Genomic DNA, 129645 nt, shown 5'->3' on the forward strand with positions numbered 1-129645 from the left:
AATCCTTCTTAGCAACTTAAAGGTGCCATTTGTCTATATAGGTTAAATCAATCCACATACCAAAAATTTTTTAGAGCACTAAATCACAATCGAAATTATTGTTACTTTATAGTGGTTATTACTATACATGTAATCCCAGTTTAAAAGGGATGATGTTCACTCACCCTTAGTTTACTAGTAGAGAGGATTTAAGATGCTGAATGTGCATGGCTTGTTCCATTTGTAAGACTTCTCCTCTGCCCTCACCAAGTAACAATCTAAATGGTTTAATTATTTTACCATGAAAACTTTTTTTCAGGAGGGGGTGCCTGGGTGATGCAGTTGGTTGAGCAGCCGGCTCTTGATTTCAGCTCAGGTCATGATCTTAGGGTCCTAGGTCTCCACATTCAGTGGGGAGTCTGCTTCAGGATTCTCTCTTTCCTTTCGCCTCTCCGTTTATGTGCTCTATGTCTAAAATGAGTAAATGAATCTTTAAAAAAACACCTTTTTTCAGGAAAATACTCTTCTAAAACTAAGTACGTTTCTATGTGTGTATTCTTTTTTTAAATATAATTTTTAGTTACTCATTGTAATGTCAGTACAAATACGGGGGAGATCATCCGAGTCAATAGAAGCTGGGTATACAACAACAGTTTAACCTGCATCAATGGAAGTGAAGCTTATCAGCCAGGGCAACTTCCCAGTGAACAATATTGGAAGTAAGTATGCTAGATAATCTATTTAAACAGATGTTATATAAGTTTTTGGAACTAACAATAAAATATTGATCAGCTCGTTCCTTGCCTCGTAAGTAGAAAAAAAGGGGAATCAGAGCCAGTTATACTTCTCATGACTCAAATTCTTACCTACCCTATGTGAGTGGTAGTAACCTGCAGGATTAGCTCATAGTCAACAAATTGCCATTTATAAATTGTTTTTTAAATGAGCACAATACTGTTGGTGATGATTTGTTCAGTGCTTGTCATGTATAATTTAGGGCATTTCTTTGAAGAAAAAGAATCTCAAATTTTAGACTATACTCAGCAAATTCTAATAGTAAACTGTTGGGTTGTGAGCAATATTTGGTGCTATTTAAGGCTACCATTCTTCATTATCCATTTTGCTTATGATTATCATTATTTGGTAAAAAATAGATATTTGGGGTTATATTTACTTGTATTACCTTTAATTGATCACACTTTACTTTCCTTACTTATACCTACATTTTACCCTTACCAAACTGCCTTGACTCTTGCTGTAATGAGCTCGTCCGCATCTATGTGTTAATGCTCTGTGTGACCCTTTAAAAATTTGGAACTTAAAATGTTCCCAAACATCAAACTAAGAATAAAAACCCTAGATCCATGCAGGTCCTAAATAGAAATCATTGATTTTTATAGAAAGCCTTTGAAAAAGGTCTAAAAATTGGGACCATTTAGGTTTGATGCTAACTACAAGTATGATGAATAATTTAATTTTAGATGTGTTCTTCATCATTTTACCTTGAGAAAAAAAACTGTAACAAATAAAAGAAATAATCTGATGTAAGGTTAATTTTTTTTTGTTTTACCTAAAGAAGCTTTGAAATACTAGGGGGCAAATCATAGCTGAAAAAATTAGTAGATCTTTTATTCTAGGGTTTGGAACTTTGGACTGGCTACAGTTAACCCTAAAGTTCAGAGCCTAGCTTTTCATTGAACTATTTTTGCCCTCTGTACTATAGCTCATATGACATTGATGCATTAATATGATGGAATACTCACGAACATCTCCCTGGCTGTAGATATTACAAAATTCAATGTGTTAAGACAAGTGATTCTGTGTTCATAAAAAGACTTGTATGTTTTCAGTAAAGTGGCGCTCCAGCGGTCAAGTGGAATGGATGAGACTGGAGTAATTGTGTGGTATTTAGCACTTTGTCTTCTTCTGGCTTGGCTCATAGTTGGAGCAGCGCTATTTAAAGGAATCAAGTCTTCTGGCAAGGTAATTTGGAAAACACATTAGATAGTGATGTAGCTCTTTTCCAATTTCATTGCAGTTCAATGTCAAGCATAATCAAATGCATGTTTTTTCTATAATAGCAATATTCAAATGTGTGAAAAGCTTTCTAAGTAGGCAGCCTGACTGTAGGAAAATACATAAGATTGCTGCTATTGGTACAAATAAAACAAAACAAGCAAAAACTAGTACTAGGGTTGTGCAATTACAGCTGACCCTTGAACAATGTGGGGGTGAGAGGCGCCAACTCCCTCCTTGCAGTTGAAAATCCAGCTATATAACTTGATTCCCTCACAACTACTAACAGCATGCTGTTCACCAGAAGCTTTACTGATCATGTAAAGTCAATTAACACCTATTTTAGTATGTTATATGTACTATATGCTGTATTCTTATAATAAAGTAAGCTGGAGAAAAGAAAATGTTATTAAGAAAATCATAGGAGAACACATTTATAGTACTTGAATTTATTGAAAAAAATCATCTAAGTGGACCCATGCAGTTCAAACCTGTGTTGTTCAAGGATCAACTGTACTCAAACTGGACCCTGCTAGCTTATATAGCATTCTGAAGCTTGAGTGTGTGTTTAAAATTGTCTGTCCTATTATATAAAGAAGCATCTTGAATGGAATTGTATATTGGAATGTTTGGTTTAGGAACTCTAGATCCTAGTTATATAGAGACAGTGTCAGGATTCCTTTTGTGGGAGAGGGAAAAAAATCAAATATGCAGTCGTTTTCTTAAAGCTTGCTAAAATTGACTCAGAACCCTCTTTTTAAGTGAAGAGTCCTCTTCTGAAAAACACTGTATTTTCTCCCTTTATTGTTTTATTTTTTAAACTTTCCCAAGAACGTCATGGCATTTCAGGGAACAATGTGGAATTTTCTTTGTGAACGTTGTACAGTACTCAGAAAAGTGAATGTTTATGTATGACTACTAGACTGAAACCTCCTTATAGACAGAAGACAGGGGTAACTGTGGATACTATCTTTGTATTCCTGGTATATCTAGCACATTGTTAATGCTAAACTATAATGAGACCCTCTGTTAGATCACAAAAATACTGTGGATATTGCAAAGTCCGTGAAAACTTTCCAAAATAATGTTTCAATTGCACATTTTTGAAACCCGTAGTTCCTTTTTGACATCAATATTGAAATAATCCATTAAAGGCCATTTGTCTAAGCAATTAATTTTTATTGGTCTCTGGATGACTTTAAATTGTCTCCTTGGGCATATTATCAAACATAGGACATCTATGGATCAAAGAAATCATCCACATTAATGAAAAGCCAGCCTCAAAAGCAATCTGCTCATCTGTAACTATGTGTTACCCAGGATACAAGCCGTGCACATGTATGTGTGCTATCAAACTCACTTAATGGTAGCTCTAAGAATAATAATATCAAGTGTTGGGTATTCACTTTAATCAGCTTTCATGAGATTTGGATGTCTACTAGGAGATTATTTTCCTTCTCCTTGGGGACAATATATACTATTTCAGTTATAAAATCATTCCCTTCCCACCTCAATGCAGTAATTCACTAAGAAGTGATATCTGTCCCCTCAGACATTTATAAAGACATATTTAGGAAGGTACTCTACCTTGATTCCAAGTTACCACTGCTGATGTATTGTGTATTTACAATGTGTACCCAGGAAATAGTGCTTCATACATCAGAGTGTTTTGAAAATGGATCATCTCAGAGTGGGAGAAGAAAGATAAAATTATGCCAATTTTGGTATTGGTATCACCAGATTTATTAAAAATGTATGAAATCGTTAATACTTTTACTAATGTCAACTGCCTAACAATTTTGTTCATATGCAATTATGTAACATGACTTAAAAATTTAACTTATCAACCTCTGGTTGTTTTTCTTGTTAGGTGGTATATTTTACAGCTATTTTCCCCTATGTTGTCCTACTCATCCTGCTAATCCGAGGTGCAACTCTGGAGGGTGCATCAAAAGGCATTTCATACTATATTGGAGCACAGTCAAATTTTACAAAACTTAGGGAAGCAGAGGTAAGACTTCATTTGGATTTTAGATTATCTGAGGAGGTAAACCATAAAAGCAAACACTGAAAATCTTTGGTTGCAGGTAAGAGTATCATAATGTAGTGGCTTGTAAAAGAATATGCTGTTAAATTTGTGTTTCTGTTCACTGGGAAGTCTAATGTAGCCATTTAACATGACACTAGTGCTTTCCTATTGGAAGTGAGATGGTCATTTTAGCAGAAAAATTTTAAGTCATCTTATTCATACAACTGATTCTATTTGACCAAAAGGATTTGGGGCCTATGAATCTGAAAAAGAACTTGTCATGTTTGGATACCTACCTGCAAGTTGATGAGTAGGACAGTAAGATTTCTTGGATAAACTCATAGATTTCAAGATTATAGGTGAAAATCTAATGATCTAATACACATTTTAATTGCTTCAAAAGTTAATATTCCCAAATTAAGATCAAAGTGTACCTAATGGATTATGAAGTTAAACCACAAATTTGAAATGAATGAAGCATTCCATTAACAACACTGTTACTTGTAAACATAAATGTGTGCCATGAATATGAATTGGGTAACCTTCTTTTAACTTCAGTCTATCGCTAGATGATGGCTGTGTGTATCATGGATACATAATATCTTTTGCATTTTTGATTGCAGAGAGCATTAACAGTAAGTGTACTGTATATAGGATGCTTCTATTCACATAGCTTATGAATGGTTTCACTTTTTCAGTAAACACATCACATTTTTGGCACGCATTAAGCTTCTGGCCAGCTAAAACCCCAAGTCTTATGTTGAAGTCAAGAAACACTATGTTACTATCATCTTCCATACTAGCAGTGCTATCCAAAATAGTTATTAGTTTGTTTGCTGTGGTGTTCTTTGAGGAACTCATGCTAATTTCCAGCAATTTGTTATTTTCTAAATACTTACAATATGGATATATTTTTTTAAAGATTTTATTTATTTATTTAGAGAGTGCAAGCAGGGGGAGGGGCAGAGGGAGAGGGAGAGGGAGAATCTCAAACAGACTCTACACTGAGTGTGGAGCCTGATGGAGGCTCGCTATCACGACCCTGAGATCATGACACAAGCTAAAATCAAGAGTTGGATGCTTAACCCACTGAGCCATCCAGGCACCCCACAATCTGCACATTTAATTATTTGTTGTAGAATTTCTCTGGTAAGCAAGTCAAATTTATCAGTTTTTTTGTCATGGATATCCATCCTTTACCTTTTCTGAAAATTGAGATGTCAGTGTTTGGCCTTTAGTTTCCTGTACCCAAATAATTTTCACTCAGGAATTAACTACAACAGCCTTAAATTATTTCAGAACTATGAACTTTTATTATTTTAGTCTTGGAGATTAATATACTTTGATGTGTCCACAGGCCATTTGCTTATTTCTTCATTTATGTTGGGCCTCACATCTTTTAACCTTGTTTGTTAATATCTTCCCAACTCGAAGACCATTTTCGATGATGAATCAAAAACAAATAAAATGGAAGTTGGGATTCATCATCTTCTCTCTGTCAGGTTGTTAAGCAAGATGAAATATTAATTAATGCACTTTCAAAATGGTAAATTGTTAAATTAATATGAGCACACAATGATTTCAATTATTGCTGTCATGTTATACTATACTATTAGAGATGCAACATTTTCTCTAAGAAGTAGATCCTCCATTTTCTTGAAGCTTCATAACTTTGAGCACAGTTGAAAAGCCCCTTTGATATTCTTTGACTTTTACAAGCTTGAGATCACCTGAGCTTTACAGTTCCTGAAAAATTTTATATGATTATTTTATATTGGTCTGTTTCAATGTCTCTATTATCTTTAAAATATCAGACCTAAACCTAAAGCTCTTTATGAAACATACAATTTAATCCTTCCTCCTCTTCAATGTGGTAGAAACAGTACTCCCACCCTTCTTTGGGTTTGTTGGTAATGAGAATTTTTTCTTAATTTTTTTTATCTCTCACAATCCATATCCTGAGTATGGGATCATAAATATATATTTTTTCCTTTTCTTTGGATATCCGAACTTTGTTGCAATCTGTAGGAGAGCAGAGGACCATACAAATTTATAGCTAGAAGAGTCTTCCAGTCTTCAGTGATTATCGTACTAACTCCTTCATTTTACAATGGTGAAACTGAAACCCAGAAAGATTCATATTTAGTTAAGTTTACACAGCCAGTTTGTGCATCTTGAATGAAGATTTCTTAATCCCTAAATTAATAATTTTGTATATAGCTATGAGATTGATAGATATGGATATTATAACTACATTTGGAATTTTGCTTCACTTTACTTGCAACCTAGATACACATCATAGTATGCAGTAGCATTTTTATAGAAACCAGACCTGCCACACCAATTTCCAGCTCCCCCTAATTCACATATGCATACAAAAATGTATCAAGTAAAAGCAGCTGAGAGATCAACATAAGCATGTTGTTCATCTCTTAATATGTACAGCTGCCTAAAAAATAAGAGCATTTTATTTCTAATGATTTTGTTACAATAAGTGAAATAACCGTTATCTATCTATGCTTATCTCATCCATCCATTTTGCTTTCTTTTGGCTGCCTCCCATTATAAAGCAATTATAATATAATAATAATCTAACATCAAGCTGTATTCTGAAGATCTAGCAAATTTTATTCCCTAACAACTTTTATTTCTATTGAAATTGGAAATAGATTACATATCTTTCAAGGGGAAAATTACAGTTTTTAATTTCCATAAGAGAAACTGAGTATCAATTTATGATTATTTTCCATAATAACAGCAATAGCTACCATTGAGCATCCTAATTGCTTTACATATGCTATCTTATTCAATTCTCACATCATTCCAAGTACACTTGTAATAATAATAGTTATCATCATCATCATCATTTTCTTCATCCTCTCCATTTTACAGATGAATAAACAGGCTTAAAAATGTTAAATAAATTGAAGGCAAGGAGCGTAAGAGGTATTGGATATAAACTTCATTTTCTTTGACTCCAGAGCTAGAGCTCTTTGTCACCATTTTATATTGCCTGCCTTTCACTGAGCAGTCCTGTTTTTAGATGGACTAAAAAAAAAAAACACTTTTGCCCAAATCTTTGCCAGTCTTCTTCCTTGAAATCTACACAATTAGGTTACTTTGGGTAATGTTTTATCTACAGAATTTCACTGTTAACATGGATTTCCATAGATTAGATTAGTTTCTAAGATTATTTTCCTTTAGCAAATATATAGGAGAGGCAAATTATAAAAGGGACACTAGTAAAGGGGTAAGATTGGATGCAGTGAGTGGGAGGCTGCTTAAAGAGCGGAGGCCAGCTATGTGGGGCTCTAAACGAACAAACTAAGGGATGTCTAAATATATCATCATTCTTCAAAAATTGCCTACTACTATTCTTGTTAAGAATGGATATGTATCAATCCTCCCCAAATTGGTATGCAGAGTCAATAACATTTTAATCAGATTGACAGCAGTTTTTCTTAGATCTTGAGAACTGATTGTAAAATTTACGTGTAAGAGAAAAAGGCAAAAAAAGGTGTTTTTGAAGAAGGAAGACCTGTCCTACTAGATATGAAACAATATTATGATGCTATAGGAATTAAAATAAAGTGGTATTAGCATAGGTATAGACTTACGACCAGTGGAACAGAACAGTAGTCTCAGAAATAGATTCATGAACATTTGGAACTTGATATATGGCAGAGGTGGCAATGCAGATCGATGGGGGAAAGGATGGACTATCTAATTGATATAATTGACATCCAATTGATATAACTGATAATATAAATCATCTTTAGACAAATGATACTCTAGAAAAGAAAATGAATTGGGATTTCCAATTTAATATATACTGTATCAATTTTTAGGTTAATTGAAAACAATATGAGCAAAGCTTTAAATCCTTTTGAAGAAAATGTAGGACAGTATCTTTATGATCTTTGGCTAAGACTTCTCTTTAAGTAAGAGAAATCAAGGACAATACATGAAAGTGAAGATGGACACCTTTAGTTACATTAAAACAACAATAAAACCTTTGGCTCATCAAAGGTCACGATGTTAAGAGGTGAAAAGAGTTAACCACAAATTGGGAGGAAAATTATCATATATAATAGACAAAAGATTAGAATCCAAATTACATAAGAATTGCTAGAGATCAAAGAAGACAAATAACCCAAACAATAAATTGGCAAAAGGCACGAATAAGAATTTCACAGGGAAAAAAACCCTATGGAATATAAGCACATAAAAACAAACTAAACCTTATAAGTAATTAGGGTAATGAAAACTCTCATTCGACAGCCACCAGATATGACCATATTAAAAATTCTGACCAATATTGGCAAGCATGTGAAGGAATGGGAGCTCTCACACCTAGCTGGTGAGAGTAGGTGGTAAAATAATATGGCAATATTTAGTAAAAGAGAAGACGCATCATATACCTCTTTAACATTGCAGTTCCTCAACTAGGTATGAGGAGACATGCACAGGAATACTTACAGCTACATCATTTTTAATAGCAGAATATTGAACAGCCTGAATGTCCCTCAGCAGGATAAAGGATGACCTGTGGTATACATAGTGGGGCAAACGGCAGTGAAAAAAATGTTCAAAACTACAGATATTTAACTAAACCATATGAATTTGCCCATATTTTTTCATTTTCAACATAAAGTTGAAATATAATGTTCAAATTGATCGTGGATAAATCTCATACAATACTGAATGAAAAAAGGCATGTTGAATAGGTTTATATCCATTAAGAAAACTTTTCTATAAACCCAATAACATGAAAAGCTAAATACCATACTGTTTGGGTTTACATATTTTTATGGTAAAAATATAAAGAAAAACAAGGAAATGAGAAACACATAAGTCAGGATAGCAATTACCACTGGAGGTTGAAGGGTGATATGATGACAAAGGGGCATTGGGCGGCTTCCAAAGACTGACAACATTTCATTTTTTAAGCTGAGTAGTGGGTTTGGTGTTTATTTCATTATTATTCATATTAATTCATTAGTATATATGAAGTATTTTATAGAAGTAAAAAATTTAAAGTGTGTCTTTTTAAACATGGAATTATCAAAAAAATTGAATTATCTTCTCTTATAGGTTTGGAAGGATGCTGCCACTCAAATATTTTACTCCCTTTCAGTGGCTTGGGGTGGCTTAGTTGCTCTATCATCTTACAATAAGTTCAATAACAACTGCTTCTCAGATGCTATTGTAGTTTGTTTGACAAACTGCCTCACTAGTGTGTTTGCTGGATTTGCTATTTTTTCTATACTGGGACACATGGCTCATATATCTGGAAAAGAAGTCTCTCAAGTCGTAAAATCAGGTATGTGATGCTCTACGTTAACAACTTTGATTAATTCAGTGTAGCTCATTTAAGAAACACTAATACATTTTGTATCAATTTACTTAAAGCACTCAAGTAAAGTTTAGGGTGTTGCATTTTCTTTCTCATTTCATCTTATATAATTTGATTGCTTTAATCATGTAATAATTCTTAGATTGTCTGAGAAAACAGGACTATATTAGGGAACAATTGTTTAAGAAGATAATTGTCTGAATTTTGCATAGTCCTTCATATGAACTGCCTACTGTACATGAGTGCCTTTACACATATTATCTTCATTTATGTGTGTATATATACATATATACATGTGTGTATTCATATGAATGACTATATGAGTATATATGTGTGTGGGTGTGGCTGTGTATTCCTCCATGTACAAGTGCAATATTGGGTCTGAATTTTTAAAACACATCAGTATCATATCGATAGAAACCCAAGTAACTTTGAGTATCCAGCTATGTCCAGCTTTAAAGGAATCTGTTTAATGAACTTCCTAACTTTCTTTAGCTAAGGATGCTTAGTTATCTGACTAAGAATCTTAGGAAAAGAATTCCAGGATTCTTAGTGGTAGGAATTCCTCATTAAATTTTTATTTATGGGGATGCCTGGGTGGCTCAGCAGTTTAGAGCCTGCCTTCGGCCCGGGGTGTGATCCTGGAGTCCTGGGATCGAGTCCCGCATTGGGCTCTGTGCATGGAGCCTGCTTCTCTCTCTGCCTGTGTCTCTGCCTCTCTCTGTGTGTCTCTCATGAATAAATAATTTAAAAACATTAATTTTTTTTATGGCCAGTATCATTTGATGGAGAAGCCAATGCAGGAGAATAGAATGTTAGGACTAGAAGAGACCTCATAGATAATTTAGCTTCTCATTTCCAGAGAAGTGGACTGATGCACAGAAATTTTATGTCTTACAGTAGATAGATAAAATCATTAGGAAGTGACAGAGCCTAGGTTAGAAGCTAATTCTGCTGAATCCTAGGTCAGTCTTCTAGGACTCGGGAGAAACCTAAAATACTTAAGGCAACTAAGTATCATATGATATAATTGAAAAAATTTAAAGCACCTCTAACAATAATATACATCAAACAGAAAATAAGATTCAATTTTTAGTTTTGTTATATACAAGTTTGCAAGTGTCCATATTCTAGTTAAAATGGCAGTACACATTCTGGGTGAACATTTGGAGAGACGGCTAAAGACTACAACAGTCATTCCATAAGCATATCTTTCTTAATAGTGTAATTCTTTTTGAATTTCTAGGCTAGTATAATTTACGTTTCTGGAGTTTAAGACAATTCTTTATGAATCTTAAAAAAATGAAAGAGTTAAACAAAATCATTGAAATAGTTAAGATCTCCTATGTGAGTAATTTACAAAATTCATCTCATAGCTTAATTCACGTCACATGCACACATGCACACATTATCATTTTGTTGAATAACCAAGTCGAATATTTTTAAGAGTACAAGTGAAAGAGTTGCTTGAGAATGTGCATTATGGATGGCATTGCTAAATTGAAATGAGTTTTTTCTAGTATCTTATTTTGGAAATGTTCAAATATGTGAACTTTTTTGCAACTGATTTAAATTAAATATCATACATTTTTCTTAGGTTTTGATTTGGCATTCATTGCTTATCCAGAAGCGCTAGCCCAACTCCCAGGTGGGCCATTTTGGTCCATATTATTTTTCTTCATGCTTTTGACTTTGGGTCTCGACTCTCAGTTTGCATCCATTGGTAAGTAATACTCTGAGTGTTATATTTTATATTTTGTTATATTTTACTCATGTTTCCTCTACTTAAAAACATGTTGCCATTAGGTTTGCCCTTAGAATCTGAACATTCTTTTTAACTTAATTTTAAATACAGAAAAATACAAAGCACTCATGTAGTAGATACCCAAAAGGAACAGACATGAATGTTTCATATTTGCTTCAGAAATGAAATTGAAGTCCCCTGTTTCTCTCCCTAATACAATTCACATTTCTTCCTTCCCAGAAGCAACTGTCACCATGGATTATGTGTGTTATTCAGTCCATTCTTGATACATTATATACATGTCCATAAATAACACATGAATTTTGTCACATCAATGTGAAGTTTCATAACATACATATCATTCTGACAGTTGTTTTTCACATGTATTGTGAATCTGTGTTGATATATACTCCTATATATCTACCGAATTCACAATCTGTTGCTGATGGGCATTTGGATTATTTACAATTTTGAAAAATTACACATGCTACTCAATGATTATTCTTGCATGTGGCTCTATGTATACGTAGGGATTTCCCCTGGGGTACACACCTAGAAATTCGGAAACTTTTTCATCATATCACTCTTACATAAATACACTTTTATAATTGACTATATACAGTATAACGTCTGGCCTCCTCTAGTTGACTTTCAAAGCCCTTGAAAATTTTAAACCTGTATCTTCATCCTTTCACCCATACATCCTTCTACTTTCAGTCAGTACTGTGATATCATGAACACATTTCTTTCTAGAAGGCCTTTCTGTCTCCATGCCATTTATTCAAATGTTCATTTTATTTAAAAGTTCTAGAATTCTTCCTTCCCTATAACCCTCTTTCAAACTACGTCAGCCTTCAGGGATCTGTTACCTTGTAGTTACTACCAATGAAAAACCTTGTAAAACAGACTAAAAATAACAAATAAAGAGAGCTGCATTTGGTTTTTATCAGAACCAACAGGTGGTAACTGCCAAAAGAAAGGATCCTATGGGTTTTTTAAAAAAGCAAGGAGTAGGACCCAGAGTATATTTTCAGCATATATTTGTAAATTTGATTAGAAGCTGAATTCTTTGATTAAAATTATTGGCAAATGAGTTTACATATAACATTGCCATTTTTTCCCTTCTGAAGAAACGATTACAACAACGATTCAAGATTTATTTCCCAAAGTGATGAAGAAAATGAGGGTTCCTATAACTTTGGGGTGCTGCTTGGTTTTGTTTCTCCTTGGTCTTGTCTGTGTGACTCAGGTATAGTACAGTTTTTTTTTTTTAAGATTTTATTTATTTATTCATGAGAGACACACAGAGAGAGGCAGAGTTATAGGGAGAGGGAGAAGCAGGCTCCCTGCAGGGAGCCCGATGTGGGACTCGCTCCCAGGACCACGGGATCATGACCTGAGCCAAAGGCAGGCACACAACCCCTGAGCCACTCAGGTGCCCCTTATAGTATTTTTTTCATAGACAAATCATTAGTTGGAATGTACCTTATAATCTAAATAAGCAAACAAAGGTTTAAGAGGATGTTTAGTGACAGATCCAAGTCTGACTCGTATCAAGGTTTTCTGGGTTTTAGCCCAAATTTTTTCCCATTATAGCACAGTTTTGAAATTTAATAATATTTTGAAGAGGGGAGGTGATCCAATAATGGAAAATTTACCCAAGTACAAGAAAGTTATAGACTTTGAACATATGCTATATTTTTGGCAGCTACTACAGAGCACACAGACACTGCATATAATTTTGATAATCAAGTATTCTAAATGCTTATTTTTTACAGTGACTCAGTATAGGATGGAAGGTGCATCCTTTTTGAGATATTTAAAGCCACATTTGTGTTTACATTTGGAAACATTCCTTGATCATATCTTAGCATAGGTGAAACCAGGAAGCATATATTTAGACTTCATCAATCATAAAAATAAATTAAAATATACTTAGATGTAATTTTTTTTTTTTTGTAGGCTGGAATTTACTGGGTTCATTTGATTGACCACTTCTGTGCTGGATGGGGTATTTTGATTGCGGCTATACTGGAAATCATAGGAATCATCTGGATTTATGGTAAATAGTAACTACAGAATTATCTACATATTTTATTAACTAATTTAGTGTGATTCCTTTTCATTATGTTTACGAAAATAGTAAAGTATAATATTACTGGGAAAATTGATTATGAATATTATGTAGTTAAAGGTGTATACTTCATTGATATAGTATAGGAAAATTTTTAGACAGTCAGGCAATTTGGGGCCACAATGATTAATGGAGGAAAATGTAAGCAAGGACTGAATGCACTCTTTTTTTCTAAGGTGGGAACAGATTCATTGAAGATATAGAAATGATGATTGGAGCAAAAAGGTGGATATTCTGGCTATGGTGGAGAGCTTGCTGGTTTGTTATTACTCCTCTTCTTCTGATTGTAAGTATTAATATGCTATGAATTTGAAATCTATCTATATATAAAACATTTCTAAGATAAACTTGAATAATTCATGTTAGAGACAATAAGGCAAACTGTCATAAATTAATGACTTTCAACTTTTGCTTTATGATTGCCAAGTTGCCTAAATTAAAAATACCTTTGCAGTATTGTTTTTGAGGCTATAGGTTTAAACATTTACCATTTGAGAAAATGAACAGGCTCTTATAGACTTAAAGGTCCTATGTACTTAAAAATTATCAATAGAATAAATAAAATAAATCATTCATTTGCTGGTTCCCTAAAAATTATGCTGAACAACCTACACTGTCCCTAACCTCTCTGCTAAGACCCAGACTCTGCCTGCAAGGAATATGATCTCAATACACTAATTGCTAAGAAACAACACTCAGATTTTAGTGCACATTTTTCTTTATGGGAAGTATTTACTATCCAAAATTACTAAAAGAAAGTCACCACTGTCAACAGAGGCAACAGTTTATGTTAAATTCAACAATTGGTGCTATTTAGGAACTGAGGGAAAGCAAAAGGTATCTTACCCGAGAGACATGACATATAGACATACCTTTAAATATCAGTTCAGGACAGTAAGTGACAAAATAAACACTTAATAGGATGGAGAATTACTGTAATGGTGGAGGTGGGGGCAGCGGCAAAGCTTCATAGAGGATGTTTGGTCCTCATTGCCTCCTTGTCTCAAAGTCTTTCCTAGGAAAGGGCATTAAATAATTTGATCCAGAATGTGCTTCACATCTGAAGTATTATGTTTGTTTTAGAGAATGTTAAGTTTTATTTTTTACATTTTATAAGGTCAATTTCAAGTAGGGAGCAGTTTGGGACTGACTGTACTGAATTAAAATATTTTGGATGCTCCATATTCTAGCAAAATGATTTTGACATTACTACTAAATATTTTCTTCTTGTGACAAGTCTCCATAATAAAATAAGCCCTTTATCAATTAAGAAGCTCTCACTATATTTTTTTTAGCCAGTGAGTTTTCATTGATTAATAGCTTTGACAACTGGATTTAATTTAAAATGCAAAAGTATTAAATATTTAATGATATACATTATCATCTATTTTGCAGTCAAATACTCTACCCCTGAGCTATACCCCCTAATCATCTATTTTGTATAAAGTGATATGAAGTCATGGATACTCCAGTATCCTCATCCACTCTCTTGTATTTATGTAAAAGATTATGATAATTGGGAAATACATTTAAATTACTGGGAACTAATGTATTAAATTGATGGAATTAAACTATTTAATTCTAAAATTAAACTTGAATATCAAATAGGTATTTACCAAATAGGTAATTCTTACATTCCATCTCCCTGAGTTTAGTAAAAGATAGCTAAGTAGTTTAGAGAAAGTACTAGGTGACTCTGGTTTTTGTTTTGTCTGCCTTACAAGTTTCTAAATAATTACTTTTAATGCAGCAACATATCTAATAGGTTTTTTAAAAAGTTTTTTTTAACTTGACCATTAGGTGTTTTCCTTGCGAAGATTCAGATTTCACTGTTTTACCCAAACACACATTGCGTTTGTTTTTCCTCTCTCAAAGAGAGGCTAGAAGTGAAGTGTACTTTATATATACCAGTAGTTTGTGAATGTGTGTGTTTTGGGTATGGAGTAAGGGGTGCTCTATGCCATGGGAAATAATAGAAGCAACTGCTAAGCAAGGTGCAAAGCATGTTCACTAAAAGGTACTTTACATTCTCCTTGAATTAAGTGCTATGCTGGTGAGCTGGATAGCATAGGATAAAAGCATACTATTGTAAGTTAAAGTTAAAAGGTCAGTAATGGACATTTTCAGATATTATTTTGTTTTCAATATGAAATATTTCATGGTAAAGTATTTTATTGAAAAACATGTTGGACCTGTATTTTATTTTTTATAACTATACGGAGGTGCTCATTTTGGAAGAATCTATTCAAAGCCAAATATGAGTTATTTAGATGAGTTCATTTAGTACTCTCTTCTGGCTAGTTACTGGATTATCTTAGTTGTTTGAATGTATTTTCATTTTAATTGCTTTTGATAGATGATTTCTAAGGAATGGGATCAAATTCCTAACAATTAGTGCAATTGAAATTGTTAGTGCAATAAAGTCTAATCTTTAGAACTGTCTTTTCATACTTGACTTTCACAGGCAATTTTGATCTGGTCATTGGTGAAATTTCATAGACCTGATTATGCCCAAATTCCATATCCTGACTGGGGAGTTGCTCTAGGCTGGTGTATGATTATTTTCTGCATTATTTGGATTCCAATTATGGCCATAGTAAAAATAATTCAAGCTGAAGGAAGTATCTTTCAAGTAAGCACATTTATATTACACTTTGTAGAAAGTACTTATGATGAAAATGGGGATTACTCAAATGGTGGTAATATGGGATTATGAACCTTTAGGTTACAATCTGATACAATCATCAGATATATGTGCATAACATAGCTTTATATCATATATATATATATATTTGTGTGTCTTCTACTATAAGCTTCTTTAGGGAGTCTTCTGTTGCTTGCTGCTATATCCTCAGTTCCTATTAGAGTGCTCAGCACAAAGAAATTGTGATATTTATCCTTGTACTGAGTTGTCCCTGAAGATGACACCAAGCAAATGACCTTTTTGCTTAATATCTATAATCCTTACTTTATATTGTCTGGTTATAATACATGTGTTAATAGTGTGTTTAGGGTGGAAAAAGCCTGCTAAATTATTTCAAACCCAGTCTAGACCCTGAGTGATCCCTCTTGCACGGAGACATAGGGGGATGCAGTTGATTATGACATCTCATTAGGATAATGACTAGGACAAATCTCCAGTCAGATTTTAGGTGATTTCCCAAGCTCATTCCAATCAGTGGTTTGATCCTTGAGCTCCTTTTATTTGGTTCTTGGAACCTCCCAGGTACACTGATTTAAATCCTCACATAACCCTCACTCTAAGGGCAGGACCAAAATGTCGGAGAATTCAGTGAAAAACATGGAGTGATTCCATTGTTCAAACAGGCCCATATATTTTCTTTTCAAATCATTTACATACTCACTTATTTTGGTTTCGTAGTTAATATAATTCTATTAACAGTTAAATTTGAGTGTCATTTTTAATTTTTAATTAATTTTCTTTTTTTCTTTAAATTTTTTTTTTTATTTACTTATGATAGTCACACAGAGAGAGAGAGAGAGAGAGAGAGGCAGAGACATAGGCAGAGGGAGAAGCAGGCTCCATGCACCGGGAGCCCGATGTGGGACTCGATCCCGGGTCTCCAGGATCGCGCCCTGGGCCAAAGGCAGGCGCTAAACCGCTGCGCCACCCAGGGATCCCCAATTTTTAATTAATTTTCTAAAAAGATTTTATTTTATTTATTTATTCATGAGACACATACAGAGAGGCAGGGACACAGGCAGAGGGAGAAGCAGGCTCCATGCAGGGAGCATGATGCGGGACTCAATTCCAGGACTCTAAGATCACGCCCTGGGCTGAAGGCAGACGATCAATCACTGAGCCACCTAGGCTTCCCAGTATCATTTTTTTAGTACACTGTACTAAGAATTTTTGATGACCACCTTTTACCTTTCTATGGTTCCCATTTCATTTTGGTTAGCAAAAAAACTTAATATTTTGCAATGAAAATATGGTTTGATATCTGCTTGTTTACAGATTGCAGCACATATGGTCTAAAACAAGTTTTTTTTTTCTTTTCAGCGCTTTGTAAGCTGCTGCAGACCAGCTTCTAACTGGGGTCCATACCTGGAACGACATCGTGGGGAGAGATATAAAGACATGGTAGACCCTAAAAAAGAGACTGACCATGAAATACCTACTGTTAGTGGCAGTAGAAAACCAGAATGAGATCTAATTTATAAAAATATGTGGTCATACAATGTGATTATTTTAGAACAGAGGAAAATTTTATTTATTTATATGCTGGCCGAGTAGAAAAACGTCTATACTATATTCATGATAGTATAAACTTTTTTCCCATTTAAGCAGGAATGTAATATAATGTGAATCTACTACTATTTAACAATGTGATTATTATATTTCTTTTTAGATTATCTATCTGTATAACACACAGCTGTCTCTATGTCATACACTTTTGTAAATATTATCATAATATTTTTCTAATACGCTGAAGACTTTATATTGAGCCAGTGATTTAGAAAACTGTTATATTTTCTATTATATAAGTTTTAAAATATTATTTGCTTTTATTTTCTTAGTTTACAATCTTTCTTTTCCATAAAGTTGAGGGAAGTAAATCAGTATATTTAAAAGAAAGTGTTAAAATTGAAGGTCTCGTTTAACTAGAAATGCCATACATATATGAAAAAATGGATTGTGTATATGAGCACTGTAGTTTAATACTTTTAATCCAAATATATATAAAATTTTCATGTATTTATGGGTCTCTTTTTCTATGTGAACTTACTGGTTATGTTCTTCACCTTTAAATAGTGAAATAAGGCAGAAAAATCAGGATTCTATGGCCAGTAAATGATAAATCTAGAAAATGGAATCCAGAAGCTTTGAATACTTACTCCATATAATATCTTCCTCAGGTTATAATGGGAAGAAAATATCTCCCACCTAATTTCTACTGTGTTTCACAAAATTAAGAGTTGTTCATTATATTCTCTGAAATCTAGGTTTATTTTCAAATAGAACACGGGACAAAATACTAATGAGGAAATGGCTTCAATCAAATCTAAGATTCTAGGATTGTAATATATACTTAATAGATCACGTAAAATTATTTTTGTCTTGAGTTAAGTTACTATTTACAGATGATAACCTATTTTCATACTTATAGAAGATAAACTTGTCAAGAATAAGGGAAGGCAAATTAGAAAGTCCTATGTCCCAGTTTCCTTACAAAGGATAATAAAAACATATCATTAATAGACTTATACATTGATTATTGACTACTAGTTTAAACATCACAGCCTGGGATGGTGAACATTGCCTAAATATGTAAGAAACTTCTCAGTTATTTTTAAGGTTCTTAACCTGGGCTTCAGAGAACATATGAAACTGACATTATACATATCATTCTGTGTGTATGTATACATACATTCTTCTAGGGAGAGAGTCTATAGGTTTCATAAGAATACTAAAGGGGATCTGTGACTCAAAAAAGCTTAAGAACCATATACACTACTACTTTTGGCTTTTTTGTTCTCAGCAAATGAGAAATAAAAGGAATCATTTTAATGCTTAATTTTAAATTAATACATTTAATTTTTAAAAAAGATTTTATTTATTCATGAGAGACACAGAGAGAAAGGCAGAGACATAGGCAGAGGGAGAAGCAGGCTCCATGCAGGGAGCCCAACACGGGACTCCATCCCGGAACTCCAGGATAACGCCCTGAGCCAAAGGCAGACGCTCAACCGCTAAGTCACCCAGGTTTTCCTAAATTAATACTTTTAAAATTCCTTTCCTCTTCCTTTTGATTGAAGATTAAAGGAGTAAGGGATTAAGGTATTTAATTTATACTGGTAATTTATTTTGGGGCATTACAGTAGGTATACAGATGGGGCTATAATTGAACAATCTCAGTGAACCATGTACATATATATAAAATGAACTTGTGATAGATATTTTGAGGATTTTCTTTGTGGATAAGTCAAATGCCATTAGTGAACTTCAACAGATTGTTAGTTCCTCAGTTACACTGGATTTTATAAAACATTTGAAATAGATGGCTGATTAGAATCAAGAAATACTTTTTCTTAATTTTAATCCATATTACATTAAATGCATTCTATCATTATATTTTGGTACTATGTAAGATGTCCATTTTTCACCAAATAAAAAAAAACCATGCCTTTTTCTATAGGTGATTTTTGCAATTCAGGGAAGATTTAGGCATATTTCTAATGAGATAATATCAAATTGATGGAGGACAGGGTGACAGGTAAGAAATCCCCTTCAAGAGCTGACTACAAAGAGGAAGAATTTATGTGACTATCTTCACAAGTGTCTACAGCAAGATCTTAACAATGCCTGGCATATTTTAGGGTGCTCAATGATAGCTCTTATTACACAGATTCAACAGTGTAAGAGAGTATTCTGTATAAAAGAAAAAGTTCTGGGCAGCCCGGGTGGCTCAGCGGTTTAGTGCCACCTTCATCCCAGGGCGTGATCCTGGAGACCCGGGATCGAGTCCCACATCGGGCTCCCTGCATGGAGCCTGCTTCTCCCTCTGCCTGTGGCTCTGCCTCTCTCTCTCTCCCTCTGTGTGTCTGTCATGAATAAATAAATAAAATCTTAAAAAAGAAAATATGCTTCAGATATTTTAAAAAAAAGTTCTATCAAATCTCATTTACTTTAACACAAAAAGACATTTGCAATATTGTACTGTACAGCAAAAAAGGTTTTCACATGTGAGTGAAATTGAAATAGCTACATCTCAACTATACTCTTTTAACTGTGCTTATTTTTTTTTAAAGCAAACCTTTGGAACTGTTTGTCTACTGTGCTTTCGTTCCTTCCCCAGTTAAACATATATAAACATATATGTTTATAAACTTGTCAAACTTGTATATATAAAAATATATAACTATATAAAACATACAATCAATTCTTTAAATGTCAGTAAAAGCAAATTGATAAATGTCTGGATTTCATACCTGACTTGGCATCCCCTCCCCTTTTAAACAATTCATTTGGTATAAACACATATAATCAAATGAATTCACTCAAAGTGCCTTTAATGATTGCCTCCACTGTCATTACATTCTCTAATCTCTGTCAGTAGATTTCCAGTTAACTAATGCACCATTTAAATCCTTGAAAACTAGAAAAAGTTCCAATTCAGCCAGCTTGTATTCCACGATCCTGAGGTTTACCAATATTTGCTTCTGCATGGCTATCGTGTGTGGGAAATTAATTAAGATTTCCCGAGAGAGGCTGTTGACTGAAAGACTCTTATCAGTATTGCTCTTAGTTGACCCAGTAGAAGAGGTTGGTCTTACTAGTGCAAGAGAAGTCGAATTTGATGACATTTCACCAACGCTGCTCTGTAAGTGAAGGAAATTATACATATGTAGTTTATTGAGTTTAAACATTTCCAAAAAGAAGCTGACCTTTGAATAAGGCAGGGGGCTGGTGGTTAAGGGCATTGATTCCCTGTGCAGTCAAAAACCCATGTGTAACTTTCTGATTCTCCCAAAATTTAACTACTAATAGCCTACTGTTGACCAGAAGCCTTGCAGATAGCATAGTCGATTAACATGTTTTGTATATGTATTACATAGCATATTTAAGAAAGAAATAAAATGGTATTAAGAAAATCATAAGGAAGAGAAAATACATTTGCAGTACTGGACTGTATAAAAAAATGAGAGTATAAGACCCACGGGGTTCAAACCTATGTTGTTCAAGGGTAGACCAAATAACATTAGACTTAGAAATTGAAAATCTGTTGAACAACAATGTTGACTCAGAAATATGCTCTTCCCAAACAAAGACTGAAAATATATATATATATATATATGAGAGTAGCTATTTAATATCAAAATGTCACATCTTTGGCTTACATTTCTTGAACAGTCCAGTAGGTCTATACTTGGACCCTGATTCTTTCCTAAAAGGATCACTGAAGATCGAAAGTCACTTGCAACTTTCCACATCACCAGGAAACCCACATTTTGACCTGAATTATTTGTGAATGCCCAAATACCTCTTATAAAGATGGTTGGAACCAGGGTGAAAGCAGCAAACAAACGTAAGGAATAGCAGAAGCCAGAGAAGATAGAGAAGGTATAGATTCCTAAAATAGGAGGTGGTGGTGGAGGGTGGGCCCTTTCAGTTCTACTTTTCAAGTGGGTGCAAAGCTGACCATAACCTCCGCGACTTGGGGCTTTTTACGGGGGGGGGGGGCGGCACAGCTACTGAATCATTGGTCAATAAAAGGGAAGTTTGGGGGTAAACACCTGGGGCTGTTGCAAGAGAAGGAATGAAATGACCTCTCCTTACTCTTATTTTACTATTTTAGTATCTTTCTACTCTCTCAGACACCCCCCCCCCTTTCAGGTACCATCTAACTTCATCTAATTCCAATTTCTCTTATACGTTTACCTGAAAGCGGCTTTTCCAGAAGACAAACAGAAAAGCAAACAGAATGCCGCTCAGTAGAAGCAACAGCATGCTTGAGTTTCCTCCTCTGCGTCTTCTCTCTTCTTCGGCCCGAGGCACTCGGCGGGCAGCTGGGAACCAGGGGGACACTGGTCGCCGCAGCTCGGGAAGCCACAGGCCACGACGCGGCGCGTCCCGCACTGCCCGGTACAACTGGGAGACGCTGCAGAGTTCAGCTTTATATAGTGCAGAGGGCGCGTGACGTAACAACTGAGCACCTGCGTAAAGGCGCTGTGTCACAATCTGATGACGTGAACCCGGAACCAGGCGGCGTTACAGAGGCCTACCGTGTTGCGCTGTCCCGCCGTTAGCCAGGGTGGTGGGAGGCGCCGGGGCGGTGGGGGTTTCCTGGAAGCTGAAACACGGTGGAAATACAGACTCCAAATTCATTGGTTAAATACAAGATTTTAAAAGTGCGCATCCCTCCTTTTTTTCTCTTTTATGTTTGTCTTTGCCGCAAGCACTCCGTTATTCATTTCAAAAACAAGTTCAGAAACAAGATGGAAATGTGCTGTGAAAGATAGTTACCCACAAACCGTGTAAGTCTTTGCCAGAAACCTCCACAGTCCCATTGCTATTTTAGGATTCACTCCAACCCTGTTCACTTTGGGCTCGTTATGTACATTTGTGTCACTGTACAGTTTAAAAAGTGATTCCAAAGACATTCTTCCATATAATTCTCCCAATAATTTTGTGCTATACGTATTTTTAATCCTGTGCCCACTTTCGGAAATGAAGAAACGGAATCAGGTATTAAGTAAACTCATTTGAAACTAACAGCGCGAGCTGGACTCCAATCCACAAAGATGAATTCTGAGATAAACTCCGTCCTTCTCTTGCCCTCATCCCCATCCTCAGGACCTCTATCTGCACTTGCTGACTTGTGAGCATCAAGTATTTAATATTACCCACTCATGGAACTGAACAATATATTTGGGTTAATATTAATGAGAGGCAGCAGATACAGGAGTCATTGTACTCAACAGGAAATGTTCAAGAAATTCGGGTAGATGTACAAGGTGGCACTGAACTAAAAACTCAGGGTAATCTCAAGATGAGTGTCAAACTATAACCTCTTACTGCTTGGGGAAATAACTCACATCTTCATATAGATAGGAAGGAGAGGAATTATTTATAAGTTTTCACATCAAGCTTATTTCCCAGTTATGAGTTGAAAGCTTAAAGATTTATTTATTCAACAACTATTTATTAAACACTCGAAGGGTGGATACTGTGATGTATTCTGGGGATATGACTATGAGCAAAAATAGGTTTCTGTTCACCAGAGTGTGCACTGTGGGGTGGGAGACAGACATTAGTCAAATACCCAGAGAAATGAATGTAAAAGTGCTGAGATAAGTGGTAGCAACAGGTACATGGTGGCACAGGAGCTTCGAATACGATATGGGAAGTAAAGGAAAATAAAGCTCCTGGCTTTATGGCTTATTCAATTAGATGAGTGGGAAATAACCATGTATGGGACCACTAATCATGAATTTGGTGTTGGACATGTTGAGTTTGGAGTTTGAGGTGATACTGAGACATGAAGCAGTTGAGCTCAGGGAGATAATTGAGGACATAGAGTTGTGAGGCATCTGCATATAAATGATAATTGAAGCTCTAGATACAGAAGAAATTGCCTCATGTCAGTTTAGGAATACAAACAGAAAGAAGAGAGCATGGAAGTATTTCAGTATATAATGGCTGGGTAATAACACTTCCTTTGGTATATTATTGTGGTTATGTTAACATCTAACGTTTTTCATCCACTAAAATGGAGTGCAGCCCAGTAACATTATCTCTAACAAAAGCACTTTTTTAATATAAATTTATTTTTTATTGGAGTTCAATTTGCCAACATATAGCATAACACCCAGTGCTCATCCCATCAAGTGCCCCCTCAGTGCCCGTCACCCAGTCACCCAGTCACCCCCACCCCCTGCCCACCTCCCCTTCCCCCACCCCTAGTTCGTTTCCCAGACTTAGGAGTCTCTCATTAACAAAAGCACTTTGAATTTTGATCCTACTGGTATCCAAGGGAATGCTTCAAAGACCATAGAAAATATTCTCATCAGGGCGCCTGAGTAGTTCAGCAGTTGAGCGTCTGCCTTTGACTTACGTCGTGATCCTAGGGTCCTGGGATGGAGTCCCACATCAGGCTCCCCGGAGGGAGGCTGCTTCTCCCTCTGCCTGTGTCTCTGCCTCTCTCTCTCTGTCTCTCATGAATAAATAAATAAAATCTTTTTAAAAAGCTGCTTAAAAAAGAAAATATTTTCATCAAGCACATTAGAGTACTCTTGCTAACCACAGAGTTTTTCATTTATTTTTATTGTGGTATAATATACAAAATATAGATTTTAACATTTTAACCAATTTTAAGTGCACATGTCTGTGGATTTAAGTACATTCACATGGTTGTGCAACTCATCATCACCATCTCCGAAACTTTTTCATCTTCCCCAACTGAAAATCTATACTCATTAAACACTGAATTCCTATTCTTTCCTCCACTTAGCCCCTAGAAACTATCATTTTACTTTCTGTTTCTACATATTTAGGTAGAAGAGTTACCTCATAAGAGTAGAATGACACAATATTTGTCATGTTATGACTGGCTTGTTTCACTTAACACAATGTCTTCATGGTTCATCCATACTGTATCATGTGTGAGAATTTCTTTCCTTTTTAAGGCTGGTTGATATATTAAATATATATATATATATTATATATATATACCACATTTTATTTACCCATTTATCCATCAATGGACATTATGTTGCTTCCACTTTTTGGTTATTGTAAATAATGCTGCTGTGAACATGAGTTGTTTATATCTTTTAGATATAACAGTCCTTTATAAAATATGTTTTTTTTTTTTGCAAATGTTTGCCCCCAGTCAGTGGCTTGTGTTTTTACTTCCTTGACAATGTCTTTCACAGAGCAGAAATGTTTAATTTTAAGGAAATCCAGCTTATCAATTCTTTCTTTCATGAGTAGGTCCTTTGGTGTTAGATCTAAAAAACTATCACCTTTCCAGGGTCATCTAGATCTCTTCAAATTAGCAACTCTTTTTTGTTTTTTTTTTCCCCCCTGTTGTCTTAATTTTCTCTATTTCCTTTATTTCTGCTCCAATGCATCTTATTTTCACCTTTCTGATAACATTGAATTAAATTTGTTATTTTTCTAGTTCTGTTATTGTTCCTAAAAATAGCTGAATGCATATCTCTCTCAAGTTAACGTGAAAACTGTCTTCAAGACATACCATACGTTAGGCCACAAAACAAATCTTAATAAATGTAAAAATATTGAATCATACAAAATATCTTTTCCAATCACAATGGACAAAACTGGAAATGAACACCAGAAGGAAAAACAGGGAAATTCACAAATATGTGGCAATTAACACACTATTAGACAACCAAGGGGTCAAAGAAGAAATTAGAAAGGAAATTAGAAACTATCTTAACACGAATGAAAATGAAAATACAATACACTAAAATTTATAGGATGCAGCAAAATCAGTGCTGAGCAGGAAATTGATAGGTTTAATGCTTTCTTTAAAAAAAGAAAAGATCTAAGTCAACAACTTAACTTTACACTCCCTTTTGATTACTATCTTCAGATAGTATAGATAAGAAAGATATTTCAATAGAAATATCTTTTTCCAACTTTTTATTGTCAATCTCTGCATGTTTTATCTAAAATTACTCTTTCAGAAAACATACACTTGAATTCGGTTTTTAATTCATTCTGCCAATATATGTCCTTTAATTGGAGTATTTAATCTGTTTGCATTTGAAGTAATTACTGGTGGGGAAGCATTTACTTTTACCACTTGATTGATTGATTGATTGATTGTTTTCTCTACCTCTTTTAGGTTTTTTGACCCTCATTTTCTCCACAACTGCTTACCTCCTTTATCTTTAGTTCAGTTTTTTATAGTGACACATTTTGATTATTTTCATGTATCCTTTTGTGTATATTCAATAGATATTTTATTGTGGTTACCATGGCACTTACATATAATATCCTAATGTTATGATTATCTGTCTTAAATTGATACCAAATCAACTTCAATTGCATACATAAACTTCATTCTTTTACAACTTTGCTTCCTGCTTCCACTTTACATTACTGATGTCACAAACTACATCTTTTATATATTGGATACCCCCTTATATAGATTTATAATTATTTTTTTATGATTTTGTCTTTCTAAATCCTGAGAAAATAGCAGGTGGAGTTAGAAACCAAAATCGCTATAATACCAGTTTTTTTTTTTCATTTGCTCATGCATTTGCTTTTACTAGAACTCTTTATATTTTCATATGGCTTTGAGTTACTATCTAGTGTCCTTTTAGTTCAACTTTAATGAATCCTTTTAGTATTTCTTTTTAGCATTATTTATTATTATTTTTTAGAGAAGGGGGAGGGACAGAGAGAGGGGAAGAGAATCTCAAAGCAGGTTCCACACCCAGTTCAGAGCCTGACATGGGCTCGACCCCATGACCCTGAGAGCATGACCTGAGCGGAAATCAAGAGTCAGTAGTTGGACGCCTAACCTGAGCCTCTCAGGTGCTCCCTTTAGCATTTTTATTTGTGATGAACTCTTTTGAGACTGTTTGTCTGGAAATTTTTAAAATTTATTGCTTATTATTGATAACCATATTTACTGGATGTAGAATTCTCAGTTGACAGTTTATTTCATTCAGCCCTTTAAATATTTCATCCCAATGCCTTCTGGCCTACAAGGTCTCTGCTGGGAAATCCACCCATAATCTTATTGGGGATTCCTTGTACATGATGAGTCACTTTTTTCTTGCTCTTTTCACTATTTCTTTTTTGGCTTTCAACAGTTTAATTATAATGGTATCAGTGTAAGATTCTTTGTGTTAATCTTAAGTGGAATTGTTAAGATTCTTGGGTTTGTATATTCACATATTACCTTAAATTTGATAAATTTTCTGCCATTATTTCTTCAAATAATGTGTTTTCGCCTCTTTCTCTCTTCTCCTGGGACTTCCCTAATGTATGCAGTGGTGGACTCCATTGTGTGCAATTAGTCCTTTAGACTTTGTTTACTTCTCATCACTTTTTCTTTTTTTACTCCTCAGATTCAACAATTTTCTAATGTCTTACCTTCGCCAATTCTTTTTTTCTCCCTGTTTGAGTCTTCTTTTGAAACCCCCTCTAGTAAATTTTTCATTTCAGTTATTGTATTTTACAGCTCCAGAATTTGATATTTTATTATTTTCTGGTTGATATTCTCATTTTGTTTATATATATTTTTTCTGAATTCCTGTAGGTTTTGTCCATGCCTCCCCTTAGCTCTTTGAGCATATTTAAGATAACTCTTTTAAAATATTTGTGTAGTAAGTCTGCAGCATATGTTCTTTAAGAATTATCACTGAAGATTTATTTTGTTCCTTTCAATGGGTCATGTTTTCTTGTTTCTTTGTATGCTTTTTGATGCCTTGCTGAAAATCAGGAATTTGAAAAAATGCCCACCTCTTCTAGTCTTTAAAGACTGACATAAAAGGCCTTCACTATTTAGAGGGACTCTGAGCCTTGGGATCAGTGCAGGGTCTTCTCTAGGCATGTGTTTTTTATGAGTCTCTGTGTGTGCTTTCTTAATTTTTACCTTTTATTTCCCAGCCGCTTTTAAATGTCTCAATTTCCCCCAAAGTTTCACTCTAGCTTCTTGGGGCCTTAGAGGTTCTATTGTATTCCTCTAATTTAGAATCTCTTGCTCGTAGGCATCCACAGGTGTGAACACCCTCTGTAGTGTTTTCACACCAAGATACTCTTCATTGTCATGCATGGCTTCCAGATTGAGATCCAAGATTTTCTGCTGTGTTCTTCAGGTGAGCTTTGAGTCAGGCAAGACATAAACCGATCACTCAAACAGCCCAAGGACAGACCAAATCCTTGTAAACAATTTGCACTCTGCTTTTGCCTAATGAATGGAACCAGGAGTTAGGTTGCTATTTTTCAACCATGCCCCCATCAGGAAGGGGTGAGGCAAAAGTGAGCAAAAAAGCTGCAAAATTTATCACTGTTTTTCATGTTTTTTTTTTTTCTGGAATTGGCAATCACTTGGTTGCTATAGACTTTTCACTGGTTTATGCAGTTCCTATAAAGTTATTTTAGTCAGTCTGTACTTGTTTGATATTTCCATGAAGGATAAAGGGTCTGGTGTCTGAGGTTTCCTAGTTTACCATCTTGTTGATATCACTCATAACAATTGGTTTTTAAAATATGACAGCTGGTAGAAATAATTGAAAGTATAGAGTCCTGGGGCACCTGGCTGGCTCAGTCAGTTGGACGTCCAACTCTTGGTTTCTGCTCAGGTCATGATCCCATGGATCATGAGATCAAGCCCCACATTGGGTTCTGTGCTCAAGGAGGGGTCTGACTGAAAGATTCTCTCCCTCTGCTCTTCCCCCATCTAAATAAATTAATAAATCTTGAAAGAAAAAGTGTGGAGTCTCTCCTCCTGTGAGAAACTAACAGAAAAACAAAAACAAATAATGGAATGAATGTGACACATATTATTAACCTTTAATCCTGTTTTTCCCTGTTCATTAGATGCCAGATTTTCTTGATTGGATAGGCTGGTAGGTAAAATAAGGAGAAAAATGAGACACTCAGATTTGGGGATGATTTCAAGAGTAAAGAGTTTTATGAATTTTATCAGAAAATAGTTCATGTAATATTCCAGATAAGTAGATGACACTGGACAAATAACAGTGACTTAATTATAGTTTAGTGACAATTTTTTTGTTTTCTCTCTGATTTCACTGCCATGGAAAAATAATAAAGATATGATAGTCTAGATAGCTTAAGAATTTAATTTATGAAGTTTTAAACTATTTAAATTTCCTACTTTGTTTTAAATGTCAAATAAATTGTCATTATTGTTTCCACAAGCAATTTAAAATTACTAAAATGTAAAATTTTGTGAACTAAATGAATTTACAATAGTGAGTATATTAAAAAAATTAGTCTTGGGATGCCTGGGTGGCTCAGTGGTTGAGCCTTGTTCGGCTCGGGACGTGATTCCGAGTCCCGCATTGGGCTCCCTGCATGGAGTCTGCTTCTCCCTCTGTCTGTGTCTCTGCCTCTCTTTCTGAGTCTCTCATGAATAAATAAATAAAATCTTAAAGAAAATAAAAAATAAAAAGATCAGTCTTGTGAATTTTTATGATGCTAAAATCATAAAGTCTTAATGTGTTGGCTTAAATTCTAGTTCCAGTCCTTAGTTAACTTTATGTCCTTAAATTCATATTGAATTGAGCTAATAAGTAAATATTCTTTAGTTATCTGGACAATCTTTGAGTAAGAAAAGTGTATAAAGCATTGGTCACTATACAGAATTTTTTATTTACTCTTGTCCCTTATTTCTATAATGGCTATACATTAATAGGATAAATGAAGTCGTTGGATAGTTTTAACATATATTTTATTGTAATTTATAAGTTTTATAAGTAATATGAAATGTATGGTGGTGAGAAAAATGGCCAGGCAGTTCTTGACTACCTGGCTTCTAGTTTTCTCCTTAAGGAAATAAGTTTTAATGGTTAGTTCTGGCAGAAATAAATGGTTGAGTTTAGACTAGATACAATAGTTATAGAGAAATGAACATGTATGAGATAAAGTATATAATTAATATTTTAATTTATCAGAAAAAATATTAGCTTTATAAAGATAATAAATTCAACATACTGCACATTATCTTATCTAATATACCTATAAAGTTAATTATCTTTTAAAATAAGATGGAAAGATACACATTATCATATAACTATACATTTATACATGTGTAAACACATTCATATACAGCTATGTTAGGATTAGAAAGAAAGGTGGTTTATGAATACTTTACTGTAAAGTATTACATTAAAATATACAGAAAATAAAATTGGATTTTGAGTTTCTGTTCAAAGACCAACTTATTGTGTACACAGAAACAGGTTGCCTTTTTAAAAAAGATTTTATTTATTTATTCATGAGAGATACAGAGAGAGAGAGGCAGAGACATAGGCAGAGGGAGAAGCAGGCTCCCTGCAGGGAGCCAGATGCAGGACTCGATCCCAGGACCCCGGGATCACGCCCTGAGCCAAAGGCAGATTGTTCCACAGCTGAGCCACCCAGGCATCCCAAACAGGTGATTTTTATTATTGAAATATTTTGTAAACTCTCTGTGCTTCTGGCTTTTAATTATCTTTTTATTTATTTTATTATTTTTGAAAAAATGTTATTTATTTATTTGACAAGCAGGGGGAGTGGCAGGCAGAAGGAGAAGGAGAAGGAGAAGCAGGCTTCCCACTGAGCAGGGAGCCTGATGTGGGGCTCCATCCTGACATCATGACCCTAGCTGAAGGCAGATGCTTAACCCACTGAGCCATCCAGGTGCCCTTAAATCATCTTTTTAAAACTTTCTTATTTTGGGAAAAAGTTAAGCTCCTAATAATTATTGTTGCTTATTGCTTTGTTTTCAAAATATTATCTACAGGGATCCCTGGGTGGCACAGCGGTTTAGCCCCTGCCTTTGGCCCAGGGCGTGATCCTGGAGACCTGGGATCGAATCCCACGTTGGGCTCCCGGTGCATGGAGCCTGCTTCTCTCTCTGACTCTCTCTCTCTCTCTCTCTCTCTCTGTGTGTGTGTGACTATCATAAATAAATTTAAGAAAAAAAAATATTATCTACAAATGTTACAAAATTTGTACATCTTGGTCACTGGCAGGAATGTGCTTGTTCAATTATAAAATGCTGTTTCAATGGTCTTTGCTGCAAATTTATTTAATTTAGTAGTCATATATCTATATTTCTTTACTACTTCTCTCCCCTTATAAGGATTTTTATCTTTCATGATAGCATAAATAAAAATCAATTCTATTTCTCCCCCAAAATCTTGGTTTGTGCTATGTAATGATGTTTCTGACAAATCTGTTATCTTTGCAAACAACTGTGGATAAAAAGAAAAATTCGCATTTTCCTGTCAGTATCTTTTCCTATTTATATATGCAGGAAAGGTATTATAAACAGAAGAGAAAGGTGCCTTCCAGATCTTTCTCTCTGCTAATGACTATTCCTTCTATGAGCCCCCAACAACATGAGTTCAATTTGAAGATACTATGTAGAACACATGCTTTTTCAAGTACCTCTTTATAAATCAGTGTAGTCAATGAAGATCTCATCCTTTTGGTTGTTGTTTAAATACTGTGACTATCAGAAACTTTGTAAAATGTGAAATGTTACTGATGTGCTCAATTTTATGAAATGTGGAAGATTATTGATATTTTAGTAATACTATTAATTTTTAGAATATCTCAGAAAGGATATGTTTGATATTAGTAAGTATGATAGTAGGCATTAGAAATAAGCAGATAGGTGGCATTGATAGACATCCAGTATGCATATACAGTTTCAAGAATTGGGTGGCTCAATCAGTTAAACATCTGCCTTCGGCTCAGGTGATGATCTCTGGGTCCTGGAATCCACCCTGGTCAGGCTCTCTGCTAAGAAGGGAGTCTGCTTCTCCCTCTGTCCCTCCCCCCGGTTTGTGACCCCTCCCTCTCTCGCTCACTCAAGTAAATAAATAAAATCTTAAAAAACAAAAGAATTGGATAACAGGAAAAATTAATCACTTTAGGAGCAAATAAGTCAAGTTAGTGTGGGTTAGAAGGATGGTTGAGAGGTGAGAGGTTACAAGTGTGTGTTGGTGGGGGGGGGGGTAGCTCAAATTATCCAGAATAAAGGAAATATAGGAAACCAGCAGCAATAACCTGCTTATTTAATTGCTGTTAACAAGCTAAACTGGTGCAGTCTTATAAGCTCTATTTTGTAAAAGCTCCATGGTTCAGATTGGAATTACAGAGGTCTATCGTCTTGTTGGGATATGATGGAAAAAGTATGCTTTGACCTTGATTTCCTATCAGAATGAGGTTTAATCTCATATGCTTACAGAATGTAGTTTTTAAAAAATTGTTTCATTTAAATTCACTTTGCCAACATATAGTATAACACCCAGTGTTCATTCCATCAAGTGCCCACCCTGGTGCCCGTCACCCAGTTACCCCATCTACTCACCCAACTTCCCTTCTGCAACCCTTTGTTTCCCAGAGTTAGGAGTCTCTCATGGTTTGTCTTCCACTCTAATTTTTCCCCATTCAGTTCCCCTCCTATCCCTTGTAATTCCTTTCACTATTTCTTATATTCCGTATGAGTGAAACCATATGATGATTGTCCTGCTCCAATTGACTTATTTCACTGAGGATAATACCCTCCAGTTTCATCCATGTTGAAGGAAATAGTGGGTATTCATTGTTTCTAGCGGTTGAGTAATATTCCATTGTGTATATATATATATATATCACTCTCTATCCATCTGATGAAGGACATCGATCGAGGTTCCTTTCACAGTTTGGCTATTGTGGACATTGCTTCTGTGAACATTGGGGTGCAGGTGTCCCGGCATTTCACTACATCTCTATCTTTGGGGTAAATATCCAGTAGTGCAATGGCTGGGCTGTAGGGCAGGTCTATTTTTAACCCTTTGAGGAACCTCCACACAGTTTTCCAGAGTGGCTGCACCAGTTCACATTCCCAAGAACAGTGCAAGAGGGTTCCCTTTTCTCCGCATCCTCTCCAACATTTGTGGTTTCCTGCCTTGTTAATGTTCCCCATTCTCACTGGTGTGAGGTGGTATCTCATTGCGAGAAGCTTTTGATCTTGATGAAGTCCCAATAGTTCATTTTTGCTTTTGTATCCCTTGCCTTCATAGATGTATCTTGCAAGAAGTTGCTGTGGCTGAGTTCAGAAAGTGTGCTGCCTGTGTTCGCCTCTAGCATTTTGATGGATTCTTGTCTCACATTTAGATCTTTCATCCATTTTGAGTTTATCTTTGTGTATGGTTTAAGAGAATGGTCTAGTTTCATTCTTCTGCACGTGGCTGTCCAATTTTCCCAGCACCATTTACTGAATAGACTGTCCTTTTTCCAGTGGATATTCTTTCCTGTTTTGTCGAATATTAGTTGACCATAGAGTAGAAGGCCCATTTCTGGGTTCTCTATTCTGTTCCATTGATCTATGTGTCTGTTTTTGTGCCAGTACAACATTGTCTTGATGATCCCAGCTTTGTAATACAGCTTGAAGTCAGGCATTATGATGCTCCCAGAATTGGTTTTCTTTTTCAACATTCCTTTGGCTATTCGGGATCTTTTCTGGTTCCATACAAATCTTAAGATTATTTGTTCCAACTCTGTTAAGAACGTACATGATAGGGTCGCATGGGTGGCTGAGAAGTTGAGTGTCTGCCTTCGGCTCAGGATGTGATCCTGGAGTTCTGGGATCATGTCCCACATCAGGCTCCTGCATGGACCCTCTTCTCCTCCCTCTGCCTGTGTCTCTGCCTCTCTGTGTCTCTCATGAATAAATAAATACAATCTTTAAAAAAAAGTCCATGGTATTTTGGTAGGGATTGCATTAAATGTGGAAACTGCCTTGGGTAGCATAGACATTTTCACAATATTAATTCTTCCAATCCATGAGCATGGAATGTTTTTCCATCTTTTTATGGCTTCCTCAATTTTTTTCATAAATATTCTGTAGTTTTTAGGGGATAGATCCTTTACCTCTTTGTCAGGTTTATTCCAAGGTATCTTATGGTTTTGGGCACAATTGTAAATGGGATTGATTCCTTAATTTCTTTTTCTTCAGTCTTATTGTTAGTGTATAGAAATGCCATTGATTTCTGGGCATTGATTTTGTATCCTGCCACACTGCCGAATTGCTGTATGAGTTCTAGCAATCTTGGGGTGGAGGCTTTTGGGTTTTCTACATGCAATATCATGTCATCTGCAAAGAGGGAGTTTCAATTCTTCTTTGCCTATTTAAATGCCTTTTATTTCTTTTTGTTGTCTGATTTCTGAGCCTAGGATTTCTAGTACTATGTTGAATATCAGTGGTGAGAGTGGACATCCCTGTCATGCTCCTGATCTTAGGGGAAAGGCTCTCAGTTTTTCCCCATTTAGAATGATGTTCCCTGTGGGCTTTTCATAAATGGCTTTCAATAGTCACCCTGAACGTGAATGGGCTAAATGATCGCATCAAAAGATGCAGGGGTTTGGACTGGATATAAAAGCAAGACCCATCTATATGCTATCTATGAGACTCATTTTAAACCTAAGGACACCTCCAAGACTGAAAATGATAGGGTGGAGAACAATTTGCCATTCAAATGGTCCTCAAAAGAAAGCTGGGATAGAAATCCTCATATCAGATAAATTAAAGTTTATACCAAAGGCTGTAGTAAGAAATGAGGAGGGACATTATATCATACTTGAAGGGTTTATCCCACAAGAAGACCTAAAAATTTTGAATATTTATGCCTCTAATGTGGGAGTAGCCAAGTACATCAATTAATAACCAAAGAGATACATAGATAATAATACATTAATAGTAGGAAACTTCAACATAGCTCTCTCAGTAAAAGACAGATCTAAGCAGAACATCACCAAAGAAACAAGTGCATTGAATGATACACTGGACCAAATGGATTTCACAGATATATACAGAACATTCTATCCTACTGCAACTGAATATATATTCTTCTCAAGTGCACATGGAACTTTCTCTAGACTAGACCACATACGGGTCACAAATCAGGTCTCAACCGCTATCAGAAGATGGGATTATCCCCTGCATATTTTCAGACAACAATGCTTTGAAACTAGAACTCAATCACAAGAAGAAATTTGGAAGACACTCAAGCACATGGAGGTTAAAGAGCATCCTACTCTTAGTAGGATGAATGGGTCAACCAGGAAATTAGAGAAGAATGAAAAAGATTCACAGAAACTAATGAAAATAAAGATACAGGGGCATGATGGCGGAAGAGTAGGCTCCCCAAGTCACCTGCCCCCACCAAATTACCTAGATAACCTTCAAATCATCCTGAAAATCTACGAATTCGGCCTGAGATTTAAAGAGAGAACAGCTGGAATGCTACAGTGAGAAGAGTTCGTGCTTCTATCAAGGTAGGAAGACAGGGAAAAAAGAAATAAAGAAACAAAAGGCATCCAAGGGGGAGGGGCCCTGCGAGGAGCTGGGCTAAGGTCGGGGCGAGTGCCCCCAGAACAGGAAAGCACCATCCCAGAGAAGCAGGAGCCTCACCAATCTTCCAGGGCAGAAAGGCGCTCCCAGGGAGTTAGAGCAGGACCCCAGGAGGGCGGGGATGCCCTCAGGCTCCCTGGGATAGTAACAGACACCTGCTCCCGGGGAGAGCGCCACTCCCCCCAGCCGAGCTCCCTAAAGGGCTGCAGCGGGCACAGCTGGACCCGGGAGCAGCTCGGAGGGGCTCCGGCCGAGGCTCTGCGTGGAGGGGGCTGCACAGCTGGGAGCGCAAATCCAACAGCGCAGGCCCTGGAGCACAGGGCGCCGGGGACACAGCCCAGGATCTGACCTCCCCCCGGGACAGGCAGAGGCCTGGAGGGCCTAGGACAGCAAGGACGCTCCTGCCGGAAGCTGAGCAGATCAGCGGTCCCGACCCCAGGGCATCCAGGCCCCTGCAGACTGAGAGCTCTGTAGTTACTGCGGGAGCTGAATCCAGGGCTCCAGAGCTGGCCGCCGCCACTGTGGTTGTTCCTCCTGGGGCCTCACGGGTAAACAACTGAGCCCTGCACCAGGCAGGGGGCAGAGCAGCTCCCCCAAGTGCTAAAACCTGAAAATCAGCACAACAGGGCCCTCCCCCAGAAGACCAGCTAGACGGACAGGGGAAAAAATATTGAGCAAGCAGCACTGGAAAGTTCCAGAAGTCAAGGGGCTTACAGTATACAGAATCAGAGGATACACCCCCATATTTTTTTTTTTGCTTTTTGATTTCTGTTTGCTTCCTCCACCCCTTTTTTCCTTTCTTTCTTTTTCTTTCTCTTTTTTCTTTTTTTCTTCCTTTTTTCTTTTATCGTTTTCTCTTTTCTTTCCTTCTTTCTCTCCTCTCTTTTTCTCCTTTTCCAAATACAACTTGTTTTTGGCCGTTCTGCACTGAGCAAAATGACTAGAAGGAAAACCTCACCTCAAAAGAAAGAATCAGAAACAGTCCTCTCTCCCACAGAGTTACAAAATCTGGATTACAATTCAATGTCAGAAAGCCAATTCAGAAGCACTATTATACAGCTACTGGTGGCTCTAGAAAAAAGCATAAAGGACTCAAGAGACTTCATGACTGTAGAATTTAGATCCAATCAGGCAGAAATTAAAAATCAATTGAATGAGATGCAATCCAAACTAGAAGTCCTAACGACGAGGGTTAACGAGGTGGAAGAACGAGTGAGTGACATAGAAAACAAGTTGATGGCAAAGAGGGAAACTGAGACAAACAATTAAAAGACCATGAAGATAGATTAAGGAAAATAAATGACAGCCTGAGGAAGAAAAACCTACGTTTAATTGGGGTTCCCGAGGGCGCCAAAAGGGACAGAGGGCCAGAATATGTATTTGAACAAATCATAGCTGAAAATTTTCCTAATCTGTGAAGGGAAACAGGCATTCAGATCCAGGATATAGAGAGATTTCCCCCCTAAAATCAATAAAAACTGTTCAACACCTCGACATTTAATAGTGAAGCTTGCAAATTCCAAAGATAAAGAGAAGATCCTTAAAGCAGCAAGAGATAAGAAATCTCTGACTTTTATGGGGAGAAGTATTAGGGTAATAACAGACCTTTCCACAGAGACCTGGCAGGCCAGAAAGGGCTGGTAGGATATATTCAGGGTCCTAAATGAGAAAAATATGCAACCAAGAATACTTTATCCAGAAAGGCTCTCATTCAGAATGGAAGGAGAGATAAAGAGCTTCCAAGACAGGCAGGAACTGAAAGAATATGTGACCACCAAACCAGCTCTGCAAGAAATTTTAAAGGGAACTCTCGAAATTCCCCTTTAAGAAGAAGTCCAATGGAACAATCCACAAAAACAGGGACTGAATAGATATCATGATGACACTAAACTCCTATCTTTCAATAGTAACTCTGAATGTGAATGGGTTTAGTGACCCCATCAAAAGGTGCAGGGTGTCAGACTGGATAAAAAAGCAGGACCCATCTATTTGCTGTCTACAAGAGACTCATTTTAGACAGAAGGACCCCTACAGCCTGAAAATAAAAGGTTGGAGAACCATTTACCATTAAAATGTTCCTCAAAAGAAAGCAGGGGTAGCCATCCTTTTATCAGATAAACTAAAATCTACCCCGAAGACTGTAGTGAGAGATGAAGAGGGACACTATATCATACTTAAAGGATCTATCCAACAAGAGGACTTAACAATCCTCAATATATATGCCCCGAATGTGGGAGCTGCCAAATATATCAATCAATTAATAACCAAAATTAAGACATACTTAGATAATAATACACTTATACTTGGTGACTTCAATCTAGCGCTTTCTACACTCGATAGGTCTTCTAAACACATCTCCAAAGAAACGAGAGCTTTAAACGATACACTGGACCAGATGGATTTCACAGATATTTACAGAACTTTACATCCAAACTCAACTGAATACACATTCTTCTCAAGTGCACATGGAACTTTCTCCAGAATAGACCACATACTGGGTCACAAATCAGGTCTTAACCGATACCAAAAGATCGGGATCATCCCCTGCATATGCTCAGACCATAGTGCCTTGAAATTAGAACTCAATCACAACAAGAAGTTTGGAAGGACTTCAAACACGTGGAAGTTAAGGACCATCCTGCTCAAAGATGAAAGGGTCAACCAGGAAATTAAGGAAGAATTAAAAAGATTCATGGAAACTAATGAGAATGAAGATACAACCATTCAAAATCTTTGGGATGCAGCAAAAGCAGTCCTGAGGGGGAAATACATCACAATACAAGTATCCATCCAAAAACTGGGAAGAACTCAAATACAAAAGCTAACCTTACACCTAAAGGAGCTAGAGAAAAAACAGGAAATAGATCCTACACCCAGCAGAAGAAGAGACTTAATAAAGATTCGAGCAGAACTCAACGAAATCGAGACTAGAAGAACTGTGGAACAGATCAACAGAACCAGGAGTTGGTTTTTTGAAAGAATTAATAAGATAGATAAACCATTAGCCAGCCTTATTAAAAAGAAGAGAGAGAAGACTCAAATTAATAAAATCATGTATGAGAAAGGAGAGATCACTACGAACACTAAGGAAATACAAACGATTTTAAAAACTTATTATGAACAGCTATACGCCAATAAATTAGGCAATCTAGAAGAAATGGACGCATTCCTGAAAAGCCACAAACTACCAAAACTGGAGCAGGAAGAAATAGAAAACCTGAACAGGCCAATAACCAGGAAGGAAATTGAGGCAGTCATCAAAAACCTCTCAAGACACAAAAGTCCAGGGCCAGATGGCTTCCCAAGAGAATTCTATCAAACGTTTATAGAAGAAACCATATCTATTCTACTAAAGCTGTTTGAAAAGATAGAAAGAGATGGAGTACTTCCAAATTCATTCTATGAGGCCAGCATCACCTTAATTCCAAAACCAGACAAGGACCCCACCAAAAAGGAGAATTATAGACCAATATCCCTGATGAACAGGAATACAAAAATTCTCAACAAGATACTAGCCAATAGGATCCAACAGTACATTAAGAAAATTATTCACCATGAGTAAGTAGGATTTATTCCCGGGACACAAGGCTGGTTCAACACTTGTAAAACAATCAATGTGATTCATCATATCAGCAAGAGAAAAGCCAAGAACCTTATGATCTTCTCAATAGATGCAGAGAAAGCATTTGACAAAATACAGCATCCATTCCTGATCAAAACTCTTCAGAGTGTAGGGATAGAGGGAACATTCCTCAACATCTTAAAAGCCATCTACGAAAAGCCCACAGCAAATATCATTCTCAATGGGGAAGCACTGGGATCTTTCCCCTAAGATCAGGAACAAGACAGGGATGTCCACTTTCACCACTGCTATTCAACATAGTACTGGAAGTCCTATCCTCAGCAGTCAGACAACAAAAAGACATTAAAGGCATTCAAATTGGCCAAGAAGAAGTCAAACTCTCCCTCTTCACTGATGACATGATACTCTACATAGAAAACCCAAAAGCCCCAAGATTGCTAGAACTCATACAGCAATTTGGCAGCGTGGCAGGATACAAAATCAATGCCCAGAAGTCAGTGGCATTTCTATACACTAACAATGAGACTGAAGAAAGAGAAATTAAGGACTCAATCCCATTTACAATTGCACCCAAAAGCATAAGATCCCTAGGAATAAACCTAACTAAAGACGTAAAGGATCTGTACCCTAAAAACTATAGAACACTTCTGAGAGAAATTGAGGAAGACACAAAGAGATGGAAAAATATTCCATGCTCATGGATTGGCAGAATTAGTATTGTGAAAATGTCAATGCTACTCAGGGCAAATTACACATTTAATGCAATCCCTATCAAAATACCATGGACTTTCTTCAGAGAGTTAGAACAAATTATTTTAAGATTTGTGTGGAATCAAAAAAGACCTCGAATAGCCAGGGGAATTTTAAAAAAGAAAAGCATAGCTGGGGGCATGACAATGCCAGATTTCAGGTTGTGCTACAAAGCTGTGGTCATCAAGACAGTGTGGTACTGGCACAAAAACAGACACATAGATCAATGGAACAGAATAGAGAATCCAGAAGTGGACCCTGAACTTTATGGTCAACTAATATTCGATAAAGGAGGAAAGACTATCCATTGGAAGAAAGACAGTCTCTTCAATAAATGGTGCTGGGAAAATTGGACATCCACATGCAGAAGAATGAAACTAGACCACTCTCTTTCACCATACACAAAGATAAACTCAAAATGGATGAAAGATCTAAATGTGAGACAAGATTCCATCAAAATCCTAGAGAAGAACACAGGCAACACCCTTTTTGAACTCGGCCACAGTAACTTCTTGCAAGATACATCCACGAAGGCAAAAGAAACAAAAGCAAAAATGAACTATTGGGACTTCATCAAGATAAGAAGCTTTTGCACAGCATAGAATACAGTCAACAAAACTAAAAGACAACCTACAGAATGGGAGAAGATATTTGCAAATGACATATCAGATAAAGGGCTAGTTTCCAAGATCTATAAAGAACTTGTTAAACTCAACACCAAAGAAACGAACAATCCAATCATGAAATGGGCAAAAGACATGAAGAGAAATCTCACAAAGGAAGACATAGACATGGCCAACAGGCACATGAGAAAATGCTCTGCATCACTTGCCATCAGGGAAATACAAATCAAAACCACAATGAGATACCACCTCACACCAGTGAGAATGGGGAAAATTAACAAGGCAGGAAACAACAAATGTTGGAGAGGATGCGGAGAAAAGGGAACCCTCTTACACTGTTGGTGGGAATGTGAACTGGTGCAGCCACTCTGGAAAACTGTGTGGAGGTTCCTCAAAGAGTTAAAAAGAGACCTGCCCTACGACCCAGTAATTGCACTGGGGATTTACCCCAAAGATACAGATGCAATGAAACTCCAGGACACCTGCACCCCGATGTTTCTAGCAGCAATGTCCACATTAGCCAAACTGTGGAAGGAGCCTCGGTGTGTATCGAAAGATGAATGGATAAAGAAGATGTAGTTTATGTATACAATGGAATATTCCTCAGCCATTAGAAATGACAAATACCCACCATTTGCTTCAACGTGGATGGAACTGGAGGGTATTATGCTGAGTGAAATAAGTCAATCGGAGAAGGACAAACATTATATGTTCTCATTTATTTGGGGAATATAAATAATAGTGAAAGGGAATAGAAGGGAAGGGAGAAGAAATGGGTAGGAAATATCAGAAAGGGAGACAGAACATAAAGACTCCTATCTGGGAAACGAACTAGGGGTTGTGGAAGGGGAGGAGGGCGGCGGGTGGGGGTGAATGGGTGACGGGCACTGAGGGGTCACTTGATGGGATGACCACTGGGTGTTATTCTGTATGTTGGCAAATTGAACACCAATAAAAAATAAATTTATTATTAAAAAAATAAAATAAAGATACAGCTGTTCAAAATCTTTGGGGTACAGCAAAAGCGGTCTCGGAGGGAAATACATCACAATAGAAACCTCCCTCATGAAATTGGAAAAAACTGAAATATACAAGCTAACCTCGCACTTAAAGGAATTGGAGGAGAAACAGCAATTAAAACTTACACCAGGCAAAAAAAAAAAAAAAAAAAATCTACACCAGGCAGAATAAGAGAGATAATAAAGATCGAGCAGAACTCAATGAAATAGAGACCAGAGCTGTGGAACAGATCAACAAAACCAGGAGTTGGTTCTTTGAATGAATTAAGAGGATAGGTAAACCCCTAGCCAGTCTTATTAAAAAGAAAAAAGACTCAAATTAATAGTATCATGAATGAAAGAGGAGAGATCACTACCAATACCAGGATAATACAAACGATTTAAAAATGTATTGTGAGCAACTATATGCCAACAAATTAGGCAATCTGGAGGAAATGGATGCATTTCTGGAAATCTACAAATTACCAAAACTGAAACAGGAAGAAATATAACCAGGGAGGAAATTGAAGCAGTCATCAAAAACCTCCCAAGACACAGAAGCCCAGGGCCAGATGGTTTCCCAGGGGAATTCTATCAAACATTTAAAGAAGAAATAATACCCATTCTACTAAAGCTGTTTCAAAGGATAGAAAGGGATGGAATACTTCCAATCCATTCTATGAGGCCAGCATTACCTTGATTCCAAAACCAGACAAAGACTCCACCGAAAAGGAGAATTGTAGACCAATATCCCTGATGAACCTGGATGTAAAAATTCTCACCAAGATACTAGCCAATAGGATCCAATAGTACATTAAAAGGATTATTCACCATGACTAAATAGGATTTATCCTCGGGATACCAGGGTGGTTCAACATTCGTCAATCAATGTGATAGATCACATCAACAAGAGAAAAAACAAGAGCCATATGGTCCTCTCAATAGCTGCAGAGAAAGCATTTGACAAAATACAGCATCCATTCCTGATCAAAACTCTTCAAAATGTAGGGATAGAGGGAACAGTCCTCAGTATCTCATATGCTTACAGAATGTAGTTTTAAAGTCCGTGGGCTGGTCCTTTGCCACTTCATTTTTACACAGGAAAAGATTAATCTCCATACTAATAAGCTGAAATTCTTAGGGGAGGAAGTTGTAAAAGCTTTTGTTTACTCCCCATTTTAGAGATAAGGCTTAAAATATTTCTCCCTCTTGAGACTTTATTTTTATTTTTTAAAGATTTTATTTATTTATTTGAGAGAGTGAGAGAGAGAGAGGAAGAGAGAGGAAGAGATTGAGAGAGAGCACAAGCAGTGGGGAGAGGGAGAAGCGGGCTCCTTGCTGAGCCGAGAGCCAGATGTGGGACTCGATCCCAGGACCCTTGGGTTCACAACCTGAGTTGAAGGCAGATGCTTAATTGACTGAGCCACCCAGGTGCCCCCAAAGAATTTATTTTATGCCAAGATGTACATGACATCAATTTTTTAAATATTTGGATTACCTTAGTTATTTGATGGGTTTCTGCTCGTGGAAGTTGGTATAATGAGAAAATAAGTTTAACGGAGTTGTGTGAGGGTAGGGAATAGGATAGAATCAAGGGGAAAAAAGGATATTGAGGACATCATGTATAAATTCTCTTAAAATTTTCCCCAAGTCCTGACATATACGTCATACAATATTAAACTTGAACATACCAGATTCCTTAGCCATTTGTATATTATTATGAAATACTTGTGGGCAACTTGATGAGTGTTTCCAAGGCTGGTGTTTGAATAGGTGTGATTTTTACATTCTAGAAGGAGCACTGACAGTGCTTTCTATGGTGATGGAAGTTGGATAAGTGTATTTTGTTACATGATCAATTTATTCATGAAAACAGTTTGCTATCTCTAATAACCTGAATAAAACGGTACTGCTCTTACATTTGGTTACCGTTTCTACAATTTCCAAAGCATCTTTATTTACATGATTTCATTTAATCCCTCCCAACAATCCTGTGTGGTAGCTGTGACAAGTGTAATTCCCATTTTACAGCAGAGGAAGCTGATGTAATTTAATTGCTTTGCTTAAGGTCTCAGAATCAGGGTCGCCTGGGTAGTTCAGTTGGTTAAGCGTCTGCCTTTGGCTCAGGTCATGATCCCAGGGTCCTTGGATCAAACCCCCCATTCACCCCCCCCCATTAAGCCCCCTGTTCAGCAGAGGAGTCTGCTTCTCTCTCCTTCTGCCCCTTCCCCTGCTTGTGCTCTCTCTTGCTCACTCTCTCTCACATAAAAATAATTTTTTAACAAGTCCCAGTTAAAAAAAAAAGTCCCAGTTAACTGGGAACCAGGAACCAGGTCTCTTAACTTGGGGTCCTCTCATCATACTGTCTCCATATGTTTATCCCCAAATAGAGAAGAATCACAAGTTAAATAGTTTATGGTATTAATTTTCTGTTCCTATGTTGAGAAGGTGAATAAATTGAGATATCTTGGCAGCAGTTTACTATACATAGTAAATCTTTCAATGTTCACCATCAGGTCCATTAACAAGTAACTTATTATCTCTCTAGTTGTGAAATTGACAGAGGGGATATCAAATGATATTAAGATAGTGTTGATGTAATTTAAGTTGTTTGCCCCTTTTTAGTTGTGCTACGGAGCTTCTGCCATTGCTCAGGATCTTCTCTTGGGTATGCTACTATGTAACCACCTCTGTAACAATGTTATACTTCCTAAGCTCAAAGTATAATAGCTCCTGATGCCGGGAAGATGTAAGCTCATTTCTATTGACTTTGAAGGAAGAGTAGTATGAGTATAGAATGAAACCTTAAGTTTCCTCAGAATAATCTTTTACACATAAAAGGACACTCTATCTTCAACCTGAATTATCAAGGAGACCCTCCTTAACAAATGACTCAACATAACCACAGATGTAAGGTAATTGATATCCAGAAAATATTACGATACTTTTCATCTTATAACAATAAAATTTACTCTAGGTTTATACAATGTATCTTTAACACATTCAATGAGAATTTAATGCAAATGTATTTGAATAATGTGGTAAAGGTTCTGCAAATAATCAGTATAAAGTAACTTGTCATAATGCTTGATGGTGTCATAGCCTCTGAAATTCTTCACCTAATATTCCTTTACTTTCATTTAGGTTTAGATTCAGGTGTAGCTAAGATGCAAAACAATAACTTTACAAAATAATAGTTGATTGAGAGGCAGTCCAGCATGTGTAGGGCAGATCCATAGATGCATTGGGAACAGAAGTTTGTTATATTCTGTTGATTTGTCATCTTCAACATATATGCTCTATGTTATGGTCCAGGATGGTTGCCGAACTGTCCTTTCTTACCAGGCTAGTGGCAAAGGCGAAGAAGGACGTGCATTCTATCTTTTGAAGAAATTTCCCAGAAGTTACATATGTTACTATAACTTTCATTTTATTGGCCTGAATGTAGATACATGGCCAAATCCAGCTGCAATGGAGGCTAAGAAATATAGTGCTTATGCAGGGTACCAATATGCTCAACCAAAATTTATGATTATGTTACTAAGGAGAGGGAGAAGAGTTATCAAAGGATGTCTATCAATCTCTTTAACACGTTCTAGAAGAGGGGATTTAGGTTTTGTTTTAGGGTACCAATCCATCCTTGCACCCATAAGCCACAAGTGAACTCCATCAGTTGTAAGGACTTAGCTGATATTTGAAGACTAGGGGAAATGAGGGGGAGAATAGCAATCTGAGCAATAATACTCATCTACCTCTTCTACTCTGCCTTAATTGAAATTCTCTAAAAATGGTTCTTCCCTCCATACTGTTTTTCTCCTAGAACAAGGCCAGACTAGATCATACCTGTTCAAGGCCATGTGCCTGGAATTATTGCATTAATCGTTTTTATTTTGATTTTTTCCTATTGATTTATATAATTTTGTGCTCACTGCTATGAAAACAAAACATTCATTTTATGAAATTAAATTAACACATATTTTAGAAAAACTACCTTAAACTGATAGAAAAATGAACTAAGAAACATATGTTGAATTTTTCTTCTCTGATCATGCATTCTGTAGTCACACATTTCATCAACAGAGGGCATTGTAGGTTTATTTCATTTTTGGGTTGCTCTATACTGTTTAATCACAGCTTCCTTTCATTTAGAATTGCACCATATTATCCAGGGTCAAATAAATAAGTGATATGTTATATTTGTGAAATATACCACAGATCATTGATCTATGACACCATAATAAGAAGTCACGACATAAAAATTACCATAGTATTTTGCTGAGGTCATGCTCTTTAAAATTAATCACATCTGAGTTAACAATATCAGATCATATTTCTTCTCTTTTTTCAAAAGAAGGGATTAAAAACTGTTTATATTATGATCAACCCCAACCTGAGACATTTTTCCTCCTCTACCGCCATATCACCCTTGATATTATAATATAGGCAAAAGAAAAAGATTATATAATCTGAGCAATGATGCTTAAATTTGGTATTTTATCTTCACTGACATAGTTTTACTTTAAGTTTTACTTTAATGTGTTATGGAAAGTATTAAGGGACTTGGAAGAGAAATTGCTTTTAGCTTTTTTACTAAGAGAATGAGCTACATGTCCATCTCAAATTGAGACTAACAATTCATTATGTCTATCACTGAAGCTTTGAAATGCCAGCCTGAAAATTTTCTTAAAATTGAATTTATGGCCTTGTTAAAACATAATATTGGAAAACCTTAGAAAATGTTGATAATTGTTCTTAATATCAGTGGGGAATTTAAGTACAATACATGATCTTTCTAGTAACATCTATACTTTGGTTGTCTAAAGTAAACCAGTTTTTTTGAAGGGTGTGTTTGTGTGTATGTGCATGTTTGTGTCAAGTGATACACTAAAAGAGCTTTATTGAGCAAAATGCAAAATAAATCAGAAAGAAACCTTCCAAACAATACTACAGAAGGTCTGAGGATACTATTCATTACATTAACTCAACAAATATTTACTGAATATCCACTCTATGACAAGAACTGTTCTAGACTCTAGAAATACAGTAGTGAACAAAGAGACAAAAACTGTCCTTGCAGGTTATATACTATTGTGAAGCTCTATTCAAATTCTCAGACTGATTATTTATGTTCTTTTTTTCAGATTTTCATGGAATATGTAATTAGCCAGTAATATTTTTAAAAAATCACTTCATGGTAAAAAAAGGAAGGCTCCTGAATATATTTTTTGAAGTTAACTTGACTCTGATACAAAATCTTACCAAATATAGCTCATAGATATTAAAGATGGATTCTTTTAAAATTAAAAAAACTAACATAAAGCACTAAGCCAATAAAATATGGACAGTATACAAAAGAAAATAATATCACCAAGGACAATTTATTTCAGAATGTTAGCCTGATAAAACTAGGAAATCACTTACTATATCATACCCAGAAGTCAAAAGTTACTAGAGTTACTAGACTATCTCCATATATGGCCAAAAGGGGCATTTGCTAAATTTCAACACCCATTTCTGGATTAATGAAACTAAGCATTAATTTTTTAAAAGCCTAGGCATGAAAGAATAGGTTCTTAGTCTTACAATATTGAGACAAAAACAATAACTAACATCATCTGTAACAGTGACACACTGGAGACATTATAATCAAAATTAAGAACAACGCAAGCATGCTTCATCGTTAAAATTATTTAATAATCACATGGAAATTCCAGTGAATGCAATAAGAAATATCTGCATAGAATATCTAAAAGGTTCTGCATTAAAAAAATCTTAGAACTAATGAGAGAATTTAGTCAAATGCCTGAATACATAGGAAACAGAGTAAAGAGCTTTCTTACATATTGACAATAACTTGTTAGAAAATATAGCAGGGAAACAAGACCGCTTAAAATGGCAACATAATACCCAGAAACAAACAATTAAAAATTGGCTGAAGAAAACGACAAAACTTTACTGGGAGAGATACAAGATTTACATAAACATAGAAGAATAACATGTTCCTGGATGGGGAGACTAAACAATATGAACATGCCAAGTTTTCCAAAATTCAGATGTAAGTTTATTGTAATTCAGATCAAAATCCCAGTGGGATTTTTGAAACTTGAGAAAATTATTTTAACACTCATCTGGAAGTTTTAAAACATGAGACAGCCAAGAAATTTTTGGACAACAAAAATAAAGACAGGATACTTGCTTATATAAAAATGTATCAAAGAAACACTTTAAAAGCAATGTGGTATTAGAACAGGAATATGTAGAAAATGGAAAGAGACTCAAAAACTTCAAAGATGAATATTCTATTAGAAAATTGATAAAGACATTAAAAAGAAGAGGAATAATTGACCAAAAATTACAGTAATAATAATGCCCAATCTAATTAAAAGAAATGAAAATTCAAATGAGGTCTATATATTTGACTGATATTTTGAAGATTCTAATCCTCTGTGGTGAGCGTGGATACTCATTTTACTGATAGGAATGCAAATTAAACTAAATATTCTCAAAGGCTTTATAGCAAAATAGGTATCAAAAGCCTTAAAATATTAATATCCTAGTAATTCCATATCAGAAATCTATTCTAAGAAACAATCCAGAGATGGGGCCAAAGATGCACATCAGAAACGGCCATTTCTTGTCTATATAAGTAGTGAAAAACTGGGAGGTATTGGAATGGCTATATATCAAATGCTCAAATCTTACTATAGGATGTTAGACGAAGAAATTAGCATGTAAAACTTCATGATCACAATTTACTACACACACACATGCACACACACACTGTAGAGAATAAGAACACAAGGGAGATGCACAGAGATTCTAAGAAATGTGTTTCAAGTTTAACAACAGTAAATCCCAGATGGTGGGATTAGGTGAGATTTTATGTTCTTTTCAATAATTTGGATGCTCAGAATCCGTATTCACCAATATTAAGATTTTGTCATATCTGTGTGAGTCTTTTTTTAAAGAATAAAGCTTATAAATGTAGTTGAAGTCCACTTTTTACTCTGAATCTATCCCAATATGCCTTCCCTTCCTGGAATAATCACTCTTTTTAAGTTAGTTTCCTCCATGTCTCATTTTATTTTACTATAGCAAAATGTTTCCATAAACGGTTTACAGTATACTGCTGTTGTGAAAATTAATATAGGAAATCTAATTCAAAATGGAGCTGGGAAGCCATGAAGGAAGGTTTCTCACTCATGTACCACTTCTCACAGATTTCTTTACATATCCAGCAGGAAGAATGATTTAATCCTTGCTTAGCAACAACTCAGCCAATGAGAAACAGCCCCAACCCTGAACCTTCCATCTCTTCCAGTGAGATTTATTAAAAATAACCCTTCCTAACTTCCTTCTTTCCTCTATAAAAGCATGCTCTGCTCCTTAGTTCTTTGAACTTGACTATGCTTTGCATTAATTTGCATGTCCACTACAGCAATTCCTGTGTTATTGCCAAATAAACTCATTTATGCTGGTTCAATACATGGCTATTTTATTTTTAAGATTGTCATTGCTTCTCTAGAAAAAAGCATAAAGGAGTCAAGAGACTTCATGACTGCAGAAGTTAGATCTAATCAGGAAGAAATTAAAAATCAATTAAATGAGATGTAATCCAAACTAGAGGTCCAAATGACGAGGGTTAACGAGGTAGAAGAACAAGTGAGTGACATAGAAGACAAGTTGATGGCAAGGAGGGAAACTGAGGAAAAAAGAGAAAAACAAAAGGTCATGAGGATAGGTTAAGGGAAATAAATGGCAGCCTCAGAAGGAAAAATTTACATTTAATTGGGGTTCCGGAGGGCACCAAAAGGGACAGAGGTATTTGAACAAATGATAGCTGAGAACTTCCCTAATTTGGGGAGGGAAACAGGCATTCAGATCCAGGAAATAGAGAGATCCCCCCCTAAAATCAATAAAAACCGCTCAACACCTCGACATTTAATAGTGAAACTTGCAAATTCCAAAGATAGAAAGAAGATCCTTAAAGCAGCAAGAGAAAAGAAATCTCCAACTTTTATGGGGAAAAATATTAGATTAACAGCAGACCTCTCTACAGAGACCTGGCAGGCCAGAAAGGGCTGGGTCCTAAATAAGAAGAACCTCCAGCCAAGAATACTTTATCCAGCAAGGCTCTCATTCAGAATAGAAGGAGAGATAAAGGGCTTCCAAGTTAGGCAGAAACTGAAAGAATATGTAACCACGAAGCCAGCTCTGCAAGAAATACTAAAGGGGATTCTGTAATAGAGGAAGTCCAAGGGAACAATCCACAAAAACAGGGACTGAATAGGTATCATGATGACACTAAATTCATATCTTTCAATAGTAACTCTGAGCGAGAATGGGCTTAATGACCCCATCAAAAGGCGCAGGGTTTCAGACTGGATAAAAAGGCAAGACCCATCTATTTGCTGTCTACAAGAGACTCATTTTAAACCTAAGGACACCTACAGCCTGAAAATAAAAGGGTGGAGAACCATGTACCATTCAAATGGTCCTCAAAAGAGGGATCCCTGGGTGGCGCAGCGGTTTGGCGCCTGCCTTTGGCCCAGGGCGCGATCCTGGAGACCCGGGATCGAATCCCACATCGGGCTCCCGGTGCATGGAGCCTGCTTCTCCTTCTGCCTATGTCTCTGTCTCTCTCTCTCTCTCTGTGTGACTATCATAAATAAATAAAGATTTTAAAAAATGTTTAAAAAAAAACAAAAAACAAATGGTCCTCAAAAGAAAGCAGGGGTAGCCATCCTTATATCAGATAAATTAAAGTTTATCCCGAAGACTGTACTAAGAGTTGATGCGGGACACTATATCATACTTAAAGGATCTATCCAACAAAGGACCTAACAGTAATCAATATTTATGCCCCGAATGTGGGAGCTGCCAAGTATATCAATCAATTAATAACCAAAATTAAGACATACTTAGATAATAATACACTTACACTTGGTGACTTCAATCTAGCACTTTCTATAATTGACAGGTTTTCTAAGCACAACATCTCCAAAGAAACAAGAGCTTTAAATGATACACTGGACCAGATGGATTTCACAGATATTTACAGAACTTTACATCCAAACTCAACTGAATACACATTCTTCTCAAGTGCACATGGAACTTTCTCCAGAATAGACCACATACTGGGTCACAAATCAGGTCTGAACCGATACCAAAGATTGGGATTGTCCCCTGCGTATTTTCAGACCATAATGCTTTGAAATTAGAACTCAATCACAACAAGAAGTTTGGAAGGATTTCAAACACGTGGAGGTTACAGACCATCCTGCTAAAAGATGAAAGGGTCAACCAGGAAATTAGAGAAGAATTAAAAAGATTCCTGGAAACTAATGACAATGAAGATACAACCATTCAAAATCTTTGGGATACAGCAAAAGCAGTCCTGAGGGGGAAATACATCGCAATACAAGCATCCATCCAAAAACTGGAAAGAACTCAAATACAAAAGCTAACCTTGCACCTAAAGGAGCTGTAGAAAAAACCTCAAAATGATTCTACACCCAGCAGAAGAAGAGACTTAATAAAGATTTGAGCAGAACTCAATGAAATAGAGACCAGAAGAACTGTGGAAGAGATTAACAAAAACAGAAGTTGGTTCTTTGAAGAAATTTTTTTTCTTTGAAGAAATTAATAGGATAGGCAAACCATTTGCCAGCCTTATTAAAAAGAAGAGAGAAAAGACTCAAATTAATAAAATCATGAGTGAGAGAGATCACCACCACCGAGGAAATACAAACGATTTTAAAACCATATTATGAGCAGCTATATAATCCTTATGCTCTCAAATTTGAAGTTTCAAATTTTATTTATGAGCCAATAAATTAGGCAATCTAGAAGAAATGGATGCATTTCTGGAAAACCACAAATTACCAAAACTGGAACAGGAAGAAATAGAAAACTTGAACAGGCAAATAACCAGGGAGGAATTTTTTTTTTCAAAATTCCCCTTTTTATTTTTATTTTTTTATAATAAATTTATTTTTTATTGGTGTTCAATTTGCCAACATACAGAATAACACCCAGGGCTCATCCCGTCAAGTGCCCGTCTCACACATATCTTTTCAAATTAACATTTTTGTTCTCTTTGGTAAATGCCTAATAGTGGAATTACTGGATCATATGTTATTTCTAGTTTTAATATTTTGAGTAATCTCTGTTACTGATTACTGAAACAGTAATCACTGTTTTTCCAGTGGATGCACTGATTTACATTCCTACCTATATATAGGAATTTACTATACAATTATAGTAATTAAAACAGCGTGATATTGGCAAAATGAAGCCATTATGCTAGTAAAACAGAATGAGGCCAAATGTATATGCATACATTCCATATATGAAAATTTAGCATATAACAGAGATTACATTAAAATTAGGAGAGTACAAGCTTTTCAATAAGTGGTATTGGATAAATTGTGTGTGTGTGTGTGTGTGTGTATGAAAAAAATTTGAATCCCTGCATCACATAAAAATAAAAATCAATTTCAAATGAATTTAAGGACCTAAATTTAAAAAGAAAAAACTTTAAGACAAAACATAGGAGACTATCTTTATGATTTGGAAATGGCAACGGCTTTCTAACTCAGGAATCCAAAGCTAAAACTAAAAAGTAACAGATCAAAGTTTGAGCGTGTAATAATTTAAATTTTTCTGTATGATAAAGGGAAGGTTAAATTAGAAGACATGACTGGGAGAAGACATTTCCAATAGATATAAATCAAAAACATATTGGGTATCAAGAATCCATAAAGAACTCCTAGATATTTGTGGTTTATTTTAAAGCAGTTAAAAGGTGGTCAAAGAATATCGATGCAGAAAAGAAATATGAAAAGTCAGTAAACATATAAAAGGATGTTCAATCTCAATAATAATCAAAGAAATATAAATTTAAATAAATATCTTTCACACCCAACAAATTGATGAAACTTCAAATTTGAGAGCATAATTTTATGCAAGGATATAGGAAAACAGGTCCTCTCAAGTGCTGTGCAGTTAGAGTGCAGTTGTTAAAACAGTTTTGGAAAGAATTTTATTTACATAATGGAATTCTACTCAACAGTAAAATAAACAAGGCCAAAATGTATATATTTCAATACAAAACAAATGGTAAAACAAGATAGAAAAGAATTCATATGTAATAGTAAAATGCTTATAAATTTTAAAAATCATAAAAGCACTGGCAATCTTTATATATATATATATTATTGGAGTTCAATTCGCCAACATACAGCATAACACCCAGCACTCATCCCATCAAGTGCCCGCTTCAGTGCCCGTCACCCAGTCACCCCTACCCCCCGCCCACCTCCCCTTCCACCCCCACTAGTTCGTTTCCCAGAGTTAGGAGACTCTCATGTTCTGTCTCCCTTTCTGATATTTCCCACTCATTTTTTTCTCCTTTCCCCTTTATTACCTTTCATTATATTTTACATTCCCCAAATGAATGAGACCATATAATGTTTGTCCTTCTCCGATTGACTTATTTCACTCAGCATAATACCCTCTAGTTCCATCCAAGTCGAAGCAAATGGTGGGTATTTGTGGTTTCTAATAGCTGAGTAATATTCCATTGTATACATAGATCACATCTTCTTTATCCATTCATATTTTGATGGACACCAAAGCTCCTTTCACAGTTTGGCTATTGTGGACATTGCTGCTAGAAACATCGGGGTGCAGGTGTCCTGGCATTTCACTGCATCTGTATCTTTGGGGTAAATCGCCAGCAGTGCAATTGCTGGGTTGTAGGGCAGATCTGTATTTAACTCTTTGAGGAACCTCCACACAGTTTTCCAGAGTGGCTGCACCAGTTCACATTCCCACCAACAGTGCAAGAGGGTTCCCCTTTCTCCACACTCTCTCCAACATTTGTTGTTTCCTGCCCTGTTAGTTTTCCCCATTCTCACTGGTGTGAGGTGGTATCTCATTGTGATTTTGATTTCTATTTCTCTGATGGCAAGTGATGCGGAGCATTTTCTCATGTGCCTGTTGGCCATGTCTATGTCTTCCTCTGTGAGATTTCTCTTCATGCCTTTTGCCCATTTCATGATTGGATTGTTTGCTTCTTGGGTGTTGATTTTAGTAAGTTCTTTATAGACCTTGGAAACTAGCCCTTTATCTGATAGGTCATTTACAAATATCTTCTCCCATTCTGTAGGTTGTCTTTTAGTTTTGTTGACTGTATTCTTTGCTGTGCAAAATCTTCTTATCTTGATGAAGTCCCAATAGTTCATTTTTGCTTTTGTTTCTTTTGCCTTCATGGATGTATCTTGCAAGAAGTTACTGTGACCAAATTCAAGAAGGGTGTTGCCTGTGTTCTCCTCTAGGATTTTGATGCAATCTTGTCTCACATTTAAATCTTTCATCCATTTTGAGTTTATCTTTGTGTATGGTGTAAGAGAATGGTCTAGTTTCATTCTTCTGCATGTGGCTGTCTAATTTTCCCAGCACCATTTATTGAAGAGACTGTCTTTTCCAGTGGACAGTCTTTTCTGTTGACCATAAAGTTGAGGGTCTGTTTTTTTGTGCCAGTACCACACTGTCTTGATGACCACAGCTTTGTAGTACAGCCTGAAATCCGGCATTGTGACGCCCCAGCTCTGGTTTTCTTTTTCAATATCCCCCCTGGCTATTTGGGATCTTTTCTGATTCTTCACAAATCTTAAGATTATTTGTTCTAACTCTCTGAAGAAATTCCATGATATTTTGATAGAGATTGCATTGAACGTATAAATTGCCCTGAATAGCATAGACATTTTCACAATATTAATTCTTCCAATCCATGAGCATGGAATATTTTTCCATCTGTTTGTGTCTTCCTCAATTTCTTTTAGAAGTGTTCTGTAGTTTTTAGGGTATAGGTCCTTTACTTCTTTGGTTAGGTTTATTCCTAGGTATCTTATGGTTTTGGTTGCAATTGTAAATGGGATTGACCCCTTAATTTCTCTTTCTTCAGTCTTTTTGTTAGTATATAGAAATGCCACTGATTTCTGGGCATTGATTTTGTATCCTGCCATATTACAAATTGTTGTATGAGTTCTAGCAATCTTGCAGTGGAGTCTTTTCGGTTTTCTATATATGGCACCATGTCATCTGTGAAGAGGAATAACTTGACTTCTTCTTTGCCAATTTGAATGCCTTTTATTTCTTTTTGTTGCCTGATTGCTGAGGCTAGGCTTCTAGTACTATGTTGAAGAGCAGTGGTGAGAGTGGACATCCCTGTCTTGTTCCTGATCTTAGGGGAAAGGCTCCCAGTGTTTCCCCATTGAGAATGATATTTGCTGTGGGCTTTTCGTAGATGGCTTTTAAGATGCCGAGGAATGTTCCCTCTATCCCTACACTCTGAACAATTTTGATCAGGAATGGATGCTATATTTTGTCAAATTCTTTCTCTGCATTTATTGAGAGGATCATATGGTTCTTGTTTTTTCTCATGTGGATGTGATCTATCACGTTGATTGGTTTATGAGTGTTGAACCACCCTGGCATCCTGGGAATAAATCCCACTTGGTCATGGTGAATAATCTTAATGTACTGTTGGATGCTATTGGCTAGTATCTTGGTGAGAATTTTTGCATCTGTGTTCATCGGGGATATTGATCTATAATTCTCCTTTTCAGTGGGGTCTTTGTCTGGTTTTGAAATTAAGGTGATGCTGGCCTCATAAAATGAGTTTGGAGGTATTCTGTCCCTTTGTATCCTTTGAAACAGCTTTAGTAGAATAGGTGTTATTTCTTCTTGAAATGTTTGATAGAATTCCCCTGGGAAGCCATCTGCGCCTGGACTTTTGTGTCTTGGGAGGTTTTTGATGACTGCTTCAATTTCCTCCATGGTTATTTGCCTGTTCAGCTTTTCTATTTCTTCCTGTTCCAGTTTTGGTAATTTGTGGCTTTACAGAAATGCATCCATTTCTTCCAGATTGCCTAATTGTTGGCGTATAGCTGTTTATAGTACCTCTTTAAAGTCATTTGTATTTCTTTGGTATTGGTTGTGATCGCTCCTCTTTCATTCATGATTTTGTTAATTTGAGTCTTTTTTCTTTTTAATGAGGCTGGCTAGGGATTTATCTATCTTATTAATTCTTTCAAAGAATCAACTCCTGGTTTTGTTGATCTGTTCTACAGTTGTTCTGGTCTCTATTTCATGGAGTTCTGCTCGAATCCTTATTATCTCTCTTCTGCCTGGTGTAGGTTTTACTTGCTGTTCTTTCTGAAATTCCTTTAGGTGCAAGGTTAGCTTGTGCATTTGAGTTTTTTCCCAATTTCTTGACGGAGGTTTCTATTGTAATGTATTTTCCTCTTAGGACTGCTTTTGCTGTATCCCAATGATTTTGAATGGTTGTATCTTTATTATCATTAGTTTCCATGAATCTTTTTAATTCTTCTCTAATTTCCTGGTTTGACACTTTCATCTTTTAGGAGGATGGTCTTTAACCTCCACGTGTTTGAATTTCTTCCAAATATCTTCTTATGATTGAGTTCTAGTTTCAAATCATTATGGTCTGAAAATAAGCAGAGGACAATCCCAAATCTTTTGTTATCGGTTGAGACCTGATTTGTGACCCAGTATGTGGTCTATTCTGGAGAAAGTGCCATGTGCACTTGAGAAGAATACGTATTAAGTTGTGTTTAGAAGTAAAGTTCTGTAAGTATCTGTGAAATCCATCTGGCCCAGTGTATCATTTAAAGCTCTTGTTTCTTTGGTTATGTTGTGCTTAGAAGATCTGTCACTTGCAGAAAGCTCCATGTTGTAGTTTCCCAGTATAAGTGTATTATGATCTCAGGATGTCTTAACTTTGGTTATTAGCTGATTGATATACTTGGCAGCTCCCACATTAGAGGCATAAATATTCATGATTGTTAGGTCTTCTTGTTGGATAGACACTTTAAGTATGATATAGTGTCCCTCCTCATCTCTTACTACAGCCTTTGGTATAAACTGTAATTTATCTGATATGAGGATTGCTCCCTAACCTCCTTTTGAGGACCATTTGAATGGTAAATGGTTCTCCACCCTTTCATTTTCAGGCTGGAGGTGTCCTTAGGTCTAAAATGAGTCTCTTGTAGACAGCAAATAGATGGGTATTGCTTTTTTATCCAGTCTGAAACACTGCACCTTTTGATGGGATCATTAAGCCCATTCACATTCAGAGTAACTATTGGAAGAGATGAATTTAGTGTCATCATGATACTTATTCAGTCCCTGTTTTTGTGGATTATTTCTGCAGGCTTCCCCCCTTTTTTTACAGGGTCCCTCTTAATATTTCTTCCAGATCTGGTTTGGTGGTCACATATTCTTTCATTTTCTGCCTATCTTGGAAGCTCTTTATGTCTCCTATTCTGAATGAGAGCCTTGCTGGATAGAGTATTCTTGGCTGTATGTTCTTGTCATTTAAGACCCTGAATATATCCTACCAGCCCTTTCTGGCCTGCCAGGTCTCTGTGGAGAGGTCTGCTCTTAACCTAATATTTTTCCCCATATAAGTTAAGAATCTCTTGTCTCTCGATGTTTTAAGGATTTTCTCTTTATCTTTGGAATTTGTGAGTTTCACTATTAAATATTGAGGTGTTTGATGGTTTTTATTGATTTCGGGTGGGGATCTCTCTATCTCCTGGATCTAAATGCCTGTTTTCCTCCCCAGATTAGTGAAGTTCTCAGCTACAATTTGTTCAAATATGCTTTCTGTCCCTTTGTTCCTGTCGGCGCTTTCTGGATCCCCAATTATACATAGATTTTTCCTTCTGAGGCTATCATTTATTTCTCTTAACTTTTCCTCATGGTCTTTTAATTGTTTTTCTCTTTTTTCCCTCAGCCTCCTTCTTTGTCATCAACTTGTCTTATATGTCACTCAGTCTTTCTTCCACCTCATTAACCCTCATCATTAGGACCTCCAGTTTGGCTTGCATCTCATTTAATTGATCATTACTTTCTGTCTAATTAGGTCTATATTCTGCAGTCATGAAGTATCTTGAATCCTTTATGCTTCCCTCCAGGAAGAATCCAGTTCGGATTTTTAAAGTTCCCACCTCTCCGGGACTGGGCTTTCCTGTCCTGGAGGCTCTCGCTGCCCTGCCTTAGGCCCGGCTTCTCGCAGGGGCCCCTCCCCCACTGGATTCTTTCTTATTTTTATTTTCCGCCTTCCTACCTTGCTAGAAGTGCAAACCCTTCTCTCTGTAGTGTTCCAGCTGTTCTCTCTTTACATCTCAGGTCGAATTTGTAGGTGTTCAAGATGGTCTGAAAGTTATCCAGGTAAATTGGTGGAACCGGGTGAGGTGGGGCCCCTGCTCTTTCACCATCTTGCCCTGCCCCCTTATTTTAGTTTTTTAAAGACTTATTTATTTTAGAGAGAATGTGTATGCAAGTGGGGGGAGGGGCACAGGAGAGGGAGAGAGTCCTTAAGGAGACTACCTGCTGAGTGCAGAGTGCAATGCGAGGCATGATCCTAGGACTTCAAGAAGGTGACCTGAGCTGAAATCAAGAGTTGGATGCTTGATTGACTGAACCACCCAGGTGCCCCTAATCTCTATAATCATTTTAGTTATTTATAGGCTCTTTCCTATTGTTCTATTACCTCACTGTATTCAGAGACTATGGTCTGAATGAAATTAGTCCTTAAAGCATAATTTTTTACAGTGTATCATTTTTTAAGGGAAACTCTTATTTTTAGAATAGTTGTAAATTTACAGAGAAATTGCAAAGATAGTAGAGTTACCATATATTTATCCTTCTATTATAAATGCTAGTATAGTAAATCTACCACAACGAAAGAAATAATATTCATACATTATTTTAAACTGAAGTCTGTATTTTATTCAGATTCCTCAGTTTTAAAGAAATCTAGTGTCTTTTTTAATTTCAGGGTCTCATCCAGGAAGTTATGATACATTTAGCCATCATGTTTCCTTAGGCTCCTAAAGACTGGTATTTTGTAGAACGTCCCTTGATTGAGGTTTCTACTGGTGTCCTTATTTTACCATTCTGGGTGAAGTGTAGAATTCTCACCTCTTTTTATGTCTCATTTCCCTCCCCTTTCTATAATATATTTGTCTTTTTAAAAAGAATGAGAGACACACACAGAGAGGCAGAGACATAGGCAGAGGGAGAAGCAGGACTTGATCCCAGGACCCCGGGATCACGCCCTGAGCCAAAGGCAGACACTCAACCACTGAGCCACCCAGGCATCCCTATAATATAGTTGTCTTAAATATCTTCTGATACCATGGGGATGGGATTTGTTACCAGGCAGTGGGGATAAAAGTCCTTGCTTTTAATTTGGCTGTCTTGGAATCCTCTAACCAGTGGTGTTGGAGAACCTTGTTATAGCTTTGTGAGAGTGGGTGTCTAGGTTTCCCCTTAAGCTTTTGCCTTCATGAATGGGAGTCAGGTTACAGTTTCTTCCATGGTGTCTGAGTGCAGTAGACTGGTTTTTATCGAAAAGGCTTTTGTTTATTAGGCTCCCCTCTTCCTGATTCTTTGGCTAGAGACAATCAGGCTTGTTGAAGCTTTTTTTGTCTGCTCCTGTGGAGATTCATGAGATGGAGATGTATCTATTTCTATGTCTCTCTGTATGTATCTATCTTTCTGTCTGGGAACTCACCAGTGTATCATTCCTCAGTACCCTAAGTCCATCATTGATTTGCTTTCTTTTTCACCATCCAGAGTCTTTATATATTTGCTTTATATACGATGTCCAGCATTTTCAGTTGTACTTAGCAGGAGGAATAGGGAAAATACATTTCCATTTTCCTGGAAGTGGAAGTCCTGACCTGTTTCTAGATTTGCCAAAGGCGTTCCCTGTAGAATACGTTTTACAAGCAAGGCCTCAGAGCATTACTCACATGTACCCACTTCCCTATTCACCATTGCCCTTTTGCATTTCCATTACTTCCTTCAAGGCTCAGCCTCTTTCTCATTTTATAACAATCTTTATTTTTTTTTAGATTTTAAATATTTATTCATGAGAGACACACAGAGAGAGGCAGAGACATAGGCAGAGGGAGAAGCAGGCTCCCTGCAGGGAGCCCGATGTGGGACTCAATCCCAGGACCCTGGGATCATGACCTGAGCCGAAGGCAGATGCTCAACCACTGAGTCACCCAGGTGCCCCTCATTTTAGTATAGTCTTTAGTCATGCCTTCAGTAAGCATTTTTAAGGGCTAAACTCTTTCACTGTTTGTCTGACAATGTCTTTTTTCACATTCACTCTTGAATATTCAATGGCCCCAGGTGGGCAGTTATTTTCCTTCAGCTGTGGATGATGTCCACTGTCTTCTGGCCTGTGTTGTTGATATGAGATCTACTGTCTGTATGATTGCCATTTTATTGGGGGAATATATCTTTCCTCGGATTATTTGTAATCTTTACCTTTGCATTTGTTATTCTACAGTTTTCCCACCTTGTTTCTGCATGTCACTGTAATTTGACTTATCTCCTTTGGAGCTTTGCTCTTTCGATCTGAGTATTGGTGTCTTCCTTAAATTCTCCCCTCTTTTCACTACTGTTTCTCATCACTTCCTATCTTCTTCTTTTGGACTGCTTGTTAGATATGTCATTCAGATAGCCCCTGGTCACATAATACTAGCTAATTTGCTTATCATTCTGGTTTTGAGTTCTTTTTTGGGGGGGAGGGGCTGAACACTGTATGCTTTGTTGATGGTACATGACAAGGTAGGGCTCTCCAATCCCTCCCCCTCTCCAGGGGTTCTGGGATGCAAACTGTGTAAAGGTCGAGAGATTCTCAGTGTGTTGGGGAATGAGTTGGGGCAAGGACTCTCTAGCAACTGAGGGCCTCTCTTTTCCTCTTGTTTTTGCTGCAGCTGGTGGTCCAGGACGCTCTTACTCCTTGGAGGCCATGTAGACCATAACGTCCACCACATGGTTTCTGTAGCCAAATTGTCATGTCATTTCATTGTCATGCCAGGAAATGAGCTTGACAAAGTGGTTATTGAAGGCAATGCTGGCCCCAGCATCCAAGTCTGTCACTGTTAAAGTTGCAGGAGACACCCTGGTCCTCAGTGTATCCCAGGATGCCCTTGAGGGGGTCCTTTGATGCCTACTTCACCAACTTCTTGATGTTATCATATTTTATAGCTTTCTCCAGGTAGCAAGTCAGATCCACCACTGATACGTTGGGGGTGGGGACATGGAAGGCCATGCCAATGAGCTTCCTATTCAGTTCAGGGTGACCTTGCCTGCAGCTTTGGTGGCACCAGTAGAAACAGGGATGATGTCCTGGGCAGCACCCCTGGATATCATGCCACAGCTTCCCAGAGGGGCTGTCCATGCTCTTTTGTGTGGCAGCGATGGCATGGACTATGGCCCATGATGCTAAAGTTGTCATGTATGACCTTAGCCAGAGGGGCCAAGCAGTCGGTGGTGTAGAAGGCATTGTTTACCATCCTGAAGGAGTTGTCATACTTCTCATGGTTTACGTCCCTCACAAACATGGGGCTTCAGCAGAAGGGGCAGAGATGATGACCATCTTGGCCCTACCCTTCAAGTGAACCCCAGTCTTATCCATGGTGGTGAGGACCCCAATGGACTCCACAGCATACTGAGCACCAGCATCACTCCATTTGATATTGGTGGGATCTTGCTTCTGGAAGATGGTGATGGGCTTTTTATTGATGACAAGTTTCCTATTCTTAGCCTTGACTGTGCCATTGAATTTGCTGTGTGGAATCATACTGGAACATGCAGACCATGTAGTTGATTGAGGTTAATGAAAGGGTCACTGATGGTAACAAGATCCACTTTGCCACAGGTAAAAGCCCAATGCCAAATCCGTTTACTCTGACCTTCACCATGGTGTCCTGGGGATGTGGCTGGCACTGCACTAGAAGATGTGGCTGTCTGTTGAACAGAGAGGATCCAAGAGCTTGAGTTATTTTTAGATTCCTGTCAGCTGGGAATTTGTCTTTCAAGATTCATTATGATTATTAAAATAGCTATATTTTATTCAGTATCCATATGTCCCAAGAGCAGAGTTTGGTGTTAGGTCAATTTGCCATGTTGATGAAATGACATATACATTACTTTTTATAGTTTAAGAAGCCACGGTTACAGGCTAATGTGTTTCAGGTAACACATTCCATGCAACAGCATGAGAGTATGTTTGGTAGGCTTTTCTACTTGCTTTCATGATCATTTATGAGGAGTTGTGTTCATTTTACCATTCTCACAGAAAAAAAAGAACCCTTTCTGACTCAATCCCAAGCATAAGAAAATAAAATGTATGCTTAACTACTAATACTGTAAATAAATGTTATGGCTTTTAGGGATCTTGTATTCAGACTAGCAAGGAGCATATTTGGTTACACTCCTTGTATCACTTTGGTGTAATGAAAAATTGTTACATGGCATGTGTAACTTTGTTTGACTGAAATAACCTAGGATTTGCTCTGTGTTATTTCTCAAGTTTAGATCATTTATTTTCCCCTTGCAGACCTAATTTAGTTAAAATTCTGCCTGGTAATTTTTGAGGTTGTTCATCTCCATCCCATGGCCTGGAGATCCAAAATCAGTGGTGTAGCATACCAAGCACACTTGCAAGTTAGAGAAATCAAAGAAGTGAGCAAATGCAATGAGAAACCAGACAGGACGACCAGGGCGAGTCGTGGCCAGAAGAGGAGAGAGACCCATTATGGCAGATGAGCTCATCACAAGATTGTGAATTATGCCTGAGGTGGAACTGAAGCTGCCCCACACAATCTTCACTTCAGTGCCAGGATGAGGGTGAGCCCACCGTTTCCATTATTTGGAAAGCAGAGTCTCTGCAAAATACGGGATCATGCCTTAGACCCGTTAAGTTCTACACGATTGACAGAGTTCAATATTTTTGCATGAGAGCCTGCTCTGGCTAAGAGAAGATGAGCTGAACGTGGGGAAGATGTGGCGGAAACCCTGACTCAAGTCACATAATAAAGTCGAGAGGAACTGTTGTTCCCTAGACTCCCTGTTAACGTCTCCCCTATAAATCTTGGAGAACAGGCTGAATGTGAAAAGTGGTTTAAAATAGGAGTATTTTTGACTTCAGAGAAAAACTATTTTGACAAAATTGCAGTCATTTCAGTTGAAAGAATATTCATACTTATGATTATTACTGAATTTTATATGTGTTTTAAGATGCCAGTTCTTTTTTTTTTAAGATGCCAGTTCTTATGTTTTCCTTTATTTATTCCTCCTTAAGAAATGACCGTGGCTGACTGAATACAGAGAAATAGGAAAGGCGCCATAAAATGAACTAGACTTTTTTCCTTCCCATTACATCTTATTTATTTCTTAGTCTCTTTCAGTCCTAAAGCTTATAATGGGGACCATTATTCTGGACTCTATTTTAAAATCAGCTTATAGTACATTGGACTTGGAATCCTACTGTTATCATTGTTCCTTGAATTTTATTCCAAATTATATTGTAAGAATTCATTAGAGAGCATATTAAAATTACACTCAGAGAAGAGTAGTCCAGCTTTAAATAAATAAATAATGAAATTCTACAGATTCATAAGAAAATCTGGTGAAATTAAATGTTGGACAAAAATCCATAGAATTCCAAAAACAGTAACAAAACAATCTTTTAGCAGGTTATTTACTTAAATTCAGCTATGCGTTTGGAATGTTCATTGCTAGCTTTTTGGAATCAACTTTACTGCATATAAATTTTAGAGATTTATTTGAATATAAAGTTTTACTTTTATTAATATTATGTACATGTGTATGTATTATTACAAAATGAATGAACAAATGTTGTTTTCTCTCCCCCAGAATCCAGTTGCATCTACCTGATAAAATTTTTAAAATCTTAAATCTCCTGAGGGATTTTTCAGCCTATGACTCTGATATATTTCTTTAATTATCAGGTAGGCACAGTTACATTGTAGAAAGAGCATAGATTTTTTTTTTCCAGGCAGAAAATCAGTGTTCAAAGCCTCTTTGTTTTGATGACAGTCTTCATGACCTAAGACCAGTTAGTTAATATCATTAGAACTCAGTTTCCTCACCTATAAATTGGGGAAATTAATATCTGCTTCCCAAGTCTTGTAATTAGTAGGCCTTGTTGTTTTTATAAGCAAAGATTCCATCCACTCTTGCATGATTTGAGAGATGCAGTGATGATCATCCCCTAAATATTTTTCCTGTGGATATTACCATGGTATTTAAAAATCCCATATCATATTTACATGTAGATTCCTGAAGGTTTATTTTTAAAAGTACATTTTTTTCTGAACAGAGGAAAGCTTTTGAAGTCCTTATTAGATCATAAAAGTGAAGTTGATTGAAATTTTTTTGTTGCCTAAAACTCTGATGTTCTAAGTGCCGTCCCCAAAGTAGCATGTGTGAGTATCACTAAGGAGCTTGTTAGAAATGTAGAAAGGCAAGCTCCAACCCAGTCCTACTGAATGAGAATATGCATTTTAATAAGGTACCAGTGAGTCACAGGTACATTACAGGTTGAGAAGCATTTATCTGCATGACTCCTGAAGAAATGGGATAATTTTTGATGTGGGAGAGTGGTTTAAGTCTGGGCAGGAAAGGAAAAGTTTATTGTAGTAGAAGACCTTGTATATCGGATGAGAGCAGGATGACAGACATCAAGGAGGGGAGACAGAAAGAGGGTTCCAGAGGAGACATGTTACATATTTCACAATCCCTAAAGAGATATATCCTTCATGACAAAGACTATTGGTAATCTAAAGGAAAAAAAAACAGAGAACTACAATACAGAGAGCTTCAATGTTATAAGAACTATATTGCATTTTTATTTAAATCTGTATCAATTCAAAAGCAGAACTTCTAGGCTAGTAATACTTCTTACAGACTCTGGAATAATAAACACATTTACATGTTAGCTCATGTTCATCCTACAAAACATGAAACCTCTGATCACTTCTAGGACATAATAAATCATAGATATAATCTATGATCTCTATATAATAATCTGGAACACTTTTTACCTTAAAAGTCTTATGCCTGGAAACTAATTGGCTTTGGGACCTGTTTGTTAAAAGGTACTTGATTTCATCCAGTCAATGAGATATACGTGTTTGTATAAATCAAAATATTTTTGAAGTTTTAAGAATCATTCCACTAATTGTAAAGCAGGACCAGGACCAGTTTCTTTCTTTCTTTCTTTCTTTCTTTCTTTCTTTCTTTCTTTCTTTCTTTCTTCTTTCTTTCTTTTCTATTCTTCTCTCTTCTTTCTTTCTTTCTTTCTTTCTTTTTCTTTCTCTCTTTCTTTCTTTCTCTCTTCTTTCTTTCTTTCTTCTTTCTTTCTTTCTTTCTTTCTTTCTTTCTTTCTTTTTCTTCTTTCTTCTTTCTCTTTCTTTCTTTTTTTTTCTTCTTTCTTTCTGAATTTTAGTCCACAAATGTCAATGAATTCACTGGATGAGAACAAGTTAAAGATAATAAAACTTTCGAAGTGAGCTTTGGAAAGGCTACTTGAAGAAGTGCCATGAAGTTCCTGCTCCAATGCTTGTTTTCTCAGTGATTCACAGCATGGCATCATAAATCAGCATTGCCTCTGAAAATGGGTGGATTAAAAGTTAGATTGTGAGGGACACCTGGGTGGCTCAGCGGTTGAGCGTCTGCCTTTGGCTCAAGGCATGATCCAGGAGTCCCGGGATTGAGTCCCACATAGGTCTTCCTGCATGGAGCCTGTTTCTCTCTCTGCCTCTGCCTCTGTCTCTGCCTCTCTCTCTCTCTCTGTCTCTCATGAACAAATAAAATCTTAAAAAAAGTCAAACTGAAATAAAAGTAAGTGAATGACAAAATATACTATATATTTTCTATTCATGAAAAGAGTATATATTGAAGCCATATGAGTTCATATTTCTATATATATAATATCTATAGCTAAGTTTATATTTATGGAAAACATAAATTGCCAATGGATACTTCAATAACATTTGTAGTTAAGGGGGAGATGCCCTGATAGCAGTACATTCACAGGCAATTTTACTCTTTGCAGAATGGTGAAACTTGTTTCGTTTTCTCAGCAAATATATCCTGTACCACCTGCTTTGCCCAAAGAAGTAAATTAAGCATTGCAGTGGGTATAAATTATCTAAGAAAAACCCTTTATGTTATTATGGTCTAGTAAGGGAGACAAGATATTCTAGTAGAACACATAAGTGCTATAAACAAAATGTTCCTGGAGTGCTCGAGAAGAGTATGAAATCAACTTGGGAGAAATCTCAAAGCACAATGGAGGAAGTGGCCTGGAAGGAAACCTTTAAAAACAAGGATTGTAATCAGCAGACAAGTGAGGAGGAAAGGGAATTTTAAGCAGAGAACGACACAGTCTATGCAAAGCAACAGAAAAGGCACATGATATTTAAGAAACTGCTGGAGTCCTGTGTATGTGTAGGGAAGCAGAGGGAAATTAAAAAACTGTGTTGAGACAGTGGATTTCAACCGCTCCACATGTCAAAATAAATCATCGAGTTAGAGACAGATTGCAAAGGTCAACCCTGAGGTGATATAATAAAGTTTACTCTGGCCTTAGTGTCTAGAAAGGATTGGAGAGTGAAAGGGTTTGAGCAGGCCCACTAAAACAGACCACTGTGCTAATAGTCCAACAAAAGGGCAACAGCTAATAATTATGAGAAGCAACAATGGAAATGGAAAGAAAAGCTAAGATGTATGAGATCCTGCTCAGAAGAAGGATAGGATAGAGTGATTTGTTGAAGGTAGCCAAAGTCTAGGAAGAAGGCAAAATCAATGCTGATTCTGAAATTCAAGTTTAGGAGACTAAATGGATAGCAGTACCATTATCCAACTTAGAATATAAAAATTCAGTGAAGACTTCTGTGCATCACTATGAAAAGAAAACTTAATAATAACCCTTTCCTGACACCCATGGCTTTAGGTTAGTTATCCCCTTAATATACAGTTTCGTAGCACAATGAACCTTTAATTGTGGCATATCTTAGAATGTAATTTATATTAATCTGTATGGCATTCTACTATCTATGTGCCCTATGAGACCACAAAGTCCACGAGGGCAGAGAAGCACAATGTCTGGCAAATCATAAGTGCTCAATACATTTTTTGTTGGTTCAGTTTTCCATGTGAATGGTTGAGTAGACAAAAGAGTGAATTTTTAAATAACTTATTAGAAGCAACCAGTACATATTAGTGGCACAAAAATATTTACATCAAAGACAGTCGGTGTTAACTTGCATATCTGTTTATTCCAAGAACTTCAAAATGATGAAATTGTGCATTTGCTATCAACCTAGTGGGACAAAAATATTGAGTAAACTAATTTGATGAAAGACTCCTTATGATGAGGTTATGTAGGCTAACTTGAACAAGAAAAATTCAGAACCTTTTTAGAAGCTCCATCTTTGTGGGGGCACCTGGGTGGCTCAGTTGATTAAGCGTTGAACTCTTGGTTTTGTCTCAGATCATGATCTCGTGGGTCTTGGGATTGGGCTGTGTGCTCAGTGAGGAGTCTGCTCAATATTCTCTCCCTCTGCCCCTCCCCCATTCACTCAGGCTCACAATCTCTCCCTCAAATAAATATATAAATTAAAAAAAAATCTATAAACAAACAAAAAGAAGCTCCATGTTTCTTACTGTTTGCTCTTCGTAGGACAAGCATGTGCTTAAAAGATTACCTTTTATAATTCAAGATCATAGCAGATGATTTTGTGTGAATTTTGGAAATTGTCAGTTGTATGTCTATGAAATAGAACAAAATTACATAAATGAACCCACTCTTCATGAAATGTTAAGGGTGGTGGCCTGCACACTTCTGCGTCCTGCATGACTTAAAATGAAAAGAACCGAGAGGACTTTTAGAGAGCTGCAGCTATTTGTTGTTCAAGATCTACACATCTTCTGTCTATTGTTAAACTACTGTTCTTCTGTCTTGTTTTACTTATAGGAAATGGAAGCTAAAAAGCTTGAAGGACTTGGTGATGATTCTACATTTAATTAGTGACAGAGCTAGACAATACGGGAGATGGACTTTATATGTATCGAATGTGTGTCTTGTATGTAATACCATTTTAAACATATTCATTTTTAAATGTCACAAGTCCCCTCTGGGATAACAGATGTCATCCCATTTTCTGCAGACAAAAAATTGGGGCTCATGATAATTCACTTTTTCCATGGCATATACTAAGTTGTAGGGTTGAATTCTTTGATTTCAAATCCCATGCTTCTTTAACAGCATCATGCAGTGTGCCAATCTTCCTGGTTTCTGCTACCATGTTCCAGACTGATCACTTTCTGGGCAAGATAGAGCAATTTCAGTAGAAACATTGTCATCCAAAGGGAAGGTATGTTCTTACACTATAAACAGAATGAGAATTTACGTGATTATTGGCAAGGTTGAGGAGACAAGGTAGATCTGATTTGAGCAACATATAGCCCTGACTCAGAAAAGCAGACCTGAAAGAAGCAGGAAAAAGCATCTCTGGATTGACAGAGCATAGTAAGCATTATCATACACTTAGGGAAAGGAGGACTAGAGGTTGGCAGTTGGAGGCCACCAAGAGAGACTTGGTCTTTGTAATTTTTGTCCTGTTCTGTTCCCCCGGATTCTTCCCTTTTTCATTGTAGCAAAATATACATAACATGAAATTCATCGTTTCAAAGTATACAGTTCAATGGCATTTAGTATATCTGCAGTGTTGTGCAAGCATTTCTACTGTGTAGTTTTAGAACTTCATCATCTTCAAAGGAAGAATCATATCTATTAAGCACGGATTCCTTTCTTTTTAAAGTCAAGGGAGAAAGCAACTGTACAGGCTGGGATAAAAACATTTAGCTGTGAAACAGAAAGCTTCCTGCTAAAAAATAATCAAGAGCATCTCCAAGTTTCCCAGTCATTCAATTTCTCCCTTCTGCTGAAATGTACCAGCGCCCAATCAAAGACCATAGGCACAGACTGACAGAGAGCTGGAGTTTCATAAACCAAATTGGTTAAACATCCATTCTTGTCGTGAACTAAGGGAATTACCATCGAAAATACGATATAAGACTCCATTGGGATAACATACTTTGGTCATTAGGACTTTACTACCCACACATATAAAAACCAACAAAACTTGATGTGTGCGAGTGGGATGGGGAAGAGTCGCTTGTAGTTGTTACTTAAAAGGAGGAAAAAGAAGTTTGTGATAAAATGTTAACACATGGTTTAGTGTTTCTAGACAAAAAGAAATCAAGAAAGTACCTAAAATATTGAAGAAATATTGCCCAGGAGGATACAAGAGGGACAAAACAGAGCAGTGGGAATGAGGAGAGAATTGCATAAGGAAAGCAGAGGCATGATAGGTTAAGTCTTCTAAAAAGTTTAATGCAATGAAAGCGACAACGGAATCTACTGGAAGGTTTCCTCAATGGAGCAGAGCAACCCTGCCTCCAATAGAAAGAGAAAAAGCAACTGATAATTGATTTTCTTCCCCAACAGGCCATGCTCCATTCACAGTAACCATGCAGGGTATTGTCTGCAGAAACCCACCAGATGGTCTGAGTGGAGAGGGAGAATTCGCAAGATGATACAAGGGAATACAAATCAGCCACTTTTATTGCAGCGTTGCTTGGAGTTTGATGGGAATGGCAGACGGCAAGAGTTTTTTAGTATGCATTTGATATCTTTCTTTGGGGAACCAATTTACTTTGATATTTTACCTCAAACATCAAAATGATACACAGTACCAGAGGCTCTCAGCGGGCTTTCTTAGCATGTCCCCAGAATGGGGACAGATTCAATCTCCCAGCCTCTCAGGTTACAACTCATTAACGGGAGAACAAGGTGACTAACAATGTGAGACAGTGGGCCAAACATTTACAAAGAACATTCAAGCACTCTTCACACACCTCTTGGAAAATCTCAGTAGGCAGGATAGAGAACAATTTTGGCTTTAATGGCTTCGATACAGTTTTTTAGTAGGTAAAATAATTTTGATTATTCACTTTTAGAATACCAGCAAGGAGTTTATTTATATCTTCCCAGAAAGGATCATGTTATAGGAATTGAGGTAGTCTTCAACCTAGGAAAATGCATGGACTCCAACGCTCCTTTTTAAGCTGGTGGCTTAGCATTTGTAATACATTTTCTTTTAGAGACAATTTACAGAATGAGTAGCCAGGTCAACCTCCAAACCCAGAATGTAATATTAAACTCAGTCTTAGATCGTGAAATAAAGGGTCATGAGTCTCTTATTTTTCACCCCCTTTCCAGGGCAAATGGTCAGTTTAAGGTAAATGTTTAAGACAAGGAAGGCTGGTCTTTGATTTGGGACGCATACCAGTGTCCTAGAAGCCACATAAAGCTCAATGCCCCCAGGCTGCTTTAATTGCGCCCCCTGCCCACTACCGTGGGATTCCAAGCAGGCCTGATCTGCCTCTTAAAATGCTGCCGGATCCAAAATTATCTATTTTATTTGCCTGTTATAAAATTGTCATGCTTTTCTTTCAGATAATTCATATTATACTCCAGTGTCAAGAAGGAAACAACCTGCTTTAAATCCTTCTTAATGCATGGATGGCTCATAATCCCTCTTTGTTGGCACCGATGTTTAAATTATTTAAAGAGACTTCTTGCCAATCCAGATATCGATAATCGACAGACTTTGTGTTAATAACATGAGGTGAGAATATTCAACCAGTGTAGGCAATTTTTTTTTCTGAACAGGAGGGCTCTGAACAGGTTAGTGATTCCTGAATGGTTAGCTCTCTCAAGAGATGTTGTCCCTAAAATGTTTCTGATTGTTTCTTTTTTGTTACTTTTTATCACCACTCCCAGCCCCCCACAAGTTTGTATGGTGACCTAGTGGTACCCGAGGCAGGATTGGTGATAAACATCAGCATTGAGGACTCTCCTAGAGACCAGGCAGGAACAGAAATAGCAGCCCTGATTTGTAAGGTGGGTGTTTTAGAGTGGAAAAATTAACTGGTTACCCTCTCATGATCAAATTCACTAGTTTTCAAAATGAATTTAACGATTCGTGAGAGCAAGATGTTCACTCTTCTGTCTGATTAAATCCCAATGAATCGTCAGCAGTGCAGAAACAGTATACACAGCATTTGACAATAACAAACTATAGGATGGCAGAATAATTTAATGTGCATTTTGTATAAATCAAGCGTTGTGTTTCCTCCATTGGGGTTACTTTTGCTGAAATGCACTGGGGAAAGTCATGAATAGGCAACAAAAATATTAGCACTTAAAAATCAGATTGCAAGGGCAACACAAATTTCATTGGTGTTGTGTGTTACTGAGCAAACAACTAGAAAGTCTATCAAGAAAAAAATGTGAAATCGATTAAAATTGAGATATAGAAAAAAAACGACTGAAATTCATTTACTTAGTGTCCTAACCCTTGCCAAGTCTTTAAAACTGTGGTTTCAAATAGAAAGCATAGATGAAGAGTAAGATTAAACAAGCAGGTATAAATTTACCTCTCTGAGAAGCACCAATCAGACAATAAACAGGCCAGAGAAATGTATGATATCCCAGAAAGTTAACAGTAGTGAAAATATTCTCTCCAGGAACCAATGGATTTATTCACTGTGAGCTCACTGATTGCTTAAGCATGGCCAGTTTTGGAGAGAGTCTCATCCTAAATAGCTGTCCTCTGAGATAATTCTATTACCTACTAGGCATATCCTTTCCCTTCTCAATGATGCATTTCTGGAGATTCTGAGCCTAGAAAAATAATCCTGGTAATAATGGACAAAATATACCATGTATTAATTATATGCTGAGTTTGATTGCAATTGTTCTACACCCATTATCTCATTTAATTCTCACAACTCTGTGAAATAAACATTGTAATATTTTCATTTTATAGATGAGAAAAATGAGACTTGTGAGATTGTGTCTGCCTGAAGTCGCATAGCTGGTGGAACTGCGATAGAAACCCTGATCAGTCAGAGAAAATCCATGCTCTAAAAGTCATGATCTTAAAAGTGGATTCATGCATGGGGTGCCTGGCTGGCTCAGTTGGAGGAGCATGTGACTCTTGATCTCAGGGTCATGAGTTTGAGCCCCACATTGCGTGCAGAGATTACTAAAAAAATAAACTTTAAAAAAAGGTGGATATATGCACACTAGCAAAAGTTCAAGAAGATCACTTGGGTTCTGGAAGTTAATAATAAATTATATATATATTTTTTTGTTTTTTTTTTTTGGAAGTTAATAATAAATTATATATTTAAGTAAAAGCAAAAAAGCTAATGGGTACCGATATTTAGTGTTTATAGATTGACACAGGCACCCTCACTAGACTTACATATCAGATGGTCAAATACCATGGAGTACATGACTTGTTTCAGGGTAGCATGGGCATTTCACTACGCGGAGAAGTGGTAGTGCCCTGTCACTTTTGGCATATTGCCACAAGTTCCAATTTCTGTGTGTTTATTTTGTGGGTTACATTATGCAGTTTCCAATGGGCCAGTTGTTTGTTTGTTTAAGCATACTTTGTTTATAGGTGATACTAAAACGTAAACACAAACCAACACGAAAAGATGGGGCTGACCGTTCTAGTCTCTGATGTTTTTCTTGTTAACTAATTGTAAACAGAGTAAAGATGATAGTACAAACAGATCTGATTGGAAGGTGGCCAAGATGTATTTTAAAATTTTTCTGGAATCTATGTGAAATGCAGATGTACATCCACTATTATTAGCGATGAATGAATCTCACTCTAGATGTATATTGTGTCTTCAGCTATGAGCTATTGATAGTATGAAGCTATATTGATTAGCGAAGCATTAAAAGCTAACCACTTTGAACATGAGCATAAATCCCTACAAATACTTCAGCAACATTTAAAATCATTAAGTCTCTATGCGGTATTTGGTAACAGTTTTCTAAAGTCAGTCATAACTATTTATAAACCTCTTTTGAAGTTTCTTACTATACTTGCTTATGCCTACAAATTGTAAATATCAATACGTATATTAAGAGCACTGTTTAAGAACCGTGTTAGGATTGTAGGGATGCTTGTCTGGCTCAGTCGGTAGAGCAAGTGATTCGTGAAAGCAGGGTCATGAGTTCAAGCCCCACCTCAGGGGTAGAGATGACTTAAAGTCATAAACTGATCTAGGAGTGTAGTCGAAAATGTTTAGGGACACCTGGGTGGCTCAGCGGTTGAGCGTCTGCCTTTGGCTCAGGACGTGATCCCGGAGTCCTGAGATTGAGTTCCACATCAAGCTCCCTGCGTGGAGCCTGCTTCTCCCTCTGCCTGTGTCTCTGCTTCTGTCTCTCTGTGTCTCTCATGAATAAATAAATAAAATCTTTAAAAAAAAAGAGAAAATGTTTAGAGATCAGTCTTCTAAATCACTAGTACTATGTTGTTCCTCTAGGAAAGATGAGGCTTAAAGCTGTTCAGTGAAAGGACATTTAAATAGTAAGAGAATAAAGGGATCCCTGGGTGGCGCAGCGGTTTAGCGCCTGTCTTTGGCCCAGGGCGCGATCCTGGAGACCCGGGATCGAATCCCACATCGGGCTCTTGGTGCATGGAGCCTGCTCCTCCCTCTGCCTGTGTCTCTGCCTCTCTCTCTCTCTCTCTCTCTCTGTGTGTGACTATCGTAAATAAATAAAAAATTAAAAAAAAAAAAAATAAATAGTAAGAGAATAAAAATGTGGTTTCAGGAACATAAGTTCTCAATGGCTTACTTAAAGCTTTCCAACTTTTAGTGTCTTCTTCAGTTTGTTTCATTGTCCTTATTCTACATAATCTTCAACAGTTTTAATACAGCTTTATGTGTCAGAACTACTTGGATCTGTAGTTTCATTTTCCAATTTTCTTGACTCTGTGCCTTCTGGTACATTATGTTACATACAGGTGAACTTGTCTACTATATAGCATGTTTGCAAAATCAGGTATTTTACCTTATTGTCCTCGCTCATTTATTTTTTTGGAGGTTGATTCTCTGGATTTCCAACTCTCTGAAGCACTTCTATTCAGCTAGTTTTCTTGAGTGACTGTGAAGTAAATTAGATATAATTTATACATTAATGCTTTCATGTTAATATATAAAATATATTTGGAAACATTATAATCTGGGTCATGTATATTAATTTCTCTCTCTCTCCCATGACAAAATTGCCTAAACTCTCGAACAAATTTCACCTAATAGAGTTGGTGCTGTCATATGCCTGGGGGCAGCCCCTTGAACTGTGGCGACGACACTACTTGTCAGAACTGAGGTACAATCAGCAAGTGGTAACATGGGAAAAATGCACAGATGGGTATCAAGAACACTGAGAGTAGATAAATCCACTAGGCTAGGGCATATGAGGGAAAGAAGTGCAGGCCCAGAGAGAACTGGCATCAAGGAATTCCAGAGATAAACATCAGGCAGATATATTGCCGGGTAAGAACTCAGTCTCAGAACAGACTGGTCGAAGGCAATAATGATTCAAGGTTAGAACTCTAGTATCTGGGGGGCAAAAACACTAAAAAAGATATAGAAATTTATGATGCAAGGACTCTTGAAAATTGAAACCGTGACCCAAATTCAAGAACTGGACCATAAAGGGAGATCTTGATGTCATATAGTAAGGCAAAAACTGAATTTACTAGAAGCAGGGTACACTTTTAAAATATTGGTAGTGCTCAAGCTGGTTTGATGCTTTGCTGCCAAGATATATATCTAAGGTCATATGTTCCTTTTGCTTCAGAGTCAGCGAGTGGGTTGGGGTAAATTGACCCTACTGTGGGGCCCATGGGAAGTAAGCTCAGGAAACCATGGTAGGGATTTGCTAATCTGAGCAAGTGTCGTGCTAATTGGTGCTATGAAGTACTGGCACATTTTGTGGTTTCCTTAATTTCTATCTCCAGATTGAATTTCAACTGGCTATGTCCCAGGGTAAGAGGTTATTGTAACTACTTTTAAATAACGTCAGTCTGTATGATGAAATACAGATCTGTCACTGTAATTGTGCGCACTGATGCACAGGCTGTATTAGTCAGGTTTTTTTTTTTTAGAGAAACAGAACATATATACATATACATATACACACACATATATATATATGTACATATATATGTAGGGGATATATATGTATACATGCATATACATGTACATGCATACATATATGTATATATACATGTATATATACATATGTAGGAGATTATAGTAGGAGGTTATACATATGTATATATAATTATATGTATATAATCTACTGGTTCCTTTAAGCAACACACATACATTACATATATAATATATGGAGATTATATATATATATTATGAGATTATATATGTATGTAATATATATATAATCATAATCTCCTATTGGTTCCTATACACACACGCACACATGCACTGGCTTCATACAACCATGGAGGTTGGCAAGTCCAAATCTGCAGGATAGGCTGGCAAGCTATAGACTCAAGAAAGAGTTGATGGTGCAGCTTAAGTCCAAAGGCAGTCTGGGGCAAAATTCTCTCTTTCTCAGAGGATGGCAGTCCTTTTGCTCTTAAGACCTTCAACTGATCGATTTGATGAGGCTCACTTACCCACTCACACTATGGAACATAATCTGCTTTACCCAAAGTCCATTTATTTAAATATTAATCTCATCTAAAAATACCTCCACAGCAACATCTAGACTTGTTTGGCCAAATATGTAGGTACCATGGCCCACCCAAGTTGGCATATATAATTAATCATCATCCAGGAGTTCATATATAAATTCACTTCAACAAAATTAATATTAATTGTTTACTCTTTCTTAGGCACTAGACTGGGTGCTATGAGTCAATTAGAAATGGTTGGTACTGGTAGTGTCAATATCAGCTATGGAAATATTGTAATATTCTGGGCACAGTTGGGGACTTGAAATAAGGCAGCAAAAGGAATAAGAATGGAGAGAAATGGACAGATAGAAGATATTCTATCTCCTCAGCAAGACTTGGGGAATAATTAGATTTGGAAGAGGGCGAGGAAGAAGGTGGATGGACATTTGGGTGGATGGATATGTAATTTATTAGAAGAAGGAGTAACTTATGGGAAGATGAATTTACTTTGGAATCTGAGATGCCCTGGAACAACTAGGTGAAGTTATTCAGTGGGCAGTGGATATATGTTTATGTGGATCCAGAGGTCTGGATACAGATACAGACTTAACTAGTTGGCCAGGTCAAAAAAATGAAGAATCATCTTTGAGCACCTACCCTCCATCCAAACAAACAAACAAACAAACAATCCTGTGAGCTCAAAGTTTGAAATCTAGTCTCAGTCTCCTCATTTTTCCCTACTTCCTTGCTAATAACCTAGTGAAAATCATCACTGTTTCTTGCCTGGATTAGAGCAACAGTTTCCTAACTGGCCTTTCTACTTCTAGACGTAAATTCCCATCATGGCCTATTATGAATTAGTCATTATGACTCTTAAAGCATAAGCCATATTGATGAAACTGGAGGCTATTATGCATTGTGAAATAAGCCATATACAGGAATAAAGAGCAAAACTACATGATCTCACTTACATGTGAAATCTTAAAAGTTGAATGCATAGAAGCAGAGAGTAGAATGGTTTGCCAAAGGTGGAGAGGTGAGGGATAGGTGAGGAGATGCTGGTCAAAGAGTAGAATGTTGTAGTTACATAAAATAAATAAGTCTAGAGATCTGATGTACAGCATGATAGCTATAGTTGGTAATACTGTATCAAATACTAGCAATTTACTGGGAGTAGGTTTCAGGTGCTTTCTCCACACACAAAAAATGGTAACTATGTGAGTAAGTGATATGTTTATTAGCTTGATTGTAGTGATCATTTCACTCTGTACATACTTGTCAAATCATGTTTTATACCTTAAATATATACAATTTATATATTTGTTTGAAATGTGTAATGGGGCACCTGGGTGCTTAGTCAGTTAACCGTCTAACTCTTGATTTCGGCTCAGGTCATGATCTCAGGGTCATGGGATCAAGCACTGCATTAGGTTCTATGCAGGGACTCTGCTCTAGATACTCTCTCCCTCTTGTCCTTCTGCCCCTCCCCCCACTCAAATGCTCATGCTCTCTCTCAAATTAATAAATAATAAATCTTAAAAATGTGTAAAAGATTATAAGCCATATCCTGCCATGCCCCTGATGAAAATTATAAAATGGTTCCTCATTTCAATCAGAGCCAAAGACCATGTCCTAATGATGGCCCACAAGATTCTAGATAAACTCCCCACTCCACTGTCTTACCTAATACTATCATATCCTCTCATTCACTCTTCTCCCACCATACTTGTCTTGTTCTGCAAACGTGCCAGGCATGTGCTTGCCTCAGGACCTTTGCACTATCTGTTCTCTCTGCCAGGAATATATATCCTGTATCCTCCAGATATCTACATGGCTCACTTTGTCATTTCATTCAAGTCCCAGCCCAAAGTTATGATCCTGTTGAAGGCTTTAGTGACACCCTTATGTAAAATAGTATCTTGATCCCTTAACTTGCTTTATCCTTTTATAGCACTTATTACCAATCAATACATTTATTTGTACCTTCGCTAACTGGAATACAAACTGAATGCAAGTCTATTTTGTTTACATATCTATTTACAGCATCAGATTTATTGTATATGGATACTAAACATAGTCACAAGAGTGGATAGATCACCCATGAACTCTTATACTGTGATAAGAGGTCCCAATATGAAGCATTGAAAGAAATCAACATTTACGAGATGAATAGAGAAAAAACTCCCACTGAAATTGAAAAGTGACCACACATGTAGAGAAGAGATGCCCAGGTCACCAAAACAGAGGAAGGAGAGAATTTCAAAAAGGAAGGTAAACAAATGAAAAAGTAAGATATAATATTGTTTATATTTGCCATTTTTAAGAGTCCGTGATTCTTATTAAAGCTATATGAGTGACTGTGAAAGTAAGCTGACCAAAACTGCATTGGGAGACAATATTTACAAATTGTTTAAAATTGTTTTATAAAGTAGAAATATAGGGGTATTCAGAGTTAAATGACAATTACAAGGTATTTGGCAGTGAATGCTTTAGATTTATTTTATATTACAGCTGGAGTCTTTTCAAAGAGTAGGCTAGATTCAAGAATATGTTTTAATCTCTATGAATAAATAGAACTGCTGGACTCTGAAATAACTAAGTACATTGAAAAGTTCCATACAATTTTTGATTAGCTATAATGAGAGATTTTTATTATCTGCTGGGATCCATAAACTATTGCCCTAATACCACATGTCATTTTGTGAGCAATCTCAGCTGGGACAGAAACAGAACACGCGTGTATGTGTGCATCTGAGGAGGCAGTAGAATTACTAGCTGGAAAGACAGAGAGGGATGAGATTCATAGAGGTATAGAGAAGAGACAGTTCAGAGGACCTGAGCTAGGTCTCAAGGGGAAAAAGCAAGTGCAGGGATACTCCATACTGAGGCCGTGGAGGCCACTGAATCAAGAGGAGTTTTTCCAGAATGGTGGGGGGTGGTGGTGGTGAGTGGCAAACACTCAGGAAGGACAATACTTCCTCAAATATACTAGGAGAAGAGAAAAATAGCTTGGTAAATAGAAATAAGATTACATGATCAAGAGAGGACAATATAAACCCACACATTAGGCTGAAAGGGAAATCTGGAACAAGAACCAAGTATTAGAAAACACTGAATGAGGATTTACGTTAAGCTAGTCAAGCATAAGTAATAAGTGAGATGCTGTGCCGGTAATTTGTCTCATTTCATAGATAGCTGTAGATGACTTGCATCTGGAGACTCCCTGGTCCTTTGGTAAAATATGCCATAAGCAAATATTTTTAAAATGGGAATGATATAAGAAACATTCTTCTGGGTACTGTGGAGTTTCAACAGAAAAGTTCTTCACTGGGGGCTATATTGTTATAATACTTGAGAAAGTAGCAAAGAGAAAGCTACAAATCCTAAGGATTTGGTCTTTGGGAGAGAAAGGGTTGAAAAACCCAAAACAAATAAAACAAAACAAAAGAGCACCTAATCTTAAGAGGGTAGCAACACAGAGGTAGCTACTATCAATCACAGTCTATATATCATGTATTCTTGAAATTTTAGGAGTTATAAATGGGTTACTGACCTCAATCGGTATGATCTTAGTGGGTTAACAATTATGGAAGTTTTGTTCCCTCTCATCATTCAACTCTACTACTTCTGATATCCCTTCCATATTAGGTAACAAATATCTTAAAGCTATCTTGACCATATGCCATAGTTTTCTGGTCCCCGGTCACTTTCGGTTATTAAAAAAAGTCATGTGGTTTATATATTTATTCATTAAGACCTAAGTGTTTTTAATTTTTTAAGGTTTTCTTTAAATTCCAGTTAGTTAATGTATGGTATTATGTTAGTTTCTGGTGTACAATATAGTGATTCATCACTTCCATACAACACCCAATTCTCATCACAAGTGCCCTCCTTAGTCCCCATCATCTATTTCTCCCATCTTCCTGCCCACTTCCCCTCTGGTAATCATCAATGTGTTCTCTAGAGTTAAGAGTCTCTTTCTTGGTTTGCAACTCTCTCACTCTCTCTCTCTCTCTCTTTTTCCACTGTGATCGTTTGTTATTTGTCTTTCTCTGACTGACTTATTTTGGTTAGCATAATACTCTATAATTCCAACCACATCACTGCAAATGGCAAGATTTCATTCTAAAAAAGTCATATAATTTAAAAACTCCAACATTCAATCTCATTGGCTTCAAAGCTTTCCTCAGAGTGATACCAGGAGACACCTCTCCACCATTGATGGAAAACCTGACCTTTTCTTCTACCTTTTTAGAGAAAAACTCCTTTGGATTGAGGCATAGAAGGAAGAATAAGAGAGATAGTAGGCTGTACTAGCTTGCATTCCTACCAACAGCGTAAGAGAGTTCCCCTTTCCCTGCATCCTTGCCGACACCTATTGTTTCCTGACTTGTTAATTTTAGCCATTTTGACTGGTGTAAGGTGGTATCTCACTGTGGTTTCGATTTGTATTTCTCTGATGCCAAGGGATGTTGAGCATTTTTTCATGTGTCTGTTGGCCATTTGTATATCTTCTTTGGAGAAATGTCTGTTCATGTCTTCTGCGTAATTCTTGACTAGTGCAGCCACTTTGGAAAACAGTATAGAGGTTCCTTAAAGAAGTTAAAAATAGAGCTACCTTAAGACCCAGCAATCCCACTACTAGGTATTTACCCAAAGGATACAAATATTGTGATCTGAGGGGACATCTGCACCCCAATATTTATAGCAGCAATGTCCACAAATAGCCAAACTATGGAAAGAGCTCAGATGTCCAACAGATGAATGGATGAAGATGTGGTATACACACACACACACTCACACACACACACACACACCATGGAATATTACTCAGCCATCAAAAAGGATGAAATCTTACCACTTACATTGATGTGGATGGAACTGGAGGGTATTATGTTGAGCAAAATAAGTCAATCAGAGAAATGCATTTATATGGTTTCACTCACATGCAATTTAAGAAACAAAATAGAGGGTCATAGAGGAAGGGAGGGAAAGGTAAAATAAGAAGAAATCAGAGAGGGGGACAAACCATAAGAGACTCTTAACTCTAGGAAACAAACTGAAGGTTGCTGGAATGGAGGTGGGCGGGAGGAGATGGGGTAACTGGGTGATGGGTATTAAGGAGGGCAAATGATATAATATAATGAACACTGGGTGTTATATGCAACTGATGAATTACTGAACTCTACATCTGAAACTAATGATACACTCAATATTAACTAATTGAATTTAAATAAAATAAGTCAACAAAAAATAAAAAAATAAAGTGAATCTCTGAATTAAGGAGAGAGAGGGAGAGAGAGAGAGAAAGAAGGAATCCTCTTACATGGTTAGTCTTCTGTCTATTGCTGGTGACTTTGGCTAATGGGTCCTCATTGACAGCGTAAAAGTCAGGATTCAGTAAGCTCTGTTACAGTAATAAACAACTCCAAAATCTCAGTGGCTTACAAAAAGAACTTTCAAAAATTAATCTTAAAAGTCTTCTGGGATCTAGGTGACTCTTCAGTTCATATTTTCCCATGTGTTGGCTTAGCATTCCAGGGTGTTTATATCAATGTGGCCTCTCCATGAATATTTTTACAACCACTGCAGTGAGGGAAAAATAAGCTGGAGCACCAAGCATTGGAAATGAAACACTTCCATATAGAGGTGATACGTGCTACTTCTGCCACATTTCATTGGTCAGATCATACTATATGTCCACATCACATTGCTTCAATGGGAAACTGTTCCATGTGTTCAGAGGTAGAAAGAATTTGGGTAATGAAGAATGATGGTAATGCCTACCACTGATGTCTTGTTTGGTTTTGGGGGGTAAGGGGCACCATACAGTGTAATCTTCACTGAGCTTCCTGATATTGGCTGACAGTATGTTAGAATCATACCCTAACCCCTTCTCTGGGTAAAATGTTTTGTCGATTTTTGTCTGCCTATATAGCCCTACTGCATCTGTCTCTCTTGTACTGTATACTCCTTCATGTGGACTTAAGGATATTGCCAGGTTCTTTTCTGCACAGTCTAGTGCTGTGGAGTACTGGGGAGTGTCTTGTGTGAGGGCTTTCCTCCCTTTTACCAAGAACACCACACTACATTTCTTCTTTGATCTGCTTCCACTGGCTGTACCAGGAAACTCTGCCTTTACAGCAGAGAAGGAAGCAATGGTAGCTATGTCTACAGATACCCCACGAGCTCTGGGAGGCACACGTCAAGCTTTCCCCAAAGCTCCCTCACTCCCCACTACTATACTCCCAGAGTGCCACAGGCAGGTCTTAACAGGCATCATGCCAACAGTGAGATATTTATCTCCTAATCCTACAGAGGAAAGACGGAGAGGAGCCGCTATAACTTGCCATTAGAGTGCCTACTACATGCTGGCTTGCCTGCCTTCACATTAGCCTTCTGCTTTTATAGACTTTGGGAGTGGCCTGCAGAGATACTTGAGGCTAACAGAGTCAGTTCAGCAGCTTCTTTATAATAACCAAAAGGGAGATGTCTGGCTCCAATTATTAATTAGGCCTTGGAGGCCTCTCTAAAATGTAAAGTTTAAACATTCTTTGTTCTTGGCTTTGGGCTGCAGGTACCAATTCCAAGGCAAAAGCAAAGTCATCCTCAGTATCCTTTCCTATCAGGGGTCTTTGTTTATTTTTCTTCCGCTTGCATAACTTAAAAGAAATTTGAAAAGGGAGCTATTCCTTCGCACATTTTTTAGTTGATATGTAAAATCTCCCCATGTTTGAAAAGTTGTAAAGGGTTCCATGTCCTGCACATTGTAAACACTGACTTGAAAACTTCACAGGACCAATTCCCAGCCTACACAAATATGATCGTGCACTCCCTCTGCCCATCACCCATATTCAACAAACTTTAAGATATTGCCACACTTGCTTTATCTATCCCTTTTTTGTTATCACTTTTTTTGCTGAAGTCTTTCAAAGAAATCGGATGGCCCATGTCATTACATACTCCATCTTCAGCTTGCTTTTCTGAAAGTATGAACTTTTTGTGAGAAAACCACAATGTCATTCTTGTAACTAACAAAACTAAAAACAATTCTGTGAAATCTGTTCCAGTTCCCTACCGCCTATGTGTGATAGTCAGCTTCCAAGATGACCCCAGATGATCCCCACCCTCTGGTCTTCAAACTCTTGTATGGTATCCTCTTATGTTGCACCAAAGTTAGTCTGTGCGACTAATAGCATACAGCAGAACTGATGATATATAACTTCCAATATGAGGTTAAAAAAAGGCTGGCTTCTATTTTATGTATTCTCTCACATACCTGCTCTGTCTGTCTTGGGTCACGTATACTGGGGAAAACAAGCTGCCATGCTGTGATCTAGCCTTGTGTAGAGGCCTGCATAGTAACGGACTAAAGCCTCTGGCTAACTACCGGAAGGGAGCAGGAACCTGCCAACAACCATGTGAGTTAGTTTGGAAGTGGATTTTCCAGTCCCAGCCAAGATCTGAATTGACTGCAGCCCTGGCCAACAGCTTGACTTCAACCTCACGAGAGACCTTGAGGCAGAAATTTAGCTAAGCTGCTCCAAGATTCCAGCCTCTTAGGATGTGTGTAATACAATTGTTGGCTGTTTTAAGTTGCTAATTTTTAGGGTAATTTTTAAATAGCGGTAGAAAAAACCAAATTACTGTATAACACTACCCCAAAACTTAGCAGCTTAAAAAAACAAGGCCTTATTTAAGACCTTTATTATTCTGTGGAGTGACTAGGCTGTTCTGCTGATCTTGCTGAATGAGGTTCACTCAAGTGGCTGCATTCAGCAGACGAGTTGTCAGGGAGCTTAACTCATTTGGAACATCTGGGATGACTGGACCTTTCTCTTCAGTCTTTAACCCTGGTCTTTTTCAAGGGCATGTCAGTTTCAGGGAAGCATTTTAAGTGGTCAGAGGCAACATTTTCAAGGACCTTTCTTCAGCTTCAGGCTCTATAATTCATACAATGTCATATTTATTATATTCCATTGGTCAAAATAACTCAAGGGAAGATCAAATTCAAAACACTGGGGAAAAACACACCACGTCTTGACAGCAGGAGCAGTAATGTAATGTGGCAATAGTTTTCAATCTACCCCAGTTCTCTTCTAGGCACAATTACTTACATTCTCACCTTGTATAACATAGCTTATCTTTTCCTCTCAAATTTGAATCTCATTAAGACATTTGGCTCAGGCTCAAATTCTTAGTCTCATTATCTAAGTCTGATCCAAATGTAAATTAGGCTCATACATGTAGTTCATCCAATATATTTCTAGAAGTGCAGTTCTTGACCCTAAGACCTGTCAGATAAAAAGTCATGTTATTTGCCTTCCTCAGATATATCCAAAGGTAAGATAATGCCAGGATACCTACAATAAGCACTTCCATTTTTAAAAAAGGAGGTCCAAAGGTAAACAAGATAGACAAATCTTTAGTTATTCTTACCAAGAAAAAAAGAGAGAAGACTCAAATAAATAAAATTATAAATGAAAGAGGAGAGATTACATCTAAGATTATGCAAATACAAAAAGATCATGAAACAAGTATGAACCATTATACATCAACAAACTGGGTACTCTAGAAGAAATGGATAAATTTCTAGAAACATATATTTGACTAAGATTGAATCATGAAGAAATAGAAAATTAGAACAGATCGATTACTAGTAAAAGGATTGAATCAATAATTCAAAATTCCTGGCAAAGAAAATCCTAGGACTAGATAGCTTCACTGGTGAATTCTACCAAACACTTAAAGAAGAATTAATGCCAATTCTTCTTCAATCCTTCCAAAAAATCAAAGAGGAAGGAACACTCCCAAACTCAGTTTACAAGCCCAACAGTAACCTGATACTAAAGCCAGAAAAGGACACTAAAGAAAAGAAAATTGCAGTCAATATCCCTGATAAACACAGATGCAAAACTCCTCAACAAAATGTTAGCAAATCCAATTGAACAGTACATTAAAAGGATCATACACCATGAATAAGTGGGATTTATTCCAGCGATGCAAAAGCGGTCAACATATGCTAATCAATCAACACGATACATCATATTAAGAAGATAAAGGATAAAAATCATATGACCATCTCAATAGATGCAGAAACAAACATTTGAAAAAAATCTAACATTCATTCATGATAAAAAAAAATTCAACGAACTGGGTATAGAGGAAATAAATTTGGTATAGAGGGAATGTACCTCAACATAAGAAAGGCCATATATGACAAGCCCATAGCAAATATCATACTCAATGGTGAAAATGTTTCTTCTAAGATCAGGAGAAAAAAACAAGGATGCCCATTCTTGGCCCTTTTATTCAACATAGTACTAGAAGTCCTAGCCCAGAGCAATTAGTCGAGAGAGAGAGAGAGAGAGAGAGAGAGAGAGAGAGAGAAAGAGAGAGAGAGATCATTCAAACCAAAAAGGAAGAAAGAAAATTGTTTCTATTTGCAGATTACATGATATTATATATATAAAACCTTAAAAGACTCCACCAAAAAACTGTTGGAGCTAATTAACAAATTCATTTGTTTCCTGTACCTTACTGTACATAGCTAGGAGAAGCCAACTGTCATGCTCAACATTCTGCTGAGGCATGTCTTTAGCCCAAGTTGTAAGTTCATTTATGTGTATTTTCTATTCTCCAAGATTGTTCAGGTGACATTTTGCTAATTGTTTCGCTATTATACAATGTAGATTCTCTTTTTCCTAGACTCAAATAACACTTCTCTGTTGCTTTTCCAGTTTTAACTAGCTGTCTGACATTTCTCAAAACTTTGCTAACAGACTCTCCATTGTTTTCGTAGCCTCTGCCTGCTTCCTGGTCCCATAGACAGTATTGCACCTTTTAGTGCTTTGTTACAACATCACAATGCTTCTGCAAACCAATATTATAAATGTTACCTATTACAAAGTAATAGATCACCCCAAAGTTTAGTGGCTCAAAACAATAACATTTTATGGGACCTCCACCATATTTAAAACTAAGAACATTTCCATCACCCCAAAGATACCCTTGTTCCCCTTTCCAGTCAATCTCCATCTTTGACATCAAATAACCACTTGGAGATCTTCAGTCTATCTCCATAGAAGGGATATGTTTTTCCTCAAGTTTCATGTAAATAGAATCATGTACTATATACTCTTTTGTGTCTGTAATCTTTTTCATAGCCATATTTTGAAGTTCATCCAATAGTTTATGTTCAAGGAACTCTATGAACACAAAGCAAGAGAAATACTAATGAAACTACATCTAGGTGCTGTAAAGCCAATGAAAATAATAGAGAGACAGCAAATATTAAATGCATTCAAAAGAAAATAAAGGCATTGCCTCCAGAGAAACAATAGATGATAGTTGAATTCTCAAAAAAATAATGGAATTTTGAAATTATGAAAAGTATATTCTCTGATCATGGTGCTATTGAGCCGGGTCTATTAAAAATCAAACAGATAACTAGGAAATATTTATACATTTAGAATTAAGAAATACAATTCTAAACAAAGGCTAAAAATAATTATAAGTTAAAAATATTTTGATTAAAATGAGAAGTAAATGTCAACATATCAAAATTTTTAAGATGCAGCCACAGCTATCTTTACATGGAAATTAAGAGGAGTGACACCGATGGAAAATATGGAATAAAGACTGCTAGATATCCACTCCTTCATAAAAGTAACAAGAACACTGGCAAAAATTGTCAAAATAAACTTTTTCAGAACTCTGGCAATTAACCAAAGGCAACAATCATGAGAGGGGCTGAATCAAGAAAAATGGCCCACAGGGTGCCTGAGTGGCTCAGTCTGTAAAGCACTGGACTCTTGGTTTGGGTTTAGGTCTTGATCTCAGGGTCATGGGATCAAGCCCTGTTTTGGGCTCCACACTCAGCATGGACTCTGCTGGAGATTTGCTCTCTCATTCATGCACACACACACTCTCTCTCTCAAATAAATAATTATATAAATAAAATCTTTAAGAAAAAACAAAAATGGCCTACAGTCATGGTGAAAATCAGCATCCTACCAGTTCCTGGGGTGTCAGAGCAGAGATTAAACTTTTGTAACTGATTAACAAAATAAAACATCTAAAAACAAACAGAAAAATTTATTAGAATTTAAGGGATAAACTGACAGAACTACATTAGTATGGTGTATTTTTCATAAGTTCTAGTCACTGAAAGATTTAGTAGATTAAATATGCCCAAGGTTATAAAATTTGAATTATACAATAAGTATAACATAACAGATATATGTTGAAATTTTTATACCAAATTTATAACCAAGTAGGAAATAATGAGAATGAAAGATTCTGAGGCACCTGAGTGGCTCAGTCAGTTGAGAATCTGCCTTCACCTCAGATCTTTCCCAGAATCAAACCCTGCATCAGGCTCCTTGCTCAGTGGGGAGTCTGCTTTTCCCTCTGTCCCTCACCCTGCTCAAGCTCTCTCTCTCATAAACAAAATCTTTAAGAAAAGAGAGAATGAAAGATTCTCTTTATGATAACAAGACTATCTAACCTGTAGAAATAAAAGTGAACTGTATGAAACTTACACAAAGAACACCATAACACTTTACTGAGGGACATAAAGGAAGAATCAACTAAACAGAGAGATGTAAAATTACTCGGGGTTAGAAATATTAGTTGTCAATTTTCCTCATATAAATTCATGATTTAATGGAAGTTCAATTAAAATACCTTTTTTTTTGGAAATAGGAAAATGAAGCTCATTTGAGAATATATGCAGTAGAGATGGATATATTTAGAAAGAACTAATAGGAAAGATTGTATAGATTTTAATATATATTATAAAGCTACATATTTTGGAATTGGTGTCAAAATAGGTGGATCAATCAGAGGAACATAATAGACATTTCACAAAAATACAAACTGGTATGAATATTTAATATTAATTTCTTTATTTAGGAAGTATTTGCTGATTTCTTCCTGTTCACTCATCACTCTCTAGGTATTGGGGATATAGAGATTAAGAAGACAAAATGTCAGGGCACCTAGGTGGCTTGGCCAGTTGAGCAGCCGATTCTTGATTTCGGGTCAGGTAATGATTTCAGGGTCGTGAAATTGAGCCCTGCATTGGGCTCCACGCTCACTGTAAAGTCTGCTTGAGATTCTCTCTTTCCCTCTCCCCCTGCCCCTCCTACCACATGCATGTGTACAATAAATAAATAAAAAATAAATAAATAAATAAATATTTTTAAAAAGATAAAAATATCTGCTGATGTGAAACATCTGATGCTAAATAAAACAGTAAACAAGTATATATTTAAATATATCATTTCAGGTAGAATTAAGTTGTATAAAGAAAAATAAAGCAGGCTAAATGTACAGAGTGTGCTGGATGGAATGGCATTTTATTTCAGATGGAATGTTCAAGGAAAGACTTTATGAGTGGGTAACACTCAAGTGGAGATCTGACCTAAATAAAAGAGTGAGCAGTGCTCACTGTCTAGATAATAACAAACAGTAAGATCCTTAGGTGAGATTGAGCTTGGCATGTCCAAAGATTAGAGAGAATACCGGTGTGGTTAACAAGGGAAAAATGGTAAGAGATAAATCTGAGAGATAAAGTGACATTTGAAGCTGGTGAGTCCAGTTCAGATATTTCAAGGAGCTCAGTGAGGACACTTGGAAAATCACACCACACTGATTCCACAGGATAAATGTTTCTTTCAAATTATAGAAGAAAGGGCAGCCTGGGTGGCTCAGCGGTTTAGTGCCGTCTTTGGCCCTCGGTGTAATCCTGGAGACCTGGGATCAAGTCCCGTGTCGGGCTTCCTGTGTGGAGCCTGCTTCTTCTTCTGCCTGTGTCTCTGTCTCTCTCTGTGTCTCTCATGAATGAATAAATAAAATATTTTAAAAAATAAAGATTTATTTAAAAATAAATTATAGAAGAAAATATAGGTAGATATTTAAATTATTATGGAATGGGTCTGGACTTTCTAAGAATTAAGGTTGTAATTCATAAAGGATAACTGATAGATCTGTCTAAATGAAATCTTACAACTTATGTAAGTGAAACGCTGCAAAGACAAACTGAAAGGCAAATAAACTAGAATGAATATTCACAAATATGAATTACAAATAATTCACATTGTTAGTAGAGGCATAAGTAAACTCCTACAATTCCTTAATAGACAAACACCCCAATCTAAAAAGGGCAAAGGACACAACTGATGACAACACAAGTAGATATCAAAATGTGAAAAAAAGTGTAATTTTTTTTTTTACTATAGACCAGTGTATACAGAGACACCATATACACTGGAAGTAATAGTTTAAATCAGCACCATCTTTTTGGAGAGAAGTTAGGCAGTATTTACCACAACTCAAAAAGACATATAGTACGTGATCAAACAATTAAGTTTCCAGAAATTTATTCTAAATAAATTATTGAAAATGCTTGCAAAGATTTTAGCTATAAATATGATGTTTATCATATTTACAGAAAAACAGGAATAATAATGTTCAACATTAAGAGATTGAACAAACTCTGACTCAGATTCACTTATGTATACATGTACATTCTAGGCAGGATTAAAGTTATATTGTGGAAGAATATGGAATGATTTAAAAAGACATTTATGATGTATTCACTGATACAAGGAACTTACAAATATGTATGTTAAAAACCAATATATATGTTCTCCTTTTCCTTTAGCTGTGACTTGCAAACTTTTTGGTGGTCACAAGGTCTTTGAGAGTCTATGAAAGCTATGGATCCTTTTTAAAGAAAATGTACATATGCATATACTTTAAAAAGTTTTGCAGCTCTTCCCTATCTGTTTTTAATCCACCTTTTTATCTTTTTTTTATTTTTTTTATTTAAAAAATTTTTTTTTAATTTTTATTTATTTATGATAGTCACACAGAGAGAGAGAGGCGCAGAGACACAGGCAGAGGGAGAAGCAGGCTCCATGCACCGGGAGCCCAATGTGGGATTCGATCCCGGGTCTCCAGGATCGCGCCCTGGGCCAAAGGCAGGCGCCAAACCGCTGCGCCACCCAGGGATCCCCCCTTTTTATCTTTATATCTTGCAAATTATTAACACTATCCTTGCTTTGAGCACCCTTCTCCACAACACATACACTGTCCAGTCAAACACAGTTTTTTAAGAACACACCATGCCACCATAACTGTGCAAAGCCATTATTCTATACAGTATACTGTATCCATCATTTTCTTAGCTACTTGGTTTTGAAGACCCAGATCATATGTCTTTGGTGAGGCCTTCGTTTATTTTATTCACTCAGTTCTCTATGCTTTGAATTCCTATAGCATATGTATACGTTCTTCTACTCTAAAGTGTATTAGATTGCATTATTTTAATTATCTCTGTGTCTCTCTCTTCACCTTCTTCTCTTTCAACTTGGAATTCCTAAATGCAAGTATCACATGTAGCTTATCTGATTTATTACTTAAAAATTTAGTAGAATGCATAAATAAATGAATGTATTACTTAATTGATTCATGCCAGTAATGAATGATAGTGCTTCATAAATCAATTTTCTACTTGTATCTGACAGTGGTTTCTGGGTTATTCAGATGTGCTAAAACATCTAGTATGAGTTTAACTCTTTCCCTTTTCTCAGTCTAGTTCTCATCCCCTCACATTGGACTTCTTTCACTTCAGAGGTGAAATCAGTCACCTCTGATATAAAGTGTCGTTATCATGTGGGAGCAAAGAAAAATAAGGATTTCCTGCATTTATACGGAAATTCTTTGGGGATTTCTTCCATGATATAGACTTATTATGATAAAATGGAAAAAAAAAACATTGCAAAGGTCAAAGACATAAAAAAGTGTTTGAAGACATGCAACCATATGATATAGGTTTGGAGCAATGTTAAGGGAGCATGGAACATAGCCCATTCAACCAAGAGCAACTTCACAATAATTCATATCTTTACTTGTATCCCCTGAGTCTTATTAAGGGGACACATGGTCTCTGGAAATGGATCTTAAAATTATCTTTGTTTCTTCCTGTCTTATAAATTTGTCTGATATCTTGGCGCTTCTTATATATATTTCCTCTCAACTCTCCCACTCTGTGCAAATTAGTTTCATCCTTCAGCTCGAAATACCAGTTATAGTTTTCCTTTTATCTTCCTTTACTTTTTCTCTTTCCTTTTTTAAATTTAAATTCAATTTGCCAACATATAGTACATCATTAGTTTCAGATGTAGAGTTCAGTAATTCATCAGTTGCATATCATACCCAGGGCTCATCACGTCACTTGCCCTCCTTAATACCCATCACCCAATTATCCCATCCCCCTACCCGGGTCCCCTTCAGCAACCCTCAGTTTGTTTCCTAGAGTTAAGAGTCTTTCATGGTTTGTATCTTCCTTTACTTGTGATCCTCCATTGCTAAAGCCTAAAGGCCTATGTGGCAAGGCTGGACCCTCCTTTTAGGGTGCAGAGAAGGAAAGAGCCAAGAGGCATAGTCCTCTTTTGAAGAGGTATCAGGAGAGAAAGAGCTGTGTATAATAAAATAGGATGAATTTTTAACTTTCCATATTATGAAATTGTTGCATGATCTGAAGCAAAGTCACATAACCTCTCTGCTTTCATTCCGTATTTGTACTCATTCACAAGCATCCACGTAAATGTAAAATGAGAAAAAAGAAAACGCTTTACAAATGCTGTACAGATGCAAGTTGGTTTTATTATTATACAAAATGATCCAGGGTCAAAACCAGAAATAGGGATTCCTGGGTGGCTCAGCGGTTTAGTGCCTGCCTTTGGCCCAGGGCGCGATCCTGGAGTCCCGGGATCGAGTCCCATGTCCGGCTCCTAGCATGGAGCCTGCTTCTCCCTCTGCCTGTGTCTCTGCTTCTCTCTGTCTCTCTGTCTATCATGAATAAATAAATAAATCTTAAAAAAAAACATGAACCTTTAAAAAAAAAACAAAACCAGAAGTATTTTTCAAACATTTTTATATAAAATAGTTTTGATCTTTAATGACCAGAAATATTAGTCATAGTGAATGTTTTTATATAATGCTGGTTCTGGGACCTTCTTTCCTGAAAATATTAAAAGTTAGAATTAAAATCATGAATCCTTTATTACTTGTACAATGTTTAGTTCTTATTTGACTTTTAGAAGTTTAAAGACTTTAAACAATCTTCTGTGATTAATTTTAAGACAGTATTTAAATTCTCTACAGAGCATAACTTAAAGCCTTTTTTATTCGTCTTCCATAGAATCTGTAACGAAGTAGAACTCTTTTCAACTCCTTTAGATTTTTCTGGGACTTGGTGCCATCATGAGAGTTAGGCATTTTATCATTCAAGATCCTGAAAATGACTTTGAGTTAGTCATCTGAGAGTGGAACATGAAACTTCAGAGAATACAAATTTGATTACATTTGAGACTAACTAAATAAAACTAAACAACATATGAGCCCCTGAAAAAAGGCCCAGAAAAAAAAAGCAGCAGAAATATAAGAAAGCTGTGAATCAGCAAAAATCTTACCTTTCTCTTTTTCACTCTTAAGAGTCAGGAGCACCAGCCTCATTAAAAGAGCCAACAGACAAAACCTTTTATAGAGTGGGATCTCCATCTGCTTGGAGAACAGAGGGACCTCTGGAGTTTTCAATATAGCGATATGTCTATGCTGTGTTCCACATTTCCCCTACAGGTTTTGGAAGAAAAAAAAGAAAAAAAAACAACCAAACCCTGTACTTCTGAATTACTTAACAGGGTTGTTTGGTTGAGGATTAACTCCTGAATTGCTGTGGAGACAGATGTCCCCATCAGCTTTCAAAAGATCTGTGCGTCTGAGAAGAGTTGTGTGTCTAAAGATGATTCATCCAGCTGGATCTCTTTGTGGTGATTTTCCAACAACTGTATGTAAGGGAGGAGGAGAGAGGGAGGGAGGAAGGGATGAGTAGATATTGGTCGAGCAGGGCGGGAAGGATTTTGGGGATTTTAGCAAGCCAAAGTTAACAACAGTGGAAACTAGAAATATGACTTTAGACCCCTGAAATGGAAGAAAATTCTGGCATGAAGAGAGACAGTTTTTTTCTGGTACACACAGAGGGGTATGAAGTAAGGAATGAGTTCTCAGAAGTGGCAACTACAGTATCCCGGTAAGAGCCAGAAGGAACTGGCAAGAAAGATACTGGCTTCTCTTCTTATTCACATCTGTGAGTTCTGTATTAATCTGCAAATTTGCCTTAAAATAGGATTGCTGTTTCTTTAGGCTTTCTAGGTAAAGGTGAAATCTGGTCTTGTAGTTTTTATTCTAAGACTAAGGCATTTCTAACTTCAGTGCTCTTCATATCTATAATTTAAATGTCTCATCGCTCTGGTTCTGGCTAAACCAGCAGAGGCAATGCCATCCATTTTATAATTTATGAGAATGCTTAAAGATTTAATTGCATAAAGCATGATGATAAAAATCTGCTGTCTGAAGATATGATGCAGTAAAGTTTCAATGTAATTTGAATGGAATTAGGCGTGTGTCCCTGTTAGAGCTAATAGAACATGAGTATCAATAGTTCTCTGCAGGCTATTAGGAATGAACTTGAATATATCTCTACTTTTAGAATTTTGAAACCCACTGGCATTATTCTACTGAAAAATTAACTAAATTTCCTTGAAGTCATTTGATTTTTTTAAAAAAGTCAAACTATTATGCTTATGTCCTTCAGTGGAAGGGAATAATTTTTTTGTAGAAATGGTAGAAGGGATATTGGGAAGGGGGAAGAGAAATCCAAGAAATGTGGGGAAAATTTTTGAAGGACACTTCTTTCTTCTAAATAAATGTACAGCTCATGGTCCAGAGATACCAGACACCAGGGTTCTGAGAGATTTTATAGATAATACTGTTGATTATCAAGAGTGGGAAAATATACTAAAAGATTTGAACAGGGAACTACCATTCCAATTGTTAATAAGGAGAAGAAAATGGATCCTTTACAGTCAGTGGATATGTGTTCAGAGTTGTGTATGAATTTAGAAGGGGCTTAGAAAGGGGTAGTTTGTAAGCTTTTATTAGAGAAAGCAGTGGTCCTTTGAATCCACCATGAGGTCACCAAGAAAAGTTCTGTCAGACCATTTTTTTCCTTGTTAAGGGAGATTGGGGAAATTGTCTAGGCATAGACTACCCAGATCACAGTATTTAATTCTTTTTCCCAATTATCCTTCTGTGGCACATGACACAATTGATTTCTTTCCCATTATTTTTTTTGAAATACTCTTTCTCCATAATTCTATAGAATGTTTTCTATCTCTGACTGCTCCTTGCAATCTTTCGTTTCATTTCCCCATGCCAATATAAACTATGTCCTAAATGTAGTAGTGTTCCTGAGCATTTGATCTTCTGTATGACTTCACTAATGTCTGTTGCATAAATTCCTACCAATTAGCTCATGATTCCTAAAGCTGTATCTGAGTCCCAAACCTCTGCACTTAGATTTGCACAGGGACCTCGAGCTCAACCCATTCAAAATAAATGGAATTCTTGTACCCTCCAGCTGCTCTCCTGCCTGAGTATCCTTGTCTCTGTGAACTTTTTTGCCTAGTTACCAAAGCCAGAAAACTGGGTATCATCCTTAACTAGTATCTTCACAGGCTGAATGAAACAAGACACATCTTTCCCAGAGATAACCATGAGATACTGCACTAGGATCACCCAAGACCCCACCCAAGAAAGCAACCCAGCTGTGTCAGTATGTATTGCAGGAAGTATGACTTAGCAGCACTACACAAAAATCTCTTCAGTGCTTTTGCCTGATTTTTAAATTCAATATGCATTAGTAGTTTGATGTGGCTGCTGGAGAAGGCAATACTTCCTTCAGCTACATCAAGAGAAGAAAATCTAGAGTGAGCAAATGATGTCTTCAATCTGCTCTCGATGCCACACTTGAATAACACCGTGGGGAGGCTGGAATTGCTATGGAAGAGAGCAGCCATGCTCACTTACTATGCAAGAAATGGCAAGAACATTCTACAGGCCATTAAAGATCAAATAACCTCCAATAGCCCTTTTAAATCTCTTTTTCTATACATGCATTGCATTTTTTATTTCAAAATTTAAATAATGGCATTTAATGGAAATTAATTTACGTTTTACATTTTAAAAGTAAGCATTGTATTTTGATTTTACTCATAGGTGTATTTGTGGGGGACCAAGTTGCCATGGATAACAATGTGTGAGTTCGTTTGTTTCCCAATTTGGGGTCTCTATCTGCGCGGTGGAAAGGGAGACAATCGCATTTATGACCTTCCCTTCTTCACACAGTTCCCCTGAAAAGGAAGGTGGGTGGAGGAGGGGATCTAATCAGTATAGATCACTTTCATGTTATGTCGTTTAAGGAGAGACTGCACAGTAAAGGGGAGGCACCAGGTTCGGAGACACCTGCTTTTTATCTCCTTTCTGAGTCTTACTTTCCTCCTCTGTAACATATAGGGCTTCCGTCCCAGCCTCAGAAGCCATTAGACATCGAGTGGCACACTTGAAGTAGGGGTTATAGTTGGCATTTGACAAATGCTGTCTTTGCCCAGTGGCCATAGCAACCCTGCAGAGGTTGGGAGACAATCGCCTGGTAGTGAGGGAAAGTCTGGAAGCTGGCTTAAGGCAGGCAGGGATTTGTCTCCGTGCTTTGCCTCCTTCTGTGTCCCTTCCCGTCAGCTTCTATTTTAAAGATGGTGATTTAACAAATAATGGAAATGCTTCACAGAGATCCTATTGTCCACACCTGCATTATTTCTGTAAGTAAGGGGAAGGCTGGTGGTGACGTAAAAGGTGGGATGAGGAAAGCAGATATGAGTTGTGTGGGGGGTGGGACAGGACAGCGGCCTAGGGAAAAGAAGCAGGGGGAAGAATTTTAATCTGACTCAATGGCTGAGAAGAATCTGTTGTAGGCAATTTGGGAGGAGATAAATGTAGAGAAAAGGACACTGGGGAATTTGAAATAGAGCAATAGCGAACAAGATTGACTAGGGCCGAGGGATCATGGTAGACAAGGAGACCCAATAGAAGGGCACTAGAACAATAGAGGTGTGAGAGGGAGTGGGTGAGTGGGGATGGGGTGGGGAGGGGAGGAATGGGTGCCAGCCTGACTGAAGGACTTGGTTGCAGCAATGGATGTGGCACGTAGGACGAGCTCCCACTGAGAGGGGAGGTAGAGGAAGCGAATTATTATTTCATACACTTGCTTCTAACACAGCTGGCTGACTCCGACCTGAATGAGGCACCCTGATGCAGACATTGTCTGGTCTGATCGCTTTCCTCTCACTACCAGTGAGTTCTTCCAGTTCTTCCAGTTATAAACTTTGGGCCTCCACTGGAAGGTTTCCCGGGAAGGCAAAGGAGGAAGGAGTAGCTCCCTTTCCCTCATTGCAGGTTCCAGTGGATCCCCCCATGCGTCACCAGTTAATCTGACCCCGTTATTTGCAGCATGGAGAGTGGCAAATAGACAGATCGCCCAATATAGGTCAGATTGGATTCTGTCTCTGGCTGGGGGCCAAAACTACATTGTCCCTGGTACCCAGGAGCTAAGGTCTGATTAATGGCTTCTCTATTGAGTGAAGGCCCATGGGGATGAAGAAGATTTGAAGGGCAGACGTCCAAAGTGAACTTGGCTCTGGAACACAGTAAACTTTATTACTTTGTCACTCCATGTTTTTTTTTTTTATTCCAGGGATTATTTTCATTTTTCTTTCTTTAATTTTGTTGTTGTCATACCTGGAAGACAGAAAGATACACATAAAACCAACATCATGGACAGTAGTTAAATAGCCTTAGCTGAAAGCCTAGTGATCACAAAACAGCATCTCAAATGAATGAAAAACAGTTGGAGGAAACACTTCTATCAGTATTTATATTTGAGAAAGTTAGCTTTCTGTTTCCAAAAAGCTAAACAGGTGATGATTCACACATAGGCAGACACCTCATTTTGAGCAGCACTTGGCTCATAGCTATCATGGCCACTGGGTCAGAATTCACTTTTATTGATGATGTACATAAATGAAATTAATCATTGACCTAGGCAATCAATCTGCATGAAGCTGCTGTTTCTTTTTCTTTTCTTTTCTTTTCTTTTCTTTCTTTAGGGAGGGGAGTCGGGATGTTTTTCGGTGGCCTTTTCGAGGGTGTTGGTAGGGGATGGTGGGACGGGAATGGAAGGTCACGGTAGGATCCGTGAATGTCCTTATTTTCTTCTTTCTTCTTTCCTTCTTTTCTTTCTTTCTTTCTCCATCCTTCCCTCCCTCTCTTCTTTCTTTCTTTTTCTTTCTCTCCCCACTTTCTTTCTTTCTTTTGATTGTGATTTCATGAGTTCTCTTGGCCATGAAGGGAGGACTTTCTATTTTCTGCATCCTCTTGGATGCTCTGATATAACCACAACATTGAATCCCCAGCTTTGTGCAAACACAAATACCAAATAGACACGTTTAGGCATTCACTGAATACCTCCTTGAAGGATAAAGATTGGTATGTAGAAGAGAGTCCAGAGACTTACTCCTTCCCCTCAATGAGCCAAAAGGGAAGATGGCCAAAGACCACTGTTAAACACACAACAAAATAAACACATATATTGTGAAAGGACCACAGGCTGCTGAGGAGATTACAAATCTGCAATCAATTCCTTCAGTTGTACTTCTGAGATACCTCTTGTAGGTTAGCCTTCATTTTGATTCATATTATTGCTGATCCAGTGTAGGCCAGGCAGAAAAATTACGACTCATTATCTTAGGCAGGGAGCTTTGAATAGAAAGTGCCAGAAGCTAAATCAAACGAGTGTAAGCAAATATAAAGAACGCTATTACAAGGAACCAAAGTCAAGGATACATTTCATCCTTAAGAAAGATGAGAACCAAGAATGAGCATGCTATTAGGAACCAGAGTAGTCTTCCTTGGGTTCACTCTCAGGCCACTGTCTTTCTTTAAGACGTCTCCTCATATCTCATGGGCTCTTTTTAAATTCTTTTTGCCTATTTCATGTCCTTTTGGAAGACTTATGTTTTCTCCATTTTCCTGTGTAAGATAGCCCATCGATTGCTTATAGGCTGTTGCTCCCTCAGTTCAAGCAATTAGTAGAGATGAATATCTTTGACTACCAATTTCAAATAATCAGGAGAGAGGCATTAATTTCTATGCCCTGAATCATGTGTCCATCCTTGATCAATTTCTATGTCAGGACTGGGGGAGGACAGTCATATAGTGGAAATTGCAAAGATTCTCCCTACTCCATGTGGAAGGATGGGCCTCAGAGTAGAGGTTAACATCCCTAGACATGCCTTCTACAAAAAAAATCAAGATAAGAGGTTTTTTGGGGACATTCAGCAGACTGACGACACAATGAAAATGGTTTTGGAGGAATAGAATGTGGAAGTGGCTAACGGTGGCCTTTTTGGTAGTGTCATTACTGTTTAAAGAGATTTTTAGTTTAAATAAACAACACAAAAGAAAATGTAAAATCCCATAAAATTATACCATTTTTGGAAATGCATAAAATAATAAATGAAAGTCACTTTTATCACTTCAATATATCTGCTATGGCAACACAGAATATTGGGTGTGCATTACACAGAATATTGGGTAGTAGTTTTACGCTTAATCTTTTATACTGTTTCCTATGTAAGACTGGCTTCTATACAGCATGTTTACTGGTTTTGTCCTTCTCCTCCTTTATTATTCATATCAGTTCTCAGGGCTTTAATACATGTTCAAAATGAACTCAACTACATAGGCATTTAGGAAGAAATCAATGTTATGGAAGGATTAGGGAAAAGGCAAGAGTTTCTTTTTTTTTTTTTTTTTTTTTTTTTTTTTTTTTTTAAATTGATTTTTTTTTATTTATTTTTTTTTAATTTATTTATGATAGTCACATAGAGAGAGAGAGAGAGAGGCAGAGACACAGGCAGAGGGAGAAGCAGGCTCCATGCACCGGGAGCCCGATGTGGGATTCGATCCCGGGTCTCCAGGATCGCGCCCTGGGCCAAAGGCAGGCGCTAAACCTCTGCGCCACCCAGGGATCCCAAGGCAAGAGTTTCAAATGAGTGTAAAGTATGCCCTGAAGAAGGCAAATAACACCTGACCATGGAAAGATTTAGAAGACAATACCTCTCCCATTGCTTGTACTCACTTTTGTCAGGATACCAACTCCTGTGGATCTTATAAAACAACAATTTGCCTGCAGATTTATAGAAGAGCTTTATATTAAGACAGAATTAATTTTTTGACTGGCTTGGATTTTTTTTTATTAGAAATTCTGACTGGGGATCCCTGGGTGGCGCAGCGGTTTGGCGCCTGCCTTTGGCCCAGGGCGCGATCCTGGAGACCCGGGATCGAATCCCACGTCGGGCTCCCGGTGCATGGAGCCTGCTTCTCCTTCTGCCTGTGTCTCTGCCTCTCTCTCTCTCTCTCTCTCTCTGTGTGTGACTATCATAAATAAATAAAAATTAAAAAAAAAAAAAGAAATTCTGACTGGCTGTGACCAGACAGTCGGTTAAAGGGAAAATGAATTTATGTTCTCCATAACAGAGAAAGATGCAGGAAGTTAAGAAGTACCATCTCTGGGACATTTCACACTATGAAAATAGCCAGAATTTGATAGACCTAGTTTCAAATCTCACCTCTACCAAAAACTAACACTGTGAATTTTTGGTGAACTTTTATCTCGAGTATGGTTTTAACCTTTGAAAAATATGGATAATTATTTCTTTTTAAGAAAGATATATTTATTTATTTGAGAGAAGTGTGGGAGGGGCAGAGAGATTGGGAAAAAGATGACCTCAAGCAAACTCCACACTGAATGTGGAGCCTGACATTGGGTCCATGATCTCATGACCTGGATATCATGACCTGAGCTGAAACCAAAAGTTAGTCACTTAACTGACTGAGCCACTCAGGCATCCCTGGATAGTTATTTCTTATGAGCAGTGAGTGACTTAAAGTACAAAAAAGAAGTCAGGGTAATGCCTGTTATTTACTAGGTGCTTGAGAACATATAGCTATGGTTTATATCTTGTTTTTATTTGCTGTTAACTTACTAGTCTTCTTTAATATTGTCATTGTTACTTGATGTAAAAGCTTTGATTAGGTTGACAGCAAGGCTCCAGGACTTTTCCTTGAAGGATCAGTCTTGGAAAGAATGTTCTTCCCATTAGCCAAAATAAAGGGAGACATTTCCAATCTCCTATGAAGTAATAGGAGATCAGATCTGGGATGACTTTTAATGTACATCCAGTCCAATCATCTTATTGTACAGAGATGATAGCAAGGTCGACAAAGGAAAACTGACCTGTCCAAGTGCCCAGAAGTATTGGATTCATTTATTTTTGAGACACTCTTTTCTCTGGATTTCCATAACACCACACTCACCTGCTTCTCCTCTAGCTCCTTTTCAGTTTCTTTGGTAGACTTATTTTCCTCTGTGCATCTTTTAAATGCTGGTGTTCTCCAGATTGTGACCAAGCCGGTTTTATCAGTCAACACATGGTTCTTCCGTAATATGAACTACTCTCATGGCTTAAATTATCCTTCTGTGGATGGCTTCCAAATCTACATTTTAAGTTGTGAACTTTTTCCTTATATCCGAATATCTACTCAACATCTCGATTTTGGTGTCCCAGAGACACCTGTGTGTCAGTATGTCCAATATGGAACTTGTCAGTCCACCAGGAAACTTCTCTTCTTTCTCTGTATTCTATTTCAGTATGTGGCTTCACATATGGAACCCTATTGACCAAACTGGAAACCTGGGAATCATTCTTGACCTCATCTTCTCCCTTACTGCCCCCACACTCCCTAAACACCCAATTGTTCGGCAAGATCTGTGAGAACTAGTCCAGGCCATTATCATCCCTGGTCTGTACCACTGCAATCACTTACTGATTGGCCTCCCAACATACAATATTAGACCCCATCCCCACACCTCCTCTATACTCTAGGTAGAGAAATATCTTCAAATATTCAAAAGTAATTGTCACTTAGCTGCTTAAACATCATTTGGTAACACTCTGCTTCTCTCAGAATAAACCCTCGACTTCTTAAATGGCTTTACAAAGGTGTACACCGTCTACTTGTACCCTTGCTGGCTTTTTATTCTCTTCCCCACTCCATTCCATTCATTCTGTGCTTTAGTCAAACCCCATTAGTTTTTATTTCTCTAACACAAGACATAGTGTCTGGCACATATTAGGTCTTCAATAAATGCTTTTTGACTAACTTAAGGAACCAAGTATAGTGTATAGGTATCCTGATACTTAGTTCAAAGTACTGCTTGCTATATTATCCTGCTAGTGATATGGGGCTGACTTAAGATTTTATGTGTCTGCAGCTTCTTCATTAGCATGCTTCAACACCAAAACAGTCCTCTACTTTTGAATCTTTGGTTCAAGGCTCATTAGTCTGCATTTATCAGCTCTATTCAAGCAATAGTTAATGGCTAGGCCGGAAACAAGTAAATGAAACATGCTAATCTCTTTGATCAAATCATATTATTATATATTATTTTCTATGTCACATACTTTTGCATTACATGAAAGCTGTGTTTTTGGATCGGAAATAAGATCATTCTAATTTGAACGAGCCCATGACTCAAATTGCCCCAGTTCAATTGTTATCCTGGGATAATACTAGTGAGAGCTGTGTTTTGAACTTGAGTTCAGAGATTGCTGTACCTAGTAACCAACTTCCATTACTTTTTCTTTTGAGAATTGCCACCAGGAAAGTCTGGAAGACTTAAAGACTTCTTTCCTTCTATTGTAGGAGTTTAATGATCTTGCAAATTATTGACTGATTGCATATTATTAAACCTTTTTTACAGATTGAAAATGTAAAATGGAAATGACTTTTAAAGGCTTTTTTTTTCTTGCCTCCACAGCCCATGACCACGATTAGCAATCATGAATATACGTGACAATGTAGGCTGCCCACTGCACTGTGCTTGGCTCTGCCTCCCTCTCCTCTCTTCCCAATCTTCTTTCCCTCCTTTCCTCCATTTTTATAGAGCCCTTTCACCTCTCCAACACCACGTTCTGCCGCCTTGCCTTTTCTCCTTGCTGCTGCTTCTACATAATGATGAATGGTGTGTGTGTGTGTGTGTGTGTGTGTGTTGCGGGGAGAGGAAAAGCAGTGAGAAAAACAATGTCTTCAATCTATGGGAATTTGCAAGGTAAAACTATATATATATATATATATATATATATATATATATATATACACATACATATTTTTCCTCATTTATATTCTTTCTTATTCTTACATACAAAGAAAACATAAAATCCAGCATTATCAGAGCCATAAGGAAGCTTAGATAACATTTGGACTCTTGCATGGGGTAACTGAAGCTCAGAAATGTGAAGTGACTTGCATAAGGCAGAGCTCAAATATGCCACAGTTTTATGTACAGAGGGCAGAACAAATGCATTATGTTAATGTAGTGAATGCATCTGTTAGGTCAGGGACTTTTCTGAGAATGAGGGTGAGATGAATGCATGATTAGAGGCTGTGTAGCTATGAGAGCTCCATTTCAAAGTTTGGGTTGAGGGTGGCGAGTGCAATAATATTCCTCCCTTACTTGTGCCTCTGTTAAAATGTCTATAGTTGCCTTGCACTTGCTTTGATACTGTCATGGACTGTTCCACAAATGGCAGCCATCATACTCAGAATTTCCCAGTGAGGACCTTTAGCTTTATAAAAGATGCTACACTTATCCAAACAATGAAGGCATAGATATATAAGTAGGGCAACTCTACATCCTGATTTGCCTAGGACAGTCATAATTTATGCCTGTCGTCTGAGTGTCCCATCTGGTTAGTGCACTCTTTCACTATCAACGATGTCCCAGTTTGGGCAAAAATTATGTGATCACCCTATTTATAAGCCACAATGGGATGAGAAACAGAATTCTCAACTTAGTTTCAACTCCTCTAATACTCCGGAACAGGTTGCACTTCTAATTAGTGTGCAAAGTGCCAAGCAACAATTTGTTATTAGTTCTTGTCATCATAATGCACTTTATGCATATATAATCCCTTCACAGGAGTCTCTCAGAGTGCTTTATGAAGCCTCACATTTTTGTAACATTTGTGATATTACTCCCAAATTACCAATGACATCTGCAGCAGAGAGGTTAAATGATCTGTGCAAGGTCACACATCAATTTAGATGGAAGCAAACCTGGACACATTATGGGCATTATAATTACTTCATATTGTCATAGCCCTTCTTTTTGCAGAGTTATTCCTTACAACTCTATGAGCGAGGCCTGCTTTATTTTAAATGGACTACATTTTAAAACAGAACCAGATAAGAGAAGTCTAACAAGTATTGGAAAATATAGTCTGTAAAAATAATTGTTGTCTTCAGACTAAGAGACACAGTCTCTTTTGGTAAGGGAATAATAGCTCTTTAATGTCCCTAGCTAATGCCAATCTTCAGAGGCCCCACGAGACAACACACTCCCTCCTACTCCTTATGAGTAACATTACCCCTGCTCTACTTAGATAAGCCAGACTACCAAGTGAAAGCAGATTCAACTTCTTTTCTTGCACAGATACTCTGTTATGCATCCTTGTCCATTCTTGTCTCCTGGACAACTCATCCTTAAAGACTCAGCCATGGAAACCATTTGAGGACCTCAGACTGAGTTCGGTGCTCCTATTCCATGCTTTCATAGCATGTTTTTTTTTTCTTTTAAAGATTTTATTTATTCGTGAGAGATACACAGAGAAAGGCAGAGACATAGGCAGAGGGAGAAGCAGGCTCCATGAAGAGGGCCTGATGCGGGACTCAATCTCAGGGCCCTGGGATCATGACCTGAGCCAAAGGCAGATACTCAACCACTGAGCCACCCAGGTGACCCCATAGCATATTTTTGTCACACTTCTAACATTGTCCTAATCTCTACCAGCCCCTTAAAGACAACAGGTTGCTTTCAGTGTCTTACTCACATCTATACCTTCAAAGTTCTGTATAGTTTCCAGAATATAGCAGATGCTCAGTAAAGAACTGTTGAACGAATTAAAAATATATTATTATGTATTGCAAATAAAATGTATTACTTCATGGAATTCAGCTTCTTGGGTCATACTTTTTTAAAAGATTTTATTTATTTATTTATTTATTTATTTATTTATTTATTTATCTATCTATCTATCATCTATCTATCTATCTATTTATCTATCTGTTTATTTGTTTACTTATTTGAAAGAGAGAGAAAGCACAAGTGGAGGGGGCAGAAGAAGAGGGACAAGTAGTCTCCCCTCTGAGCAGGGAACCCGTTGTGGGGCTCGATCTCAGGACCCTGGAATCACAACTTGAGCCAAAGTCAGATGCTTAACCGACTGAACCACCCAAGCACCCCTGGAGTTGTATTTCATTAAATTTTTAACTCATATTATCACAGTATACGTCTTTGTAAAAGCGTAGAATATGCTTATTGACCTAGAGATTGTACATTTTGTATGTTTGTTTGAATGCTGGACCATTTGTTTAGAGAAGAAATCTGGTAAGTTTACTTAACCTCTAAGTTTGTCACACTATTGGACCAGTTTTAAATTCAAGCTACTTGTGTCAAAAAAGTTAGTAATTATTTTCCAAGAGATCCTACAATATTTTTTTTAAATAAAGGTAATGAGATGACAAATTTTGCTTCAATTCAAAGTACTCTAATTGTGTTCTCAATTGAAAAGTTATTTAAAAAACAATTTCAGCTTTGGTCTATATAGACTTTTTCAAGGTAACTAATTAAAACAAAGCTATTTGCTATATGAGAAAGAAAGGTAGGCATATTTAATGAGTAAAATATTGAAAGTTAAACATTTCAGCTTTTGTCATAAAGTGATTGAATTGAAGTTCTTTTTATTAGCAGCTTTTTAGATATGAAATAATGAACACCCTATTGGTTTTAGGTATTTTTAACATTTATATGTGCTTAGTCCACTTTGTGTCATTTTCATAATTAGGTTTAAACTCAAGTCTCTGAAACTTGTGAGGGTACTTATTAGCTGCAGGGTCAGCAGCCTTAAAGACACATTTTGAATCCTTTATTAAGATTTTATTCTACCATGGGATATTGGCTGCTCTTCCCCGGCTGGTCATCCTGCTTGATATAATGGTAATGACAATGCAGCCATTGTACAGTGTGCAGCCAGTCTGTAACATAAACTAGAGTCTGATACCATTGTTAGGACCTACTACAGTATGCATATATGCTTCAGAATGCAACAGAATACCTCAGGTCAGTCGCAGCTTTATGCATAGATTTAAGGTATTAAAGTCAATTTGGAAAATAAATTTCCTGACTGTAGTGACTGGAAATTTGGAAAAAAATTTCAGAGCCGGGGTTAATTTGTTTTTGCTTTTCAGAATCCCATGATTTACCACAGGAAAAAAAATCCCATAAAATTTCAGAACTTGATTGTAGTCATGGCATAACCTCATTTAAGGATAGAAATTAAATTTTAAGAAGTATTTTATGAATCATTTGGATATCTAACACCAAGAACCCTTCTGTGGCAGGAGAAGGCAAGAATTGCTTCTCATATTACAACTTGGTCTTGGTAAACCACTACTTCACAATATTGCTATGAATTATGAATTATCTCCAGGCAGAAATGAATTTGTCTAATTATAATGAATATCTAATCTTATTAGATAAGGATCTTTTGCAAATTGTGATGTCATCAAGTTCAGCTCAGGCAAAGGTTTAACTTATTTAAATTGAGCAAAAGTTTTAAATAAATTAAAATCTACATAAATGCTATCAGTATGGATTAGTTATCAAGCCCATGGCAAATGAAAGGGTTATTATTGAAAATGGTGATGGGTAGGAGACTTTACCTTGCTTGCAAATTAACAAGTTAGTCTGCTACAGTCTCACTGATGCTGATGGAAGACATGAGATTCCTGGTTGGAGACAAAGGACTTTTTAAGTCAAGTTACAGGAGGCAGCATGAGCATCATGTTCACCTCCGTTCCCATCGCCCTCCCCTTAAGCACCACAGGAGTAACACAAGGTGGCCCACATGGTGAGTTTACATCACACCAGAGGAACTTCAAGCTTAGGAAGCCCTAATCATTTATAATTGGCTGCAAACAAACCTGCCCCAGTTTGCTTTAGAAGAAGACATTATCTTTTTGATACTGGAGAGTAAACAAACCTGTCCTTTGCTCTGGAGGGAGACACTATATCTTCTAAATATATTTGCTAAACAAATGTATCTGAAAGATGAGTTTAGATCAAAGGTAATCAGTCCCCCTGTTCTCACAACATACAGAAATGCAATGGACTCATGAAGAATTGCTTTCCAGCAGTCATTTATTAATCATATTCATTTCAAGTTGCTATTTTATAAGCTGAAATTGTAATACAAACAACTTGGTTCTTATCAGATAACACCACCTAAGTATTTTTTTATGTATGTGGACCCCTGTTGCCTTAGACAAGCTGTTTGCCAGTTACATTTTACATGATGGGTCCCTAGAACATTTAAACACTTGGATTGACTTTGGAAGGTCATATAATTCTCCTGAAGGCACAATATGGCTAATGGCTTATATTAGTGGCTCTGCATGGGCCATTCACTTTCATTCCGATGATGCAGCTGTATCATGGTTTCACTGAATGATTTTGAAACCCTTAGCCAAATCGCTTCTTTCAAAGGTCATGTATACATACCAGCCGACATTTTGAGAAGGTGTAAAGTTCGATATATGGGTGGAGATGTTAGTTTCTTGATATAGAAATGCATTTGCCTAATGCAAATTTTGACAGCTTTTTTAAAAAAAAGATTTTATTTATTTATTTGAGAGAGAGAGAGAGAGAGAGAGAACATGAACAGGGTGAGGGGCAGAGGGAGAGGGAGAAGCAGAGAATCCCAAGCTCAGCATGGAGCTGGACTCAGGCTTGATCGCACAACCCGTGAGATCTTCACCTGAACCAAAACCAAGAGTCGGATGCTTAACCAACTGAGCCACCCAGGCGCCCCTTGATAGCTTTTCTTTTAACAGGCTTGGTTCTGTTGAATCAAAGGCAGTTTTAGATGCAAAAATCTTTTGATGGGTTGTCAGGTATTTCTGTTTGCCTTTGGTCACATACATGGTCAGCACACCTTGTATCTATTTAGAGGATAGAGAAGCACACCTTATTACTGATTGATCATTCAGTTATCTCCATGCACCATTTTCTCTCTTGCCAGTGCCTGGCACATGCTCTTCCTCCTTCTTCCTGGAAATTTCAGGACTTTCTTCTCCCCCTTTCCTAAACTACCTTCAATTTATCCCACTGGTTTGAATTTGATGATGTCACAGACCACCGTGCTTACCTATAAAATAGCACTTATGACATTCTCATACACATTTTTTACTTCTCTGCATTTCTTGTTGTCCTTTGAGTTCCTTGACAGTGGGGTATATAATGATTTTATTTCTGTACCCAGAATAACTAGCACAGTGCCAGACACAAAGTAGATAATAAATTGCTGTTAAATTGAAATGAAAAGAATTTATGAAGTTCAATTTAGATAATGTATACACCTTGAGAGCTTGTTCTGCAATTCTAATACGTGTTCAACAATGGTTCCTTAAACTGAATTAAATTGAAGTGGTATGACCAATTTAGATAATCTGTGTAAGCTGTCTAGAACAGTGGTTTGCACATGCATACAGGATAATTTTAATACTTTTGTGGGGCCCTGACACTTTACATTTTATTTTATTTTTTTCACTATACATTTTAAAAGACTTTTTAAGTAATTTTGCATGGAAATTATTTATCTGCAAATTATTCATTTATTTGTTGACTGATTTCTCTGCAATCATTATCCATACTTGGAAATTTTTTCTAAATGAGATCTAACCTATAAGTTTTTTCAAATGCAATTAAATTTTTATGAATACTAAACTTAACAATTAATAAAGTTGACTTAATGCTATATTTTGTGAACATTTAATTAAGCATTTAATAATCCAGATTGGAAGTTTTTCCTTCTTCATCGGGTGCCAAGAGTTTTTATCTTTAATGTTACAAATAAATCTGGGGGGTTCTTGAAAAATTGGTAGGGCCTGGAGACCTCATCTATAGTGACTGGTGAATAAAATTATCCTGTATATGAACTACTCAGTAAATGTTGTTAAGTCGGAAGAAGGGCAGGTGACAGAGAAACAGGTTTATGATTTTGACTGTACACTAGAGAGAAAGTGATTTCTATTGACCACTCATGGAAGACCTTTGGAATAAGTTATTCTTATATATAAAAGCCTGTATACAGTTAACCTGAAGAATGGCCTCAGTTTTGCTTAGATATTTGGGTTTTTTTTTTCTAAAATGCTGAGTGTGATCTTTACTGTGAGCCCAGAAACCCAACTTGATGCTGTAATTACGTCTAGTATAGGGTTGTTCTAATATTGGCGCCCCCACAAAGAATACATAAGCACTTAATAAATGTGTGTTACGTTAAACAATGAATGTATTTTGCTGTGAGATTTTGCTATTCTTGCAATATCCTCAAAAGATGTAAAGTTGTGCAATTACTTTTATTTTTTTTAACTTTTTTTTAATTTATTTATGATAGTCAGAGAGAGAGAGAGAGAGAAAGAGAGGCAGAGACACAGGGAGAGGGAGAAGCAGGCTCCATGCACCGGGAGCCCGACGTGGGATTCGATCCCAGGTCTCCAGGATCGCGCCCTGGGCCAAAGGCAGGCGCTAAACCGCTGCACCACCCAGGGATCCCTGCAATTACTTTTAAACCAAAAAGATACATGATGGAAAAAAAAAAAGGTGCAAGAGCCAAGGACCCTGTGGGTGAATATTAATTAAAATCACTGGCATGTTATTTCGGTTGATTTTATAAATTTCTTTTATATAAAATTGAATCGTATTCTTACTGAAATTTATTAACAAAATGGCATATGTGGAACACTAGAGATTAATCTCTTCTCATATTTTTATGTGTTTAAAAATTGAAAAGGCAAGGGGAAAGGTTAGGCTTTTAAAAATCAATTTCCCCAACAACATTTTTTAATTAGGTCTACAACAGAATCGTCATCTGACTTCTCATTGTAAATGAATTACTACTCTGTAGTTGAGTTCAGTCTTTAATACCGAACTTGCTAGAATATATTTTTGTCACTAAAACCACAGAGCTTTTTGTAAAAACCATGATGATTATATGAAGGATAAAATACTATCAATATCACAAAACAAATGAATAAATAAACAAAAAAGCAGACACAGAACTTATAAATACAGAGAACAAACTGAGTAGGGGATGGGCAAGATGGGTGAAGAGGTACAGGCTTCCAGTTATGGAATGAATTAAGTCATGGGGGTAAAGGTACAACATAAGGAATATCGGTGTTACATTGTAATACACTGCAGTCAATAGTATTACAATGGTGTTATATGGGACAGATGATAGCTAAACTTGCAGTGAGCATAACATAAGGAATAAACTTATTGAATCACTATATTGTACACCTGAAACTAACATTGTGTGTCAACGACACTGAAACTCAAGAAACTGCGGTGTTGACACACAATGTTACATTGGTATCCTTTCAGAAACAAAAGGAACAAGCAAAGGGAAAAAAAAAGAGAGAGGCAAACAAAGAAACAGACTCATAACTATAAAGAACAAACTGATGATCCCCAGAGGGGAGGTGAGGGGTATGGGGGGGAAATAGGTGATGGGGATGGAGGGCACTTGTCGGAATGAGGACCGAGTGATGCATGGAAGTGTTGAATCACCATATTATACACCTGAAAATCATATTACATTCTATGTTAACTGGAATTTAAATAAAAACGTAAAAAATAGCTATTGTGACTCATAACTATAAGTCTACAAACTAAAGAATTCTCATAAGAATTTGAGAGAAAAGTCCACCATATTCTGAGGAGATTTGAGTAAAGTCTTTTTAGAAGAGCTCTAAAGTTCTAAACTGAATTAGTTTAGGAGGGCTAACTCGAGGGTAAATTCCTGTTCCTAAATCTCTTTTCTTCATTTCACTTCATTATACTACCTAAAATTCTACCAGTTAGGGATTCAGTTGGGTGTTCCACGGCTTCTTTTTGAAATGAAAAGGTTTGTGAGAGGAAGAAAGATGATCAGGTTTTCGTACATTCTAGTGGCTAACATTGATACAATTGCTTTCATGATGAACTCAGTCATGCTATATGAGAGAACTGACAAGTTTGAGTGTGAAAGGGAAGTTGGCAATTCTAGAGCTGGAGCATAGTATGAGATAGAGTCAGTAGGAGTGGAATGCTACTGTGTGTAAGGGCATTTGGGGGTGCAGGAAAGTAGTCTGGGACATTAAGAACCTACTGCCTAAGAAATGAGTTACTAGGTGGTAATGAAGGAGTACATGGAGGGAAGTGGAAGGATGACAATGACACCTGTTGTCTAGTTTGAAACTTTGCTTAATGCTAGTGCCTGCTTTTATTACATGTCCCAAGTGTATCAAGGATAGTATCATTACTATGATAGTGCAAGTATATTAAGGATTAAATAGACTTTTTTGGGTTAGTATAGTGGATGTTGTGGTCAACAGCTCAGATCACCTCCAGCTCCATTTTAATTCTGAAGCACTCATTTCCCCAGATTTGGCAGTGTTGATCAGCTGATGGCTTCCAATGAAGTCCCTTTTTGGGATTTGGCCCTGGGCAAAGATCATTTCATCCCAAACACGCCCTCTCCCCAAGGTCAGCTTGCATCCAGTGACTGGGTCAATGTGAAGGTACAAAACCCCGCCCCTTATCTCAATTTGAGATAATTCTGAAAAGCGATTCCAGCTCCAGAGCTCCCCAGGAGATCAGCTGAGGCCTTTGCTGTGACTATCACAATTCAACTTCTCCCTCTGCCCAGTCCCGCTGCCCTCACTCTTCCCCTCACAAATGTGTATTCTATTCCTAACTTCCAACAGCACATCTATGTCTCCAAGTGAACCCCACCTTCAACACTTGGAATAAGAACTTAACTAATGTATAACTTCATTTTTATTGAAAAACGAATTTCAAGTTTCGGGCACTTTATGAGGTCTAGGTGATCTTTAGACTTGCAATCCATTTGCTTATATTTTGGAAAAACAAACTCTTGGACTTTTATCTAACTTCCAAGAGTATATAAAGCTTTTTGTATTAATGCATTTGATGAACTTGGTCAAGTTGTCTTGAATGCAAAGCTTGGAAAAATTATTTTTCTCCATTCCCAGGCTTAAGTGGCTTCTTTCTTCCCTAACCACAGATACTGCTTTTGTGGTTAGCCCCATTTCCATTGCGTTTCTCTAACACACATCACACTAACAGCAACAATTACATTTATGGCTCAGTGTCACACTGATGAGAGACTTGGAGGTCAATAGGCAATTGTCAGCAATTGAATCTTCTTCACTTCCGTTATTCCATTCTTTCTAATTCTTCCCCTCTACTTCCTGCCTTGCTGCTCTTTGCAAGAATTTAAAAAACACAAATCATAGCCAGTGTCTGTTCAGCCCTGGATTAAAACCTGAGGTAGAAATGTGTATTAGCCTTAGGAAAAGTACAAATGAAGGAGGAGAATAGGAGGAAAAGAAAGACATTTTTCCAGAGAGACAAAAACTGCAATCCAATAATGACACTTACTAATTTAATAAAATGTGAGACCATGCCCAGCAAAAGCTTGCATGCTAATCATTTCATCATTCTGGTTCACAGTAGGAATTCCAGAGATTGCAAAGAAGAACAAATGTTAAAAAGGGCTAGGGCAATGTTCTTTTCTCTTTGCTTTATGAGAAGGAAAAATAAAAGGTACTCCGTAATTTCTTATCTAGGGATATATGCTTCCACAATGTCTTCTATTTCTTATTAAGAAAGACATGGAATGAGCTAAATAAGCAAAGTGACTTAAACTCATATGAAGTTTCATTATTATACACTCATGTCATCACCTTGTGTCTATTTGTTTTAGAAAGAATTGTACTTACTTTAAGGAATTCAGCATGTTGTGAGAGTTCCGTTAATTTCCTTTTGTGCCCTACTTTGTTTGGGATTTAATTGCTGTTGGGTACCCGAAATGACTACGTGTCACAAGATGATAATTTACTGAAATCTGACATGATCTAGCATGCAGAGAATTCATCAGGTTTATTTGTGAGTTTGGAACCATGGTAATCAACAGTCAGGCCAGATGTTTTATGGGCTAAAAAGAGATACCAGGCAATGTTGAGTGCGATTATCTAAGTGAGAAACACCCACACTCCCTAGGTGTAATGGTGAGTGTGGATGCTTCAGTTTCATGTTATTAAGACTGGCACTGAAAAAAAAATCCTACTCAAATCTTTCATCCATAATACAGCACAGAGGAATAATTTCAGCCTGAACTCTGGATGCAGTGTAGGAAAGGATAGAGAGATGCTGTGGCATTAACTCAAATGAATGGTAGTTTAAGTAGGGCAGAGCAACATAAAGGCAAGAATATATGCATATTCAAATTACCCATCTGCACCATCTACTTACACTTGAGGCATTTCAGCATGCTTATTACCCAGGAACATTTTAATGAGGTGCTCACTCTCAGTACCTGAGCTAATTTGCGTCTCCCAAAAGATTATTTTTTATATGATTCTAAAAGAAAAATAAAAGAGGGCTGAATATTTCATAGGTATATTTCAGGGGAAAAGCCTGTCTCTTCATGAACTATCTCAATGTGTGTAGTTCTGTTATTGGTTAGCATGTAAGATTAATGCATGTGTCAATAAAAAGAGACACTTTCATTAGAAATAAGTAATATAAATATGATAGACACATCTTCAAAATATCAGTTTTTATTGTTGGCTTGTTGATGTGGAAAAATATGAAATTGTGGACAGCAAAAGATAAATGTATAAATAAAAATGAATATAGAAATGATATCTTCACTATTATTTTATACATGAAACTATACAATTTTCCAAGCAACTAGTAAACTCATTAAACCATTATGTTTCTGATTGCATATTTTAGATAGTTAATAATTTAAAATTCTTACCTCATAGACTACCATACTGATCTCATCATAGGGAGAAATATGACTTTAGTAATCTGTGAGCTTGAATTTTTGTAACAATTATCAAATCACATACAGTGGAATAATTGTATATACATTAAACAAATGAGAACATCAAAATAAAAGATTTTGGAATGTGAGTCTAGTTAATGCCTTTGCATGTTAAGTCAAAATGTACAGACATCCAGGATATTTATGATCCCCAAGTGATGACTTATGACATACTGTTTCCTTGAATGAAAGCTATGCTCATTACATGCATAATCTTTTCTTTCAGAGTTTCCGTAGATGAAAACTATTTTCCCATATGGTCTCATGGATCACATTAAAGTGTTCTAAATCTCAGTCTCCTCCTTTCTAAAATGGAAGATTTGAAAAATATTTCCTTAATCTACTTTTGAATTTTCAAAGTATATGATTCTTTAACCTTAATATTTTTCTTTAAAAAAGACAAAACTTCTATAACCAATGAATATGAGCAGTGTTTTATTAGGATATCACTTTTATTATGATCCCAGTACTGTTGTAAGAGCCAACACTCAACAAAAGGGACCCTAAACTGTTTTCCAACTTTTATATTGATTCAGCAAAGAGAATGTTTTTGCAAAAGTAGCATTGTTTGTAGCTGCTTTCATTAGACTTCTATATATTGTCACAGGACTATATAAAAAATGTTCTCTGTTGCACTTTATTTATTAGGGCAATTTCATCTTTACTGGTGGACCCATTTATCAGAAGAGTGCCCACTTGTGTCCTGTCCAAATTTATAAAGGGTAGGTAGTTAGGAACCCTTCACTTTGGCCTCTTGCCTTGGGTTGAAGAGTCATGGGCAGACAGCAGGCTATACTTGTGCTTCTTACTTCCTCACATCAGATTTATAAAGTGAAAAGTCTAATTGAACCTTATTTGGGAGAAGCAAAAAAAAGCAGACTTCTTGATTTTATTCAGTTTTAGACTCCTGGGGCCAATGGCAGCCACATCACCATAAGTGAGCATGTTGTGCTCACTTGAATTCAGCAGACAGACCAGAATCATTGGAAACTTTAGCTCTCATTTTGATAACATGGAAACACTTACCTTCTGGTATTACAGAATTATAACATATCTATATCTACCTGTATACATCTTTCAGAGAAAAGTTGGCTGATGTCTTTATTGCTTTGGAGTGTTTTATGTATAAACTCATATACATTTTAAGCATAGATAATTTCTGTAAAATTATAAAATAGCAAAGAATGCTAGATGGGAATTTAAGGATGATTTAGTGAAAGTCCCTAATTTTCTAGATAGGAACTCTTGGGACTCAGAGATATTGAGTGAATCACCACAAAACCAGGGGTTGGCAAGGCTAGGACTACAAAGCTGGTCTTTTTCGACATACAAACACCAGGTCCTCCTGTTTTGAATTCAAATGTATCATAAGAAATAGTGTGAAGAGTTTGTTTTGCTCACCTTAATTTAGGGGCAACTTATCTACAGTATCCTGATGTCTAGGTATATTGAGAATTTTGGCCACTAAACAGTGCTTGAAGTTGAGGCAGCAGAGATCCACCACACAATTGTACTCACTGCATATTTTTGCACCAGATTATAAACTATATTCTTCATTCGTGTGTGTGTTAAATGCACATTTATTTTGAGTGCCTGTTTTGTTCAATAAAGAGTTACATGCCCTTCAGAAGGCAGGAATTTTCCAGCACTGGGGCCAAATTATAGAGCTAAACTTTAGAGAAAAAAAGCACAGTATGTTTCCAATCACATCTATTTTTATGCTGTGAACACTCTTCTTGTACCGTGTCATTAGGACCTTTGTGCCTTATAGCTTCAAAATAAGCTTGTTGTGAGCAATATTTTACATCTTTATTTTACATTTCTTCCCAATTCCCTTTCCAAAACACACACATATATCATCACTGTTGAGCACCATCCCGTGGGACAGAGAACACACAGGTGACCAAAAAAAAAAGATGACAAAGAAGTTGCGAGGTCATCTGGAAAACAAAATAAGATGAAACAAACACTAACTCTTGTTTTCTTTTAAACAAACAGCCTGGGGGGATGGGTTTTTTCTCACTACAGAAAGAATCCAAAACATTAAATAGCTTAGCACTACTTAAAAAAAAAAAAACCTCTTTTGAAACGTCTGTCCTTAGAAGGTGAAAATCTAGTCTGACTCCTTATCACCAAGATATTTCAGAAAGCAGTTATTCAACTCGATCACAGGATGTATCAACATTGGTGATCCTACAATGTATCTTCACAATAAGTTATCTTCAAGGCTCCCAGAAACTCAAGAATGAGTACAAAAATAATCAAGCCTAAGGCACAATTTATTTTAATAATAGAGGGGCTATTACTTGTTGAATGTCTACCATGTACCAAGCATTCTGCTGGGCCGTTCATACATTCTATTCTCTCTCTACAAAACTATGACATTGGTATTTTATTTTTATTTTACAATTGAGAAAACTGAGACTCAGAAAGTAAAGTGATCTCCTCCGGGCCATTGTGGTGCAGCTGATTGAAAGCTGTGTTTGTGTCATTGAAAGTCCCTTCTTATTCTACTGGGCAACCTTGTCCTAAGCATAAACTTTGGATATTTTTACTGTGGCAGGAGGGAATGAGAAAATGTATTCACTATTTCTCGACCCTCTAAACTCCTGCATGACCTCCAGCATCTAAACCTGTCTTTTATACTCGATAAGCTAGTCTCAGGCTGAGAATCAATTTATCTGGGCCTGGAAACTTGAGTTCCCTTCAAGAAGCCAAGTTACTTCCTATCTCCTCAATTACCATGGATTTCAGTTTGTTTATTATTATATTTCTTGTACTATTTCTATTCTGGATAACCTTGAATGAGGGGACGTTTATGCTTTCTTTCCAATCATGCTGTATTCCCCATCAGTGATTTACTCCTGCCACCATTGGATAAAGTGCTATGAACAGCACTGGTTATTGACCTCAAAGACTGCAACAACTGACAGGCATTTTGATACATCAACCCTATCTTTCTTTGGGAATACATGAATGGTGATCTGGCCCTTCTAGGGCCTTAGATTTTCTTTTCAAAACTTTTAGTACAGGTGATGATATTCTTAACACTGACAGTAGTTTATAGGCCACCAAAATTCTAGTTTTAAAACACTTCTTATTTATTTTACAGAATTATAGCCACAATGGTCTGGGTGTGATACATTGTATATATTTCAGGTATATTTTTATGAGAAGTAAACCTGAAATTGGTCCCAACCAACAAGTCCTCTCAGGGTCTGTAGTTTCACCTTTCCAGAAATATAAACAGAAAGCATATTTAGCACCTGGGAAGCTCATTTTTTCTTTAGGCTAAGTTCTAAATAGGTGGTGAGCCTGGCTGTTCTGACTCTCCCCCATCTATCATTGTACTGCTCCTTGGAGAGTAACCCCTTCCAATGTATCACAGTCTGGATTATCTCATTACATGAAAAACTGTTGTCTCAAGTGTTATTATATTTGATTTCATTACATAATTCTTTGAAAAATTTTCTTTGGCCGAATCTTTTCCTTAAGAATGTTAACTTTCATCCACAGTACAAATCAGTTTGAGAATCACCATGTGTTTGAATAAAGTAAATAGAGCTGCAATCAAAATACCAAAGTCTGTACTCTGGTAAACGAGCTGGAGAATACAGTCCAGAAATAAAGAGAGCCATGGTATGAGGATGTTAGACCTTGCAGATCATCTCATCTTGCAGACAAGGAAATTAAGGACAAGAAAAATGAAATGATTCACTCAAGTCACAGGGTAAGTTCATTATTGAACATGAAGAGAACACATGTCCTGTGAAAGCTGTTTATCCTTCTATATCCCTTATTTTTAACATTGACTGCACGTTTGAATTACTTAAAGAACTCTTAAAAATACAGATGTCTGGGCCTTATCCGCAAAGATTTGGATTTAATTCATCTAGGGTGACAGCAAGTCATTTGTATTTTTAAGGCCCTTAGCCAGACTCTTCTACCATGCATCCAAGAATGAGAGCTACCAAACTGTATCATGGTGCTTCCCTAAAAGTAGAAGCATAAATCATTGATTTGGCGGCTACAGTGGAAATGCCTGTTCTCTCGAATGAATTTATTAAGACCTTTTCTTGATTAGGTATGTTGGAGGAGCTGCTACACAAATGGCATGATATGATAATAAGCCAATGTCGGGGTGTTGTCCCAGACACCTAAGTGATCCCCCTTTGGCTTATTACGAAAGGAATTCTAGCTTCAAGAATCTCCATGTTTTGGATCCCTGGGTGGCTCAGTGGTTTAGCGCCTGCCTTCGGCCCAGGGTGAGATCCTGGAGTCCCGGGATCGAGTCCCACATCCGGCTCCCTGCATGGAGCCTGCTTCTCCCTCTGCCTGTGTCTCTGCCTCCCTCTCTCTCTGTGTGTGTCTCTCATGAATAAATAAATAAAATCTTGAAAAAAGTCTCCATGTTTTGTAGAAGATGACTGGTTGTTCTTTATATCTTCTGCTTCAGGAAGCCATCACTGAACCTCCTTCTTTGCAGTCTTCTTTAGATGTCCTTCCTATGTTCTGTCACAGAACTATGTGATTCTGTGTGTCACCACAGATGCCATATTGCATAGGATTGAGATGAGGGATTTTTTTTTGGCCTGTTTCTCCCACTAGACTCTGAGAAATATTAGGGGAGGAATCAGCTACTTGTGTTTGTATCTTTGGAAATTTAACATATTTCCTGCCAGAGAGTACCTGAGAGGGGAACTGAATTTGGAGTTCTAAAAACACAATTACAATGAATTTAGTGAAACAAGAGGAGAAAATGTTGCCAATTCAGAATAAAGATAACAGAAGAGTGCCTGGTGCCAAAAGGACCAAAAATCTGGTTTGCCTCTGCTATTCTTGTAAGGAAAGAATATGATGCACAAAAGACTCTTTAGCCTGTTTCTTGCAATGTTGGATCCCCAGTGCTTTGAACAGGCTGACATATAGTAGGTGCTGAATGAATATTTGTTGGAATAGTAAAGTGTGTGATATCTTGTTCTTAACAAATAGATACACTTGCTCCTACTAATTCCTACTCCTATCACTTCCCCAAATATGTATGAATTTCTTACACATAGATTGTGGTCAATAATAATTAAATGTACGATTAGTTGAAGGTTCCATTCTATAAACTATTCCTATGCTCTTCAGATATTTCTTGTCTTAGACTGTGTTAGAAAAAGGAGGTGTCATTGTAGTCTGAAATAATGCTTCCCTGAAAGTAGAATTCTGGTGCCTTGCTGTAAGGGACATCACGGAGATCCTGTCTCACAGGTGTGAACCATACTGCCTGGAGTTCAAGTTGCTATGGTTCACTAATATATTTAGATATTCATTTACAGACAGGCTCAAAAGTCAAGACTAGTATCAAAACTGTCTCTCTAGGCCCAACATCAGTAACTGGGCTAACTCCCATCCACCTCTCCCACCAGGATTTTTTTTTAAAGATTTTTAAAATTTATTTATTCATGAGAGACACACAGAGAGAGGCAGAGACACAGGCAGGGGGAAAAGCAGGCCCCATGCAGGGAGCCAGACGTGGGACTCCATCCCAGGTCTCCGGGGTCATACCCTGGGCTGAAAGCGGCGCTAAACCGCTGAGCCACCTGGGCTGCCCTCCCACCAGGATTTTGTCCTAAATTACTATTTGGCCTCAGATTAGCCACTTGCTGCAAAGGACCAAAACCACTTTATATTCCAGATAAGTAGCCCACAAGGGCCAGTTGAGATATCAGGCTTTAGTCAAGTGGACTGGAATTCAAGGCTATTACTTTCAAGAAGAAACTAAATTATCAGGTCTTGGAGAGAAGCACCATTGTCTTATTTATTGTCCTTAAAAAAATCTTCGGTAACCCAGAAGCCAGGAATCATCCTGACACATCATGTTCTGAATCTAGATACCAGTAGAACATGGAGGTTCAGTGAAGAGGTAACATGTGACTTGAACAGCTGAAGCAGAACCATGAGAATATAATTTTAAATTGCAGCAACATTCTAAGCTCCACAAAATACAGACTGAGAATTGAGGAACAGGCTGTGGTAGGAGCACTATTGCTATATGACCTGTGTCAGTACTGGCCCAGAAACTAAGATGAGATAGTCCTATAGTTATGATCAGTTAGTAGGCAGGACTGTGGGGAGCTAAGGAGGTTAAGATAAACAGAAAAGAAGACAGGCACTAAGGTCCTATATTCATATAAATCCAAGAAAGCTCACAGGTCTATAGGGTTTTCTCCTTGCCTATTGAGTCTTTGGGAAGCTAAGTCCAAGGCGTATTTTCATGTTCATGGCAAGGATGTGGGTGAGGAAGGAGCAAGATAGTAGTTTGGTTTGGTATTTAAATGAGGAATAGCCAATCTCTTATTTTTTCCCAAATAGAAAAAATAAGCAAATATGTGTGGCATAAGAATAAGAATTTATCTGGGCTGCCTTAAATCTTTTCTGGAATGAAACAGAGAATAATAAGTAAAAATATAATTGATCATATTTAAAATCTCCTATGAGGAAGGAATGGAGGAGGGGATTTTTAAAACATTGAACTTTTGTATGGTAGGTATGCTAACGAAAATCTATTGATTTTTTCATATGACTGTAGAAACACATCTTTGGTAATTACAGTTCTTTTGATTTTAAAAATAAACCATACATTTGCTTGTTTTCACTACAAAACAGCATTAATAAAGACAGTGTAGTATTAGCATAAAGATGAATATATAAATCAATGGAAGAAAATTGAGAGTCCAGAAATAAACTCTTATATTTATTGCCAATTGATTTTTGACAGGATACCAAACATTTCAACAAGGAAAAAAGTCTTTTCACCAAATGGTACTGAGACAACTAGATATCTACAAGCAAAAGAATGAAGAGGGACCCTTACTTTACACCATACACAAGAATCAACTCAAAATGAATTGAAGACCTTAATATAAGGGTTCAAACTATTAAACCCCTAGAAGAAAACATAGGTGTAGATCTTAATGAATGTACATTAAGCGATGGCTTCTTAGTTATATCACCAAAATAAAAATCAACCAAAGGAAAAAAATGTTAAGTGGAACTTTATAAACATTTTAAAAAAGAGTATTTCAAATGACACTCAATAAAGTGGGTTTAATGCATGTAACAGGAGAAAACATTTGCAAATCATATATCTGAGAAGAGTGTGGAATACAGAATATTTAAAGACACCATTGCATCTCAGCAATAAAAACACGGATAAGCTGATCAAAACAGGAGCAAAAGACTTAAATAGAGATGTTTTTCAAAAATGATGTAAAAATGATCAATAAAGTGGTGCCTGGGTGGCTCAGTCAGTTAAGCATCTGTCTTAGGCTGAGGTCCTTATCTCAGGGTTCTAGGATGGAGGTCAGACTCTCTGCTCAGACTCACAGCAGTCTGCTTGTCTCTCTGCCCCTCCTGCTCATCGTGTTTTCTCTCTTTCAAATAAATAAATAAAATCTTGCAAAAAAAAAAAAGGTCGATAAATACATAAAGGATGCAAAACATCAATAGTGATTAGGTAAATGCAAATCTAAACCACAATAAAATACCATGTTACACTCTCTAGAATGGTTAGAATCAAAAAGACAGACATCATGCTTTGGTGAGGATGTGAAGTTGGAACCCTCAAACATTGCTGGAGGACATGTAAACTGTGCAGCTGCTTTTGAAAACAGTTTGGCAATTGCTTAAAAAGTTAAATATAAAGTTATCATATAACCCAGCAATTTCATTCCCAAAAGAATTGAAAAACATGTTTCTACAAAGACTTTTACAGAAATGTTCATAATAGCATTATTCATAATAGTTAATAAAATGAAAATGACCTAAATGTCTATCAACTTATGGACAGACAGGATGTGGTATATCCATTCAATGGACTAGTCTTCAGCAATGTCCATTAATTGAAGGATAAAAACTGAGATGTATTATCCAGCAATGAAAAGGAATGAGATACTGACATATGCATTGAAAGTGAAAAGAATTCCATATTGATACATAGCCCAACATGGATGGACTTTAAAAACATTGTAAGTGAAGAGTAAGTGAAAGAAGACAGTTACCAAAGATCATTGATTGTATAATTCCATTTATATGAAATGTCCAGAAGAAGCAAATGCATAAAAACGGACGTAGATTAGTGCTTGACAGGGGCTAGAGGGAAGGGGGAAATGAAGCCTGCTTCTGTGTAGGGAGTTTCTTTTTGGGGTGTCTAAATATTACAGAATTACATAAGGTAGTGATTTTTGCACACGCTATGACTATACTAAAGAACACTGAATTATACACTTTAAAAGGTTTAATTTTATGTGACATGAATTATGTCTCAATAAAGATATTATTAAAAAATATTGATGGCTGTCTGTAAACCTTGCCAGGAAATACAATGCATTCAGAATAGGTCCTCAAATTTTTCATAAACATTTTTCATCCAAACCCATTTGTAAGTTTTTCTTTTCACGCATCTGTTCCAAAGGAATATATATATATATATATATATATATATATATATATATATTATCATACAATACATTATCATATTACCAAGGAGGAAAAAATCCAGCACTTACAGAAACTTAAGTACAAACAAGAAGCTTATCTGAGCAGAAACGAGAAATGTTTTGTTGGCAAGCCATGGAAAAACCAAACTTGTTCATTTAACTTCTTGCATTCCAAGGTCCATTTATGTCACGGGTTTGAGTCTAGTAACCGCATAACTTGTGATAACAGTTACTGGATACTTCTGCATTCATTTAGAGGCAACTTTTTATATTTGTGGCCATTTGTTGCAAAATGGGAATTTCGGTACTGACTCAATTAGTTGGCTTTATGAAGTTTCACAGAGGAAAGCAGAACACAAGAGAGAAAGAAAAAAAAAAAACATTCTTAGAAGTGTGAGGGTCTTTCAGCACCCCGGAAGAGGAAGAGAGGTGCCTATGTGTGTGCATGCTCACAATCACAAAGGCAAAAGAGTGAAGGTTGAAGCCATAAGACTTAAAAAATGGTGATTTAAAATGATGACTTAGGAGAGTGCCATATAATAAAGACAGAGGACCTGAAATACTCATTTCTACTTCTCTGGAGGAACCTGTAATGTTCCAAAGGGGTTAATCATTGAACATCACAGGGCAAAGGCCCAAGACATCAGGAAGTTTCATAAAGATCAGCGGCCTATAGTTTCCTTTCATACTTTTTTAAACAAAGATAAACAGGACACAGGACATGTTCTTTTCTTAATAGCTTTATTGAGGTATAATTGATGTGTAATAAAGTGCAGTGTTTGTATCTAAAGTGCTCAATTTGGTAAGTTTTGCCATATGTTTATGTCTGTAAAGCCATCACCATAACCAAGACAGTAACCAATGAACGAATTCCACATCACCCAGAAATTTCCTACTGTTCCTTTGTAATCCTGTCTTCTTGTCCCTCCCTAAGCATATCACCTTATCTTCACAACTGTCCCTCCTTCCTCCACAGAGCACCTGCAAGTCTGCATTTGGTCACCGTAGGTTACTTTGTACCTTCTAGAGTTTTATATTAATGGAATCTTACGGAATCTACTCTTTATTTTCTGGCTTCTTTTACTTACATCATTTTGAAATTCATATGTGTTGTTATGTGTATCAATAATTCATTATTTTTATTGCCTATACCACAATTTCTTTTTTTTAATCATTTGACCTGTTGATGGACATTTGAGTTGTTTTCAGTTTGGGGCTGTTGCAAACAAAGCTACTCTGAACATTTGTATATAAGTCTTTATGTGGCCACGTGCTTTCATTTGCTAATTAATTTTTTAAAACATACAAACTATTAATATGGCAATCAGGATTTATTTTGACTGAGAAATAGCATAGTAAAGTTCTTTTTTTTAACTCCAGGAGGAATTTATTTGTTATTAAAAAAAAAAACCTCTGCTACGAAATGACAAAACTACTGCTTATTTGAATCAGTTCTGTGTAACTATTTGTCAAATCATCCGTAGAACAATTATACAGTTACCTTGTCAACAAATGTAAATTAATTCTTTTCTATTTTTAAATATACACGTGTATATATATACTTTTTTAAAAAGTAGGCTTCACGCCCAGTGTGGACCCCAACACGGGGCTTGAACTCACAACCCTGAGATCGAGACCTGAGCTGAGATCAAGAGTTCAACTGAGCCACACTGGTGCCTCTATTTTTAAGTATATTTTATGTTAATTATAGATATCACCAAATTGCCAGTGATCTTTTCCCTTATACTCTGTAGTTTCTATTATTTTTTTCACCAGGTGTGTATAAATTGTAAAATAAAGCAAAATTGTTTGAAATTATTATTTTTTTCCAATGGATAAAGCAATATTGAGAAAGAACAAAGCTAAAGGCATCACACATTTCAAACTGTATTACAAAGCTACTGTAATCAAACCAGTATGGTACTGGCATAAAAACAGACACATAGACCAATGGAACAGAATGGAGAACCCAGAAATAAACTCATGCAAATACAGCCAATTGATCTGTGATGAAACCACAAAAAATATGCAATGAGGAAAGGATAATCTCTTCATGAATGGTGCTGGGAAAACTGATATCCACATGCAGAAGAATGAAATCTCAACCCTTATACACAAAAATCAACTCAAACTTGATTAAAGACTTAACTGTAAAACTTGAAACTTTAAAACTCCTGGAAGAATGCATAGAGAAAAAAAACTCATTGACAATTGGCTTTGGCAATAATTTTTGGGGTATAACACCAAAGGTGCAGGTAACAATAGTAAAAATAAACAAATGAATATACATCAAACTCAAAAGCTTCCGCACAGCAAAGGAACCTATCAACAAAATGAAAATGCAACTTATCAAATGGAAAAAGAAAATATTTGCAGACCATCCATTTGATAAAACTTTAATATCTAAAATATATAAGGAACTCCTACAACTCAGTAGCAAAAAGACAAATAACTGATTAAAAACATGGTCAAAGGACTGGGATAGATATCTTTCTGAAGAGGAGAGCTAAATGACCAACAGGTACATGGAAAGATACTCAACATGGCCAACTATCAGGTAAATGCAAATAAAAACTGCAATGAGATGGTTAGGATGGCTATTATCAAAAAGACAAGTTATAACAAATGTTGGCAAGGATGAGAATAAGAAGGAAGCCTTGTGCACCATGGGTGGCAATGTAAATTGGTGCAGCCACTGTGGAAAACAATATGGAGGTTCCTCAAATAATTAAAAATAGAACTACCATATGATTCAGCCATCTTACTTCTGAGTATTTATTTAGGGGAAACAAAATCAGTATCACAGAGTGATATCTGCCTTTCTCTGTTCACTGCAACATTATTCAAAATTGCCAAGATATAGAATCAACCTAAATGTCTGAATGAAGAAAATGTGATATCTATCTACCTATGAATATTTTATCCATAAAAAAGAAGAAAACCCTGTTATTTGTGACCATATGGATGAACATGGAGGACATGGAGTTCAATAAAATAAGTCAGATAAAGAAAGGCAAATACTGTATGATCTCACTTATAGGTGGAATCTGCAAAAATCAGACATGCAGAATCAGAGAGTGAAACAGTGATTAGCAGGGATTGGGGGCAGGGGAATAGGGAGATGTTGGTCAAAGGGTACAGATTTATAGTTAATAAAATGAATAAGTTCTAGGGATCTAATCTATAGGACGGTGATTATAGTCAATAATACTCTACTGCATACTTGAAATTTGCTAAGAGAGTACTTAAGTGTTCTCATCTCACACACACACACACACACACACACACACACACACACCTCAAAAGGTAACTATGTGAGGTGATGGATGTGTCAATTATCATGATTATGGCAACCATTTCACAATGTATACATGTATCAAACCATCACATTGTACACCTCAATACATAATATTCTTGTAAATTATACCTACAATAAGGCTGGAGAAAAATTATTTAATTTCTTTTTCATTTGGTCCCCAAACTAATCCCTTTAAAATTTATATCATTCAGTAGTATCATAATTATTATTATTATTATTTATATCATTTATATCATCAGTACTTTAAATATATTTTTTCATTATGATGTATCTGGATGTGCAAATTAAAAGGAAAAATTGAGGCAAGTTTTTATAAAGCTCAAGTTGAAGATTTTCTCTTTAAATTAGTAGTTTTATTATGATTATTTTTAACGATGTAAGAGATTGGGCCAGAATTCTCCACATAAATACTTCAGAGCTTCACTTGACTGTTTATATGAAGGTGTTCACAAATATCATTATAAAGTGGATTTGGGGGGCAACTGGGTGGCTTAGTTGGTTGAGCATCTGTCTTCAGCTCAGGTCGTGATCTCAGGGTTGGGCTTCCTGCTCATTGGGGAATCTGCTTCTCCCTCTCCCTCTGCCCCCTCCCGGCTCATGCTCTCTCTCTCACTATCTCTCTCAAATAAATAAATAAATAAAATCTTCAAAATTAAAAAAGAAAGTGGATTTGGGCATATGGCCTTTCACGAGAAACACTTTGTCATATAATATGAATGAACTGGGCAAGGGAGCCTGGGTGGCTCAGCGGTTTAGCGCCACCTTCAGCCCAGGGCCTGATCCTGGAGACCCGGAATCCAGTCCCACATCAGGCTTCCTGCATGGAGCCTGCTTCTCCCTCTGCCTGTGTCTCCCTCTGTGTCTCTCATGAATAAATTAATAAAATCTTAAAAAAATGAACTGGGCAGCTGACAAGTTTATCACAGTGTATTAGATAAAAATTGGAATGTATTTCTTCTTTCAAAGGAAAGGGTTTTGGAAAACATTGAGTTTTCTACCACAAACCTATTTTCTGTATCTTTCTTTCCTTTGATCATGACAATAATTTATAAGGTATCATCCCAATCCAGCCCAAATTGATATATTGTGAGAGCTCTTCTGTGCCTTTTCATGAGGGTTTGGGATATCTTCACAGTGTTTGCTAAGAAAAAGAAGGTGAGAATGGGAAGAATTGTGTTCCTCACATCCTGCATATATTAGTGTTGGGACATCTTTAAAGGACACTCTAGATAAATCATTAATAATAATGTACTTATTTATAATATTTTATAATAATTTTTATAATTTTTATAATAATTTTATATTATGTATATAATAATAATTTTATAATTTTTATAATAATTTTTATAATAATTTTGTACTTATCTTGTGAGAAACTTCATATATGCTATACCACACTATGCTAAAATCCTCATGAGAGTCTCAATGGATAAGTAATAGTATTATCTTCTTTTAACAGAAGACTTGAGGCTAGAGAAGTTAAATAGCTTGCTCCTAATCACCTGACCTGAAACAGGCAGAGTGGGAGTGGAACCTGACTTGATGAACTCTATTGGTCTTTCTTGAAGGAGGGAGATCATGTTTATTTAACACTTATTTAAGTGTTAGGTGCGTTATAAAATTCTCAACACTTATCATTACCATAGGCACCTGGGTGGCACTGTCAGTTAAGTGTTCAACTCTTGCTTTTGGCTCTTATGGTGATCTCAGGGTTGGGAGATGGAGCCCCATGTCAGGCTCTGTGCTCAGCAGAGATTTTGCTTGAGATTCTCTCTCTCCTTCTCCCCCTGCCCTTCCTACTCATGCTCTCTCTCACAATCTCTCTCTCTTTCAAATAAATAAATAAATCTTTTTTTAAAAACAAAACCTAATCATCACCATACTTCAGGGAGAAAGAACCATTATGGCCTCCATTTCATAACTACATGTATTTCTATAAGGAAACCAAAGTGCAAAGAGGTTTAATAATGTACTCAATGGCACATACACTGGAAGTAAGCAGAAGCTCAGGAAGATGAAGACAATCCAGGTATTCTTACCCGTAGTCTAATGCTCTTACTTCTATGCCACATCTAACAATAGGTTAGGAGAATATCTTGAGAAGACCTGGATAGCAATTCTCTTTCCTGTGCATTTTGGGATCAAGCTGGGTCTTGGGTCTATGCTTTTTGCCAGAATAGTAGTGGGAATTCTGGAGTTTGAAGAATGGGGGGAAACAAAGTTAACATGTTTGCAATGCTGTGCAAAGCCCAATGAAGTGGTCTAAATTTTTCCTTTATTGGGTCCAAATTGATACCATTCACTCATTTCTGCTTAAAATTATTATAAACAGAAAGTAAATTCAATGGCTTTGTAAGCAAAATCATCTGGAATATTCAGAAGCCAAACATCTTCTTCCCTTTGCCCACAATCTCAGAATAAACTCATATGGCAGATTCATAGAATAAAGGAACACAAAATTAATCAAATATTAATTGTTTTCTTTTCATATAATAGGCAATAAAGCAATAGTACACTTCATATAAAAGTATACCAGTGCTCAGGGAAATGGAGATAAATACGAAACTGAAAATACCCAGTAGGAAAAGACTAGAGTTTAATCAACAATGATATATGTGTATAGAATACTAATGTTATGGTATTTAGACATTTTTGGTATCTGGTGATAGCTACTAATCAGCTGCAGTTTTGTTTAAAAAAGAGCTTCCAGGGGCATCCTGGGTGGCTCAGCGGTTTAGCGCCGCCTTCAGCCCAGGGCCTGATCCTGGAGACCCAGGATTGAGTCCTGCATTGGGCTCCCTGCATGGAGCCTGCTTCTCCCTCTGCCTGTCTCTCTCTCTCTCTCTCTCTTTCTCTGTGTCTCTCATGAATAAATAAATAAAATACTTAAAAATAAATAAATAAAATAAAAATAAAAGGAGCTTCCATAATGTATGGAAATATGAATCTTATTTAATATTTGAGAATGTCCAAGAATTCTCAGAAATTTAAAGGCATAATTTATTTAAATAATTTAAATATGGGACCAATCCCTAAACCACCATGCCTATAAAAAAAACCAACTTAGATCTAGAGTATAAATTGTTGGGAGAACTGTACAATTCAATGACACTGAACCAATGTACTAAAAATGTCCATTAACAGCCTTTTAGTTTCAGAAAGATTCATATTATGTTCAGCTAATGATTTAATAGCAGGTGAAAGATCTTATCATTTCTTTGAATTTCTCAAATTCTAGTTCTATTTTTTAAAAGCATGATGTATTGGTCTAATACATTTAATATCATTGAGATAATCATATTCAAATACTTGAATTTCATCAAAGGTGGAATAATCCATTCAAATTGTTCAATGCCTGAGACTTGCATTTCAAATACTATTTATTGCATTTTTAGAATTGCACAAATATAACTATTGTAAAAACTCAGAAAATATAAAAATTGTGTGAAGAAGAAAATAAAAATCAAGTAGTACCTCACTACTTAGAGATAACCCATTGTTATTTTTAGTATATATCTTTTTCAGGTTTTCTGTACTTTTTCTACACTCTTGAAAAACAGCTTTCTCCACACATACTTTTTGCATCTTGTTTTTTTTTTTCCTTCACGTGATATTGAATTTGCTTTTTCCGTTTTAGTCACACTTCAGCCTGCTCCAACTTTCCATCATCCCAATGAAACTGATGAACCAAATGGCCACTTTGTTGTCTTCATCTTTCTCCATGACTCAAAGTGCATCGTATAATATAGTAGCCACTATCCACATTTGGCCGTTAAAAGCAACTCAGTTTTTCAGTCATGGTAGCCAATTTCAAGAGAACAATAGCCATTTGTGGCTGGTTGTACATGGGTCAGACAGCACAGATCTAGAATATTTCCATCACTGCAGGAAATTCTTTTGGACAGTGTTTTTTCAGCCCTCCAAAACCTATTTTCCTCTAAGTGTCCCTTAGTCTGGTAAATGGTATCAATGTTAGTTGTTGGCCTAAAAATCAAAAGTCATTTTTATTGATATCCTTCCCTCTACTGACACAGAGAATCTCTCTCTTATTTAATAAAGGAGAAATACTTAAATCATGATAGATGAAAACGTTTAAAAATAAAGTACAAATTAAGTGACAATACAACGAATGTGATGTTCACATCCAAAAAGGTTGAAGAGTAAACTGGACAAAAAGCAATATTTCATGTTCATAAACAGACATTCTTGATGGAAAATATACTTCAGATCATAAAGGGAATACTGGTGAATGTGCAAGAAGAAACAGCAGAAAAATCTACCTCAGGGGGTGGATTTTTTTCCTCAGAATTGAAATCATCAAGGTAACCAAAAATGCATAATATTTTTGTGCATTTAGATAATTCATTTAATCATCTTGTTCTAAAATATACAGTATAGTACCAGAAAACACATTATCTGTTCAAATACTAAATATCAACAGAAAAGGAGATTTAAAAAAAAAACTTCTACTATAGCGAAAAATTATAAAATACCTCAGAATAACTTTCGGAAATGTGTAGGATCTCCGGAAATCATAGAATTTTATTTTGGCAAATAAGAGAGAAAATTACTAGTAAATAAAATATGTACTACATAATTTGACAGGAGGAGAATTTGATGAACAGATAATAACTATCATCTCTAGTGCTAATTTAGTGGTGTCACTAAGATAATTTTGAACTTAATAATGAAGGGATCTTGCACTACCAGATTGCAAATATTTATGTATTGCAAAGCTAAAATAAGTCAAGGTGTAATTGATACAAGAGAACAAAAATTCTTATCTATATAATCTGTGTCTTTATCAATGTCTATGAACTTTATTATAAAGGTGGTTTATTCCACATTAGAAAATAATGATGAGCAATTTGTTAACACTTGTTAATCCTAATCATAGCAGGAAAAGTTGAAAAAACTTTACAAAATAAAACTAAGAATTGAACTCATATGTAGAATTTAAGAAACAAAGCAGATGAACATAGGGAAAGGGAAGGACAAATAAAACTAGAGGCAAATAGAGAGGAAGGCAAACCCTAAGAAACCTCCCATTTTTTAAAAGATTTAAAAAAAAAATAAAAAAAAATTAAAAAAAAATAAAAATAAATAAATAAATAAATAAAAAATAAAAGATTTTTATTTATTTATTCATGAGACACACAGAGACATAGGCAGAGGGAGAAGTAGACTTCCCACAGGGAGCCCGATGTGGGACTTGATCCCAGGACCCTGAGATCACGCACGACCTGAGCCAAAGGCAGATGCTCAACTGCTGAGCCACCTAGGTGTCCCAACCATAAGAGAATCTTAACTCTAGGAAACAAACTGAGGGTTGCTGGAGGGGAGAAGGGTGGGGGGATGGGGTAACTAGGTGACAGGCACTAAGGAGGGCACCTGATCAAATGAGCACTAGGCATTGTATGCAACTGATAATCACTAAATTCTACCCCTGGAACTAATAATACACTATATGTTAACTAAAATGAATTCAAATAAAAACAATTTTAAACCCTAAGAATTGACCATTAAAAAAATTCTGTATGTAAAAAGCTCACAAATAATTATACTAAAAAACCCAAAGGATATTGAAACATTTGCAACACTTGAGAGGATAAGGGTAAGTACCTTACCATGTTGAGTTCTAACAAATAAATGAGCACAGCTGAGACTATCCTAACAGAAAAAAATGTTTGTAGGACAAGACATGGAATTCACAAAAGAAGGAATACAAATGGTAAACCTACAAAAAATCAATTCCATATTCTTAGTAGTCAAATTTAAGCTAAAAGAACTCTGATAACGTTGCTTCTCTAGCTTCTCTATCAAAATGACACACGTTTCTTTATGATTAGGTATCCAGTATTGGCAAGAAATTGAAAATTTTCATACTTTGCTGGTGAGATTGTAATTTACCAGAAACTTTAGGTAAGGAAGTTAAATAATATATGCAAAAAGCCTTTAAAATATTTAACTATGAAAACTTTGACTCAGAAGTTCCAATGGGCATAAATTCAATGGAATTTAAAGGATAATGCTTCATTTTTCTGTCCAATATTTTTCATAAGAATTATGAATTTATACATATATAAACAAAGCAAGTATATATATGTATTTCATTCATTTTAATCACTACATATATATATATATTTTAAGATTTTATTTATTTATTCATGAAAGACAGAGAGAGAGGCAGAGACATAGGCAGAGAAAGAAGCAGGCCCCCCAAAAGGAGTCTGATACAGGACTCAATCTCAGGACCCCAGATTTACAACCTAAGCAGAAGGCAGATAGATGCTCAACCACTGAGCCATCCAGGTGCTCCTATACATATTTATATTTATATATATGAATATATTTATTTATACATGTATATGTATATATATATGGGTTAGTACACAGTATGTTTATATATATAAAATATACAGGATCAGTGTGTGTACATATATATATACACACACACAGATATATTGAACACAGCAACAATATATATTTATATGTTATATAAAT

The 129645-nt window shown here is 36.6% G+C and overlaps 2 protein-coding genes and 2 long non-coding RNA genes across 5 annotated transcripts in view; 2 read left to right on the forward strand and 2 right to left on the reverse strand.

Moving 5' to 3' along the window:
• The window catches only part of SLC6A14 (solute carrier family 6 member 14), a 25528-nt gene extending 7195 nt beyond the window's left edge, over nucleotides 1-18333 (forward strand). Inside the window, exons 5-14 of the mRNA XM_038588124.1 lie at nucleotides 560-698; nucleotides 1830-1962; nucleotides 3866-4006; nucleotides 9119-9347; nucleotides 10978-11103; nucleotides 12255-12373; nucleotides 13087-13186; nucleotides 13435-13544; nucleotides 15723-15890; nucleotides 17283-18333. Of these exons, the coding sequence (XP_038444052.1) occupies nucleotides 560-698; nucleotides 1830-1962; nucleotides 3866-4006; nucleotides 9119-9347; nucleotides 10978-11103; nucleotides 12255-12373; nucleotides 13087-13186; nucleotides 13435-13544; nucleotides 15723-15890; nucleotides 17283-17429 (1412 nt within the window). The 3' untranslated portion in view covers nucleotides 17430-18333. The remainder of the gene's footprint in view (nucleotides 1-559; nucleotides 699-1829; nucleotides 1963-3865; nucleotides 4007-9118; nucleotides 9348-10977; nucleotides 11104-12254; nucleotides 12374-13086; nucleotides 13187-13434; nucleotides 13545-15722; nucleotides 15891-17282) is intronic.
• A 1943-nt stretch (nucleotides 18334-20276) lies between these two features.
• CT83 (cancer/testis antigen 83) lies at nucleotides 20277-21879 on the reverse strand. Its single transcript, XM_038588125.1, has 2 exons — nucleotides 21663-21879; nucleotides 20277-20602 (listed from the first exon to the last, which is right to left on the reverse strand). Exons 1-2 carry the CDS (start codon nucleotides 21729-21731, stop codon nucleotides 20324-20326), a joined length of 348 nt encoding a protein of 115 aa, XP_038444053.1. The 5' UTR covers nucleotides 21732-21879; the 3' UTR covers nucleotides 20277-20323.
• A 42289-nt stretch (nucleotides 21880-64168) lies between these two features.
• LOC119868229 lies at nucleotides 64169-91110 on the reverse strand. Of its 2 annotated transcripts, none has more exons than XR_005385998.1 (3): nucleotides 90778-91110; nucleotides 72664-72756; nucleotides 64169-64323 (listed from the first exon to the last, which is right to left on the reverse strand). It is a non-coding gene; the product is annotated as an uncharacterized LOC119868229 (long non-coding RNA). The 2 variants fall into 2 exon arrangements; XR_005385997.1 differs by lacking the exon at nucleotides 64169-64323 and adding an exon at nucleotides 66600-67106.
• Nucleotides 91111-91184: 74 nt separating this feature from the next.
• On the forward strand, nucleotides 91185-119752 carry LOC111094844. Its single transcript, XR_005385999.1, has 3 exons — nucleotides 91185-91394; nucleotides 114853-115066; nucleotides 118103-119752. It is a non-coding gene; the product is annotated as an uncharacterized LOC111094844 (long non-coding RNA).
• Nucleotides 119753-129645: the final 9893 nt, after the last annotated feature.

Source organism: Canis lupus, chromosome X (assembly GCF_011100685.1).
Source record: "Canis lupus familiaris isolate Mischka breed German Shepherd chromosome X, alternate assembly UU_Cfam_GSD_1.0, whole genome shotgun sequence".
Taxonomy (NCBI): domain Eukaryota; kingdom Metazoa; phylum Chordata; class Mammalia; order Carnivora; family Canidae; genus Canis; species Canis lupus.

What these genes read in the sequence shown, in the direction of transcription:
- CT83 (XM_038588125.1), bottom strand. Translation starts at nt 21,731, where the DNA reads ATGCTGTTGCTTCTACTGAGCGGCATTCTGTTTGCTTTTCTGTTTGTC. An exon ending in TCTGGAAAAGCCGCTTTCAG is followed by an intron (nt 20,603 to 21,662) that starts GTAAACGTATAA and finishes CTTCACTTACAG; the next exon opens with AGCAGCGTTGGTGAAATGTC.